Source organism: Microcaecilia unicolor, chromosome 8, assembly GCF_901765095.1.
Source record: "Microcaecilia unicolor chromosome 8, aMicUni1.1, whole genome shotgun sequence".
Lineage (NCBI taxonomy): Eukaryota > Metazoa > Chordata > Amphibia > Gymnophiona > Siphonopidae > Microcaecilia > Microcaecilia unicolor.
Window position 1 is genome coordinate 18,358,365 of NC_044038.1, and position 144,179 is coordinate 18,502,543.

General features: G+C 45.6%; 1 protein-coding gene across 1 annotated transcript; it reads right to left on the bottom strand.

Annotated features, from left to right (window-relative positions):
- Positions 1 to 1,574: 1,574 nt before the first annotated feature.
- Positions 1,575 to 118,741, bottom strand: ELFN1 (extracellular leucine rich repeat and fibronectin type III domain containing 1). The gene is given in 3 exon segments (XM_030212315.1): positions 1,575 to 2,881; positions 2,884 to 4,479; positions 118,699 to 118,741. Coding segments are annotated over 2 exon segments (2,385 nt in total). The 5' UTR covers positions 4,031 to 4,479; positions 118,699 to 118,741; the 3' UTR covers positions 1,575 to 1,643.
- Between the last annotated feature and the right edge of the window lie 25,438 nt (positions 118,742 to 144,179).

A 144,179-nucleotide genomic window follows, 5' to 3' on the forward strand; every position in this document is an offset into this window, starting at 1 on the left:
CAACTTGAAACCTGTCAGCCTAATGCGGCCTGCCATTGAATTTTATGTGGCCCATGAGATCATGGGACGTATACACAGAAAATGTCATTAACCAGTGTTTTGCTAATTTTAAATACTGTATTTTGCAAATATTTTAAGAAATCTAATTTGTTTCCGTCATTTAGTTTGTGGAGCTCTATGCATTTCTGGTTCCAATATGACTTAATGTTGCAGCCTGCTAGGGATAGTGCTGACATTCATGCGGCCCTCTGCGTATAAAGTTTACCCACCCCTGCTCTACCTCCTCCTGTGCCGTACCTCATTCACACAGCAGAAAGTCACATTTCACTTTCTTCTCTACTTTACCTCAGTCACATAGCAGAAGGTCACACCCTGCTTCCTCTCATGCTGTACCTCAGTCGTACTCTACCTCCTCCTGTGCTGTACCTCATTCACACAGCAGAAAGTCACATTTCACTTTCTTCTCTACTTTACCTCAGTCACATAGCAGAAGGTCACACCCTGCTTCCTCTCATGCTGTACCTCAGTCGTACTCTACCTCCTCCTGTGCCGTACCTCATTCACACAGCAGAAAGTCACATTTCACTTTCTTCTCTACTTTACCTCAGTCACATAGCAGAAGGTCACACCCTGCTTCCTCTCATGCTGTACCTCAGTCGTACTCTACCTCCTCCTGTGCTGTACCTCATTCATACTCCTCCCCTATTGTACCTCAGTCACATAACAAGATGGTCTCGGGTCCCTTTCTAGTTTTCCACCACTTCCACTATACTTCAAGAACAAGAGAAACACAGCATGTCTATAAGAATGTGTCTTTTTTTCATTACTCAGTGCAGTTTGTCTCATTCAGAAGTCAGAGACAATCATTCATTGAAAAAACAACCCAAAACAACAAACTTTTCTTTTCTTTGTAAAATAAAAAAAAATCTTGTTTCTAAAATCCATGATTAAAACCTGGTACAAACAGGGTGAATTTTAGAATATAAGTATATTTTTTTTCCATATGTGCGTTTTTTTTTTTTTTTTTTACTTTTTACGGCAAGAGTTGCAAATATAGAAATTTGTATCTGTACAACAGCAGTGGCAGCAAGTGTGGTGAAACATCCATGACCGAGCCTTTGATCTGGTAAAAGTCTGCACTGGAAGACTCTCTTGTTTATGCAAATAAAAAGAAAGAAAAGGGCAAATGTGTTTCCTCTTCCACTAAAGGGGGAGGACAGAGGAATGAATGTACACAGAGAATCCACAAAATCACAGAATGGAATTATCATGCTTTGTGACATCGGGTCAGATCTGGAATACTCAAGATAATGATTCTCATCCTTTTCCCTCTCCCTTACTTCTAATATCTGTTTTGTTCATTTTTTTAAATTTTTAACAAACATTATTTAAAGAAAAAAATTTTTTCTCACAGTTTTTAAAGTCTATGGGGGGTTTTTTTTTTTTAGGTTTTGGTGCATAAACTCACAACAGTGAGATCTCTGTTTTTATATCCATAATATATTATATATAATAATCATATATTTTTTTAAAACTCTTTAGGGTATTTTTTTTTTAAATAATACTGTCTTGAAAAAAAAGCTGCTGTGAGTTTGATTTTGGTCCAGTCATTGTAAGTCACGTGCAGTATCTACACTGAGGATTCAGGACTTGTGCTGGGCAGACACACCCTTCCAGTAGTCGAGGATGTCGTGAAGATCCTCGTCTTTGGCAAACTGGACCTTTTTGCGCAGGGCATGGCCGGCTGCCATGTACTCTTCATCTTTGTGACGCTTGCGATGCAGTTTGAAGCGCTCCCAGATGCTGTGTGAGGGTTTGTATGTGTATTCTGGGCTGGAGGTATAACTCAGATTATGGTACTGAGGCGAGAGCTGTGAGTAGGCTAGCTCCCTGGGGCGGGTTCTGGTCAAAGGTTCCAGGATGGAAGGCTTACGTCCTATCATGCTATCATGCTGTTCTCCCTGGTGTGAACCCGGGTATGAGTGCCGGTGTTCACTATATTGTCGTATTTTCTCAGCCTCTGCTCGGAGGATGGCAGCTGCTGGAGTCACAGTGAGAATGGTATCAGCTGTTGGGGATGTTTTTTCAATATATTTGGCTTCTGACTTATGTCCAACGCCACCTGAGCCTTCAGACCGGAAGGATCTAGGGCTGCGCATGGAGCCACTGGAAGAGGTACTGGAACGTTTTGGTGGGGCGTCCATGCTGTGATGCCTCTGCAAAGGATGAGAGTAACTTTCCTTGTACATTGGAGAGAGGAAGCCATGCTTGCTGGGGATCTGCTCAGATATCAAGACCAGTTGAGGTTCTGCTGTGGACACAGCTCCTGACTTCACTCCTTGGAAAGACGTAGATTCAGATTTCAGCACATCGATACAGTTGTTGATAATCTGGTTGACTTTGTCTACTTCCTTGGTGATAGTAGAGATCTCAGCCACAGAGCTTTGACTATCTGGTGGAATTGACAATTCACAGTCCCTCCTCTCAGGTTGTTCCCCAGTCCGCACTTCCATATAGTTCCCCTTAGTGGTTTTTGGAGTTTCGCTACTCTCTATCAACTTGTACTGCTCCACTTCCCCTGCAGAAGGCAGATAAGGGAGGCGGGAAATGGTCTCGCCACTCATGATCTGACCTTGTGAAAGCTGAGTAATGCTGGGTGTCTCCAGTTCAGGACCATACTTCAGTTCAATGATTGTCTTTTTCATGTTACCAGCTGCCTTTTTGTGCTTTTCTTCCTGCTGACGTCTCTTGCGCAAGCAGTAATATACTACTCCTAAAATAATTACCATGCCAAACAAACACCCTAGGATGGTCATGATATAGTGAGTGGCAGTAGAAGGGTTAGACACTAATTCATCTGCGATATGAATTGGTGTGGGAAGGTTACACAAGTGTGGTTCAACCTCAGGGAGTTACGGACAGAAGCTACACAGTAGGTATATTTTGTGTGTGGTTTTAGTCCATCTATCTTAATAGTCTCCTTTTCCATAGTCAATTTCTGGAGATCAGTGAAGAAGCCATTGTTGTACTGGACCAAGCTGTACATCTTGCTGTATGGGTGAGGAATTTCCACCACCAATGTGGCTGTTGACTTATTCAGTTTGATGTTGAGTCGGACCTTGGAATCTGCAGGGGGGGTGTTTAAGGAGATCAGAGGTGTAGTGCCATCTCCAGAAAAACAATCATCTTCTGAACATGGGATGTCTGGAGGCCCTGTGGTAGCTTGGTATCTGGGAGGCATAAATCGAGGTATCTTAGTAGGGGAGCCATCTGTACAAAGAGAAGACAACATGCTCAGAGCATTACGATAACTGGATCGCCCTTGACCCAGCAGGAAGTATCCAGCATAGTCTGGCGGAGAATCGCATTGCATGCGGTCATAAGTGCGTGTCATATTGGTAAATATAGCCAACCACTCCAGGAAGCCCAAGAGCTCACATGAGCAGTAGAAAGGGTTGTTGTACAACTCACACACAGACAATTTGTTTAAACCCGCAAAGGTACTGCTGTCCAGTCTCTGTATTCTATTCATGGAGAGGTCAATGTTCATGATGTTTGGGCACTCCCCAAAAGCATTGGGTGTCACGGTTTCAATGAGATTAGCTTGGAGGTAGAGATACTCCAGCTTGCCCAGACCCCTGAGTATCCCCTCAGTCAGGTTCCTCAGTCGATTATAGCCAAGCTGCAGCACTTGCAGATTGAACTGCCCCGAGAAGGCCCCATCCTCGATGTAGGATACCTCATTTTTGGTCAGGTTGAGGTATGTCAGGTTGCCAAAGCGACTCAGCGAGGAATAATGGACACTTTTAATTTTGTTTTCATTGAGTCGCAAGTCCACAATGGTACTATTGATATGTTGTGGGATAGCCTCGTATGGGGGCTGGTTCTGGCTGCAAATAGCAAGCCATACAAAACCCTTGTCACCTTCGATCAACCAACAGTCTCCGGCAACCCTATCTGTATACAAAAGAGACATGACAGCCACCCACAGACAGAATGCTGATGTCACCACCCCACTGTGACCTGCCATCAGGAAAGAAATCCTGGTAGAGGGGTTCTCTTATTTCTTGGTATAGATAGGAAGAAGCCGAGACTGGACTAATCCAGTATTAAATGTTCCAAGTGAGTTGCCCTTGTTTTTCTTTTTTCCACATGGTTTGAATCAAGTCTTCTACAAATCAAAAGAGTGCAAGCATGCTGGAAATCTCTCTGCCAGTTCGTTAGGAAGACATGTGGGTTAAAGGATGAGAGATTCATTCAGGGTGCCATCACCATATGGACTCTCTTTGCATTATCCAAACTGATGCTGAAGGCATGTTGGAGAAGGAAGGAGCAGCTCAGAAGAGGTTGTAAAGGCTTTTTTTTCTCACATGCTACCTCTGCTGATTTTCCTTCTGCCACTTTGCATTTCCTGATCAGAAAAATGTTTGTCTTCTTCCTTAAACTCACTTTTGTTGTCTGTCTGTGTAGCACATTCTCCTGAAAATAAAAAAAAAAGAGAAAATATTTAATTACTATCGTTTCATGAAGGAAACTGTTAGAATTTCTGTAGCTGTAGGAATACCAGGGCTATAGCGAAATCCACAGTCCACCATTACAATAGGTGCCGCTTCTAGATATCGGCACCTTTTCTGCCATATGCGTCCGCTGCCCCCACTGGCCGCTGAGCAGGGGTTCTCAACCCAGTCCTCGTCGGGACACACCTAGCCAGTCAGGTTTTCGTGATATCCACTATGAGTATGCATGAGATACAATGGAGGCCATTGGAGCCGACTCTGTGGGTGCTGTGGGTGCTTGAGCACCCCCAATATTGAGAAAACTTCCTTGTTTGTGTTCAGGGAGGGGTCATTTCCATTGGGCTTAGCACCCCCAATAATTTTGAAAAGTTGGCTCCTATGATGGAGGCAGTGCATGCAAATCTATTTCACGCATACTCATTGTGGATATCACGAAAACCTGACAAGGACTGGGTTGAGAACCCCTGCCCCAGAATGAAATGCAGCCCAGATAGATTGGTCTCCCAGAAAGCATGGGGCCCTGAGAAGCTGTCATCAGTTCTGGTACACCTCTCCCTGCAGCCCCGCCTGCCTGCCACCCTAGCTCTATTTAAGCTTCTAAGAAGCAGCAGAACAGACCCACAAGGTCTGTGAATGGATATAGGGCTCAAGCTCATGCAGGCCTCTGTGTGTGCCAAAAAAGAAAGGAGGTAGCTAGCATGGGTAGGCAGCCCTACATCCTTTCACCACCCCTTGGCCCATACTGGTGCTTCTGCTGCTAGAAAGCTTAAATGCAGGGCCACGTAGAGGGGTGCTCCGAATCAATAGAAGAGCCTTGTGGTCTCATGCTTTCTTTAAGATGGATTTTAACTGCGCTGCTAACACTGTTCAGAAATGTATTTGGGGGGGGGGGGGGGGGGAGGAAGGAACATCAGGGAAGGAAGAGAGACAAGGGTAGAGATAGAAAGGAGGGCTGGAGAATAAAGGATTGAGGAAAGAAAGAGTTGAAGGACGAAAAGAAGGGAGATGAAGGGAAAAGGAATAAGGTAAGGAAAAGAGAGAGGGAAGAAATGGGAGAGATGTGATGGAACGCTGGAAATTAATAAAGTAAGAAAAACAGCAGAGGGAGGATTGAAGAAGGGAAGTAGTGGAAGACAGATGAAGGAGGGATGGAAAAAAGATAAGGGAGGGGGAGGTGCATGTGTGAAGGAAGAAGAGGTGAGCAGTGCGTGAGAGTGCATGGGGTAAAGAGTTGGTGGAGGATGAGTGTGTTAGCAAGAAATGAGGGGGGGGAGGATACATCTAGTAAATAATATAGCGTAGGGTAAAGAAAAAAACGTAAAAATAGAAAATGAATGACATTAGAGAAATAGGACTGGGGATTGGGATCAGCAGTAGAAAGGAAACATCTGAAAGGGGAAGAGAAGAAAATAGAGAAATCAGAGGGGAGAGAAAATGTAGCAAAATGGACAATAAATAAAGAAAACGTAAGCATTTTGACCGGCGTATTTCAGTTGCTAACTGCCCCCATGCTATCTTTGCATTTTTTTGTCAGCTCTTCCCTGCTTCTACCATTGTGCCGTTCTAGGATCGTCTCTTCTCCCTTTGTCCGCTCTTGCTGATGCTTTGCAGTCCACGATCCACTTCTTTCAGCACTCACTTGTCTCTTCCTCTGCTTCTCAATCCCCCCTTGACCCTTTGCAGCCTCCCCCTCTGCCCTCTTCTTGGGCCTCCGTTCAATCTTCCCTCGCTTGAGACCATCTCTCCCATCTCTTGTACTTTCTGTTCCCTCAATCCCTCCTCCTCAGTCCTTGATCCCCTGTGCCTGCCCACCTGGTTAAACTTCTTGCCCCTCCTCCTCTCTTTCTTTCACACCAGTCTCTCACATGGAAACATGCACTGGTGGACCCTCCTTCTTAAAAATGTGCACCTTGACCCCTCAGTCTTCGCTAACTTTTGCCCTATTTACCTCCCCTTCTTCTGTAACTCCTGGAGAAAATGATTTTCCTGCTACTGGATTCCTTGAACATACTAACATTCTCCACCCCTACCAGGCTGAATGTGAATGATGATATGTAATTTTAAGTATTGTGGGTTGTTTTAATGTGGTGTGTTTTATTCCTTTGTTTTAAATTTTATGGATGTTGGATATGTAATTTGATTAGAACTTCTGGCGATACAGCAGACTAGAAAGTTTAAATAAACAATAGTACTGAAACTCTTTTCTTTGCCCTCCATGATACCATTCACTCTTCACTGGATCAACACCAGAGACTGTGGTAAAAGTAGTTAGCTTAGCGGGGTTTAAAAAGGTTTGAATATCTTCCTAAAAGAAAAGTCCATAAACCATTATTAAGATGGGAAAGTTCAAAATTCTTAAGGGTCCTTTTACAAAGGCACGCTGAAAAATGGCTTGCGGTAGTATAGGCGCAGGTTTTGGGCACGCGCCAATTAATTTTTTAGCGCGCCTGTAAAAAAATGCCTTTTTTTTTCCGAAGATGGACGTGCGTCAAAATTAAAATTGCCGCGCATCCATAGACCTAGCGGTAAAGAATCTGGGCGGTAATGACCTACATGTGTCAAATGCCACTTCAGGCGCCTCCGTTACGCGTGCCAGAAAATAAAAAAAATATTTTTCAGATGTGCATAGTGGACGCACGCCAAAATTGAAACTACTGAAAGGGCCGCGCGGTAACCGGGTGGTAACTCCAATTTGGTGCGCGTTTGGCGCACGTAGGCGCCTACGCGGCCTAGTAAAAGGGGCCCTTTAAAGGTCACTCACCTTCTGCCCCAGCCTATCTTCACAGTGTGCTCATCCCTAACTCCCCCCCCCCTGCTGGCTCTCTCCACTTCTCCTCTTCCAACCTCCTCTCCCTTCCTTCTACAGATGCTTTCTGTTTAACCCTCTCCTGTGAGACTGCTTTTAACTATCTCCGCCCTCATTTATGGAACTGTCTTCCCAGTGGCGTACCAAGGGGGGGGCGGTGGGGGCGGTCCGCCCCGGGTGCACGCCGCTGGGGGGGGTGCCGCGGTGCGCGCCTGTTGCCCTGTCTCAGTCCAATTTCGCAATTCGCTTTTGTTCACTGCTCCCTCTGGAGTCTGCCCCAGAACAGGTTACTTCCTGTTCCGGGGCAGACTCAGAGGGAGCAGTGAACACAAGCGAAATCGGACTGAGACAGGGCAACAGGCGCGCGCCGCGGCCCCCCTCCCCCCCACGGCGTGCACCCGGGGGGGTGTCATTTCGCTGGGGGGGGGGGTCGCGCTGCACCCGGGGGGGGGGCGCATCAGCGATCTGCCCCGGGTGTCAGCTAGGGTCGGAACGCCACTGTGTCTTCCTCCTTCCCTCAGGTCTGAAACCTCCCCGAAGCCTTTCAAGACTCTCCTTAAAACTCACCTATTCCGTCTAGCCTTTGGTATTTCTTTCTAGTTGCTGCTCTCTCTTTCTCTTATTTTCCCTTTTCTTATCTGCTCGTTTTCTCGTGTTTTGTTGTACACTGCATAGTCGCCTTCATTGACTCTTTTGCAGTATACCAAATGCTGTGAAGTAAATAAAACTAAAGAAAGCGACGTGGGATCAGAACAAAGAAAAACGAAACAGGAATAAGAAACATAAAGGTGTGAAAATATTCTATTGAAAAGTATAACTTTGGATTTCTGATTTAAATATGGGGAGTGGGCTTGTGATATCGCTACTACAGGAGTAAAGTAAATGCATTTTTGCTCTAGTGTTATTCTGCAGGCAGAGTCTGGCTTTCTGGCGTTTTTTCAGTTCAATTTTTGTGAGCACGTTTCTATTTCTAATTTATGGCTGTATTTGACGAGGGTCTGTTCATGTTCTGTTTGACTTAGGTGAGGTATTTAAGTCTAATTTCTGTTTAGGGACCTATCGCAGCCCTGCTTGTTTGGTTTTAGGGACTGGTATAACGTTTGCAGTGCTGCCTTTTCATAGGTGCAGATGAGGCTATATGGGGGCAAGGCTGTGGTGGGTCTATTCTCTTCCCCCTGGGGGGGGGGGGGGGAAAGCCCTATGTATGAATGTTAGCCAAGATGTGCCTGTATAGCATCAGAATGGAGCATTTTGCTGGAACTAAAGTGAGGTTGATATCTGGGGAATGAATTTCCTGGAGGTACAGAAATGAGTGGAGGAGTGGCCTAGTGGTTAGGGTGGTGGACTTTGGTTCTGAGGAACTGAGTTCGATTCCCACTTCAGGCACAGGCAGCTCCTTGTGACTCTGGGCAAGTCACTTAACCCTCCATTGCCCCATGTAAGCCGCATTGAGCCTGCCACATGGAAATCAAAGTGCATTCTATAAAGTATGCTTTAATTTACGCGTGTGTTATAGCATAGGTCAAGTGCTGGTCCGCGTAACTAAATTTAGTAGCGGTCACCTACCCCAACTAAAACCTGGTGTAAATCCCAACACCTAAATTAGGCATGGAATGGGTTTATTCTATAACAACACGCATAGATTTTAGAAATGCCCACAACCTGCCCATGCCAGTCCCGTAAACATACCCGCTTTTCAACTATGCAGCTTAGAATTTACACGTTACAGAGTACGCTTAGCGAGTTGTGCATGTAAATCTTAATTACTTCCAATTAGTGCTGATAATTGCTTGTTAACATCCAATTAACTGCGCTGATTAGCTTGTTAACCAATTAATTTATGCACATTGTTATAGAATATGCTTTGATTTCCATGTGGAAATTAAGGTATCATATATAGATTCCCGGGGTTAATGCGCGCACAATTTCAAAACCACTGTGTCCTGTGTTAGGCTATTTTTGCTGCGTTAAGCGTGCATTAGCGCTTAACATGGCTCAGTAAACAGACCCCTTGTGGGCCCACTAGGGACAGAGAAAGTACTATATGTAATTTGTAAACTGCTTTGGTTATATCGTAGAAAAACGATATATCGTCGTCATCATCATCATCAGAATAAAGACAAGATTAAAGTATACAGGATATTTACAATTGGGGTGAATTCTATAAATAGCACCTAAAAAATCGTGCTGAAAAAAAAATGCTTAAGCGCTATTCTATAAGCCATGCTTATTCTATAATTGCACATGCAACCCAAAACCACACCCGCAATCTGCCCGAACCGCCCATGACCCTCCCGTTTCCCCGCCCCCCCTTTATTCAAGACACGCCTAAACTTTAGGTGTGTACATCTTAACTGATTCCAATTAGCGCTAATAATTGCTTGCTAAAAAGCCAATTATTGATGCTAATTGGCTTATTCAATTAAATTGTGTGTGCCAATTGGGCGCATGCCCAAATTTGAACGCACAGTTTTTGGCCACTTTTATAGAATTCTGGGGTTGGTGACCAATATTTTTGTTTTTGTTCTGTAGCTTATTAAAAAAAAAAGATAAAAAAAAGTGTTATGGCGGAAGGAGGTAGAGTCAGCTGGGAAAATACCAGAGATCAAATCAACACCATCAAACCTAAATGAATGGAAAAGAATATTGAGTTCTAAAGCTCTCTCAGCCTGACCCGGGGGAGAATAAATGTAAATGAATTAAGCACGTTAAATAACTTTTACCACACTGTGCATATCTTTTCAGTCTCTGATATGCTGCACATTAGTCGGTTTTCTCCCGCAACACATTTTATCAGGAGCAGGGTTTAATTTCAGCTCATTACAGCAAGCAATTTGCCGCTCATTTACTTCGCAAAGTATGAATGAAATGACAGGATTAAGGAGATGTTACATGGGCAAGCGGGGCTTAGCTCTTTGTTTATTAGATTGCTGTGACATGACAAGAGACCTGAGGCCTCATGGCTTGGCACGGGGGAACTTCTCGGGGCATTTTTTACTTCCCAGAAATGGACGCACAATGTGCTCTGTGTGATGAGGCTGTTCCTATTGCAAGGGGAATGATAGTGACTTCCCTGATGAGCTGTTCACGGAGTATCTCGATTTGATATCTATGCGCTGTCTTTCCCTCTGTTCCCCCTGCACCTTTCCCCTTGAGATTGTCATTGGAATGCTTTTATATTTCACTGATGTATTCCGATATGGCCATATTTTGCTCATATTCCCTCAGATGCTAAAGGTTGACCAGATTTGAGTGTGAACCTGTGATATGAGCCATTACAGTCAATCATTGGTTGCTAACTGTTCTGCCCCCATATTCATGGAGGCAGGGGTGTATCATTGTATATATTTTAATACTAGTGGAACCATGCCCGTTTCCTCAACAATGAAACGGGCCCTAGGAAGGCTGTCATGTAAGCTTTTTTTTTTCTCTCTCCCCTGCCCTCCCCTCCATGTCCAGCAATTCTTCCCTCCCCTCCCCTCTATGTCCAGCGATTCTCCTCTTCCTTGCCCTCCTATCTGTGTCCCACGATTCTCCCCTCTACTGTCCTCCCATCCCATCCCATCCATGTCCATCAATTCTCCTCTGCCCTGCCCCCCCTCTCCTTCCCTTCCTCCCTCCCTCCCTCCCCTTTGTTGGAATGTAATTGTATTTTACATGCATTGCCTGTCACCTATTATTTCTCTGTGATTACTCTGTGACCTCTGATGTGAATTACTTAGAGAGGTCACACAGCTATGCAACTTCCTGTGGGGGTCAGACACAGCACATGGAGCACATGGAGCTCATGATCTCTCCTAACCTGAGAGGATCTATGGTGGTGTGAGCATCCATTACCATCTGAGCACATGGAAGGAGCTGATAAGACAAATGTATAGTAATATGTATATATAAGCCTGTCTGATTATAATCTAACTACAAACTGTGAGTAAACAGATGTTTTGTTATTTCAACTTTAAAGTGACTCAGCAGTGAATTATTCAGGGGTGAATGAGAGAGAGATGAAGAAAGAAATTAACATTTCTAAAGCTGAAGCTGTGTGTACTAAAATCTGCTAATTATTTACTACAAATAATCCAACAAAAGGGTTATGGGCCCAGGGTCCAGGAATTGAAAAAGAAGAGAAATATTACCAGGCAGAAAAAAAAAAGGCCACATTTTTCTCTTAAGTTTTAAAGGAAAGATTCAGTCTGTCTCTCTCTCCCCCCACACAGCAGACAGAAGGCTAAGAAAATGGCTGAGGGAAGAAATTCACCATTGTTCTATTCTCTCAAGGTGCCTAAATTAACTGAGTTTAATTATCAGCAGTGGGAACTAAGATTCATATGTCTCCTTCGAGCAAAAGGATTATATATATGCTTAGATCAAGACAGAACAGCTGAAAATATGGCTGAATGGGACAATGCAAACTATTATGTGAAGTGCATGCTTTTGGAAGCTCTCTCAGAGAAACAAGCCATATTAGTGGAGGGAAAAGATACACCAAAGGACATTTTATATAAACTGAGAACTATGTATGCAACTACATATGCAAAGCAGCAACCAATTTGGCTGGCAGAGTTGAATGAAACCAAATTAAGGGATAAAAGTAAATGTAATGATCACATTATGCATCTTATGTCTTCATTTCAAAAGCTAGAACTTTCTGGAATTCCCATGTGTGATGCATTGAAAAGAGCATTTCTTTTTACCTCACTATCAAAGAAGTTTGATGTTTTTAGGTCTGTAATGAGGCCATTGAAGGGCAATCTTTTGAACAGACAACATCAAAACTAAGGCAGGAATGCATAATAAATGATTCTGAGGAGATGTGTTCTCAAAGCAAGTCAGAGAGAAATGAAACAAATTTCTTGGCAAAGAACAGAGGAAGGCGGAGCTATGGGAAAACTCCACCCAAGGGCAAGCTGATTTGCTACTCATGTGGAAAGGAGGGACATGTATCTAAATGGTGTAAGGAAACACAAAACACTCCCTCTAGCTCACCTAAGCCAATGGAACTAAAGAATTTTCAAACCAGGAAATGTATGAAGGACAAAGATAAACACAAGGGCTTTCTAATGGCAGAAAAATCTTTGACTATGGTAAATAATAATTCAAATGAAAGTACTTGGATTTTGGATTCAGGGAGCACATGCCATTTAACCAATTGTAAGAATTTCTTTCAGGAAATGTGTCCAGAGGAAGGTATCCTTAAAACTGCAAACGCAGGGACTGCTAAGATCCAAGCAAAAGGTATTGGATTCTTAAAATGCAAAGTGTCTAATGAAGTTAAAGAAATTCCTGTAAGTGATGTCTTGTATATTCCCCAAGCAGTTTGCAATATGCTTAGTGTATCTACATTAGATAAGAAGGATTTGCGATTCATTTTGAAAACAGTAAGTGCACAATCTCTAAAAATGATGAAGTGTATGCTGAAGCTTTTATGCATAATGATGTTTATAAACTGAGCATTTCAGGTGAAGCCTCACATATGGCGCAAGTAAGGAAGAATGATGGTAAATGTAGTCTGGAAATCTGGCATCGCCGCCTGGGACATCGTGATTCTAAGGTGATCCAGGATCTTTACAGTAAGCAACTGGCCACCGGCATTCAGATAAGTGCAGATGCTGGTAAAATGGAGAAATGCATAGACTGTGTTACTCAAAAAGGTGTGAGACCCTCATTTCCTGCATACACAGGAAATAGGAGTAATAAAGTGCTGGACTTAATACACAGTGACTTATGTGGACCGTTTAATATCCCATCATTGGGAAATAACAGATTTGTGCTAATATTCTTGGATGATTTCTCTAGATACTGTGTGGTCTATTTGCTGAAAGAGAAAAGTCAAGTCACAGACATGCTGAAGAAATACGTAGCCATGGTGAGCAATAAATTTGAAAGAAAACCAAGGTTCTTCAGACCGACAATGGTGGTGAGTTCACTTCACAAAGCATGCGCACATTTCTAGAACAAGAAGGCATTCAGCATATCACAACAGTAGCTTATACACCAGAGCAAAATTCTGTTGCAGAGAGAAAATTTAGGTCACTTGTGGAAATGACCAGATGTATGCTGTCAGATAGCAATCTCCCTAAAAGACTATGGGGGGAAGCCATTCTCACAGCAGTGTACCTACAAAACAGAATGCCAACTAAAGGCGCTCAGCGCACACCACATGAGACATGGCATGGTAGGAAGCCAAACCTGTCACACATAAGAACATTTGGAAGTACAGCATATGCTCATGTACCAAAGCAAAGAAGGCATAAGCTGGATTCCACAACAGAAAGGGGCATTTTAGTTGGCTATACTCCAGGACACAAAGGATATAGAATTTTGAATCTGAAAACTGGCATTGTTGGCATAAGACATGTTACATATTTTGATGAAAACAAAAGGGTTGATAAAGGCTGGATTATCCCAGATGAGCCTTATCATCCAGAATATGAAACTAGAACCATAATAGACATGCCAGTGTATATAAATGCCATACCAAGGCAGATGTCTGAAAGCAACTCATCTGTATCTAACGAGGAACAGGCAGAGGAAGCAGACACAGAAAGGATCATTGAAGAAGACAGTACAGTTGGAGAAGGGGAATCAATTGGAGAAGAACTCTCAGATTTAGAGGATGCGGAAAGGTCAGACCAACCTGTTGTCAGACGCTCATCCAGGGAAAACAAAGGTGTTCCACCCCCAAGACTGTCTTACCTAACAAAGTCAGCAGAAGCTCAAGAGCCCTTAACATGGGATGAGATTGAGAAAATGCCAGCAGAAGAAGCTGCTGAATGGCGTAAAGCTGCACAAGAAGAAATTGATGCATTGGATAAAAATAATACTTGGATTCTTACAAAATTACCTCCTGGCAAGAAAGCTATAGGATGCAAATGGGTATTCAAGTTAAAAGGAATGCACAAGGAAAAGTGGAAAGATATAAAGCCAGATTAGTGGCAAAGGGATATCTTCAAAAATATGGAGAAGATTTTGATGAAGTGTTTGCACCTGTAGTGAAACACACGACAATAAGAACACTTCTGAGCATTGCAGTCTCAAAAGGCATGCAAGTCAAACACATTGATGTGAAAACAGCATTTCTTCACGGAGATATAACTGAAGACTTGTACATGGAACAGCCAACAGGTTTCATAAATACAAAACAAAGACAGCTAGTGTGTAAATTAAACAAAGGTCTTTATGGATTAAAGCAAAGTGCAGAATGTTGGAATGATAAATTGCATGAAATATTGACAAATTTAGGATTTAAGCAAGGTGAAGCAGATAAATGCTTGTACACTAGGTGCAGAAATGGACAATATGCATACATTTTAGCTTTTGTTGATGATCTGCTCATTGCAAGCAAAAGTGAGCAAGAGTACAAGGACATTGTAAAGTGTTTAAAACCAGAATGTTGAGATAAAAGAACTTGGTAATGTGTCATACTATCTTGGTATAGAAATTGAGAAACAAAATGATGGTTCTTATCTTCTAAGCCAGAAGCAGAAAATAAATGAGCTTATTGAAAGTTTAGGTATGCAAGATGCCCAAGTTGTAAGCACTCCCATGATCACTGATTTTCTGAAGGATGAAACAGTAAGAGAACCTTTACCAGATAACATCCAATATAGATCAGCCATAGGTAAGCTTTTATATCTAGCTACCACATACAGGGCTGATATAGCAAATGCAGTAGGAATTTTGAGCAGAAGGGTCAGCTCACCTACCAAATCAGATTGGACTGCAGTTAAAAGGATGGTAAGGTATTTAAAGGGTACCATTGATTGTAAATTAAAGATTTCAGCCAATAGTAATCCAAAACTAATATGTTACTGTGATTCAGATTGGGCAGGGGATCATTCTAATTATAAATCCACAAGTGGATATGTGTTTATGTATGGAAATGTACAAATTTCATGGGCCAGTCATAAACAAAGTATTGTGAGTTTGTCTTCTACAGAAGCTGAATATGTGGCCGTATCGGAAGCGTGCAGAGAACTGATGTGGATTGAAAAACTTTTGCTGGATTTTGGAATAGCTGAAAAGAGACCAATCCAGATAATGGAAGATAATCAGAGCTGCATCCGACTGTCACAGAATGACAAGGTTCAGTCACGCACCAAGCACATCGCAACGAAATACCACAACGTGCGAGAGTTGGCGAAAGAAGGGGTCATCAGTCTACACTATTGTCACACCAGTGAGATGACAGCTGACATCATGACCAAACCGTTACCCAGAGAACATTTTGTGAATCTGCGTATAAAGCTTGGACTTTGTATGAATAAATAATTGCATGACAGTTATGCATGAGAAGGGGTTTGTTGGAATGTAATTGTATTTTACATGCATTGCCTGTCACCTATTATTTCTCTGTGATTACTCTGTGACCTCTGATGTGAATTACTTAGAGAGGTCACACAGCTATGCAACTTCCTGTGGGGGTCAGACACAGCACATGGAGCACATGGAGCTCATGATCTCTCCTAACCTGAGAGGATCTATGGTGGTGTGAGCATCCATTACCATCTGAGCACATGGAAGGAGCTGATAAGACAAATGTATAGTAATATGTATATATAAGCCTGTCTGATTATAATCTAACTACAAACTGTGAGTAAACAGATGTTTTGTTATTTCAACTTTAAAGTGACTCAGCAGTGAATTATTCAGGGGTGAATGAGAGAGAGATGAAGAAAGAAATTAACATTTCTAAAGCTGAAGCTGTGTGTACTAAAATCTGCTAATTATTTACTACAAATAATCCAACACCCTTGAGGTCCCGCGATTCTCTCCTCCCCTCGATTTGTACCTGATCGTTCTCTGGGTGGCTGGTGCTGGCTTCCGTTCCGTTCATAACAACCCTCCTGACGTCAGCTCGCCTCCAGCGTTCCCTTCCCTCTCACTATTCCGCCCTCTGACGTCATTACGTCTTGACGCGAGGGCGGGACAGTGAGGGGGAATGGAACACTGGAGGCTGGCTGATGTCAGGAGATGTTACGAACCCAGGCAGCCGGACATGGAACGTTGGAGGTGCAAATTATTATATAGGATGAGTATTATTTGTATTTAATTGCATTGTTTGTGTAATAGATTGCACCGTGTATTAGGACTGCTTTTCCTATAGTTTGAATTTCCTATGACTGACTCCTTGTGGCCCGGGTGGTAATTTCATTTTTTATGCGCGTCCACCAAACACACCGGAAGTTTTCTGGTGCACGGTTCTAATTGAGCGGTAATTGCCAGCCATTGTACGCGCGTAGACCCTTATCGCCTGTTCAATGGGTGGCAGTAAGGTCTCAGACCCAAAATGGATGCACACCAGTTTTTATTTTGCTGTACGTCCATTTTCAGCCCCCCAAAAGGCCTTTTTTGCAGGTGCACCCAATACAGGCGTCTACACTAGCGCAGGCCATTTTTCGGCACACCTTAGTAAAAGGACCCCTGAGTGCTAATATTGCGTACTTAATCGGCCAGATTAACCGCATAAACAGGACCACATAAATGGAAAGAGGAAAGGGAAATGGGACTTGATATACTGCCTTTCTGAGGTTTTTGCAACTACATTCAAAGCGGTTTACATATATTCAGGTACTTATTTTGTACCAGGGGCAATGGAGGGTTAAGTGACTTGCCCAGAGTCACAAGGAGTTGCAGTGGGAATCGAACTCAGTTCCCCAGGACCAAAGTCCACTGCACTAACCACTAGGCTACGCCTCCACTCATTCCACCAATAAGAGCCAACCTCATCAGTGATGTCACAATGGCTTGATTGCCCGATACTTGGCTCACTTCTGATATTGTGATGTCATAAGGGAAAGGGAAATGGGACTTTGATATACCGCCTTTCTGAGGTTTTTGCAACTACATTCAAAGCGGTTTACATATATTCAGTTCTGTCTTTAAGCAGGTAACCCATAGCCGGTTTAGTGCTGGATATTGCATTTAGCTAACTCCGGAAACATTTCAGTGCCAGTGCCCGGACATGGCCGGGCATTGGATTTCTGGGTTTGGCACCAGCAACAGTCCGTAAAACGCCGATCACTGGCCGGCTAAATATAAGGCCCTAAGTTTCATTTTGAAAAGCTTAAGTGTCAGGCTCGGCAACATTTCTCGTAGCATTTTTTGGGATCTTTTTATTTATTTATTTGTTGCATTTGTATCCCACGTTTTCCCACCTCTTTGCAGGCTCAATGTGGCTTACATGGTACCGTAAAGGCGTTCACCCAGTCCGGTAGGAACAAATACAGTGTGATGTATGGTAGGATAAGGCTCATGTGTTACAGATACATTTGGGAGTCGTAAGATAAGATTCAATTGTTACAGACACATTTGGAAATATAGCGATGGAGAGTTCTGGAGGAAAGGAGAAACAGGGGTGATATGATACAGACGTTCAAATATTTGAAAAGTATTAATCCGTAAACGAACCTTTTCCGGAGGTGCGAAGGAGGTAGAACGAGAGGACATGAAATGAGATTGAAGGGGGGCAGACTCAAGAAAAATGTTAGGAAGTATTTTTTCACAGAGAGAGTAGTGGATGCTTGGAATGCCCTCCCGCGGGAGGTGGTGGAAACAAAAACGGTAACAGAATTCAAACACGCGTGGGATAAACATAAAGGAATCCTGTTCAGAAGGAATGGATCCTAAGGAACTTAGCCGAGATTGGGTGACAGAGCCGATGGCGGGAGGCGGGGATAGTGCTAGGCAGACTTATACGGTCTGTGCCAGAGCTGGTGGTGGGAGGCGGGGCTGGTGGTTGGGAGGCAGGGATAGTGCTGGGCAGACTTATACGGTCTGTGCCAGAGCTGGTGGTGGGAGGCGGGGCTGGTGGTTGGGAGGCGGGGATAGTGCTGGGCAGACTTATACGATCTGTGCCCTGAAGAGGACAGGTACAAATCAAAGTAGGGTATACACAAAAAGTAGCAGATATGAGTTTATCTTGTTGGGCAGACTGGATGGACTATGCAGGTCTTTTTCTGCCGTCATTTACTATGTTTACTATGTTATGGAGAAATGGCCTTCAAAACTGGACAAAATGCTTCAGAGCAAGTGTCTTCAAGGAGGTAGACCAGCACCATTGCGAACTATAGCACTGGTAGGAGACGGAGAGAAGCAAACAAGGAGCTGTTTCTGCAAAGCAAGTGAAGGGAAAGAGTAGAGACTCAAACCAAAACCTTTTCAAAACTTCTGCTGACCAACGGTGCAATTCCAATGGTGCCTGACAGCTAAGCAATAATGAAAAATCAATAGTCCCCACAGAGGTTGCTGCTGTTTAAGTCTGAGGGTTTTTTTTTCCTCATCTTTATGATTTTTTGCTATTGATTTTTCTTTATTGTTTAACTGTCAGGCACCGCTGTTGGTCAGCAGATATTTTGAGAATTTTTGGTTTGCTCTTACCCTATGAAGAGGATCCATGAATGGTTAAGATTAAGGAAGAGTCAAGGGGGTGAGATGGAGGGCTGCTGAAGCTACTTATTCAGGAAAATTGGACAGGGAAGGATCATACTTGACAGCGTGTGTGTGTTTTTACTTGGTGTGGCTGATTTGGGAGTGGTTAGAGGCAAAGATGTAAAGAGAAAATGGAGTGTAGAGTCCAATAGAGAAAGAGTGACCACTAGACCCCCCCCCCCATCCCCACTCTCCATTTATTCACATGCCTCCTATCCCGCAGATCTCACATCCCAAATATATAGACACACACATACAAATCCCCCTCCCGCATATCAGGGGCGTAGATACGGGTGGGCCTGGGTGGGCCCAGGCCCACCCATTCTTGGCTCAGGCCCACCCAGTCCTAGTCTGCGAGCCACTCGCAGCTCTGATGTTATTTTTTTCTTATCCGCAGCGGCGAACGGGCGGCACTAAAAGCAGCAAGCAACCAGGCTCGTCGACTCCGTCTTTCCTTCGCTTCCTGCCCTCTCAGCGTCCCGCCCGCTCGAAAGGAAATGACATCAGAGGAAGGCGGGACGCACGCAGAGAGGGCAGGAAGCGAAGGAAGGACGGAGTCGACGAGCCTGGTTGCTTGCTGCTTTTAGGGCCGCCCGTTCGCCGCTGCGACTTGGGGAGTGGAGTGGAAGTGAGCCAGCAGCCTATCTATTCCACTCCCCTGCGCAGCCGTCGCCGAGGCAAGTTAAAGCAGGCAAACCTGTGAGCTGCTGCAAGCTGCATTCACATTGTCGTTGTTTGAGACAGACAGATGGGAGATGCTGTGAAGGGTGAGAGAGGGGGAGGGAGATGCTGGATAGAATGGGGAAGGGGATGGATAGAAACAGGATGGGCAGGGGAGAGAGGAGAATTGCTGGACAACAGGGATTGCTAGAGGGGACAGGGGAGAGAGGAAATTTGCTGAAGATGGATGGAGGAGAAGGCAGGGGAATGGAGAGTTGCTGGACATGGAGTGGAGGGCAGGGGAAGGAGGAGAATTGCTGGGCATGCATGGATGGAGGGGAAGGGGAGAGGGAATTTGCTGGAGATGGATGGAGGAGAAGGCAGGGGAATGGAGAGTTGCTGGACATGGCGGAGGGCAGGGGAAGGAGGAGAATTGCTGGGCATGGATGGAGGGGAAAGGGGAGAGAGGAAATTTGCTGGAGTTGGATGGAGAAGAAGGCAGGGGAATGGAGAGTTGCTGGACATGGAGCGGAGGGCAGGGGAAGGAGGAGAATTGCTGGGCATGCATGGATGGAGGGGAAAGGGGAGAGAAGAAATTTGCTGGATATGGGTGGATGGAGGAGAGGGCAGGAGAGAGGAAATTTGCTGGATATGGGTGGATGGAGGAGAGGGCAGGAGAGAATGGAGAGTTGCTGGATATGGATGGATGGAGGGGAGGGCAGGGGAAAGGAAAGAGGAGACTTGCTGAACATGGATGGATGAATGGAGGGGACAGAGGACATTTGCTGGATATGGGTGGATGGAGGAGAGGGCAGGGGAGAATGGAGAGTTGCTGGATGGAGGGAGGGGAAAGAAGTCAGGGAGGAGATGCGCATGGATGGAGGGGAGGGAAGAGAGGAGAAATGTTAGACAAGGATGGAGGGAAGGAAAGACAAAGGAAGGAGATGCTCATGGATGGAGGAGAGGGAAGACAGAGGAAGTAGATGCACATGGATGGAGGGGAGTGAGGAGAAATGCTGGACATGGATGGAGGGGAAACTGCTGAGTTGAGGAAGGATAGGGACAGGGGTACAGATGGTAGACAGGACACATAAGGACACAAGAGGATGGTGGACATGGTGAGAGAAAAAATATCAGATGGAAAGAAGACACTGCATGAAACAGAAGACACTGGGACCAAAGCGAATAGATCAGACAACAAAGGTAGAAAAAAGTATTTTATTCAGAATTTATTAATTGGAATATGTCAGCTTTTGGAAATGTACATCTGTGATATTTTGCATGTAGGTTTCAATTTTTCTGGTATTGCTGCATGCTAAGTCTAACTTCTTGAGTTAACTTTCCAGTTCAGTATTTTGCCTTCATATTTTTTGATTTCTAGTTCCTTGTGTCATGTCCGTTGTGTCATGTGTTGTTCATGTGTGATCAAGGTGCAGTATTCTGATTGCGTGTAGTATTTGCAGCCCCTTTTGTTTTGCTTTTTTTTTCACGAGGTAGTGTATTGGTGTTTTAGAGCCTAGTGTAATTACAGTTCTGCCTTTTGAAGCATAAGGTTGTAGCTCGTCCTGTCCTTGGAATTAGTGCTGTTATGGTTTAGTAAGGATATGAGTGTGTTTTTGCACAAGTTTGTGTATAGCATTTTGCAGTGGAGCGATTGTGGGATAATGTAATTATATTTAAAAATATCAATTTTTCCATTACGTATGTATGTGGTTATACTGATGCAGGGCAGCTTTTGGGCAGACTACTTAGAAATCCATCATCAAGTGAATTCTAAGGCATTATTTTGTAGGATCCCAAGAGACACTGCTCATACTTATATAGACAGTGCGTGCCCACCCATTTTAGCTCTGGGCCCACCCAAAATCTCAGGTCTGGCTACGCCACTGCCGCATATATACACCATCTTCATGTATAAACATACACCCCCACCTCTGCCATTTCCATGATAGCCATACCGACGTGGACTCTCTGAATCCAAGCGAACTTGGAAATTAGTGTTTGCCGACTGCTAAAGAACGGCCTTAATTTCTAGCACACAGGACCACCGAGAGACTGAGCTGGGCCTGGGGCAAGGCCGCTGGCGGGCCTCCCCCCCAAGATCGTCGCCACCGCTGCCCCCCCCCCAGGATTGTCGCTGCCACCGGGCCCCCTCCCCAGGATCCGCCGCCCCACCTTCCCCCCATCGCTGCTGCCGCCCGCCTTAGGTACCTTGGCTGGCGGGGATCCCAAGGCCCCGCCAACAGAAGAGTTCTCCAGCACAGCCTTCTGCCACGTGGCCTTCCCCTGTGGATGCTTTTTCTCTCAGGTCACACGGCCTGAGGAGAAAAGCAGCCACAGGGGAAGGCAACGTGGCAGACTGGGAAGAGCAACCTGCTGTGTCTGTTCCTCCAGGTCCTCCCCAGCCTCCAAGGGGGGGGTCTGGTGCTGGAGTTTTCTCTCTCCTGCTCCTATCGGATCACGATCACCCGGTTCCCAATAGGAGCAGGAGAGAGGGAGCGAGAGAACCCGGCACCAGGCCCCCCCCCCCCTTGGAGGCCCAGGCCTGGGAAATTTTGCCCTCCCCCCTCGGCAGCCCTGCTAGCACATGTTAATAGCTAATGTTGCTTAGTAAACAGCCCCCACTCAAAAAAAAAAAAAAAAAACTCAACCAAACAAACAAAAAAACTAGAAATGATCCTAAGTTAGCAATTCCAGTTATTCAGAGATGTGGCCACAGAGGTCCATTTCCATTCACGTTGATGCAGTGGCGTAGCAGGGGGGGGCTGCCCCCCGGGGGCGGGGCGGTTCGCCGTTGCACCCCCCCCCGGGTGCAGCACGATGACATCCCCCCCTCGACGCATCGACACCCCCCTCCCCCCCAACCAGTTCCCGCACCCTACCTTTAAAAAGAATGTCGGAATCCGAGGCGAGGCGCAGCCCCTGGCGCCTGCCCGGCACGTAAAAGAAATGTGGACCGCCGGGCCTTCTCTCGCTCTGTCTGTCCCGCCCTTGCGGAAATAGGAAGTTGCGTCAGCGGAGGGCGGGACAGATAGAGCGAGGGAAGTGCCGACGGTCCACATTTTTATTTTACGTGCAGGGCAGGCGTCAGGGGCTGCGCCTCGCCTCGGATTCCGACATTCTTTTTAAAGGTAGGGTGCAGGAGCTGGTTGGGGGGTGTCGATGCGCCGAGGGGGGGGAGCTGGCAGGGAGCCCCCCCCCCCCCGAGCTGACACCCGAGGCGGACCGCCCCCCCTTGCTATGCCACTGCGTTGATGTTATTTATTCAATTTGAATTCATTATTTTGCAGTCAGTGGGTTGATATTACCACTGTTTACTTCTTTTCCCTGTGTTATATATTTGTACACTGTTTTCTTTAGATATAGCGCAGACCAAAGCGGTTCAAAAATTAAATATAAAGAATAAACATTATATCATAAAAGTAACATTTCCTCTGCCGTTGTGCTCCTCAGTAATCTGAAGCAGGGCTGGCCTCCCTTTTGCCTTCTGATTTTAATACATTGTACCTAATTAGCAGCAAGAAATCAATTACTGGAACAAACTGGGAGCTCATCATGGGACTGCAGGTGCAAAAAAGGTAGAAACAGGTCCTGCAATGAGGTATATTATGCTGCTGTAGAAGTTATTTAAAGATTAAAAGTGAACCAGATTTACTGACCAGGTCAATTTGGCATTAAATAGGGAAAGGAACATGATTGAAAGGGCAATTGCAAGGACTGTGCTGATAAATTGCAAACTATTTGCAGATGCGGTCCCTCTCCATAAAAGGGGAAGTAAGGAGGAAATTGGGAACTACGACCTCTGTGGTTAGTAAATTAATGGAAACATTTCTAAAATAGAGAATAGTGAGATTTCTGGAATGCAGTAGATTGCGGGACCTAACTCTAGGCACTGGCACTGTGCAGGAGTTGAAAGAACAGAACAAATACTTCCTGCATTGCACATGAAACAGGAAGTAGATTCTATCTTTAGATTGTAAGCTCCTAGGAGCAGGGACTGTCCTTCTTTGTTAAATTGTACAGCGCTGCGTAACCCTAGTAGCGCTCTAGAAATGTTAAGTAGTAGTAGTAGTATTACATATAGCAGTGATTTAACCAGAGCTGAGATTGTGATGTCATAATGCCTCATTCCACCAATGCCTAAGAGCCAACCTCATCAGTGATGTCACAATGGCTTGATTGTCCTATATTTGTCTCACTCTTATCTATTAGATTGTAAGCTCTTTGAGCAGGGACTTTCTCTCTTTGTTAAATTGTACAGCGCTGCGTAACCCTAGTAGCGCTCTAGAAATGTTAAGTAGTAGTAGTAGTATTACATATAGCAGTGATTTAACCAGAGCTGAGATTGTGATGTCATAATGCCTCATTCCACCAATGCCTAAGAGCCAACCTCATCAGTGATGTCACAATGGCTTGATTGTCCTATATTTGTCTCACTCTTATCTATTAGATTGTAAGCTCTTTCAGGGACTGTCCTTCTTTGTTAAATTGTACAGCGCTGCGTAACCCTAGTAGCGCTTTAGAAATGTTAAGTAGTAGTAGTATATTAGCAGCTGTGCGGTGCCAGCAGCCAGACTTTTGCATCGCAAATTAAGGTAGACTGGAGAAGGAAGGAGAGATGCCGGCCTGGGAGGGAGGGAGGATGGAAGGAAGGAAAGAGAGATGCCGGGGAGGAGCGCAATAGCTGAAACTCCAGAGAAAGAGGGAGGTAGACTTGGAGGAGGGAAGTGAAAGCTGACAAGCAGGCAGTCCGGACAGCAGTAAGATGCTGCTCCCTGAAGAGTTCTGCCTGATGCCGCCACCTCAGTTGGCCTTATTATAGGGCCACCCCTGAAGGTGAAAGAGGACAGATTCAGGTCCTAACTTAAGGAAATACTTCTTCATGGAAAGAATGGTGAATTTGTGGCAAGGCTGCCTGCTGGAGATAGTGGAGACAAAGACTGTATCTGAATTCAAGAAAGCTTAGGAGCTCTAGAACATAAGTACGTAAGTGTTGCCATACTGGGACAAGACCGAAGGTCCAGCAAGCCCAGCGTTCTGTTTCCAATAGTGGCAAGATCCCAAAACAGTACAATACATTTTATGCTGTTTATCCTAGAAATAAGCAGTGGAGTTTCCCAAGCATCTTAATAACGTCTTATGGACTTTTCTTTGAGGAACTTATCCAAACTCGTAACTGCTTTTGCTACATTCTCCGGCAACGAATTCTAGAGTTTAATTACATGTTGAGTGAATAAATATTTTCTCCAACTTGTTTTAAATTTACTACTTTGTAGCTTCATTGCGTGCTCCCTAGTCCTAGTGTTTTTGGAAAGAGTAAACAAGCAATTCACGTCTACCCGTTTCATTTCACTCATTATTTTATAGACCTCTATCATATCTCCCCTCAGCCATCTTTTCTCCAAGCTGAAGAGCCCTAGCCACTTTAGCTTTTCCTCATAGGGAAGTCGTCCCATCCCCTTTATCATTTTTGTTGCCTTTCTCTGTACCTTTTCTAATTCCATTATATCTTTCTTGAGATGCAGTGACCAGAATTGCACACAGTATTCAAGGTGCAGTTGCACCATGGAGCGATACAAAGGTATAACATAGTAACATAGTAGATGATGGCAGAAAAAGACCTGCATGGTCCATCCAGTCTGCCCATCAAGATAAACTCATATGTGCAACTTTTTGTGTACACCTTACCTTGATTTGTATCTGTCATTTTCAGGGCACAGACCGTATAAGTCTGCCCAGCACTATCCCTGCCTCCCAACTACCGGTTAAATTTCGTAGCATGCAGGGGAGTGAAAAAGAGAGTAGTGGCTTGGATGGGTGGATTGGATAGGCCATATGGTCTTGTCTATGTTTCTGTTTTCTAAAGTGCATTAATTTGACTTAATGCACGTAAAATAGCAGAAAACTCATTCTTCTCTGTGGAGCCTATTTACTAGCTTTGGGGCCCTTTTACTAAGCCACGGAGGCGTGTACTCACGTCCTACGTGCGTCAGTTTTGAACTACCGCCCAGCTATCACAAGGCCCGGGTGGTAATTTCATTTTTTACGTGCGTCCACTAGGTGTGCCGGAAAATTTCCAGCGCTAACTGGGCAGTAATCAGCATTGTACGCACATAGACCATTACCACCTGGTTAACGCGTGAGACTTTACCACTAGGTCAATGGGTGGCGGTAAGGTCTCAGGCCCAAAATGGATGCACGCCAATTTTAATTTGCCGCCCGTCCATTTTAAGGCCTTTTTTGCAGGCACGCTGAAAAATGGACCTGCGCACATCCAATTCACGCATCTACACCCCCCCCCCCCGCTGCTCAGCATCTGCTCCTCTTCCCCCCCCCCACCCGGCTGGCATCTGTTCCTCTCTTTCCTTCCCCCTCCCCCCGCCGGAATCTGCTCCTCTCTCCCTCCCTGGTCTAACTCCAAGCTGTCGCCGGCAAAGATTCCAGTAAGCAGCCAGCGTCAGCCCTGCAGGCTTCCCTCTACCGCGTCCCCGCCAGTGAAGAAACAGGAAATTGTGTCATCGAGGGTGGGAACGCGGTAGAGGGAAGCCTGCAAGGCTGGCGCAGGTTGATTACAGGAATCGCTGCTGGCAATAGTTCAAAGGTAGATGGGGCGGGGTGGGGTATTTAGAGAGAGGCAGCTGCCATGAGGGTGAGAGAGAGAGGCGTGAGGCACTGTCAATGAGGTGCATTGGGGGCCACTAGACTGGATGGGCCTGAGGCAAGAATGGGTGGGCCTGTGCCCACCCAGGCCCACCAGTAGCTACGCCACTGATTTATACTTAAGTGACGCAAACATATGATTCTACCAGTAAAGATACACAGGACTGTGGTGCAAATACACCCGTCAACACAAATCTCTTATGCTCTCAAAGTACCACTACTTAGCTGAACAATAAATACCTAAAGTTACAATTTATAAACATCTAAGAACAGAAGCCCTAGATATATCCTGCACTGAAGATGTGCTACTTTAGCCCAGTCCTCAGGACACACCTAGCCAGTCAGATTTCAGGATATTCACAATGAATATGCATGAGATAAGTTTGCAGTACAAAGCAGAGGCAAAAAATCCAACAAATAGGGCTCTTCAGCTTGGAGAAAAGGCAGCTGAGGGGAGATATGATAGAGGTCTGTAAAATAATGAGTGGAGTTGAACGGGTAGATGTGAAGTGTCTGTTCGCGCTTTCCAAAAATACCAGGACTAGGGGGCATGCGATGAAGCTACAATGTAGTAAATTTAAAACGAATCGGAGAAAAGGTTTCTTCACTCAATGTGTAATTAAACTCTGGAATTCGTTGCCAGAGAATGTGGTAAAGGCGGTTAGCTTAGCGGAGTTTAAAAAAGGTTTGGACGACTTCCTAAAGGAAAAGTCCATAGACCGTTATTAAATGGGGAAAATCCACTATTTCTGGGATAAGCAGTATAAAATGTTTTGTACATTTTGGGGATCTTGCCAGGTATTTATGACCTGGATTGGCCACTGTTGGAAACAGGATGCTGGGCTCGATGGACCTTTGGTCTTTCCCAGTATGGCAATACTTATGTACTTATGTAGAAAGACATTATTACCATACTGCCATTGTTTGTCCTTTGTTATCTAACTCCTTTTTCACCTCAGATAAATTTGCATGCATTACTCCCATTCTCTGTAAATCTACGTCATGCATACTCATTGTAGGTATCCTGAAAACCTGATTGGCTAGGTGTGTCCCAAGGACTGAGTTGAGCATTCCTGTTTTAGCCCATTATTGTCCTGTTATTCCGTGCATGCTCATTCAGTTTACAGGGTTAGAATATTATTCTGTAAATTAGTGTAAAGTATTAATGTGGTAACCACATTCATTATGAAAAATTAGAAGGGTAAAATCAAATTAAATCCAGAATTCTAATGCGTTATTTTTGTAATTTAATGTTCCAGGCTGCAATATTTTACATAATCTTGGCATTAGCATATGGCAGCAGCCTGGCTACATATTGCTGGAGAAAATGCATTCTCGTGGGAAGTAGAATCAGTTTCTTTTGCTTGAGGGACATCAGACAGTAGACTTCTCTGTATTACTGCAAGATGTCACAATGTGCTTTGGAACGTCTCGATCACTTCAGCTCTGTATCCTTTTCACACTTGGCGGTTGTTGCTCCATTGTTCATATCCATATGTGCATGATATTTCATAAGGCGCTACAAGTAGTTCAAAACGCTATAGCCCGAGTGATTAAAGGAGGTTCTCGCTGTGATCACGTTACTCCAATTTTGAAATCCCTGCATTGGCTCCCTGTAAAATTTTGCATTGAATTTAAAATTTTATTGCTAGTTTTTAAAATATTGAATGGTAATATTTCACCAGCTCTTAGTGCCACTCTAAGATGTTATGAACCTACTCGTTCTCTGGGATCATCTCAGCAACAGCTACTTGAAGCGCCTTCAATTTCATCGGGTTTATTTGGAAGAATGCAGATCATTTATTTTCTACATCAAAGGTCCAAAATTATGGAATGCTTTGCCCATTGAACTTCGTTCAGTACAATATATGGACCAGTTTAAAAAAAACATTATTTCTTTAGGCTTTTGGCTCCTCTGATGTGTGATATTATTTTAATACCATGTAAATTTTAATCTGCTGTATGTTTTAATTTTAGAGTAACATAGTCATTTTTGTGTATAGTTTGTTGTGTAAAGAAATACTTTTTATTGTTCTGTCCTTTTATATTTTGTATGTGATTTGTTCCCCGCTTAGACTTTTATAGATATAGTGGGTTACAAATAAAGTTTTATATTTGATTATTATTATTAAGTTCTCTTACATGTCAGAAGTAATCTAAGGAAGTACTACTTTACGGAAAGGGTGGTAGATTCATGGAATGACTTCCCATTGGAGACGAGGACTACATCAGAATTCAAGAAAGCATGGGACAACCATGTGGGATCTCTTAGGTGGAGGAAGAGATAGTGGATGATACGGATGGGCAGGCTGGATGGACCATATGGCCTGTATCTGCCTTCATTTTCTATGTTTCTGTGTCAAGTAGACTTGATAATACTCCATAAGGTACAATCCAGAACTGTTGAACAATGTACTCGGGCAGGCAGTCTCATTCGATAGGGTCTATGTTTCCACATGTCTAGGGTGCAAGAACAGAAATCCATTAAAAAGGTAGCAAATATGTTGGGTCTAGGGTTGGAAGTGGATTTTTTCTGATTTATCTTTTTTGCAGTCAGTGTAAAGATGTTCACATCATATTGCATTACAGTTTACAAATTCATAATTAGAGGTAGGGAAGGACACAACTGTTCTTTGGAGGAATGGTTCCACTCATTATTCAGGTATGGCCATTGCTAAGAAATGAGAACAAGAATCACTGTTGTATTACTTACTGGCTGTACTAGACAGAGCTCAGTCATGCTTTCTCTTAGGGCGATAAAGATTGAGGGGAAACGATTACTCCTACTGGCTAATCATTGTACAGAGAAATTGTAAAGGGAGAGAGGAAGGGGAGCTTATCTACCCAAAGACTAGAGAGAAAGTAGGGAGAGAGTCTCAGTCTGGGCAGACTGGATGGGCTAAGTGGTTTTTATTTGTTGTCATCTAGTATGTTAATGTACTCTATAATCAATGCAAAACAAACGAAAAGGAGGAACAAACCTCACATGACCATGAGCTACAAATAAAACAGTGAGGTGGATCCGAGGAGGATATCAAGTAGTCTTTATTGGAAACAGCTAAAAGATGACCCGGCATGGCTGTATTTCGGCACGAATGCCTGCCTCAGGGGTCTGGTAGATCTAATCAATGCAAAATGTTGAACATACCTCAAATGAGCAGAGGTCATATTCAAATGATGATAATCTACATTTTATAGTATGGATTTCCATGTACCTATCCCAGGGCAAACAGTGGCTTCCCCATGTCTATCACTATGCACTTCTCCTCCAGAAATATGTCCAAACCTTTTTTAAACCCAGATATGCTCACCGCCTTTACCACATCCTCTGACAATGAGTTCCAGAGCTTCATTATTCGTTGAGTGAAAAAATATTTCCTCCTATTTGTTTAAAAATTATTACCATGTAAATTCATTGAGTATCCCCTAGTCTTTGTACTTTTTGAAAGAGTAAAAAAATCGATTCACTTTTACCCGGTCAACACCAAGCAGAATTTTGTAGAGCTCTATTATAACCCCCTCAACTATTTTCCAAGCTGAAGAGCCCTAACCTCTTTAGTCTTTCCTCATATGAGAGGCGTTCTATCCCCTTTATCATTTTGGTCACACTTCTTTGAACCTTTTCTAATTCTGCTGTATCTTTTTTGAGATACGGTGACCAGAATTGCACGCAAAAGTCAAGGCGAGGTTGCACAATGGAACGATACAGAGGCATCATAACATTCTTCATCTTATTTTCCATCCCTTTCTTAATAATTCTTAGCATCCTGTTTGCCTTTTTGGCCACTGCCACACACTGGGCAGAAGATTTCGCTGTATTGTCTATAATGACACTTGGGTATAACAAAAGAGAGGGAACAAAGTACAAACTAAAGTCCAAACAAAAAAACAGCACCACGGGCCTTTAAAATGGAACAAAGTTCTTTAATGAATGAGCTCATTTTAAAGGCCCGTGGTGCTGTTTTTTTGTTTGGACTATAATGACACTTGACATTTTTTCTTGGGTGCTGACTCCTAAAGTGGTTTGGATTATTCTTCTCAATGTACATCGCTTTTCATTTGTTCATATTAGATTTCATCTGCCATTTGTTACGAACCCTTATTTTATCATCCTTACTTTAATATGCCCTTATCTCTTGTTTGTCCTGTTTGTCTGTCCTAATTAGATTGTAAGCTCTGTCGAGCAGGGACTGTCTCCTCATGTTCAAGTGCACAGCGCTGCGTACGTCTAGTAGCGCTATAGAAATCATAAGTAGATGCCCAGTCTTCCAGTTTCCTAAGTCTTCCGGCAATTTTTCACAGTCCGCATGTGCTAGGTTTTAACTGTGATGCTCCTCTGGCACATGGGTTCTATTTCTGGAATGTTGGCCCATGATGGCCTCAGGTGACCTTGTGAGTGATTGTTAATAGCTAGCAGAGTAATCTGTATTGAAAGAAAATTGCTGTCTTTGTGAATGTAGGAAGTATAATAAAGCCTACAGTCAGAAAAGAGGAATAAAGCATTTTCACTGTAAAATACATACTTATTGCTTTTGTTGAGCTGAGAATTACAATAGAATTTCTACCAATGCTTTATGAAAAGACACTCTAAATTAATCTTATGATGTCTCTTTTGTGGTGAGTAAGTCTCACCTCATACTAACATATATGAGATCAAGCCCACCCTTTCTCTTATTTAGATTACAAAAGGGCAAACAATAGAACTTGTATTGCCTGTGTTATTAACCACTTATCATATGCTGCTATTTTCCTGTATAAAGGAATATATATTCAATTCCACATAAAAATCAAATAAGGGAAATTGATTTCTAATTGCATAAAAAAATGTAATTTTCCTCTGATTATTTTAGATTACTGTATGTATGAATTATGTATGTGTGAGGTGGAAGAGTGGGTTATTTTAAATGTGGTCATTGTTTGATCTGTGAGGTCACTGAAGCAATTTCCAGTTTTCTGAATCCCTCTGATTAAAAAAAAAAAAAAGAAAAGAAAACCCTTTCAATTTATATGGTCTCACTTCCTGTGTGTCTGTTGGTGTGATATATGCTATTTACTGCTCCTGTAATAAATTGTACATAGGGCAGACATTGAGATCCTTTAAAACTTGCACGATTGAACATAAAAGTTGCATTATCCTTTGTATGGTTGAAGCCCCGATGGTACAGCATTGTATTTATTTATTTATTATTGTATTTGTACCCCGCGCTTTCCCTCTCAAAGCAGGTTCAATGCAGCTTACATAGTAATAGGGAATACAGAGTATTGATAGAGAAAATATAGGTAAGTATAGCAGAATAATAAAAGGGATAGGTAGGTAGAGATGAGCAAGGGTGAAGGGAGTAGGAGAGGTATGAGCAAGGGTAGGGGAGCATTGGAGGAGGGGTAGAGGAGGTGGGAGGGGGATGGCACACGGGATAAGCAAATGGAGATTTAGTGGGAGATGTAGTCTAGGTCATTGTCGTTGTTTCCTGGATATGTGTTGGGTAGATGGGTACATAGGACTAGTCTGGGCCATTTGGGTAGGCTTGTTTGAACAGATGGGTATTTATTTATTTATTTTATTTTTGTTACATTTGTACCCCGTGTTTTTTCCCACTCGTGGCAGGCTCAATGCGGCTTACATGGGGCAATGGAGGGTTAAGTGACTTGCCCAGAGTCACAAGGAGCTGCCTGTGCAGGGAATTGAACTCAGTTCCTCAGTTCCCCAGGACCAAAGTCCACCACCCTAACCACTAGGCCACTCCTCCACGCAATATAAGCATGTTCTTTTTCTGATTTGAGGTACTGGGTAATAGAGCAACTTGAATCTTTGGTTCGGGGTGGGGACTTCAGATGGTATCTATTTCAAAAAGAACAAAAATGGATTTTTGTTTTGCAGTCTTATGAACCACTGGGATTGAATGCTAACATAGTGGAAAGCTTTTTTTCGAAGTTTTTGTGGTTTTTAATAAATCCTATTATTTAGAAATATAGAAGAAACATAGAAACATGATGGCAGATAAGAGCCTAATGGCCCATCCAGTCTGCCCATCCACTGCAACCACTATCATCTCCTTTCCCAAAGAGATCCCACGTGCTTTCTTAAATTCAGACACAGTCTTCATCTCTACCACCTCCGCAGGGAGGTGATTCCAAGTGTCTACCACCCTTTCCATAAAAAAGTATTTCCTTAGATTACTCCTGAGCCCACATAACCTCTTAACTTCATCCTACGCCCTCTCATTCCAGAGTTTTCCTTCATTTGAAGTAGGCTTACTTCCTGTACATTACCACCACAAAGGTATTTCAATGTCTCTATTATATCTCCTTTCTCCCACCTTTCTTGCAAAGTATACATATTTGAGAGCCTTAAGTCTGTCCCCATACTCTTTATGAAAGAGACCCCTAACCAATTTTGCAGCTGCCCTCTGGACCGACTTCATCCTGTTTATATCTTTCCGTAGGTGCGGTCTCCAGAATTGCACACCGTACTCTAAATGGGGCCTCACCAGAGACTTATACAAGGGCACTATCATGTCTTTTTTTTCCTGCTGGTCATTCCTCTCCCTATGCACCCAAGCATCCTTCTTGCATTGACTGTCGCCTTTTCTAAGCCAGCTTGAGTTCATCAAACACAATCGCCCCCAAGTCTTGCTCTTCTTTTGCACACAGAAGTATTTCCCTTGGATTTTTGCCACCCAAGTGTATGACCCTGCATTTTTTAGCATTAAATCTGAGTTGCCAATTGCTGGACCATTCTTAAAGCTACGTCATGCAAGGTTCCACGTTAGGAGTTACGGACCAAGAAAGGGATCTGGGTGTCGTCGTCGATAATACACTGAAACCTTCTGCTCAGTGTGCTGCTGCGGCTAGGAAAGCGAATAGAATGTTGGGTATTTTTAGGAAAGGTATGGAAAACAGGTGTGAGGATGTTATAATGCCGTTGCATCGCTCCATGGTGCGACCGCACCTTGAGTATTGTGTTCAATTCTGGTCGCCGCATCTCAAGAAAGATATAGTAGAATTGGAAAAGGTGCAGTGAAGGGCAACTAAAATGATAGCGGGGATGGGACGACTTCCCTATGAAGAAAGATTAAGGAGGCTAGGGCTATTCAGCTTGGAGAAGAGACGGCTGAGGGGAGACATGATAGAGGTATATAAAATAATGAGTGGAGTGGAACAGGTGGATGTGAAGCGTCTGTTCACGCTTTCCAAAAATACTAGGACTAGGGGGCATGCGATGAAACTACAGTGTAGTAAATTTAAAACAAATCAGAGAAAATTTTTCTTCACCCAACGTATAATTAAACTCTGGAATTCGTTGCCAGAGAAAGTGGTGAAGGCGGTTAGCTTAGCAGAGTTTAAAAAGGGGTTGGACGGTTTCCTAAAGGACAAGTCCATAAACCGCTACTAAATGGACTTGGGAAAAATCCACAATTCCAGGAATAACATGTATAGAATGTTTGTACGTTTGGGAAGCTTGCCAGGTGCCCTTGGCCTGGATTGGCCGCTGTCGTGGACAGGATGCTGGGCTCGATGGACCCTTGGTCTTTTCCCAGTATGGCATTACTTATGTACGTCACTAGATCTCTCTGCATGCCATTCATGCTGTCTGGGGTGTCTACTCTATTACAAAGTATGGAATTGTCTGCAAAGAGACAAACCTTACCGGACAGTCCTTCTGCAATATCACTCACAAAGATGTTAAAAAGAGCCGGCTCAAGGACCGATCCCTGCGGTACACCACTAATAACATTCTTTTCCGTGAAGGAAACTCCATTTACCACTACCCTTTGTCTCCTTCCACTTAACCAGTTTTTAACCCAGCCAGTCACTTGGCACCCATACCAAGGGCACTCAGTTTATTTATCAGTTGCCTGTGTGGAACCATGTCAAAGGCTTTGCTAAAATCCAAGTACACCACATCTAGCGCTCCTCCCATATCCAACTGTTTGGTCGCCCAGCCAACGAAATCAATCAGATTTGTCTGACAATTTCTGCCTCTAGTGAAACCATGCTGTCTCAGGTCCTGCAGTCCATTTGATTCTAGAAACCTCACAATCCTCCACTTTAGTAGCGTTTCCATTAGTTTACTGTCCACCGAGGCCAGACTAACAGGTCTGTAATTCCTGGCCATCTCCTTACCACTTACTCTTGAGCAGAGAGTCCACATCCACCTTTCTTCAGTCCTCCGGGACCTCTGACTCTAAGGAAACATTGAAAAGGTCAGACAATGGAGCTGCCAAAACTTCCCTGAGTTCTTTGAGCAATGTCAAATGTAACCCATCAGGCCCCATTGCTTCGTCTATTTTTAGTTTAGCTAGCTCCTCAAGAACACAGTCTTCTGAGAATCAGTCCTGGTCTACCAAACATCCATTCCCATTTGTTTTCTGCGGTCCTATCCCCGGCCTTTCATCCGTGAATACAGAACAGAAATAATTGTTAAGCATTTCAGCTTTTTCCTTATCAGCTTCTACATATTCCTCCCCGTCACCCTTGAGCCTCACTATGCCGTTTTGCCACTTCCTCCTATCACTTACATATCTAAAAAATGTCTTGTCCCCCAGTTTTACCATACTAGATATCTTTTCCTCCATTTGTATTTTTGCTTTCCTGATAGATTTACAGCTTCTCTTAGCTTTTCTAGGTATTCCCCCTGTCTTCCTCTTCCTGCGTCGTCTTGTAACTTATGAAGACTAACCTTTTTTTCTCTTCCCTTTTCAGCTACAGTATTTCAGAACCAAAAACAGCCGTCTTTTCCTCTTACTTGTACATACATTTCTAACATGAAGGTTTGTTGCCTTTAGAAGAGCTCCTTTCAGTTTTGCCTACTGTTGTTCTACTTCCTTCAGCTGTTCCCATCCAACTAACTCTTCCTCGAGATATTTCCCCATCTTGCAAAATTTGTTCTTTTGAAGTCTAGAACCTTCAATCTTGAATAGGCCATCTTCTCATGTGTCTTAAAGTTGAACCATACTATCCGGTGATTGCTAGATACCAAATAATCACCCACCGTAACATCAGATGTTTGTAAGCACCATGTCCAGAATACTTTTGTTCTGCGTAGGTTCCATTATCAACTGCTGCTTATGGTATGTAACTAGATCATGTAACTCTTAGTTTCCCAACATGAAGCCATGTTTATTGCCGAGCAGTCAGTTTTGAAAGGCGTTAATGACAGTATTTGGTTTTGAGAAGTGTATCTTTACAAAGTCTTTTTTGATACTTTCATTTTGCTTTTCTAATAATTTTTTTTTTTTGTGTGTGTATGTGATTATAGTGGTTCCCCTGAAGCAGCAAGAGTGAAACAGGGCCTCTGTTGGAAATCCGATCATTTCTTCTTACAGCGGTGTATAAACATGCTGAATTACCTACTCTGTGTCACGTACTCAAAGCTGGATACTGGTTTTGTGAGCCCTTGGGCCACTGCTGAGGAGCAGCAGTGGCAGGCAAAACCACCCCACACCAGAAGCAAGGCAGAACAGACATACCGGTAAATCCAAGCTAGGTCTCTGGCAGTCAGCCAGCAAGCAGAAGACAGGTCCAGGCAAAGGTTCAAAAGGCAGGCGGAAAGCAAAACAAAGTCCAGGTCCAGGCAAATGTTCAAAAGGCAGGTAGCAAGCAAAAGAATAGTCCAGTAACACTCCGGGTCTAGGCAGGCGGCAAGCAGAAGAATAGTCCAGTAACACTCCGGGTCTAGGCAGGCGGCAAGCAGAAGAATAGTCCAGTAACAGGCAGGGTTCAAAAGGCAAGAAACTAGCAAACACAGAATCAGGAATCAGACAAAGTCTCTCAGGCAGAAGTGCACCAGCACCCACATACCAGGGCCTAAGACGCAATGCAAAGGCAACTGACTGCAGTCTCTAGGTGATTAATAAAGCCCCTCCACACCTGAGGTGCAGCTGCAGCAACTCTGAGTAACAATGGAGGCTGTTCCCACAGGAGATCTCTAAGGACCAAATAAGGGCTTCCTTCCTGTCCTCGTTACTCCAAGATGGCTTCCTATGATATGATCTATCCAAGATGGCAGTACCCCTTGAGCTATCCAAGATGGCTCCGATTCTTGAGCCATCCAAGATGGCTGCCACCATTGATCCAACCCAGATGACGGCGGCCAGAGATAGGAAACCAAAACAGATCTTCCCAAAGACAGAACTACTCCAGAAAGGATAGGCAGAAGCCAGCTCAGAAGCTGACCCCCAGAAATCAGGTAGAGGCTGTGGGGGGTCACGACCACAGACGTGACACTCTGCCAGCGATCGGCGAGCTCTGTCTCTGGGCTGACAGTATTTGGTTTTGAGAAGTGTATCTTTACAAAGTCTTTTTTGATACTTTCATTTTGCTTTTTGAATAATTTTTTGTGTGTGTGGGTATGTGATTATAGTGGTTCCCCTGAAGCAGCAAGAGCGAAACAGGGCCTCTGTTGGAAATCCAATCATTTCTTCTTACAGCGGTGTATAGACATGCTGAATTACCTACTCTGCCAGCGATCGGCGATCTCTCTCTCTGGGCTGACCCTGGATGGTCATGTCAAGGCAGCATGTCAGAGCCATGGCTGCAACGGTAGCCTACTTGCGGTCAGCCTCCACTGAAGAAATTTGCAAGGCAAAAATGTGGTCTTCTGTTCACACATTCACATTTCATTCATTCATATCTCATTAGGTTCAAAGCCAGTAGCTTCATCTTTCAGATCCTCTACGGCATCACTTCAGGTCCATCGATTGACACAGCACTACTAAGCCTGTCCCACTCTAACTGAAGGACCAGCGGATCATCTCCTCTCAGCCTTACAAGAGAACCAAATATCAGAGAACCTTCAACTGACTCTTCCCTGTACTTGGAACCTCCTATGGAACTCCCTACCCATTGAAATCAAAACAGAGACCAACTACCTTAACTTTCGAAAGAAAGTAAAAACTCATATGTTCTCTAGACCCAATGCTTAATCTCTTATCGATGCACTAAGCCCCATAACTTCCCAGTCCATCCCTCTCAATTTTTTCACCATCTCACTGCTCCCCCTACTCTGAAGTATTCCTGCTTAACTTAGCCCACTATAATCTAATCCATATAACCCGCACTGAACCTTGACAAGGGGATATTAGCGGTATATAAGACCTCACTTGAATTGAATAATTGCCTGGAAGTTGATGGAAGTTTTGGATACGTTTTGTAGACCACATGCACTGTTTTTTCTAGAAATCTAAGTACTTTTTGCTTCAGTTTGAAAGTATTGGAAAGTTATTTAGATAACAAAAGTCACACTATACACTGCGACTGTTTTGCATGGGGGGAAGGGTAGTATTGGAGTTTTTCTGACCGATGATGTTCCCCTTGAGTAAGCTATCTGCTATTTTGTGGCAGTTGTAAAAGTCTTACTTTCAAGGTTCACCGAGGCCTTTTTTCCAATTTTTATTCCTACTTCCTTGTGGGTGTTTTGATCTATCTGAATGTACTCTATTTGTTATGATGAATTATGTTATTACTGTTTACAGGTCGAGCATCTTTAATCGTCATGATTGAGGCGAAAGCTATTCTGATTGATGGATATTTTTGGCCAATGAATTTCACCCCATATTTCAAAAAGAAAGGAGAAACGATGACTGTAGAAAGTGAAGCTGTTTGTTGAGGACCAAACAATGAACCAGAGGTCAAACTTGTATTTTCTGAGGGCTATTTGCTGCACTCCTGCGTAGCTTACTTGATATCTGTGTGGCTGTAAACAGATTTTTAAAGGGAAAATCCTCTGGGAATTTTTCTTTAAAACTTTGCCTGCTGGCCAGTGCCATACTGAGGCTTTTGCAGGTGCAAAAGTGTGCAGGGAAAAGCAGGTACAGGTAAGAGTGGGATGTTTGACCACGGCAATACAAAAACTTCTTTATTGATTAATTCATCAATAAAGATGTTTTTATAGATCTTTGTCTCCAGGATTTGTATTGCTGTGGTCAAACATCCCACTCTTACCTGTACTTGTGTTTTCCTGTGGGGCGTTCGAGTTCTCCGCTTTACCGCGGATTCTTCAGGGAAAAGCAGGTACAGGAATTTCAAAATAGAATCCCAGCCAAGCTCTTGGTTCTGCCTCATTCCACCAACTTTTCTCAGCAGAGGGCCTGGAGCAATTTCTAAAGAGGCTTTTTCTAGAGAGAACACAGGTGGAAATACTTTTGAAAATTGACCGAAATACCTACGGTAAATGTGTCCATCTGATTAAAACATCATCAAGTCTAGGAGAAGCCATGGCTTCAGGGATGTGGCAGACCGATCTTCAAGGCTTATATCTGTAGTGTTGGACTGATCACTAGGGATTGATTGGGTCAGTTTTATGAAAGACTGGTGCATAGATTTACTTGATGACAGCTTTAGATCCCTCATTGCTGAAGGTATGGATGCTGCATGACAAACATCTGAAGAACAATCCAGTTTTGTCTGCATTGCAGAACTGATCTGTAATTAGGTTATTCGTAGGAACCAGTCAAGCAAAATTTCCTTAAATCCATGCCTGTAGGCTCAAGACCAGCAGATGGCTTTTACCAGCAGCTCTGAGGAGAGGAATACCCTGATGACTCTTCAACTGGAATAGCTGCATTCACTTTATTTAGCACATTTATAATCTGCCCATTATCTTGATTCTGAGTGGAGTACGTAGTATACATCCACAATAAATATGGAGTTTCAATTTGAGCGTTTGAAATACCGCTCAGGGCACAGGCCTTCAGAGCGGTTTACAATATAGTAATAAATAGTGGTATACGAAAAAACTACATACATAGACTAAAGATAGGTAAAAACTATGGGAAATCTAAGAAGGAAAAGGAAAGGGACTTGGGGGGGGGGGGAGGGGGATAGAGGGAATACCACCTTTCTGTAGTTTTTGCAACTACATTCAAAGCGGTTTACATATTATATGTAGGTGCTTATTTGTACCTGGGGCAATGGAGGGATAAGTGACTTGCCCAGAGCAAAGAGAAGCAGGAATTACAAAAGCATAGGATAGATGAACAGGCCAAGCAGGGGCGTAGCCACGGGTGGGCCTGGGTGGGCCTAGGCCCACCCAGTTGGGGTTCAGGCCCACCCAGCAGCGGAGAGCTTCAATTTCGGCAGCGGAGGGAGCAGGCTGAGGTCCGATCCTGCTTCTGCCTCCCTCTCTCCCACAGCGCTTCTCAAACGCTGCCTACCTACCGCCGCCACGATCTAGCATCTTCCTCCCGTCTCAGCACTACAGCAGCGGAGCAGCGGTAGCAATTCATGCTGCCTCCTGCTTCATTCTAACCCGAAAGTGTCTCCTCTGCCGCGTCCCGCCCCCATTATTACAACTTCCTGTTTCTGCTGGGGCAGGACGCAGGCGCGCGGCAGAGGAGACGCTTCCGGGTTAGAACGAAGCAGGAGGCAGCATGAATCACTACTGCTGCTCTGCCTCCGCTGCTGCAGTGCTGAGATGGGAGGAAGATACTAGATCGTGGCGGCGGTAGGTAGGCAGCGTTTGAGAAGCGCTGTGGGAGAGAGGGAGGCAGAAGCAGGATCGGACCTCAGCCTGCTAAGGGTGGTGCTGTGCCCCATTGAAGAGATGGAGAGTTGGGGGAAGGGCTTCTTAAGATAGATGCTGGAAGGGGGGGCATGAGGTGGAGAGGGGCAAGAGAGAGAGAGAGAGAATTGTGGGACATAGGGTAGAGAGGGGTAAGAAAGGAAAAAATCTTGCATTGGGAGGGGAGAGGGACAAGAGAGGGAGAAATGTTGGACATGGGGGGGTAGTGGGGAAGGAGAAATGGTAAATGTTGGACTTGGACAGGGGGTGGTGAGGAGGAGAAGATGGTGAAAAATTGGACATGATGGTGGAGGGCAGGAAGAGATGTTGGATGGGGCACAAGGGAGGGGGAGAGGCAGAAATGTTGGGCATGGCAGTGGAAGGGAGGAAGAGAGAAAATGCTGCATGGGGGGAGGGGGGAAGAGAAGTGTTGGACCCATGGCACAAGAGAGGGAGAAATGTTGGAACATGAGGGAGAGGGCAGGAGGGAAGAGAGAAGGGGCAGAGAGATGTAAGGCTACAAGAGTGGGGTGGGGAGAAAGAGGGAGCAGATGCTGGGCTAGAAGGGTGGAGGAAAGGAAGATGGCGGAACCATGTGGGAGAGGCCAGGAGGGAGAGGAAGAGGGTGGCAAGGAAATGAATAAATAAAAAGATAGTGATTACAGAGGATAGAAATATGGTAATGAAAGGGAATGGAGGGCTGAGGAAGGAGTGAGATGGGGAAATGGAAAAAAGATGAAAATCTGATAGGTAGCTATAAACTAAAAAGGAGGAGAACAGTGAGAGGGTGAAATTTGAGTTGACAGCAAGGCAGAAAGAAGAAAAAAGAGAGGAAAGAGCTAAAAATAAGAAGTCAATATGTCAGAAGTAGGTGTAGTGAAGGTAAAAGAAGACAAATGGACAGCAGCCGCTCGAAAGAGAATTAGAAGACGACAGACAGGAAAGCAGAAAAGAAACTGCAACCAACATGATGGAAAAATACAATGTCCAGACCACAAAGGTAGAAAACAATGTATTTTGAATGTTTTAAATGGAATATGTTGGCTTTGGGAAATCTACATAGCAAATGTGTTTGTATCGTGTTCAGGAGAAAGGAAATGCATTTCTGTTTTTATTTCTCCAGTGTTGAAGTACATGCTAAGTTTAACTTTTTGGGGTTCCGAGTTCAATTTTTGTCTAAATATTTTTATTTCTGATACGTGATCCCTTGTTCTGTATTTGGTGAGGGTCTGTTGGTGTGACAGTAATGGCAGGTTGGGAAATCGGAGGGCAGGCAGGGAGGAGAGGGGATCAGGGAGGGGGCCCTAGCAGGTCTAACACCAGTTCTGACCCTTGCTGTATAGCTGGTAGGGATCCCAAGTATCCCCAGCTGAGGACTTCCTCCAAAAACGGCCAGAACTTCCTTCTACCAAGCTCTGCAGTCGGTGACAGCATGCTTGAGTCACTGACAGCTAAGCACGCATAGGGTGCTGGCATCAGTGGCTTACGGATGTTGCTGCTGCCTGCCAAGTTTGGTAAAAGGGAGTTCTGGCCACCTTCAGAGAAAGTCTTCAGCTGACAGAGCTTGAGGATCCTTATTAGCTAATGTATTTATATTTTGCGTTAGGGCAGGGCAGGGCAGAGAAAATATTGTGCCCACCCACTTTGGGCTCAGGCCCATCCAAAATTGGCTGTCTGGCTACGCCACTGAGGCCAAGCGAAGCAGAATAAGGCAGAACAAGAGAGAAGAAAGAGTGCTGGTACACGGAGTCCCATACCGCACTACCAGCAGATACATAACGCATCAAAGTCTACCCGGCAAAACTGAACTGGGTTGAGGGCAGAAAAAGAGCTACAGGGGATAGGTGTCCCTTAAGAGATGAGTTTTAATGGCCGACCTGAAGTCAGTGCAAGTAGCCTTCAGCTGTAATTAAAATATATAAAGAAGTGAACAAAACCAAAACATAAAAAACTTAGTTTAAATAGATGAGTCTTCAATGCTTTTCCAAATTGCACCTAATTCCTTTCATGTTGCATTTCCACTGGTAACTCTCTCCACGTATCCGATCTGATTGCAGTAAATGCTTGGACTCAGGGGGTTGCTTTGCGAGCTAAAGACACCAGGAGGGAACAAACAGTAAGTAGCTCTTGTTAACTAGAATGTAAAGTGCGTACTGGGTTATGAAACTGCAATCCAGAAGCCAATCCATCAGCAGGAAATGGAACCAGCATTTTAGAAATCAAACAGAAACATTTAATTCCTGCCCAATATTTAATCGGAAGCCAATGCAAGACCTTTAAAAGAGGCGTAATATGTTCAAAATGATGTACATCAGTAATCAGTTGGGCAGCTGCAGTTTAGGTAGTTTCTAATGCCCAGAGCACAACTTCTAATAAATCAATGCATAAAATATCGCAATAATCAACATGTGAAAAAATGAACATCTGTACCACTGCTACTACTACTTATCATCTGTACTACTACTACTTATCATTTCTATAGCGCTACTAGACGTACGCAGCGCTGTACTCTTGAACATGAAGAGACAGTCCCTGCTCGACAGAGCTTACAATCAAGTTAGGACAGACAAACAGGACAAATAAGGCATAAGGACAAAGAGCAGCAAGATTCCGGAATCCCAAGGAGTAGCAAGATTCCGTGCAGAATCCCAACAGTAGCAAGATTCTGGAATCCCAAACACTACTACTACTATTACTTATCATTTCTATAGCACTACTAGACGTACGCAGCGTTGTACACTTGAACATGAAGAGACAGTTCCTGCTCAACAGAGCTTACAATCTAATTAGGACAAACAGGACAAACAAGAGATAAGGGAATATTAAAGTGAGGATGATAAAATAAGGGTTCTGAACAAGTGAATAAGGAGTTAGGAGTTAAAAGCAGCATCAAAAAGGTGGGCTTTTAGCTTAGATTTGAAGACGGTCAGAGATGGAGAGACTGAATGAAAGTCAGCTTCCTGAAAAAAAACAAAGACCTGCCTTTTACCCACTGCAGTAAAAGGGGGCCTCGACGGGTGTCAAAAACACGCGCTGATGCCAGCGCAGGCCCCCTTTTGCCGCAGCTTCATACAAAGGGTCCGTGTGGCCTGTGGTGACTTAAATGATGCTGCATTAGGGTAAGACAACCTGCATTAGTGCTCATTAACCCCCTAGTTCTATAAAGGACCCCCAAAATTGCACATGCAAATTTAGGTACGTTCCCGATTTGGGCGCATAATTTAATAGAATAATAAGCCAATTAGTGCCAATAATTGGCTTTTTAACAAGCAATTGTTGGCACTAATTAGATTTCATTGGGACCAATGTGTGTAAATTTAGGCGTGGGATCTGCGCCTAAAATTTACAAAAGGTCCAAAAGAAGGGGCGCTGAAATGGGAGGGTTTATGGGTGTTTTGGGAGGAACGGGGGCGTGGTTTTGGGTTACATGTGTAATTACAGAATAATTTAGGCGCAGCCGTTTGCTCCACGTTTTTGTTGGTGCAAATGGTTCTGCCTATATTTATGCGTGACTCTCCGCTTAAGTGTGTATTCTATAATCCTCACCAAATTTTAGGCGCGGCTTATAGAATCTCGTTTAAGCGGGTATTTTTTGGTGTTGATTTTTTTTTAGGTGCCATATATAGAGTCTAGCCCTAAGTCACGATAAGGGGCAAATATTGCAGGTTATTGCCCTAACACAGCTCAGTATCTTTGCACCCTTATTTTTTTAGCTGATGCTGGGTTTGATAATGGCGTAGTTCTCGCTTGTCTTTACAGTGCTTCTCATTAGAACTTTCAGATGCTGGAAACTCTGACATACAAAAAAGTATGGCGTTATGTTCCAGGCTGATGACAAATTATTAGGAAAGGAATGGAAAACAAAAATGAAGATGTTATAATGCCTTTGTATCGCTCCATGGTGCGACCGCACCTCGAATATTGTGTTCAATTCTGGTCGCCACATCTCAATACAGATATAGTGGAATTAGAAAAGGTGCAGAGAAGGGTGACAAAAATGATAAAGGGGATGGGGCGACTTCCCTATGAGGAAAGGCTAAAGCGGCTAGGGCTCTTCAGCTTGGAGAGAAGACGGCTGAGGGGAGATATGATAGAGGCCTATAAAATAATGAGTGGAGTTGAACGAGTAGATGTGAAGCGTCTGTTTACGCTTTCCAAAAATACTAGGACTAGGATGCATGTGATGAAGCTACAATGTAGTAAATCGGAGAAACGTTTTTTTCACTCAACGTGTAATTAAACTGTGGAATTCATTGCCAGAGAATGTGGTAAAGGTGGTTAGCTTAGCAGAGTTTAAAAAAGGTTTGGACGGCTTCCTAAAGGAAAAGTCCATAGACCATTATTAAATGGACTTGGGGAAAGTCCACTATTTCTGGGATAAGCGGCATAAAATGTTTTGTACATTTTGGGGATCTTGCCAGGTATTTGCGACCTGGATTGGCCACTGTTGGAAACAGGATGCTGGGCTCGATGGACCTTTGGTCTTTCCCAGTATGGCAATACTTATGTACTTATGTAACGAAACACGTATGATAGAGGAATTGGAAATTGCCCTAAAATTCATCCACATGTCCCTATGAAACCACCAAAATTAAAACAAAAAAAGAAAAAAAAACCAGACAATAAAAAATTCAGTTCTTCTCCAGGGGAATAGAGTTTATCGTTAATAATATGCCGCTAAAAGGGTAACATCTGTTTTGGACAAACTGTAATGAGATTTAAACCCCAGGTGGGGGGGAGTAGTCTACCGTAATGAATGAGTTGCTCTGCATCTAAATAGTTTTAATTTTTTGTTGGCAGGAATAACTGCTTTTTTTTTTTTTTTTTAAATGATGCTGCCTCCCGCCCTTCTCTCTTTGTTTAACGATTGCTATTAATTTCCAGGGGTGGCAGATGGATTCTAGCCTAGTGAAGTTTGAAATGAGAACATTAGCCCATGAAGGTGTGCTTGCTGATACAGCGTGATGGAGGACAGAGAAAACACTTACATCGAATCCTTCAGGAGTCAGGTTTCCTCCTTGTGATTTTCCCGACTTCCCAGTACCAGAAGCGGAAGGGGTTTCTATCACGTGAGAAATTAATAAGTGCTGTCAGCAGTCCCAGCCATCTTGCACTGGCTAGCTAAGATGGCCTTGAAGAAAGGCTGAGAGCATTTGTTTTTCTCTCAAGCACGGTAAATCTTGTGTGCTTACTTACTCAAAAAAAAAACAACCCAATATATTCGGGAAGCAGGCTTCTGCTTTACCAAGTAGCGCAGTTCACTGTTGATCCCTTGTGTCAGAGCACAGCAGAAAAGGGGGACTGAGACTGGAATAAGTGGGTTCTTGAAGCCTGGATTGGCCGCTGTCGGAGACAGGATGCTGGGCTTGATGGACCCTTGGTCTTTTCCCAGTATGGCGGTGCTTATGTACTTATGTGATCTGATTATCTAAGAGGTGCCATGATTCATCCGGGTAAAACTCCCCAGAAAGAGCATCTGGGGAAACCACACTCTGACACCCCGTCAGATTATATAGGTGAAGAGCATCAATAATTAAGTGTAAACAAAAATCACTATAAATCTCTCTTGATATTTCCACAACAGTGCATGAAGTGAAAAAGTGCCTGTCAGAATTTGATGGTGACATTTGCTGAAGCCCATGCTGGGTCTAGCGGCCCCCCCCCCCCCCACAGCTAGCAGAAGAGGGGGGGGGGGTTCTCATGCCTAGACAAAACACCCTGAGATCAGTGACACTGGGAACTCTCAGTAGAGAGTGTCTCTTGGTCGAGACTACACAGAATGTAAGTGTAGGAGGGTCTCATGTACTGTTGAGCCCCCCAGGACTAAGGAGGCCTTTTCCTAAGCCTCATTAAGGGCTAATACGCACTTAATGCAGGAAAAAAGAATTACCGCAAGATGCGTTAAAGGGTTTGTAGTAATTTGCCAGTCAGCATTTGCTAATTGTTTACTTTCTATTGTTAAATATTTTTGGAGAGGGGACGTGTTGTGGGCAGGGAGCTGGTATGGAAGCATTATCCGGTTAGCGCGTTTGCATTAGTGCTAGATCGCATATGTCACACCCAAAAAAAATCGGCACCAAAAAAATACACCTAGGCGTATTCTATAAAGTACGCCAAAATGTAGGCGTACTTTATAGCATATGCATAAATGTCCACAAAGTTTATAGAACCGCGCAACTAGATTTCATCGTGGGCAGGTACGCCAAGTAAAACTCGGTGTAAACGCCAACGCCTAAATTAGACGCGGGCCAGGTGTATTCTATAACCACACACATAGATTTTAGAAATGCCCACAAACCGCCTCTTCCACATTCATGGCCAAACCCCCTTCTCAGCTGTTTGACTTAGAATTTCTGCACATCACTTTATGAATATGCTTAGACAGTTAGTACATAAGTACATAAGTAATGCCACACTGGGAAAAGACCAAGGGTCCATTGAGCCCAGCATCCTGTCCACGACAGCGACCAATCCAGGCCAAGGGCACCTGGCGAGCTTCCCAAACGTACAAACATGCTATACATGTTATTCCTGGAATTGTGGATTTTTCCCAAGTCCATTTAGTAGTGGTTTATGGAGTTGTGCGTGTAAATTCTAATTAAAGCCAATTAGTGTCGGTAATTGCTTGTTAAGCGGCAAGTATTAGCGCTGATTGGCTTATTGACTAATTAAGTTGCGCATGCAAATGTAGAATCCGACTAGATTTGCGCGCGCAAACTTAAGTCACGCTAAATAGAATCCTGAGGTAAGTGCATAATGCTGACTTAACACGGGAGCACTTAGCGTCTCCTAAATAGCAAGTAGTAACTGCTCCCAGGGCAATATTTTTGCAGATCTCCCACTCTTATGGAAAAATTAGTGCAGGACCTGCAAATAAAAAAAGAGCCCTGTTTTAGGGACGTGCTAGAAATGGGCTGAGTGCATGAGAAAGTCCCGCGTTAAAATGCGTTAAGCCCATTTCTTAGCGTACCTTAGTAAAAGGGCTCCTAAAGATGAATAAAGAACATCGCCAGTACCAAAGTACAGTGGTTTCACCGGTCTACTTTCAGGCTAACATTTCGCAACCTGATACAATCAGTGGTACTAACCAACGTAGACTACTGCAACGGCATCTACGCAGGATGCAAAGAACAACTTATAAAGAAACTACAGATCGCCCAAAACACGGCAGCTAGGCTAATATTTGGAAAAACGCATTTTGAAAGTGCCAAACCCCTCCGAGAAAAACTGCATTGGCTCCCAATTAAAGAACGTATCGCCTTCAAAATCTGCACCCTGGTCCACAAAATTATCTACGGCGAAGCCCCAGGATATATGACAGAGCTCAGAGACCTGCCTTCCAGAAATACAATCAGATCAACAAGAACATACCTAAACCTTCACTACCCAAGCTGCAAAGGACTCAAATACAAATCAACTTACGCAAGCAGCTTTTCCTACATAAGCACACAACTGTGGAATGTACTACCAAAAGCCGTGAAACCAACATATGACCATCTAAACTTCAGGAAATCACTTAAAACATACCTGTTCAAAAAAGCATACCTTACTGACATAACCTAAAAGACTGAACCCTGCTACACAACTAATTAAAGCTAGAACTGGACTCAACGCAACTCCTCGCTATGATTCCCAAATATGTCTGTAGCACAAGTATCTATTCTACCATAATACCACTTTGTATTTGTTCCTTACCGGCTTGGCGTACGCCTACGGTATTATGTAAGCCACATTGAGCCTGCAAATAGGTGGGAAAATGTGGGATACAAATGTAACAAATAAAATTGAAGGATGTTTCCTACAAAGGAGAAGACCTTTAAGTTGTGGAATTTCTGCAGAGATATCAGCATGGTCACTAAGAATTGTCTATGTAGAAATATCGGGCCCCTTTACCAAGCTGCGTCAAAAGGGGGCCAGCGCTGGCATCGGTGTGTGTTTTACATGCGCACCGAGGCCCCCTTTTTACGCATCTGGTAAAAGGGAAGTCTCATCTTCCTACAGGAAATGGTCGGGCAGCAAGTAAAGCACTTGCCGCTCAGCCATTTCAGGGGGGGGGGGGGGGGAGAGCCCTTACCGCAAACCCATTGAGGTGGCGGTAAGAGCTCTCGTGTTAACCAAGTGGTACAAAAATAAATACATTTTTGTAGTGCTGGAAATGATGGCACGCTAGCAGTGGGAAGGTGGTACTTCCTGTACAATGAGCGGTAAGCCCGCATTGGTCTTAACGCCGCTCAGTAAAAGGAGCTCGTCATGTCAAATATTCGATATCTGTATAGCCACCTTAGGTGGAAAAGCCAATAAAATAAAGGGAGTCACCCCTAGTGGTTTCTATCAACTGTCTGTGTGAAACATTTTAAAGTCTACATATACATTCCCTAATATGTAAACAGGGCTGACCCGAGGCAGGTATGGAACCCAGGGTGATTTGGCCAGGGCAGGCTCCCTGCCGAGATATCGAGGCGCAGAGTAGGGATAGTGGGTGGCAGAGACTTACCTCTTGGCCTGGTATTGATGTTTTCCTGTCCCACCAGCATTCCCAAATGATATCACATGGGGCGAAACTACCATTCCAGTTCACGGCCCTTAAAAGCCCAGAGCAATCACTGTGATTCTCTCCTGCCTGTAAGGACAGGTCCTCTATACAAATCCTTGTGTATTTTGTTTTGCCCCCTGAGCATGGTCGGATTGCTTCCGTACCTCAGGATCAACTTTGAATGTAATCTATCTGGACTTAGAAATAACTACAGTGCTTGACCATAACTCACATTGTTCTTGGATTTGGAAAAGGTGAGTAATAAAATCTAAGGGGGTCTTGTACAACGACGCACTGGCGTTTTTAGCGTACATAATGATTAGCAATATTAGGAATTAGGAATATATGGGCATCTCTTGCATTTAGTGCACGCTAAAAACACTAGGACCCCTAGAAACTTCAGACCGCTCAAAACACGGCAGCCAGACTTATACTAGGAAAAACGCGATTCGGCAGCGCCAAACCCCCACGCGAAAAATTGCACTGGCTCCCAATCAAAGAGCGTGTTGCATTTAAAATGTGCACCCTGGTTCATAAGATTATCTATGGCGAGACCCCGGGATACATGACAGACCTCATCGACCTACCAATACATCTAGATCAACACGAACATACCTAAACTTCCACTACCCAAGCTGCAAAGGACTTAAATACAAATCAATTTATGCATCCAGCTTTTCCTACATAAGGATACAACTATGGAACGCACTACCAAAAGCCGTGAAAGCAACATATAACCACCTAAACTTCCGGAAATCACTAAAAACTTACCTGTTCAAAAAGGCGTACCCTACCGACCCTACTTAAATACCAGAACCCTGCAACACTACGAAACCAAAGAACGTAATGGACATAACGCAACTATATGATTCCCTAACATGCTGTTCCACGTGAACCTTATTCTACCATAACATCACTGTCAAACTGTTCATACCGGAATTGGCGAATGCCTTTATGGTACTATGTAAGCCACATTGAGCCTGCAAGTAGGTGGGAAAATGTGGGATACAAATGCAACAAATAAATAAATAAATCCAAACTCCAAGGTGATAATCTGGCAACTGACAACTTTAACTCTCACGTTCCCCATGAAAAAAAGACTCTCAAGGCCCTTTCCCCACCCTCAAGATGGTAAACCAATTTTAGTCAAAAGCCATGATCATTTATCACACACAGCTCTATCACTGTTTAATGACTAGCTGCAGAATACTTCATTTGGCAACAAATTCTAATTTAAATGCAAATGGAAATTAAAGTGTGCATACAGCTCGTACTTCTGACCGAGCTACAACTTTCCACACACAGAATTTTCAACTTTTCCATGCTTACTAAGTAGGGTGATAACCTTTTAGCATTTAAGCTTCCTTTTACATGTGAAAAAAAAATGTGTCATCACTCTGTAATGAAGAAACCTTAAACTTTCATATAACAATATTCGGGGGTCACCAAGTAAATCTTCCTTTTCTGCTTCTTGCCAAATACTAGAACATAAGAAAAGCCATGCTGAGTCCGATCAAGGTCCATTGAGCCCAGCATCCTCTCAGATCCCAAAAAAGTAGATCTATTTCTTATAGATCATTTCCAGGAATGAGCAATGGTTCTTCTAAGTTTGCCTAATAATTATTTATATGGATTTTTCCTCCAGGAACTTGGCTAAACTGCTTTTGAATCCTGCTCTGTTAGTCACCTTAACTACATCCTCTGGCAACAGATTCTACAGCTTATGGGGCCCTTCAGGGCCGCCGAGAGACTGAGCCGGGCCCGGGGCTGCCACCACCGCCCCCCCCTCCAATCCCTACCACTGTCGTCTCCCTCTCCTGCTCCCAGGTCACTGGCGCTGCAGTCCCCAGTCTCACCTGCCCGCCCTCGGCTCCGTCGATAGCCCCCCTCCGTCCGCCACCGTGACCGGGCCCCCTGCATTCAAATCGGCAGCGCCTCACCACCGTGTGAAGGCGGCAGATTGCCTCCCTTCGGGCCTTCCCTCACTGTGTCCCCCATGCCCCCCTCTTGGCGGCCCTGGGGCCCTTTTACTAAACCACGGTAGGCTCTACACGTGTGCCCAAATGAGACTACCACCAGGCCAGCGTGCCTTCCTGGCGGTAACTTCAGATTGACCAGAACTACACATGATACTCAAGATGCAGTTGCGCTGGAGACCATAGGAGCCGACTCTGTGGGTGCTTGAGCACCCCCAATACTGAGAAAATTCCTTGTATTGGTCCAGGGAGGGCTATTTCCATTGGGCTTAGCACCCCCAATAATTTTGAAAAGTTGGCTCCTATGCTGGAGACCTCTATGGAGGCATAATGATATTCTAAGTTTTGATCTCCAATGTATTATTCACAATGAATCAGAAATGTTTTTCTTGTTTTTTATTTTTATTTGTTTCATTTGTATCCCACATTTTTGCACCTTTTTGCAGGCTCAATGTTGTTTACATGGTATCGTAATCGGCGTTAACCGATTTCGGTATGAACAAATACAAGTTGCGATTAATATCAAGGTGATATTGTGGTAGAGTGAGATGTGAGCCTGAAATTAGTAGGCTTTGCATAGGCAGCTGAAATTGCAGCAGACGTTTATTTTTTGTCTATTAGATTGTAAGCTCTTTGAGCAGGGACTGTCTTTCTTCTATGTTTGTGCAGCGCTGCGTACGCCTTGTAGCGCTATAGAAATGCTAAATAGTAGTAGTAGTAGTAAAGACAATTGGGGACAACTTAGAGAGGGAAAGGAAGAGTTAGGATAGGTCCGTTACGTTCTTTGGTTAAGTTAAGTTGTGTCGCAGATGTCCAGGTTTTTTATGTTGGGTCAGTGGGGTTGGTGAGTCTTAACTCAGACCAAAGCATTTTGCAGTTGTAATTGAGATTAATTCCATGATTCTAAGTAAGAGCAACACAATGCTTTTACAGGTCAGGATCTAGCTAGATTAGCCAAGATTACATGGTGACTTGTTACTGAAATAATAAGGGCTCTTGCCAGGACAAGATTGAAGTATTTTGGTGAGAAGTAGGTTGTAAAACATCAGGAAAGGGGCAAGGAGAGAAATCGCCAGTGGGAGACATTGTTCTGGGCTAGAGACAGAATCTCAGCTGCTCACGTTCATTCTTTCAGCCCTTTTCTATGCTTTTCTCCTCCTTGTTCACTCACTTTTTCGGCTTTTGCTTTTAGCTGCACCATGTCCTGAGTCAGAGACGGGATCACAGGTGTTGTCCTTCCTAATTAAGTGGAAATAAATTACTATGGTTGTAAAGCAAACTGGAGCTGAAAATTGTCCAAATGTGCAAGCAAGCATCCATCATCTTGTTTTGCACAGGAGGAGAATCAAATTTGTCTAATGTAGCTTCTCCTGCTGTCATTTTCTTATTCACTGACAGTAAAGCAAAAATAATGTAGCATGCATGGTTAAAATAGAGCTGTTATCATTTTTTGTGTGTGTGTTTGTGATACATTCCATTGGGCACACACCTTTCAGTCAAGATGCTTCAATCCTGCCTTGGCCCTTTCCACTAAAAGTGCCAAGAAATGAAACAGAGGACTGATATTCGTTATAGTCTTCTAGTGAGATATGTACCCAAGCAGTGGAAAATGGAGTGAGGCTGTTGGCTGATCTAATAGAGGCCTCTCAATGATTTTCAGTTGGCGCTCAAGTCACTGTTAACCAAAGATGGATTTGAACTGACACCCTTGAAGTAATCGTGCCTGTATCCTTCCACCAGCTCAGTGAATACTCCAGTCTTTAGCGACAACTTTCTCACCGATAGCCGTGACTGACGCTGGTAGGTCTAAGGTAGGTTTCCCGTGCAAGACAGCTGTTGATAAGCAGAGCTGTCTGTGCAAAACGAGAGAAGATAAGGCTTCAGCAGCAGCCCCATCCTCTCGCAAGAGAAAAATATTCCAGGAAATTAATAACACATGTGAGGGCCTATTTTACATTGAACGTGGAGCTCGGAATTCAGTCGTCCAGGTCGGGATATGTTCACTTCCGGAAGTATTCCATAAAAGGCTCTACAGAATGCAGAGCCTTTTGTAAAATACCTATAAGGGCAAGCAGGAATGTACAAGTATTTTGGCAGCGCACACAGCGGGAACAGCCATTCACCCAGTGAGTGGAAAATCCGGAAGCTTTCACATGAATGTTTCGGCAACTTCCCTGCGTAAGTGGTGACGAATCCACATGTAACTGTACTCACAATTCTACAGATGTAAGCGCCAGCAGATGAAAATAAACAATGGAAGATTAAGGAATATCGTATAACCTACAAAGTTGTGCTCCTCTGTGTGATTGTTGTGTGAAAATTCCTCTGTCCTGTCTGCATTGGCGTTCTTTTATATTGTTTTGTTTTTTTAGATTGTAAACCGCTGATGATCTGTACTAGAATTGGCGGGTTATCAAGTTTTTAATAAACGTAAACAAAGTGTTGAAACTGGTGTTTAAGATTCCCCTTACAGGTTCCCCTCAATTTCTGTCACCGTATTACTGCCTTACATCCCAGTACGGGCTCTGTGCTCCAGTCAACAGCATTTATTGAATGTTCCTTCGGTTCGGGCTATCCCATCTCATACATTTTGAAAATTGATGGTTAGTGTTGTAGGGCTTACACTAGGGAACACCCTTCCTATGCTGTTATGCAAGGAGCCTTCCCCAGTGTGTTTTTTCTAGCGAAACAGGTGCCGGTACTCAAATGCCAGGCCACCCTTCAGGGTTGGGGTGATCACCGAGGAATTCACCCCACAATAGCCAGGCCCCCTGCAACCAGTCACAGAATCTATGACAAGACAGAATTGGTGGGTGGAGCCTGAGCTCTGTCATTAAAACTTGGGGACCATAGGCCAATTTTAGCAGACAATGGAAAAGATGCCGGTACTCAGTACCCCTAAGTACCCCTTCAAAAAAAGCCCTGAGCCTTCCCTTTCTTCATTTAAAGTGCTTTTAAAAGCAGGGGTGTAGCTAGACCTTGACGGGAGGGGGGCCAGAGCCCAAGGTGGGGGGGGCACATTTTGGCAAGTCTTCCTGCCGCCGCCTTCCCGCAGCCGTTTCTGCCCCCCACGGCCACTGTCGCCTCCCCACCACTGCCCTCCTGCCTCTGCTTCCACCCCCTTTGCCCCGCTCCCCCCCAACACTGTGAAGGTATCCTACTTGCCCTGCACTGGTCTTGCATTGCCTGGTGCCCTATTCTGTTTTCAGTTTCATTAAAACGAGCGTGCACAGCGGCTGAAAACAGGACAGGGCGCCAGGCAATATGAGACCAGTGCAGGACAAACGCTTTAGCTGGCGGGGGTTGGGGACCCCCACCAGCCAAACCAGGGGGGGCCCAGAGCCAATTTGGGGGGTCCAGGCCCATGTGACCCCCCTCGTAGCTACGCCACTGGTTAAAAATGCACTTGTTTCAGGTATCTTTTAAGACATGATTTATTTTTTGCTGATATGATGGACTGCTTTGATCCTGGGGTCCTGCAAGGTATGGCAGGTTTGCTGAATCTTTTCTTTTTATATTGTATTTCCTTTCTTTGGAGTGGAGGAGTGGCCTAATGATTAATGTAGTGGGTTGTGGACCTAGAGAACTGGGTTCAATTCCTGCTGCTGGCTGATGGTCGGCAGTGGGTTGAGATCCTGGGGATCCACGTTCCATTTCCGCTGCTGCCCGATGTTCGGCAGTGGGTTGAGATCCTGGGGATCCACGTTTCATTTCCGCTGCTGCCCGATGGTCGGCAGTGGGTTGAGATCCTGGGGATCCACGTTCCATTTCCGCTGCTGCCCGATGGTCGGCAGTGGGTTGAGATCCTGGGGATCCACGTTCCATTTCCGCTGCTGCCCGATGGTCGGCAGTGGGTTGAGATCCTGGGGATCCACGTTCCATTTCCGCTGCTGCCCGTTGGTCGGCAGTGGGTTGAGATCCTGGGGATCCACGTTCCATTTCCGCTGCTGCCCGATGGTCGGCAGTGGGTTGAGATCCTGGGGATCCACGTTCCATTTCCACTGCTACCCAATGGTCGGCAGAGGGTTGAGATACTGGGGAACAAGGTTCAATTCCCTCTGCAGCTCCATGTGACGTGGCCATGGGAGGGGTATGGGTGGGTCAGGGGCGTCCACAAGAGGGGTATGGGTGGGTCAGGGGCGTCCACAAGAAATGAACGCAGTGTTACAGAATAGTAGGGATCCATGCTCATTTTCCATGCCAGGATTTACAGCAGATGTTAGCTAGTGTAAGTCCTCCCACCCAAAGTTGAACTCTGAATTTGGTGCCCAAAGCTGACGCCGAATCCAACACTTTACGTTATTCTATAAAGAGTGCTCATCCCAAAGTACCCTATATAGCATAGCGTTGAGCATTGAAATTTCTGACCCTCTATCACAATCTTCATGAGTTTTAGAACCCTCTGGTACTGGTTGGTTACAAACACCCTGTAAAGCAAGCGCATGGACCTGTGCTGGGAACACTCAGACCTTTGTAGCAGAATAATGGAGAAACCCATCGGTCTGAGATGTAACAGACCTAACGTGCTTGTTGCTGTCTTGAAAGTAGACAGCCTGTTTCTTTGTTTCCCCTCCCTTTCAGAGGGGGCTCCTTGGGGATTATTCAGCTTGTAGAGAAAATTCTTTTTTTATTCTTTCTTTTCAAGACTTCTGACTCACTTTCCTGCCTACGATTTGTACTGCTGTCTTTTCACGGACTTTCTTGCCAGGGATTTAACAAGGTACCTCTTTCCCTTTCTTATCTTTTTAGACCAGAGGGACTGGTGGTGATTGCTGTATTAAACATTTTGCAGTCCACGCTTCTGAATGGGTCGGAGAGACACCTGGGGCAGAATTGTGATCTCTCCAGTGCTGCCTTGCTACTGTATTTAATAGAACATTTTGCCATTGGACTGAAGTTCTTCCCATGGACCTAGAAGAATCATGGGTTACGTCTGGGACAGTTGTCTGTTTGCAATGCAGAAATGACAAGAAAATATAAGTTTTAGCTTAATGTTCTGATGTATACTTGTCTAATGTATTTGAAGTCAAAAGGTATTTGCTGCCCAGGAAGCCACAGCGTTGACTAGGGGCATCAATGAAGAGGTAATTTTGCTTTCCAAATACTTTTGGAAATCTAATATAATTTGGTTTTATTCTATGCTCAGGTCAGATAAAGTAAGCAGAGCTCTCAAAGACTAGTCACAAATAGGTGGGTCCCAAACCTGGTCCTGGAGGCACCCCAGCCAGTCAGGCTTTTAGGATATCCACATTGAATATTCATGAGAGACATTTGCATGCAGTGGAGACAGTGCATGCAAATCTCCCTCATGAATATTCACTGTGAATATTCTAACAACCTGAATGGCTGGGGTGCCTCCAGGACCAGGTTTGGGACCCACTTAGATCAATAGCATGGCATTGCCTACAATGTGCTCAGAATTTGTAATGTGTCTACCTGACCCACATCAACAGAGGGATCCAGTTGTTCGCTACATCTGTGAACTTGTAGGCCTGCCTTTCCTATTGTGTGTGTGTGTGGGTGTGGGGGGGGGGGGGGTTTTGGATTTGACTTTAAAGTTATAGTCCTATACATTAGGCATTTCCCGGTCCCTGGAAGGTTTACAATCTAAGTTTGTACTTGAGGTAATAGAAGGTTAAGTGATTTGCCCCAAGATCAGAGGGAGCTGCGGTAGGATTTGAACTGGGCTTCCCTGGCTCTCATCCTGCTTCTCTAACCATCAGACTAATCCTCAACAATCTAAGGGGCCCTTTTACTAAGACACATTAAGATCTGGGTTTAATGCAATTTAAAGTGAGTCTTTCTCATATGCTAAGCCTACATTTTTCACAACAGTATTTAGGCCTTTTTAAAATTGTTTTTTTTTTTTTTGCAGTTCCCTTTCTACTTTTTGCATTATTTATTTATTTATTTGTAACATTTATACCCCGCTCGATAGCAGGTTCAGTGCGGCTTACAATGTAGAGTACAGAGTATCACAGAGATAACACGATGGTATAGAGTAGTACAAGAGGAAGAGATGTGGGGTAAGGATTGAGGAAAAGGTAAAGTTGGTGGTGTGGATTAGGTTTGTAAATTATGTTGGGTCATTTGGGTAGGCTTGTTTGACGAGGTAAGTTTTCAGCAGCTTTCTGAAGGGTAGGTGTTCGCTTGTTGTTCGGATATATCTTGGTATGCACAGGACTTGCAAAAAATTAATGCAGGAGCGTTTACTGCCTCCCATTTCGGAAATGCTAAGTGCTCCTGTGTTTTCGGATTATCCAGTTAACATGCGCTATTCCAGGGCCACCGTGGGGGTGGGGCAGGCGCTGGGATCTGTCTTTCTCCTGCTCCTGGCAGGATCTGGATGATCACGTTAACGCAACCACCTGGGTCCTGACAGGAGCAGGAGAAAGACAGGCGCTGGGCCCCCTTAGAGGCCGGGGAAGAGCAGACAGGATTCCAAATTGGATTTGGGGCCCCTGGTTTGGCTGGTGGGGGGGGGGGGGGTCTCCAAACCCCGCCAGCAGAAGACTTCCTCCAGCGCTGTTCCCCGCAGCACTGCCTTCCCTGCTTCATGCTTCCCCTCATGTCACGCAAAGCCACAAGGAGTGTCAGTGGGATTTGATCTTTGGTTTCTCTGGTTCACAGCCTGCTGCTGTGACCACTAGGCTATTCCTTTCCCCCAAGCCTTTAAGTGCATTGGAGAAAACCAGAAGTAGAGCCCAACTGAAACCAGGATCTTCTGTTTCATCCAAAACCAAATTTGTGACTGAAATTGGTCTCTCCAAAAATGAAACTGCTCCACTCAACAGCCCCCACCTGACCAAAGAAGCCCCCTCCCGAGCCCACCCCCCAGCGGTAGCCCCCTCCTGGGTGAATAGTGAGCGCAGGAGCCAGCTGGTTCCAGTCTCAAAATGGCTTCCTATCCTCGTCACTGGGCAGGAATGAGTGGGGTTCGATCTTGCTCGGGGAGAGCCTAAGTGTGGTCAGGCAGGTTGGGGGGGGGGGGCAGAGAATGATCATGGGGAGGAGGGGGAGAGTTTCAGTTTCAGCCATTTTTAGGCAGGCTGGTTTTAGTGCTGAATCCTAAACCAAAACTGAAATTTGGTCAGCCTTTAACCAGAAGTTGATCATTCTGTCAAATATGACCTGGGCCATGAGGCAACTCTAGACCTGTCAAAGGACCCAGTTCAAGGATTTGCATCCCAATACCTGGTGCTTTCTGTAGTGCGTTATTCTACCCACTGGAACCTGTGCTATAGGTACTGTAATCACAGCCCCTGATTTCCTGTGGCAGTTTTTTTTTTCAAAATTCTGTGGCAATTATGTGGTACATTTGCATAAATTGAAATGGATCTGCATATTAATCTACTGTAAATTTATATTTTTCTTTATAAAAAATGCCTTTCCTGACATTTCTTGTGTATTTGGTTAATTTCTGTGGTTCTTTTTGGGGGCGGTAAGGGGTCTGAGGGATCAGTGCTAGGAAGCGGATCTCAAGAGAGAGAAACAGAGATAGAATCTCAGGGAGGGTGAATAAGGACAGGAGACTGAGGCACAGAGGTAGGGAAGGGGAAGGAGAAGGAGGACAGTGAGTAGAGAGAGGAAGGATCCATGAGAAGAGGTAAGGGTAATGAGGAGACAAGAAAGACAGAGTATTGTTGAATGAGAAGGGGGAAATCCAAAATCAGGAGGAGGGGGGGGGGGGGGGGGGGGGGGGGAGGATGCACTCATACAGATCTCCTGATACTGATTTCTTCCCTCACTCACACTCCATCCAGTCCTATCTCAGTCACTTTCATCCCTCTCACTTCTATGGCATCCTTTCCAATCATCTCATTACCCTTCAATCATTTGTTTCTGCTCACACATTTCACCCTCCACCTTTCCTCAGTCAACCCCCCCCCCCCACCTATTTTCCTTTAGCCTAGCACCATGACAGTCCCTTCGCTTATTCTTTTGAACCTTCCTGTTGCCCTCTCTACCCATGATCACTGCTCCCTGTTGGGTGGGGGTCCTCCACCTATAGCCATGCTCTGCAGGACTCCAGGGTACTTGATGGTCCCTAGTGATTGAAAACACAATATTGAAGCATCACCACCTACTGGTAGCAATGCAGTTGGAGGACTGCCACTCAGCTTAGAGGGGAACAGTGCCCACGATCCCTTTGACTTACCCTTCCATTCAGTTTGGGGCTCAGAGGAGGACACTTGCAACACAGTGCCTTGACTTACACCCTCATCATCTTCTGCCTGTAACCAAAGTGCCACTCTTTGGACCATGTGGTACAAAGAGCAACAATCCAGACCCCTAGGAGGGGGATGTGGTATGAGGTCCTGCACTGCTGCGGTCCTCTTCTGAGCCCTGAACTGTTGGAGAATACAGCAGGAGCAGAGAAGATGCCTTGTCTTTACTACTACTACTACTTAGCACTTCTATAGCTCTACAAGGCATACGCAGCGCTGTACACCATACACGAAAAGACAGTCCCTGCTCAAAGAGCTCACAATCTAAATATGGAATGTTGCTAGTGGAATAGCAACATTCCGTGTAGAATCTCAAATAGTAGCAACAGAATATCCAATTTTAGCAACATTCCATGTAGAATCTCAAATAGTAGCAACATTCCATGTAGAATCTCAAGTAATAGCAACATTCCAGAATCTCAAATAGTAACAACATCCCATGTTCCACTGCACTAACCACTCGGCTACTCCTCCACTAGCAACATTCTATCTAGAAGCCTGCCCTTGCAGATCAGCAACGCGGCCGCGCAGGCTTCTGTTTCTGTGAGTCTGACGTCCTGCAGGTACGTACGTGCAGGACGTCAGACTCACAGAAACAGAAGCCTGCGCGGCCGCGTTGCTGATCTGCAAGGGCAGGCTTCTACATTACTACTACTACTACTTATCACTTCTATAGCGCTACAAGGCATACGCAGCGCTGTACACCATACACGAAACGACAGTCCCTGCTCAAAGAGCTCACAATCTAAATAGGACAGGCAAACAGACAGAACAACTAAGAGATAAGGGAATTAAAGAGGTGGGGATAAAAGGACAGGGCAAGTGAGTAGTGGTTAGGAGTCAAAAGCATTGTCAAAGAGGTGGGCTTTTAGCCTGGACTTGAAAACAGCCAAAGACGGGGCTAGACGTACAGGCTCGGGAAGTCTATTCCAGGCGTGAGGTGCAGTGAGATAAAAGGAACGGAGTCTGGAATTAGCAGTAGAGGAGAAGGGGACCGACAAGAGAGATCTATCTGCAGAGCAGAGAACCCAAGTGGGGGGGGGGGGGCGTAGGGAGAGACAAGAGTGGAGAGGTACTGGGGAGCGGCCGAGTGAATGCACTTATAGGTCAGTAAGAGAAGTTTGAATTGAATGCGGAAATGGATAGGGAGCCAGTGAAATCTTTACCATCACCATTGGTGTCACCTTTGATTCTACCTGGACTTTGGGCTCCTACAGTTATTCTGTGGGGACCGGCCATTGTGACCCTTGCTGCAACTGTGGAATTGCAGAACATCAGGAGGGGTTTGTCAGAAATCCTAGACTTCCTTCCTTGAGGTAGCTCACTTAACACTCCTGCAACCCAGTGGTTGGCAGTAGCTTTTGGATCTAAAATAAAGGATGGTCCTTGTTGTGAGGGATGGATAAAAGGTCTGATTCTGACATGACAAATTCCGTCATCGTGGTGTACAGTTCTGGCTAAAACCTTTGCAGTTTGAAAGCCAGTGTTTCAGGGTTGGAACTCAGAAAGTGGATTTTTTTGCTTGTTTGCCTGCCAGAACTGTGGCCAGGGCCAGTCTTAGCAAGTGTGGGGCCCTATGCAGACCAATTTGGTGGGGCCCCATCCTAGCCCTGCCCTAGCCCCGCCCCCACCCTAGCTCCACCCCATTGATAAGCAAAATAATATATGCAATAAAATAGAAATGAAAAGATATACAATAAAATAAAGTGATGTGTAAAATATAATGTACAATATAAAAACATATAGACCACCAAGGTATTAAAATTGTTTTAAAATATATACCACAACTCTCTGACTCAAGAAGACTCCGACTCTGTCTGTCACTCTGTCTCTGACTGGCTGCGGCTGGAAGCTCAAGCTGGAACTGGAACTCTCTCATCTCTCTCTCTGCCCGTCCCGTGCGGCCCGCCCTTGAAGAAGGAAGTTGTCGCGGAGGTGGGCCGCATCATCAGTGGCAGACCAGGACTGTCTGTCACTCAGGAGGACCGAGCAGGATGGATCCACTGCTCTGCTGCAGACAGTCTGTGGTGCTCATGCACGCAGCACGCATCGCGACCATCATGCCACGCGGCCCGGGGGGTCAGAGGTGCGGACTCACTCAGGAGGAGAGGTATGGTCCGGAGAGGCGACTGGGCGAGCAGGGCCAGGGAGCGCAGCAACCCGGCTGCTGCAAGTCTCTGGCTGGCAGCCAGCTCATGCGCAGCAGAGCAGTCTGGCTGGGTCTGGGTTGCGGGTGGTTGGCAGCGGACTGTGAGCGCCGGTGCGGGAGCAGGATGGAGCGGAGGAGGCAGAGTTGAGGCGTGCTACGCGAGGCCCTATGCGGCCGCCTCGGTCACCTTGGCCTAAGACCGGCCCTGACTGTACCCTGACTGTGGCAGTTCCTGGGTCAAAGTAATTGTCATTAGACTTTTGAAACACAAAGATCTATGCAGAGGAAGCTGGAGCCAGACCTCCATTTACGTTTAAAAAGATTTGTTCTGCAGGGTCATGGGGGTGTTTTCATCTTCCATCCTCGTTGTTTAGCTTGGACTGTGGTGGTAGATAAGATTAGAATATCTTTCCTTCTTAGGTAATGGTTTTGAGCCAAACAAGTAGTTTCATAGCTTGCTGTATGTTCTGGTTTTGTGACATGACGCAGAGCGCTCTCTCCGGCGCCCTCATGCTTGCAACTCTCAGGGTCTTTTATGGGAAATCACTGATCTTGTTAAATGACATGGGAGACAGTCATTATAACAGTTGGAATGGCTTCATTCTGTCTTATTAACTTACAGTCTTGTATTTATGTTAATGAAATAAAGAAATATGAGGTTTTCGGACTTTTAAACATCTTATAGCCTAATTTGCATAATGGACAGCGCTTCTGCCTTTAAATTGAACTGTCTGAAAATTCAGAGGCTCTCTCCTACTGTTTCCTGTAATGGGAAAAATCCATTGGCCTGGCCAGCGGTGTCAGGTTTCTGCTGATGAAATGCAGTTTGTCAAGTCCTGAGCAAGAAATGATCAAATTAGGACCTGTTCCAATATTGTCAGAAAAACAATTGCTAAAAGTTTCAGATCAATAACGTTCCACATTGCTGTATGTTACAAATCTATCAAGGTGCTGCTAATGTTTTTAAATATTTTCTCACTTAAGAAAGAATAGGATGATTCCCCCCCACCCAGAAAATAAATGGATTGGATTTGCCACAAAGTCTATTATAAAACCAATTGAAGCTTGTACGTCATAGCCTGTAGGATTCCTGGAAGAGCCTTGTGGGAATCTGCTTTCTGTCTGTTTTCAGTATACGTGGCATATGGTAACGGAGATGCCTTCGAGCTGCAGTTTTCTTAAGTTCATGGGACCAGCCACGATCAGTATGGTGCCACCAATGACCTCATGCAAACACTGTTATCTGATTGGTCGATGTTGACTATGTGCCAGGAGCTACACTGGGCGCAGTCTGTTTAGTGGTTCTGCGCTACACATGGTTACGCTGAGCCGTGTAGAAGATTTGTTCAGCAGCTGTTTCAGATTTTTATGAATAAAACCTTACATAAAGATTTTTAAAATGTTCAATTTGTTTGTAGTCTGTTTAGTGGCATTATTGTACACATGGTTACACTCAGGCATGTCGAAGATTTGTCGAGCAGCTGTTTCAAATGTTTGGTGTATAAAACCTTACATAAAGATTTTTTTTTTAATGTTCCATATGTTTTAAATAATGCAATAAGACATTTACAGATGAAACGATTCAAATACCACCATATTCACAAGCGATTCAACAAGACAAAGGTGTTCATTGAATTAAGGTTGTTAACCCACCAAAGAGGTAGGAGGTGAGAATGAGGACATTGAAAAATTAGCAATTATAAAAACTACAGATTTTAAAGGGGCATGTACTGAGCAGGAGAACGTGTGGGCCGCCCTTTGTTTTCGCAAAATTAGCAGCGAGGTCACATGGGCATGCCGACGAAATCCGAGGCAACTGACAAAATCCGAGACAAATTTTTCGCGGAAAAAATCGACGAAACCCAAAACCGACAATAACCGAAGTCAACGAAAACCGAGGTATTACTGTATATCAAATCCCTTTCCCCTGATTGAAACTCTCTCCCACTGAATTTGAGGCAGAAGCCCCCATTCTTAAACCTCCGCTTCTTCCAGCAGGAACTGAGGTCATATGATCTGTGCTATTCCATCTAGTTTCCGCCTGGATGGGCCTCTTTATCCACTTTGATGGTATTAAGTTGAAATAAATATACAGACTCGTGCAGACAAGGGTGCAGTGGAGGAAAGCCTACAGCCAAGGAGAAACCTAGGAGATCACCAAGAGTGATAGAAAGATACACTTCAGTAGAAAGCAGAGGCTCAGGAGTCTACGTGCATGCCTGCACGCACACAGTTAACTTGAAAGAAACAGATTCTGTGTGAAGTAATCCTTTCGATTTGTGAATGATAGCGCAGTGGCTATGTAACACATGAGTACCAACCCCCCCCCCCCCCCCTCCCGTCTGATCCTGCTCGTTTTAAATAAAAGGCAGCAATCCTGCCTACGGAGGAGAGCTCTTACAGGCCTTCCTTTCACACAGCAACAGCATAAATCAAAAGATGAATTCTTCTCCTATTTTATTTTCCGAATGCGATAGCGAGTGGCCTCATACTGCGAACGTGTGGTGGGTTTCTGATGGAGTTAGTTACATTGTGATGAAATGTGGCTCTGCCTGCCGGTGGTGGGGGGACTTATCCCTCATTATTCAGAGCCCACGAAAGATACTGTTATCAAGGCACCAGTAGAGGTCAGCCATTCAGAGGCAGAAAAAAAATCTACTTTTTCCAGACTGCATTTATTCCGAGAAAAGGTCCAGCTCTGGATCACTCATATTAGCAGATGAATATGGTGGTGGTAGAGGGAGTAGAGGGATTTAACAGATGAATCTAAGAGACACACAACCCATAATCTATTGGAAGAAATCAGGACAGGTAGACCTGTAACCCTTTCCTTTCTGAGCACACTACCTTCTGAACCCTTATCCACACTCTTATCACCTCTCACTTAGACTATTGCAACTTGCTTCTCACAGGTCTCCCACTTAGCCATCTCACTCCTCTCCAATCTGTTCAAAATTCTGCCGCATGACTTATATTCCGCCAGTGTCGCTATGCTCATATTAGCCCTCTCCTCAAGTCACTTCACTGGCTCCCTATCCGTTTCTGTATACAGTTCAAACTCCTCTTATTGACCTATAAGTGCATTCACTCTGCAGCTCCTCAGTACCTCTCCACTCTCATCTCTCCCTACACTCCTCCCCAGGGTAAATCTCTCTTATGTGCACCCTTCTCCTCCACCACTAACTCCAGACTCCGTTCCTTTTATCTTGCTGCACCATATGCTTGGAATAAACTTCCTGAGCCGGACCTGTCAAGCTCCATCTCTGGCCTTCTTCAAATTTAGGCTAAAAGCCCACGTTTTTGATGCTGCTTTTAACTCCTAACCCTTACTCACTTGTTCAGTACCCTTATTTTATCATCCCCACCTTAGTAATTCCCTTTTCTCTCATTTGTCCTGTTTGTCTGTCCTAATTAGATTGTAAACTCTGTCGAGCAGGGACTGTCTCGTCATGTTCAAGTGTACAGTGCTGCGTACATTTAGTAGCGCTGTAGAAATGATAAGTAGTAGTAGTAGTCTTTGGGATTCCAGAATCTTGCTACTCTTTGGGATTCCGGAATCTTGCTACTCTTTGTCCTTATCCCTTATTTGTCCTGTTTGTCCTGATTAGATTGTAAACTCTGTCGAGCAGGGACTGTCTCTTCATGTTCAAGTATACAGTGCTGCATACATTTAGTAGCGCTATAGAAATGATAAGTAGTAATAGTAGTCTTTGGGATTCTGGAATCTAGTTATTCTTTGGGATTCCGGAATCTTGCCACTCTTTGTCCTTATGCCTTATTTGTCCTGTTTGTCTGTCCTAATTAGATTGTAAGCTCTGTGGAGCAGGGACTGTCTCTTCATGTTCAAGTGTACAGCGCTGCGTACGTCTAGTAGCGCTAAATAAATAAATTAGTAGTAGTAGTAGTAGACCTGCGTCAGCAGGGGGCAAATAAAGGGCATCTTTAACTAAGGCGCGCTCACGTTTTTAGCAAACGTGCTAAAATTGGGTGCATGCTAACTGTTAGAGACGCGAAAGCATTCCTACGGGCGTCTCTAACATTTAGCGCGTGCTAAAAACGTGAGCGCGCCTTAGTAAAAGACCCCCAGAATGAATGCCCTGGGTGCCAAGCTGGAGGGGGAAGGGTGCTACATTTTCCTTTTGAGTCAGGCTGTGAGTTCGTGAGCCTGATTAGGAAAGTGAATGTTGAAATCAACCCTTACCCCCCCCGGGTGCCACTTTGTCCATCGACTGCTGTGATGACAGATGTTTGAACCTTACGACTGTCTCAACCATCACCTGGTGAACTGGGCTGTCAGATGAACCCAGGAGAGTAGGGATGTGATCAGTGGTGTGCTGGAGCAGGCTCTCACAGGCTCGCAAGAGCCGGTTGTTTTTAAGAATTTTAGGAGCCGGTTGTTAAAGCAGGGCCCTCCATGGCTTCTTTAACAACTGGCTCCCAAAATGTGGGCTTGGGCCCCCTGCTGAATTATCTTTTACTTTGCTGGTGGGGATGCTGAGCCCTGCCAGCCAAGTAAATAGACTTCTGCTCCCTGCTCCTTGTTTCCAGCTCTGGGCAGCAGGCTGGGACTTCTCGAGCATGTGAGAGAAATTCCAGCATGCTACTCAGAGCAAGACGTTGGGAGTGGTGGCAGTCCATTTATTGGCTGCCAGCAAAGGTATGCCTAGCGTGCCCGCACGAAGGGAGGGAGGAGAGAGAGGCAAGTGTTGCTCCCCCCCCCCCCCAGCCACCCCTGACCCTTCCCAACTGCAGAGCTGGCTATGTCCGGTGAATGAGCCTGTTGTTAAAAATTTACCAGCACACCCCTGGATGTGATGCATCAGAAGATTTTAAATTGACGAGTTGAAGTGAGGGATACGTGGCAGAATTTTTCATTGGATGGGACTCCAAGAAACAAAGAAATGTTATTAACGTCAGAGTTAACGGAGTTCACTCCATTCGTAAAGGTTTTAAGTCAAGGCTTTGCTGTTAATTGAAGACCAAATCACTTAATAACCTGTTGTTTATCCATAAAACATTTTTTTTTAAATTGAGGAAAATCTCTTGTTAATGTGTATTGTACAAATACAAACAAAGTAACAGCAGTCTGGTTCATAATAGTGTGTGGTAGAAAATATCTAAAGATGTAGGTAATATTAGAAATGCATCAAGAACTGGAGAGATCTCATTTGGGATACTGTCTATCTGATTTCTAATTATGGAAACTGTATCTTTAAAAAGATATAAAATGGATTTGTTGGTCCAGAGGGCGGATACTACATCACTCAGCAGTCTTTGTCATAAAGCATATCAGGACAGAATTAAAGATCTAAACATGTATACAACAGAGGAGATATGACAGAGATGTAAATCCTTTCAAAGTAAGCGGTATGGGGTCAATTCAATAAGGGGCATTTAAACTTAGATACCTAAAATTAGGGTGCTCAGCTAGTATCCTATGATGGCAACTTAGCATGCCTAAACTGTTATGGGTAAAAGTGAATTGATTTTTTTTCACTCTTTCAAAAAGTACAAAGACACTCAATGAAGTTACATGGAAATACTTTTACAACAAATAGGAGGAAATATTTTTTCACTCAAAGAATAGTTAGGCTCTAGAACTCATTGCTAGAGGATGTGGTAACAGCAATTAGCATATCTGGGTTTAAAAAAGGCTTGGACAAGTTCCTGGAGGAAAGGTCCATAGTCTGTTATTGAGACAGAGATGGGGAAGCCACTGCTTGCCAGCATGGAATGTTGCTACTATTTGAGATTCTGAATGGAATCTTGCTACTCTCTAGGGTTCTACATGGAATGTCGCTATTCTTTGAGATTCTGCCTAAGTTTGTACCTAAACCAATGGAGGATTAAGTGACTTGCCCAAGATGCCCAAGATCACAAGGAACAGCAGTGGGATTTGAACCGGCCACCTCTGGATTGCAAGACTGGTGCTCTAACCACTAGGCCACTCCTCCACTAGCAACATTCCATGTAGAATCTTCAATAGTAGCAACATTCCATTTATTTAGATTTTGCTCACACCTTTTTCAGTAGTAGCTCAAGGTGAGTTACATTCAGGTACAATGGGTATTTCTCTGTCCCAGGAGGGCTCACAATCTAAGTTTGTACCTGAGGCAATGGAGGGTTAAGTGACTTGCCCAAGATCACAAGGAGCAGTAGTGGGATTTGAACCAGCCACCTCTGGATTGCAAGACCGATGCTCCAACCACTAGGCCACTCCTCCATTAAGTGCACTTACATGTGTACCTGCTGCTTTATCCCCATTACCTTCCATTTGCATGCCTACAGCTGAGTGCCTAACTGGTAGCCAACTTATGGCACCCTATATAGAATTACCCCTATATACATGGAAGGAAAGTCTTTTTCAGTGGAAAGGAGGCTCTGAAAAGGGTAGAAATAAGATGGGGGCAGAAAGGGGGCAGACTCAAGAGTAATATGGAAATATTTCTTTTCAGAAAGCTTGGTGGCTATGTGGAATGGCCTCCTAGCGAAGGTGGTGGAGATGAGGAAGTGAATTCAAGAACGCATGGGATAAGTACTAAGTGGACTGGAATGGGTAGACATGAATTGCTTGTTTACTCTTTCCAAAAATACAAGGACTCAGGGGCATACAATGAAGGTACTAATTAGTAAACTTAGAACAAATTGGAGAAAATATTTCTTGACTCGACATGTAATTAAACTCTAGAATTTGTTGTCTGAATGGGGAGACTGGGTAGGCCATATGGTCTTTATTTTTCTCTGTTTCTATGTGAATATAACATTCACGTGAATAAATGATAGTTCTACAATCTTAACGTGCTAATGGTGCTTCAGTGGCGTAGGAAGGGGGGGCGGTGGGGCGGTCCGCCCCGGGTGCACGCCGCTGGGAGGGGTGTCGGCTCCGCTGGTTGCCTGCTCCCTCTGCCCCGGAACAGGTTACTTCCTGTTCTGGGGCAGAGAGAGAGCAGGGAACCAGCGGAGCCGACGCAGCTCCCAGCAACGTGCACTCGGGAGCGGATCTGCCCACCTGCCCGTCCTTCGCTTCTCAATGTAAGTAAAAATGCGCTCCGGTGGGGGGGGGGGGGGGCGTGCCGGAGGGGGGAGGGTGGGCCGTGCTGCCCCTGGGGGGGGGGGATGCGCAGCGGCGACCCGTCCCGGGTGTCAGCCGCCCTCGCTACGGCATTGTGGTGCTTACATTTAGGATTATAGGATTAGGGGGATGATGAAATAAAGGGAGGCCAAATTCCTTCTTCCTCCTCCCTGCTTGCCCCACAATCATCCATTAAACTCTAGAAAATGATAGCAGAAAAAGTCAAATAGCCTCTCCACGTTGCCCATCCAAACCAAAAGTCCAGTCTCTACAATCCCTTCCTCTCCCTCGGAGAAAAGAATATCAGCATTGCTATACTGGGACAGACCAAAAGTCTATCAAGCCCAGTATCCTGTTTCCAATAGTGGCCAATCCAGGTCACAAGTACCTGGCAAGATCTCAGAACAGTAAAACCGATTTTATGCTGCTTATCCTAGAAATAAGATGTGGGTTTTCCCAAGTCCATCTTAATAATGGCTTATGGACATTTCTTTTAGGAAATTATCCAAACCTTTTTAAACCTTGCTAAGCTAACTGCTTTTATCACATTCTCTGGCAACGAATTCCAGAGGAGGGGTCCGCTGGAGAACAGGGGATTCTTTAAGGTTGGGGCATTGGGAGGGGTCCACTGGACAACCAGGGATTTTTTAAGGTTGGGTGGGGAAGACTGGGGCTTGGGAGGGTTTAGGGGTAAGGGGCTGCAGCGTGCTGCTATGTTGACTTTTCAGTACCTGGCACTTGCAGGAAAGTTAACATGGGACCCCAATAACAGCTCTGCAGCTGTCGGTAGTTTTTAGCTGTTAGTGCAGAGGTTTTCCGTGTGCTGGTTCTCTGTACATTGCATGGTCACTGCTTCTGTGCTCAATAAAGCAGTGGCTGAAAGCCTCTGTGCATTGACGGTACAATAATGTTTCATTAAGATGGGCTGTAACTAGTCTAAATGAAATGTTGCATGCCCGGTTTGCTTTGAGCATCGGGGCTACAGTTCCTCCACTTGTTTTTGGATTGCAGAGCTGCAAGGATGTTCTGCTCCAGCCCCTCCCTTTCAAGCAGCCTGCAGAGAGGAGGAGAGGAGCATGTGAGCCTGGAACGGAGCAGGGAAAAGTTTCCCTATTTCAACCCCTCTTCTCTAGTTGCTCCTGAACCCTCCCCCAAGCAGGGCTGCTGAGAGACTGAGCTGGGCCCAGGGCAAGACCGGGCCCCCCACCAAAGGATCGCTGCCACCCCGCCTCCCCCCCAATCACCACTGCTGCTGTTGCCTCCCTTTCCTGCTCCCAGGCCACCGGAGCCATAATCCCCAGTCTCCACCTACCTTCCCTCAGCTCCCTTCTGTCTGCTATTCGACCCCCTTCATTTAAAAAAAATAAATCTCAAAATTGGCAGCGCAGCGCCTTCTGTGTGAAAGTGGCAGATCGCCTAGGGCGGGCCTTTCCTCACTGTGTCCCACCCTCACGCGTATATAGGAAGTTACATCAGAGGAGGGTGGGACACAGTGAGGGAAGGCCCGCCCGAGGCGATCTGGCGCTTTCACACTGAAGGCGCTGCCGATTTTGAGATTTGTTTTTTTTAATGAAGGGGGTCGAATGGCAGACAGAAGGGAGCTGAGGGAAGGCAGGTGGAGACTGGGGACTGTGACACCGGCAGCCTGGGGGCAGGGCGAGAGAACCCGGCGCCGGGCCCTCCTTGGAGTCCCAGGCCTGGGGAATTTTGTTCCCCCCTGCCCCCAAGTCCATAGTTCTGCTTCCTTTTTGTGTTCAAATGAAGCCCCGCACTGGCCTGTTTCTTTAAATAGCTTCAGAATTAAAGTCCTTTGGCATTCTGCCCTAACCAGTCACATTGAATAGGTCTGGATGGCATGCCTGGCAAAGGAGTACTTAGTGTTTCCGCTGTCTTCAATCTAGGCAATGAGCCCACGGTCAGTCCAATAAATCTGTCAAATCAAATGAACATATAAATTTTGACTAAGGCATCTCCTCTCCCAAGGAAGAAAAATATGGATATGTAACCCATAAAGCACAAACCCATTGGGAATCAAAAAGTTAGCACTTTTACTAAAGTGAGTTAAGGTTTTGCTCTTACCGCTCTTTCACAGCAAAAATGAATGCACAGTAAATCCAAGGGCTGTGTGGTAACTGCTGGGCCCTGCCCAGCATATCCTCTGCAGTTATTGGACTGAAAAGTTCCTTATTGCGTATGAAATGTATTTGAAACTAGTAAAAAAGGCCCGTTTCTGACACAAATGAAACGGGCGCTAGCAAGGTTTTCCTCGGAGTGTGTATGTTTGAGAGAGTGTATGTGAGAGTGACTGTGTGTGAGAGAGAGAGTGAATGTGCGAGTGTGTGTGTGTGTGTGAGAGAGAGTGAGTGAGTCTGGGTGCGAGTGTGTCTGTGAGAGAGAGAGTGTGTGTGTGAGAATGAGAGTGTGTGCAAGTGCGTATGTGAGACACAGTGTGAGAGAGAGTGTGTTTCACACAGATACAGTGTGTGCGAGAGAGAGAGAGTGTGTGTGAGACACAGACTCTCTGTGAGACTGAGTGTATGAGACCAAGAGAGTGTATGAGTGACTGTGTGACACATAGAAAGTGAATGTGATACAGTGTGAGACATGGAGTGTGTGAGAGACAGTGTGTGAGAGTGAGAGAGAGAGAGAAAGAAAGAAAGACATTGACTGTGAGAGAGAGAAAGTGTGTGAGAGAGAGAGTGTGTGTGTGACAGAGATACCTCCTCCCCCCCCCCCCCCCCCCCCCTCTCTCTCTGGTGTCTGAGCATTACTGTGCAGGACGCTGAGCTCTGACTGTGCTTCAAGGAACTGACCAATCCTATTTAATAGAATGCACCTCCAACATTCTGAAGCCGAGAAACCTCGTGTGGTTGGTCACTTCTGCTTGTGATGAACCCGGAAGTACGTGATGTCAATTCAGGAGATGGATACAGAGAGCAGGAATGCCTCAGCCATGCAGTCAGCTTCAGAATGTTGGAGGTGCGTTTGATTATATAGGATTAGCATGGATGCCTTAAGAGGGCAAATCTATAACAAAACTCTTATTTAGAGGTGCCTAGAGAGTGCTTGATAGGAGCCTTGACCTATCATAAGCAAACATAAGCAACCCATCTACTTACCGGTTCATCTAATCATTAATAACAATGACTCAGATATTATCTCCTACCAACCTTCTTACCCTCCATGCTCTTCCTCAACTTCTCCTTTATCGATCCACCTCATTACCTATCCCTGTCCTTTCACTCATACCTCTCTTATCCCATTTACTCCTTGTTCATTGTCCTATCACATACATCCTTGTTGATTTTGATACTACAGATTGTATTCTCTTGTTACTATGTAAGCCGCATTGAGCCTGCGATGAGCGGGATCGCGCAGGGTACAAATGTAATAAGTAAATAAAGGAAAGATGATGCCTAATGCATGAAAGACATTTGCATATAATGGAGGCAATGTATGCAAATCAAGTTCATGCATTTTCATTGTGGATATCCTGAAAATCTGACTGACAAGGGGTACTCCAGGATTGGACTTGGGAAACACCGATTTATACAGTACTAACATAGTCGGGTATATATGTGTGCATACACTTAGGTGCAATTTCTTACGGCAGGCATAGAGCTGATACAAGCACTTGTACTTGAATGGCAGAGGTATGTGTCTAACTGGTAGTAGTCTGTAAATTAACGTGCTTAAGTGTGAGTTGCAGCAAAGTTCCGCCCATACAAGGACTCGGAGGCACACAATGAATCGCTTGCTTACTCTTTTCAAAAATACTAGGACTAGGGGGCACGCAATGAAGCTACGAAGTTGTAAATTTAAAATGAATCAGAGAAAAACTTTCTTCACTGAATGTGTAATTAAACGCTGGAATTCGTTGCCAGAGGAAGTAGTAAAAGCAGTTAGCTTAGCAGGGTTTAAAAAAGGTTTGGATGGCTTCCTAAAGGAAAAGTCCATAGGCCATTATTAAAATAGACTTGGGAAAATCCACTGCTTATGTTTAGGATAAGCAGCATAAAATGTATTGTATTTTTTTAGGATCTTCCAGGTACTTGTGACCTGGATTGGCCACTGTTGGAAACAGACAAGGTGTTCATCAAGCCCAGCATCCTATCCCAGTATGGCAATACTTATGTACTTTAAAAATATTTCTTCACTCAACATGTAATTAAACTCTGGAATTCGTTGTCAGAGAATGTGGCAAAAGCAATTAGCTTAGCAGGTTTTAAAAAAGGTTTGGTTAATTTCTTAAAAGAATAGTCCTTAAGCCATTAATAAGATGGACTTGGGAAAATCCACTGCTTATTCCTGGGATAATCAGCATAATATCGGTTTTATTCTTTTGGGATTTGCCAGGTACGTTTAACCTGGATTGGCCACTGTTGGAAATAGGATACTTGTCTTGATGGACCTTTGGTCTGACCCAGTATGGCAATATTTATGTTCTTACCTGTAAAATATGCAATATGTATGTGTATATTTACAGACTAGTGCTTAGATTGGTTTTTGACATTTATGTGTGAATATGTTTATGCATTTGAATGATTAAAATACAATCAGCAGACAAAGAAAGTGAGGTGACAAAGAAGACGAGGATTCCAAAAGATGAAAAATGAAACTTTTAATCTTGAAAGCAAAACCAAGTGCATAAGAGACTCGCCATGGACGTGTTTTGGCATAGGTGCCTGTGTCAGGACTCAAAGACTGGTGCAGTAAGATCCAGTATATGTATAAAATATACGTGCAAAAACCTCAACAGCATTCCTGCGGTGGGAGAAATCAGTGCATTAATGTTAGCATCCACTTTATAGAATTACCCCCTCAACACCCCCCCTTCTGGCTTAGGGCAGAAGTGACAGCACATGGTAAATACAGTGTGCTACTGAAATATACAGTCTACGCCTAATATTTGCCAAATAAAGGGGTAAATTCTGAAAAGGCTGCCAAAATGTAGGTGCTGGGAAGATGCGCACTAAGGTTCGGACAAGTTCCCATGTGCAAAATTGCACTCTATCCTGAGATGCACATGCGGCTAAATTGGTTAACAAGCCAATTAGTGTCAATAACTGGGTGCTAACTATCAATTATTTTATTTATTTATTTGTATTCCACATTTCCCCACCTATTTGTAGGCTCAGTGTGGCTTCCATAGTACCGGAGAGGCGTTTGCAGACTCCGGTGAGAACAAATACAAGGTGATGTTGTGGTAAGATAAAGTTCATGTGGCACAGCCACATTAGGGAATCGGAGAACGGAAGAGTTGTGTTATGTCCATTACGTGCTTTAGTTTGGTTGTGTTGCAGAGATTAAGCATTTAAATTGGATCGGTAGGGTATGCCTTTTTAAAGAGGTTAGTTTTTAGTGATTTCCAGAAGTTTAGGTGGTCTTACGTCGTTTTCAGGGCTTTTGGTAATGCGTTCCACAGTTGTGTGCTTATGTAGGAGAGACTGGAATGCGTAAGTTGATTTGTATTTAAGTCCTTTGCAGCTTGGGTAGTGCAGATTTAGATAAATTCATGTTGATTCGGATGCGTTTCTAATTGATAAGTTGATCAAGTCTGTCATGTATCCCGGGGCTTCACCATAGATGATTTTGTGAACCAGGGTGCCGATTTTGAAGGCGATGCGTTCTTTGATTGGGAGCCAGTGTAGTTTTTCGCGGAGGGGTTTTGCGCTTTCAAATTGCGTTTTACCTAATATAAGCCTGGCTGCCGTGTTTTGAGCAGTCTGAAATTTCTTTAAGGTTTGTTTTTTACATCCCGCATAAATTCCATTGCAGTAGTCTAAGTGGCTTAGTACCATTGATTGTATCAGGTTGCAAAATGTTTCCCTCGGGAAGAATTGTTTCTCATGTTTGAGTTTCTACATTGAGTGGAAATTATTGTTAATTGGCAACAGTTTGGATTTGTGTGCTCATCTTTCTAGGCACTGTTCTATAAAAATCCACGCAAAAATCTTATAGCACGCAACTCGAAAGGGGGCGTGGCTATGGGAAGAGCATGGGCAGTCACTAAAGGTCTGTGCAGTATTACTGAATGCCGTGGATCTGTGCATAACTTATGCTCTGGGATTTACGCTTGGTTTTAGTTGATGTAAGTCCTTGCGTCCAAAGTTGAGCGCAAATCCCAGCACTTTATGCTGTTCTATAAAGGGTGCTGATCCCATAACACCCAAAAAAGACATAGCGGAATTGGAAAAGGTGCAGAGAAGGGCGACAAAAATGATACAGGGGATGGAACGGCTTCCCTATCAGGATAGGCTGAAGAGGCTGGGGCTCTTCAGCTTGGAGAAAAGGCGGCTGAGGGGAGATACGATAGAGGTCTATAAGATAATGAGTGGAATGGAACGGGTCGATGTGGAGCGTCTGTTTACGCTTTCCAAAAATACTAGAACAAGAGGGCATGCGATGAAGCTGCAGCGTGGTAAATTTAAAATGAATCAGAGGAAATGTTTCTTCACTCAACGTGTAGTAAAACTCTGGAATTCACTGCCGGAAAAGGTGGTTAAGGCGGTTAACTTAGCGGACTTCAAAAAAGGGTTGGACGGCTTCCTGGAGGAAAAAGCCATAGAATGTTATTGAATGGACGAGGGAATAATACAGTATTTCTAGGATGGGTGGGACAAATTGCTTGTTCTGTTGGCCGCTGTCAGTGACAGGGTGCTGGGCTCGATGGACCCTTGGTCTGTCCCAGCATGGTGATTGCTTATGTACTTATGTACTATAGAATACCGTTCAGTGCCGATTTTTTTTCAGCAATGAATTTTGAGTGCCATTTATAGAATTTCCCCCTAAGTGACACCCATGTCCAGCGGGCAGAACACTGTCTCCTCCTGATCCATGACAGAACATTGCAATTATTCCTGTTAGCAAGCAAGAACTAGTAAAAAAGGCCCGTTTCTGACACCCATGTCCAGCGACTCTCCCCTGGACATGGATCAGCTGTGAGGCATGTTTCTCTCCCCCCCCCACCCCCCCCGGGTTATGAAGTTGACATCATAATGGCTACGGTGATGTCAGCCTGATCTACGGAGCCTAGCAGACCAACTCGGAATGAGCCACGGTCCCAGGCAGCAAGTCAGAACGTTGGAGGTTTTCCGTTTTTAGAGTTGTTCCTTTCAGAAGGTTTCAAATTAGCCCTGCACGGTCCATCCAGTCTGCCCAACAAGATAACTCATATTTGCTACTTTTTGTGTATACCCTACTTTGATTTGTACCTGTGCTCTTCAGGGCACAGACCGTATAAGTCTGCCCAGCACTATCCCCGCCTCCCAACCACCAGCCCCGCCTCCCACCACCAACTCTGGCACAGACCGTATAAGTCTGCCCAGCACTATCCCCGCCTCCCAACCACCAGCCCCACCTCCCACCACCGGCTCTGCCACCCGATCTCGACTAAGCTCCTGAGGATCCATTCCTTCTGCACAGGATTCCTTTATGCTTATCCCACACATGTTTGAATTCCGTTACCGTTTTCATTTCCACCACCTCCCGTGGGAGGGCATGTAACTGACCCACTCATGCATCTCCTAGGTTCACGCCCCCCCTCAAATCTGTGCACTCTGACACTTCAGCACCCAACGTATAGAACAGGAAGACTCTCTACTACCTGTAGACCCCCACCCCAGCGCAGGCTCCAGCCCCTCATCGTTGGACCATGAAGGTATGCTGAACGTGGTCCTTGGGTGATAGGACAGGAGCGATCCCCAGTCACTCCTGTCCCTGCCGACTCTTGCCTTACCTATAGCGACATTTGTCTAGCCTTTTCTCTGTTTCCCTGCTATGATCTCTCTCTCTCTCTCTCTAATATTTCACAGTGGCTCGGGTATGCCTGAGGAAGTGAAACAGATATGATCATGCCTTTGAAGAAAACATTGTAGGAACTGGTATGCAGAGGAGATAATAAATATTTGCCCATTTTTCATGTGAGGTTTTACGGCCAATAAATTGCTAATTCCCTGTATCCTTTAGTACTATCACAGCATGAACAGAATTAGCAGGCAGCCTTTGGGTTTATCCTCTGGTTTTACAGTAACAGACCAAATTTATGTTTTCTGGGTGGCTACGATTGATTTCAGGGCATCGTAAAAAACTTAGAGAACCTACCCCAAAGACTGATTTGGAGGGCAGATTTTCCACTTGCTGCCCAGTGCAAAGTCAGCAAGTACAAAAGAAAATGGAGTGGAGGAGTGGCCTAGTGGTTAGGGTGGTGGACTTTGGTCCTGGGGAACTGAGGGACTGACTTCGATTCCCACTTCAGGCACAGGCAGCTCCTTGTGACTCTGGGCAAGTCACTTAACCCTCCGTTGCCCCATGTAAGCCGCATTGAGCCTGCCATGAGTGGGAAAGCACAGGGTACAAATGTAATAAAATAGATACCATTGGAGATTCTACATGGAATGTTGCTACTATTGGAGATTCTACATGGAATGTTGCTATTCCACTAGCAACATTCCATGTAGAAGCCTGCGCGGCCACATTGGTGATCTGCAAGGGCCGACTTGTACATGGAATGTTGCTACTATTGGAGATTCTACATGGAATGTTGCTAGTGGAATAGCAACATTCCATGTAGAATCTCAAATAGTAGCAACAGTGGAGGAGTGGCCTAGTGGTTAGGGTGGTGGACTTTGGTCCTGGGGAACTGAGGAACTGAGTTCGATTCCCGGCACAGGCAGCTCCTTGTGACTCTGGAGGAGTCACTTAACCCTCCATTGCCCCATGTAAGCCGCATTGAGCCTGCCATGAGTGGGAAAGCGTGGGGTACAAAAAAAAAAAAAAAAAAAAAAAAAAACCAACCCTAATTTTGGAAGAGTAAAATGTCTATGGAAAGTAACTTGGATAGATGTTAAAAGAGAATCTGTGGAGGTCACTTTGGAAAGGTTGGACGCCATTTCCACTGGTAGAAATCGGATTTGCACATGCAAATAGCCCTACGTTCGTATACAGCAATTTTTCAAATTATACTACTTAAACAGCACACTGGGTTTTTTTTTTGGTATGTTTGGGGTGTAGTTTGGGAGGGCCTGGAAAGAACGTGTGTGTTCCTGGTTTTCAATGGAAATACGCTTATATCTCAAAATATTTCCCTGTTGGCATTTACACCTGGAATAAACTTCCTGAGTTGATATTATGTCATACTCTGTCTCTGGCCCTATTCAAATCTAGTCTAAAAGCTCATGTTTTAACTGCTTTTAACTCTTAACCCCCCTCGTCACTTGTTCAGTACCCATGATTGTTTTAATCATTCCCACAATAATAATTCCTTAATCCCTTATTTGTCCTGTTTGTCTGTCTTGAATAGATTGTGAGCTCTGTTGAGCGAGGACTGTCTCTTACATATTTAGTGTACAGCACTGTGTACGACTAGTAGCACTATAGAAATGAGAAGTAGTAGTGTTTGGGATTCCGGAATCTTGCTATTCTTTGGGAGTCTGCACAGAATCTTGCTACTCTTTGTCCTTATCCCTTATTTGTCCTGTTTGTCTGTCTTGATTAGATTGTAAGTTCTATCAAGCAGGGACTGTCTCTTCCATGTTCAGTGTACAGCACTGTGTACGTTTAGTAGCGCTATAGAAATGATAAGTAGTAGTAGTCTTTGGGATTCCGGAATCTTATTACTCTTTAGGAGTCTGCACAGAATCTTGCTACTCTTTGGGTTCCGGAATCTTGCTACTCTTTGTCCTTATCCCTTATTTGACCTGTTTGTGATTAGATTGTAAGTTCTGTTGAACAGGGACTGTCTCTTACATTTTCAAGTGTACAGCGCTGTGCATGTCTAGTAGCACTATAGAAAAGATAAATAGTAGCAGTAGTAGTCTTTGGGATTCTGGAATCTTGCTACTCTTTGTCCTTATCCCTTCTTTGTCCTTTTTGTCTGTCTTGATTAGATTGTAAGCTCTGTCGAGCAGGGACTGTCTCTTACATGTTCAGCTCTTACTTGTTCAGTTCTGCGTACAACTAGTAGTGCTATAGAAATGAGAAGTAGTAGTAGTGTTTATTAAGTTGTATTTTCTGCTATGTAGCAGGTAACTTGTAATAACAGTTAACACATAAAGACTTTTGCAGTCAAAGCATACTAATTGGTGGGGAATGTGCCCTATAATTAATGTGGAAGTAATTTCCAGGCATTAGTTTAAACACTGATCACAAATCCTAATATCACAGTGTTTAGGAATTAATAATTTAATAGTTATCTTTTGACGCTGCTTCGTGGAGATATGGTGAAAATAAAGGGGCCTGGTTCTTGCAGTGTGAAGACCCAGTAAATGGAAAAAAAAAAACGTATCCACCTTGTGTAGCAGCCAATTTATGGCCAGCTGCATGGGTGAATCAAATTTCTGAGGGTCTTCTTTACGTCATGTATTGTCTTTCCTTTACATTGTGTACTCAGTAGAAGATATTTGTTTGACTTTATTTCCCCGGCTTGTGATTTGTATATTAGTTTAAACATGGCAGATAGTGTGACACAATTAGGGCCTGATTTTCGAAAGAGATCGATGGCCATCTTCCGACACAAATCGGGAGATGGCCGGTGATCTCCTGAAGTCGGCTAAATCGGTATAATCGAAAGCCAATTTTGGCCAGCTTCAACTGCGTTCTGTCACGGAGCCAGCGAAAGTTCAAGGGGGCGTGTCGGCATGGTAGCGAAGGCGGGATGGGGGCGTGCGTTGAGATGGTCGGCTTCGCCCAATAATGGAAAAAAGAAAGCCGGCCTTCACGAGAATTTGGTCCGCTTTATTTGGACCCTTTTTTTTCAGGTCCAAGTCCCAAAAAAGTGCCCGAACTGACCAGATGACCACCGGAGAGAATCGGTGATCACCTCCCCTGACTCCCCCAGTAGTCACTAACCCCCTCCCACCCTCAAAAAAACAACTTTCAAAACTTTTTTTTGCCAGCCTCTATGCCAGCCTTAAATGTCATACTCAAGTCAACTGCAGTGCCCCCTAGGGTGCCCGGTTGGTGTCCTGGCATGTGAGGGGGACCAGTGCACTATGAATCCTGGCCCCTCCCACGACCAAATGCCTTGGATTTGGTCGGGTTTGAGATCGCCGGCTTCGGTTTCCATTATGGGCAAAAACCGAGGCCGACCATCTCAAACTCGGCCATCTCTGACATTTGGGCGGCCCCAACCGTATTATCGAAAAAAAAAGATGGCCGGCCGTCTTTTTTGAAAATACGGTTGGCTCTGCCCCTTCGTGGCACCGTCCTCGGAGATGGCCGGCGCCGTTCGATTATCCCCCTCAGTATGTCCCCTAAATAGGTGTTGTTAACTCCATCCCGTTATCGGCAATGCAGTTAAGGCATGGTAAGGAAATTGTCCGTTAACTCTATGGGAAGATGTTGAAAACATTCCCAACAGTTAGCACTGAGGCTTTGCAGTTACCATGCAGTAATTTTGGGACTGATTACTAGTAACTGCACTTTAGTAAACAAGAAAGTCTGAATAACTTTGAGGGTGCTCAGTTTTATCCCAGCTATCAATGAATAATGTTCCATCTAAGCTGTATAGGAATCATCCAACCATACTGGGGCTTTAATATCATGTTTTCAATCCTTAGGGACAGACAGGTTCCGTGGAATCCTGCAGAGCTTGTCTATCTCTCGCTACTGAAAATGTGATACTGAACCAGCACCTCCCACTGGCAGCGGTACCACATAGGGAACATTGCCAGTTCTTTAGGAAGACTGGCACTTTCCTTAAAATCAATCTGTGGTCCTTCAGCTGTAATTAATGCTCACTGTATAATTAGATTGATTTTTTATGTACTCTGTAAGAGGCCTAGAATTTATGGACTAAATGTAGTGGGACGGATGCTGAGAATGCAAAGTGTCAGAGGAATGGGATGCTGAATGGAGACAGTAGAGATGATGGTATTAGATGTTGAATGGGGGGGGGGGGGGGGGAGAGGGGATGTAAATATGCTTGCATGGGCTTGCAATTCAAGGCTGATGCAACAAGAGGAGCTGGCAGCAGGGTAGGGTAAAATGGTTACTTAGCAGTAACTATTTTGTACCAAACTGCTCAAATGTAGACAAGAGGAACTTAGAATCTTGGCCTTTGCTTCTGTGACAAAGGGAATGATTCACATTTCTGCCGATGGCAAAACACATGAGATGGATGAGTTGGCTCCAGCAGTACTAAGAGAAAGTGGATATGTATAGAACCCACGAAGTGCTCAGAATCCAAGTAGAAGTATATTTTAGTGAGGTTCGTCTGCAAGTGGCTCAGTTCCCAGGAGAACCTTATCGAGATGAATCTGTGACCTCCCACCAGTAGGTGGAAGCAGGCTGCACTAGGCACCTTGTTGTGCTTTGTATCTGAAATGTGGAATATGAATATCAAGCTGCTGAATAACCTAAGTAAACAAGGTGGAAGACGCCACCCAGTCTCCCCAGACCCGGGGTGCCATTTTAAGTGAAAGACTAATCTATGCACCTTGCCTGCTTGCTATTTCTGGGTCCTCAATAAGGACAAGAACTATCACAGTTCTATGTGTATTTTTTGTTAATGCTAGTGAAAAATGTTTTTTTTTTTTGCTACATTAATAAGTTCAGTTAAGTTTCAAGAAAGGATCAGAAGTGTAAAAATCAGAAGATCGAGAGAGGAGCTTTAGAACTCCACGTGCTTAAAAAATGTCCTCCTATTTTTGTCTTTCCCTCCTGAATAACTGGCTGAGTGGAATTTAGCCAGGTTAAATTCTTGGTATGTATGTATTCTTTACTATATCCTTTTCTCTCTTTGTATTAGTATGTAAACTACTTTGCCCTGCTTGGGTATTATTAGGAAAGGTATGGAAAACAGGTGTGAGGATATTATGCGGCCGTTATATCGCTCCATGGTGCGACCGCACCTTGAGTATTGTGTTCAATTCTGGTCGCCTCATCTCAAGAAAGATATAGTGGAATTAGAAAAGGTGCAGCGAAGGGCGACTAAAATGATAGCAGAGATGGGGCGACTTCCCTATGAAGAAAGACTAAGGAGGCTAGGGCTTTTCAGCTTGGAGAAGAGACGGCTGAGGGGAGACATGATAGAGGTATATAAAATAATGAGTGGAGTGGAACAAGTGGATGTGAAGCGTCTGTTCATGCTTTCCAAAAATACTAGGACTAGGGGGCATGCGATGAAACTACAGTGTAGTAAATTTAAAACAAATCGGAGAAAACTTTTCTTCACCCAACGCGTAATTAAACTCTGGAATTCGTTGCCGGAGAACGTGGTGAAGGCAGTTAGCATGGCAGAGTTTAAAAAGGGGTAAGACGGTTTCCTAAAGGACACGTCCATAAACCGCTACTAAATGGACTTGGGAAAAATCCACAATTCCAGGAATAACATGTATAGAATGTTTGTACGTTTGGGAAGCTTGCCAGGTGCCCTTGGCCTGGATTGGCCGCTGTCGTGGATAGGATGCTGGGCTCAATGGACCCTTGGTCTTTTCCCAGTGTGGCATTACTTATGTACTTATGTAACCAATAGGCTACTCCTCCACTCTACAGACTTGAATCCAATAGAAAATGTTTGGCAAGATGGAAGACTACAGTCCGTAGACTATAAGGGTTGAGCTATTTTCCACCTTCATTAAATGACTCATGGTTGTTACTTGTTATTGCTGCAAAAGGGGCTTTCACCAAGTACTGAGTCAAGGGGTGTGAAGACTTATGCCATCAAGACCTTGTAGTTTCTTATTCTTCATTTTTGAATATTTCTATAAATGTTCTTTCATACTGAAAATGAATTATATGTTGAGTAGATCAGTGAAAAACTCCTTTAACTCCTTTAATGCATTTTCCACAAAATTTGAAAAGTGTATGGGGTATGAAGCGAATGCTACATACCTGTAGAAGGTATTCTCCGAGGACAGCAGGCTGATTGTTCTCACTGATGGGTGACGTCCACGGCAGCCCCTCCAATCGGAATCTTCCTAGCAAAGTCCTTTGCTAGCCCTCGCGCGCCCGCGCGCACCGCGCATGCGCGGCCGTCTTCCCGCCCGAAACCGGCTCGTGCCGGCCAGTCTCGTATTGTAGCAAAAGAGAAACAAGGGAAGGCTCAACTCCAAAGGGGAGGCGGGCGGGTTTGTGAGAACAATCAGCCTGCTGTCCTCGGAGAATACCTTCTACAGGTATGTAGCATTCGCTTTCTCCGAGGACAAGCAGGCTGCTTGTTCTCACTGATGGGGTATCCCTAGCCCCCAGGCTCACTCAAAACAACAACCATGGTCAATTGGGCCTCGCAACGGCGAGGACATAACTGAGATTGACCTAAAAAATTTACCAACTAACTGAGAGTGCAGCCTGGAACAGAACAAACAGGGCCCTCGGGGGGTGGAGTTGGATCCTAAAGCCCAAACAGGTTCTGAAGAACTGACTGCCCGAACCGACTGTCGCGTCGGGTATCCTGCTGCAGGCAGTAATGAGATGTGAATGTGTGGACAGATGACCACGTCGCAGCTTTGCAAATTTCTTCAATAGAGGCTGACTTCAAGTGGGCTATCGACGCAGCCATGGCTCTAACATTATGAGCCGTGACATGACCCTCAAGAGCCAGCCCCGCCTGGGCGTAAGTGAAGGAAATGCAATCTGCTAGCCAATTGGATATGGTGCGTTTCCCTACAGCCACTCCCCTCCTATTGGGATCAAAAGAAACAAACAATTGGGCGGACTGTCTGTGGGGCTGTGTCCGCTCCAGGTAGAAGGCCAATGCTCTCTTGCAGTCCAATGTGTGCAGCTGACGTTCAGCAGGGCAGGAATGAGGACGGGGAAAAAATGTTGGCAAGACAATTGACTGGTTCAGATGGAACTCCGACACGACCTTTGGCAAGAACTTAGGGTGAGTGCGGAGGACTACTCTGTTATGATGAAATTTGGTGTAAGGGGCCAGGGCTACCAGGGCCTGAAGCTCACTACGAGCTGAAGTAACTGCCACCAAGAAAATGACCTTCCAGGTCAAGTACCTCAGATGGCAGGAATTCAGTGGCTCAAAAGGAGGTTTCATCAGCTGGGTGAGAACGACATTGAGATCCCATGACACTGTAGGAGGCTTGACAGGGGGCTTTGACAAAAGTAAACCTCTCATGAAGCGAACAACTAAAGGCTGTCCTGAGATCGGCTTACCTTCCACATGGTAATGGTATGCACTGATTGCGCTAAGGTGAACTCTTACAGAGTTGGTCTTGAGACCAGACTCAGACAAGTGCAGAAGGTATTCAAGCAGGTATTCTGTGTAGGACAAGAGCGAGGAGCTAGGGCCTTGCTGTCACACCAGACGGCAAACCTCCTCCATAGAAAGAAATAACTCCTCTTAGTGGAATCTTTCCTGGAAGCAAGCAAGATACGGGAGACACCCTCTGACAGACCCAAAGAGGCAAAGTCTACGCTCTCAACATCCAGGCCGTGAGAGCCAGGGACCGGAGGCTGGGATGCAGAAGAGCCCCTTCGTCCTGCGTGATGAGGGTCGGAAAACACTCCAATCTCCACGGTTCTTCGGAGGATAACTCCAGAAGAAGAGGGAACCAGATCTGACGCGGCCAAAAAGGAGCAATCGGAATCATGGTGCCTCGGTCTTGCTTGAGTTTCAACAAAGTCTTCCCCACCAGAGGGATGGGAGGATAAGCATACAGGAGGCCCTCCCCCCAATCCAGGAGGAAGGCACCCGATGCCAGTCTGCCGTGGGCCTGAAGCCTGGAACAGAACTGAGGGACTTTGTGGTTTGCTCGAGATGCGAAGAGATCCACCAAGGGGGTGCCCCACGCTTGGAAGATCTGGCGCACCACTCGGGAGTTTAGCGACCACTCGTGAGGTTGCATAATCCTGCTCAGCCTGTCGGCCAGACTGTTGTTTACACCTGCCAGATATGTGGCTTGGAGCACCATGCCGTGACGGCGAGCCCAGAGCCACATGCTGACGGCTTCCTGACACAGGGGGCGAGATCCGGTGCCCCCCTGCTTGTTGACATAGTACATGGCAACCTGGTTGTCTGTCTGAATTTGGATAATTTGGTGGGACAGCCGATCTCTGAAAGCCTTCAGAGCGTTCCAGATCGCTCGCAACTCCAGAAGATTGATCTGTAGATCGCGTTCTTGGAGGGACCAGCTTCCTTGGGTGTGGAGCCCATCGACATGAGCTCCCCATCCCAGGAGAGACGCATCCGTGGTCAGCACTTTTTGTGGCTGAGGAATTTGGAAAGGACGTCCCAGAGTCAAATTGGACCAAATCGTCCACCAATACAGGGATTCGAGAAAACTCGTGGACAGGTGGATCACGTCTTCTAGATCCCCAGCAGCCTGAAACCACTGGGAAGCTAGGGTCCATTGAGCAGATCTCATGTGAAGGCGGGCCATGGGAGTCACATGAACTGTGGAGGCCATGTGGCCCAGCAATCTCAACATCTGCCGAGCTGTGATCTGCTGGGACGCTCGCACCCGCGAGACGAGGGACAACAAGTTGTTGGCTCTCGCCTCTGGGAGGTAGGCGCGAGCCGTCCGAGAATCCAGCAGAGCTCCTATGAATTCGAGTCTCTGCGCTGGGAGAAGATGGGACTTTGGGTAATTTATCACAAACCCCAGTAGCTCCAGGAGGCGAATAGTCATCTGCATGGACTGCAGGGCTCCTGCCTCGGATGTGTTCTTCACCAGCCAATCGTCGAGATATGGGAACACATGCACCCCCAGCCTGCGAAGTGCCGCTGCTACTACAGCTAGGCACTTTGTGAACACCCTGGGCGCAGAGGCGAGCCCAAAGGGTAGCACACAGTACTGGAAGTGGCGTGTGCCCAACTGAAATCGCAGATACTGTCTGTGAGCTGGCAGTATCGGGATGTGTGTGTAGGCATCCTTCAAGTCCAGAGAGCAAAGCCAATCGTTTTGCTGAATCATGGGGAGAAGGGTGCCCAGGGAAAGCATCCTGAACTTTTCTTTTACGAGATATTTGTTCAGGGCCCTTAGGTCTAGGATGGGACGCATCCCCCCTGTTTTCTTTTCCACAAGGAAGTACCTGGAATAGAATCCCAGCCCTTCTTGCCCGGATGGCACGGGCTCGACCGCATTGGCGCTGAGAAGGGCGGAGAGTTCCTCTGCAAGTACCTGCTTGTGCTGGAAGCTGTAGGATTGAGCTCCCGGTGGACAATTTGGAGGTTTTGAGGCCAAATTGAGGGTGTATCCTTGCCGGACTATTTGCAGAACCCACTGATCGGAGGTTATGAGAGGCCACCTTCGGTGAAAAGCTTTCAACCTCCCCCCGACCAGCAGGTCGCCCGGCACTGACACTTGGATGTCGGCTATGCTCTGCTGGAGCCAGTCAAAAGCTCGCCCCTTGCTTTTTGCTGGGGAGCCGCGGGGCCTTGCTGAGGCGCACGCTGCTGACGAGAGCGCGCGCGCTGGGGCTTAGCCTGGGCCGCAGGCTGTTGAGAAGGAGGGTTGTACCTACGCTTGCCAGAAGAGTAGGGAACAGTCCTCCTTCCCCCAAAAAATCTTCTACCTGTAGAGGTAGATGCTGAAGGCTGCCGGCGGGAGAACTTGTCGAATGCGGTATCCCGCTGGTGGAGATGCTCTACCACCTGCTCGACTTTCTCTCCAAAAATATTGTCCGCACGGCAAGGCGAGTCCGCAATCCGCTGCTGGAGTCTATTTTCCAGGTCGGAGGCACGCAGCCATGAGAGCCTGCGCATCACCACACCTTGAGCAGCGGCCCTGGACGCAACATCAAAGGTGTCATACACCCCTCTGGCCAGGAATTTTCTGCACGCCTTCAGCTGCCTGACCACCTCCTGAAAAGGCTTGGCTTGCTCAGGGGGGAGAGCATCAACCAAGCCCGCCAACTGCCGCACATTGTTCCGCATGTGTATGCTCGTGTAGAGCTGGTAAGACTGGATTTTGGCCACGAGCATAGAGGAATGGTAGGCCTTCCTCCCAAAGGAGTCTAAGGTTCTAGAGTCTTTGCCCGGGGGCGCCGAAGCATGCTCCCTAGAACTGTTAGCCTTCTTTAGGGCCAGATCCACAACTCCAGAGTCGTGAGGCAACTGAGTGCGCATCAGCTCTGGGTCCCCATGGATCCGGTACTGGGACTCGATCTTCTTGGGGATGTGGGGGTTACTTAGTGGCTTGGTCCAGTTCGCAAGCAATGTCTTTTTCAGGACATGGTGCAAGGGAACAGTGGACGCTTCCTTAGGTGGAGAAGGATAGTCCAGGAGCTCAAACATTTCAGCCTTGGGCTCGTCCTCCACAACCACTGGGAAGGGGATGGCCGTAGACATCTCCCGGACAAAGGAAGCAAAAGACAGACTCTCGGGAGGAGAAAGCTGTCTTTCAGGAGAGGGAGTGGGATCGGAAGGAAGACCCTCAGACTCCTCGTCAGAGAAATATCTGGGGTCTTCTTCTTCTTCCCACGAGGCCTCACCCTCGGTGTCAGACACAAGTTCACGGACCTGTGTCTGCAACCTCGCCCGGCTCGACTCCGTGGAGCCACGTCCACGATGGGGGCGTCGAGAGGTAGACTCCCTTGCCCGCATCGGCGAAGCTCCCTCCGCCGACGTAGTCGGGAGCCCTCCTGGGAGGTGGCCGCAGTCGGCACCGCACGCGGTACCGACGTCGGGGACCTCACCCCGGGCGATGGGCCAGCCGGCGCCACGCTCGACGGTACCGGAGGCGCAAGCACCGCCGGTACCGGAGGGGTAGGGCGCAACAGCTCTCCCAGAATCTCTGGGAGAACGGCCCGGAGGCTCTCGTTCAGAGCGGCTGCAGAGAAAGGCAGGGAGGTCGATGCAGGCGTCGACGTCAGAACCTGTTCCGGGCGTGGAGGCTGGTCCGGGCTGTCCAGAGTGGAGCGCATCGACACCTCCTGAACAGAGGGTGAGCGGTCCTCTCGGTGCCGATGCCTGCTGGGTGCCGACTTCCTCGGCGACCCAGAGCTCTCGGTGCCGACGCGGGGAGGAGACCGGTGTCGATGCTTCTTCGACTTCTTCCGAAGCATGTCACCGGAGCTCCCCGGCACCGACGAGGAGGACGTAGAATCCATCCGTCGCTTCCTCAGGGCCGAGGTCGAAGCAGGTCGATCCCGGGGGGGCTGTACTGCAGGAGCCCTCAGGGTAGGGGGAGACCCACCCGAAGGCTCACCGCCACCAGCAGGGGAATGGACAGCCCTCACCTGCACTCCACCCGATGCACCACCGTCCGACGACATCAGGAGACGAGGTCCCGGTACCACCGACGTCGATGCAGCTATCCGATGTCTCGGCGCCGATGCAGAGGGCCGATGCCTCGATGCACTCGATGCACTGGCGGCCAAGGATGAAGGTCTGGACGCTGATGACGTCGATGCACACGATGACCCCGGTGCCGATGCCGACGAAGAGCCCGAGAACAAAACGTTCCACTGGGCCAATCTCGCTACCTGAGTCCGCCTTTGTAACAGGGAACACAGACTACAGTTCTGAGGACGGTGCTCGGCCCCCAGACACTGAAGACACGAAGAGTGCCTATCAGTGAGCGAGATTACCCGGGCGCACTGGGTGCACTTCTTGAAGCCGCTGGAAGGCTTCGATGTCATGGGCGGAAAAATCACGCCGGCGAAATCAAAATCCGAAATGACGAATTTGGAGCACCAAAACTTTAAGGGAGAAAAATCTCGACCGAGGCCGAAAAGAGGCCTACCCCGACGACGAAAGAAAACTTACCGGGGCAAAAACTGGAAACACGGGAAGGGGCAAACGAAACCCAAGGGGGTTTCCGGAGCACTTCCCGAATAAATTAGAACTTTTCCGAAGAAAAAAACACGTCTATTTTAAAACGGACGCGCGAGGTCGACTCTCCGGGGCTCGACACGACAAAAACACAGCCGTACCGAGTGCGGACGAAAGAAGACTGGCCAGCTCGAGCCGGTTTCGGGCGGGAAGACGGCCGCGCATGCGCGGTGCGCGCGGGCGCGCGAGGGCTAGCAAAGGACTTTGCTAGGAAGATTCCGATTGGAGGGGCTGCCGTGGACGTCACCCATCAGTGAGAACAAGCAGCCTGCTTGTCCTCGGAGAAAGACTTTTACAGTATGATATGTTTTATGTTAATTTTTTTTTTACTGTGGAATTTTAGACAAAACTGAAGACGTGAAAAGATTGAACCTGGCGTATCTTGGTACTAGGGAGACAGGATGGGGGAAGAACATCTCTGTATTCCAGTAATCAACTATTCTAAATAATTAGTAATATAGTAGAGAGGCCACCCTCAATACCCTGTGCAACATTTTGACTTTTATGGGTTTCTCTTAAGGGAATGCTTAATTCCAAACTTTATTTATTTGGATTGTGCTCACACCTTTTTCAGTAGTAGCTCAAGGTGAGTTACATTCAGGTACACTGGCTATTTCTCTGTCCCAGGAGGGCTCACAATCTACGTTTGTACCTGAGGCAATGGAGGGTTAAGTGACTTGCCCAAGATCACAAGGAGCAGCAGTGGGATTTGAACTGGCCACCTCTGGATTGCAAGACCAGTGCTCTAACCACTAGGCCACTCCTCCACCCTGAAGAATCTTGTTACTCTTTGGGGTTCTACATGGAATGTTGCTACACTTTGAAATTCTGCATGGAATCTTGTTATTCTTTAGAATTCTAGAATCTTTATTTATTTAGATTTTGCTCACACCTTTTTCAGTAGTACCTCAAGGTGAGTTACATTCAGGTACTCTGGATATTTCTCTGTCCCAGGAGGGCTCACAATCTAAGTTTGTACCTGAGGCAATGGAGGGTTAAGTGACTTGCCCAAGATCACAAGGAGCAGTAGTGGGATTTAAACCAGCCACCTCTGGATTGCAAGAGCGGTGCTCTAACCACTAGGCCACTCCTCCACTCTACTTTATTATCACTTCCATCCCCCATTGTGTTCAATTGTACTTGGTTGCTCTTTGGTTCTAGAGTGTGACTGAGATGAAGCTGAAATCCTGTGAGGAATTTTTTTTTTGTTTTGTTCCATGAAAAGCTATTAAGTGTTTTATGACCACTTCATTATTAAATGAACACCGACCTGAGAGAAACCTCTGTGATTTGGTTATATTACTAACTCCAGCTAGAACGTTTGTGGGCAGAGGACAAAATGAGGCCTGCAATGATATTTCATGTATAGAAAGCTGTGTAACATTACCGCAGTTGGAGTTCCCTTGACTGTGCTGCCAGAATGTCAAATGAGGCAGTTGTAACAACAGACATAACCACAGAGGCTGTATCAAGTCAGTGACAGCCTTCCGCCCATACCAGAGAGCCATTAATAAATCCCAGTACATAGGAAACACTATTATCCTTCTCCCTCTCCCTTTCTCCTCTCCCCAGCCATACAATACCCCCTCAGGGCCTTTGCAGCTCAGCCTGGTGTGTACACAATGAATTCTTGTGGGTAAGGCTAGTGATTTCAAAGTAAGTAAATACTGCAGAAGCCATTCCCCTTGCAAATACACATTCTGTAAGATAAGTGGGCATCTGCAGAACGGAACCTAAAGGGGAGCCCTGTCTATGTCTTGCCCCTGCTCTGGCCCTGTGCGCACTCCCTTGAAAATACACTTTCTGTAAGCCATAGGAATTTGGTTTTTCTATGTATTTAATTGCCTTATTCAATATTTTTCTTATTGGGTTGCTTGTTCCAGTTATATCTCCTCCTTCTCTCTTTCTGAAGTTCCAGTTCTGTTGTGGTCTTGTCATTATTTATTTATTTACTTGGATTGATTAACCGCTTTTATGAAGATTTACAGTGCTTGATAAAGGTACTGAGGTTGCTACCTTAGTGCTGGTCTAAACTCATTCTTTCTTGGCACTGTCCTTCATATATCTTGTGTTTTAAAAACATTCCATAAGCTGTCTGCTTCACCCTTCTTTTCCACTTCAAGCTTTTCCAACCAGGGATGCACTGTTAGATGACATCCAGACCCGGCTCAAGGGTATCTGACAACCTAGGTGAATCTTCTGCGATAACCCCCTCACCCCAGGGTGGTTCAAGGTTCCCCCCAAGTCACATCCAGCATCTCTCTTTTTCCATACTCTCCACCCCCTCATAGTGTCCAACATATCTCTCCTTCCCTACCCCCCATGGTGTGCAGCATCTTTTCTTCCCTACTCCATCTTTTGTGGGAGCCAGCATCTCTCTCTTTCTCCCCTCCCCCAACTGGCCAGCATCTCTCTTTCCCTACTCTCCCTGCCTCATGGTGGCCACCATCTCTCTTCTTTCCTACTCCCCTCCTTCATGGTGTCCAACATCTCTCTCCCCCTTCCCTACCCCCCCCCCCCCCCCCCCCCCCCCGGCTTCAGTGGTTTCCCTTTCTTTCCATATCCCCTCAGGGGCAGAACCAATGTGGTGGTTAGTAATACTAAACAACTCTCACTGTAGTTGGTATGGGGCGTCTTCCAGAGGCACACTGACCGTCACCCCTAAACTGTGCGACCTTAGGTAAACTAGACTGCCTAATGGTTGGCTGGCCCTGATGGCATTTGGGTGGATATTTACAAGTAATTATTTCTGTAGGGGTTCAGGTCACAGTCAGTCCTATATTGCAGTCTATGTTAGAATCTGGAAATCTCTTTCCATTTGAAGGCCAATGTTTATATAGTAGCAATAAAGACAAGTTATAGCCCAGTTTCTGTACTTCAGCTGTTTTTGTTGGCCAAGGAATGCATCTTCTTCATCGCTCCACTTCCTTACCTATCCCTATCCTTTCTCTCATACCTCTTTTATCCCATTTACTCCTTGTTCATTTGTCCTACCACATACCTCCTTTGTTGATTCAGATACTACAGATTGTATTCTCTTTTTACTATGTAAGCCGCATCGAGCCTGCGATGAGCGTGAAAGCGCTGGATACAAATGTAATAAATAAATAAATAAAATCATGCTTAACACCGGGAATTTGAGATGCTGAAAGACTATGGAAGGTCTGTGAGCTTGTCCAGCCCTGTTTTGTGAAGCTCAGCCGATGAAGTCACGCGAGCAACATGCGAAATCTACACATGCTGTCGCTCTTTATTAATGTCATCACCTCATAACTGAGATGTCCATATAGATAAATTCCAGGAGATTCTTCTGTGGGCTTTCTCCCCACAACCTCCTCTGGCTTGTTTCCCCTACTTTTGTCCCTTGGTAACAGTGGTGGTTCTGGTGCTTTCACTAGCAGCAGCTTATTAAAATCCAGTGACCTTGAGCAGACAGCTAACTTCAGGGGATAATTAAAGGACTCCAGATGGACCCTTTCCCTTCCTTCAGCAGATTAACACAGTGTGCTGCCTCACAGACCTAAGGTAGTTAGAGTGACCTAATGCTAAACACATCTTAATCAGCTCATGCTGGTGGGTTGGGTACAGAAACGGAAGGATTTGCACTGAAACATCTAAGGGTATAATAGAACAGATATTGTGCCCTACTTTGGGGGGAACAGACAACGCAGCATTGTGCTTCTGTGATCCCAACAGACAGCTATATTGTTTGTATGGTATCATTAAACATGTGCTCTAGGGGGGCTTCTGTAAACAAGATGATTTTTCTTGCACATCATAGATTTTAAAGACTGCAAAGCAAAGCTAAATAGTTCTAGCAAGCTAAGAGTAAAAGAGGCACAGTCTGATCAGCAGAAGAATACTTCTGTAAGCAAGTCCAACAAGTTGATTGACCCTTAAAAACCAAACAGGCAACATCACTCTCACTTTTGCAGAGAAATATTTGCTTTTGTTCTCATTATGGTGCTTTGCATTTAAAACATCTTTTAAGATCATGTTTTTATTTTGAGAGTTTTGGATTTAACTACCTGCCCTTTTCCCAATTCAGGAAGACAATTTGCAATCAAGTACAGAAGGTCACATGGACAAAGCCTAAGCTGTTCCTCAGGCAACGGAGGGTGAAGTGTCTTGCCCACTATTCATTATGAAATATTAGTGTAGCACTATATCAGCATGCCTAACAATTAAGTACAAGCCTAAGTTACCCACATAAGTGAAAGCCTCGCCTATGTCCTAAGAGAAGAACCCATGCTCCGCCCCTGTGCATGCCCCTTGGAAATACACATTCTGTACGTTAAGTGGGTATGTGCAGAATAGAACCTAAAGGGGAGTCCCATCTATGTCTAGATTTAGGTGGCAAAAACACACAAAAATACCAGAATTGTAGTCATTTGTGCATGTAAGTGGCCATATTCCAATTATATGCTATTCTGTACGTACGCACCAGTTTTAGATGGTGCATTCTTTGCAGGAGAGCATTCACATGGGTGAAGTTTGGGTAGAGCGCTATATAAATGATAAGTAGTAGTAGTAGTAGTAGTCTTTGGGATTCCGGAATCTTATTACTCTTACATGTTCAGTGTACTGCGCTGCGTACGTCTAGTAGCGCCATAGAAATGATAAGTAGTAGTAGTAATTTAAACCAGTTCCTTATATCTTGTTTAACAGTACAAAGAACTTGCCTTGAGTTTAGCCACCCATTTATTTATCCCAACTGACTCTGTACCACGCATCTTGTCCCCATCTATATGGCCCCTCAGCTATAAGGTAAACTGTATTATAGAAAAGTATTAGTATCATAGCTATGTTATTTGAAAGTTCTAATTTATGCTTATTAGATGTATCATTCGTATTATGCTGTCATCATAGTATATCTCTGTTATTTGAATTTAATTAAATGTGTAGATTTTTGATCCTGTTTCACGGTAGTTCTATTATTAGGTTTCAAGTTACTGTTTGTACTTGGTTACTTTACTATTGTTATGCTAACAAAATTGTAAGTTTTATGTTAACTGCCTTGGATGAATCTCTTCATAAAGGTGGTTAATAAATCTCAACAAATAAATAAATACATTTCCTAGAACTCATGCTTCCTTTTCTCTATAAAGTACGCACCTTCTTGGCATCTAAAAATAAGTGTCACTTTATCAAATTACCCTCCACAAGTGTTTTGATATGTTTAATTTTCAATAAATATCGTTGTTATATTTTTATTTATTTATTTCATTTATATCCCACATTATCCTAATTAGATCAGGTTCAATGTGGCTCATGTTTATTTTGCTGCTCACGTTCTACTTTTACTTTCATTTCATTTCATTTAATATTAATTGTCCCTTTTCGCTGCATTTTTGATCATTCTCAGCTCAGAGGACCTGCATATTACTGTTTCTGGCTCTCCAACCTAGAGGTTAACTCTACATCCTCAGATTTGCCAGGTCTCGTGCATTATGCGCAAGTCTCTTGCAATCGAAAGATGTCTCACACTCGCACATTGGAGTCAAGGACTAGATCAGCAAGCATCATCAGCTGAAGAAACAGAGAAGACAGTGGAAACATAGGCAGTAGAGCTGGTGGTATTCTGAGGGCCAGTGGCCAAAGACGTACGGAAACTGTGGGGATTGATGAAGTTGCCAGGCTGCAAACCAGTCAAAGAAAGAAAAAGAAAGAAAGACAGAGCCTCATGGTTAGTGCAATGGGCTACGAAAAGGAGGAACTGGGTTTGATTTCCACTGCAACTTGTGCCCCTACGCTAATCACTCAACCCTGCATTGCCCCAGGTACAAACTTAGATTGTGAGCCCACTAGGGACAGAGAAAGAACCTGTATGTAATATGTAAGTTGCTTTGGCAGTACCATGAAAAGTGGTACGTCAAGAATCTAATAAACATAAACTCTGTGGGATAGGCAACTGTTGGCATCTCTGTGTCCTTCTAGTGGCCTACGGAACTGGGTAATACCATCTCTGATTTAGGGAATTCACTCTTTGCAACAGACTTCGAGGTTCTTACACAAAACTTAGTGAATATCGGACTTTTCTCCTCTTGCATCTAAGATTCCCCAGGGTCTGGCAAAAACCTGTGAATCAGGACCCTTGAGCAGATATGTTCAAGTGATTCAGAGCGTCAGTAAACCTAACCTAGAGTGTTTCCTTTTGAACTCGTAGGTTAGATTTCTGCCTCTGGCAACCATCACCAGAGAATGCTATGTGTATGTTGCCTTCCATCACGTATTGATGCTGTCCCTCAGTATCACCGTTCTGATGCTGCTCTGAGCATGAGTTCTACCACTTTCTTTTCAACTAGGGTTGTGAACATTGCTTCTGCTAGCTGAAGGTGAATACTGTGCCACTATTGGATCATCGGACTAGTCCCAACTGATACCTCATTGATAATGGGTCTGGTATTTGAAAAGACCTATATGGTCAGCCACTGCACAGTTACCCTGGTCATGTGTATCATTTTATGCATAGACCATATCATTGCAGATGTGCCATAAAACGTATTTGTTGAATAGGAGACAGGGTTTGGAATGAATTGTAGCCAACACAAAACTGCTTTGCATTCAACTTATGTACACAAATTAGGTCAACAAAGAGGCAAGCCTAACTTATACACGGGAATGTTGACATGGTTACCACTGTGCTTACATCCGGCAACATTTAAATAGCCAGTACTGCTGAATCTACAGATGGGGGATCTCCCTTTAGGCACCCCAATGACGTGGGTAGCAGCAAGTATATTCTATAAGGAAATTAGTGCAACCAAGTGTCCCTACAGAATACAGTATAAGTCCAAAAATCCAGAATGCTCGCGGATTGGGTTGGTCCGGATTTTCTGGATTCTAAGGCAGTACTTTTAAAATTCAAATTTAAGGAAGAATAAAGAAGAAATGAACAGGCAAAGTTTGTTGATTTATTCACTAACAAATACAGAATGCTTCATTTATTAAAATGGGTATATTTACAGGAAAGCGCAGGGAAACACAGAAGAACTATCCTCCGCAAAGCCGAAGAATACCGGACACCTCAAAGGTGACGAATGGCAATGAACAGAATTTCAAGGTGTGATATTCAACTTTAGTGACTGGCAGAATCAAGACTCAACACAAGACGTGTTTCAGCCTCAAGGTCTTCCTCAGGGGTTTATAATCAAATAGATAAAAATCAACATCCACAAACATAAAAGTGAAGAGAGGAACACAAGGACTCCACACAAGAACCTAGCTTGTACCTTTTAAGTAAGATTATGTGGAGTGTCTGTGTTCCTCTCTTCACTTTTATGTTTCTGTGATGATATTTTATGGGGTTTTAAGTAGACTTTTTTAAATGTACTTACTTGTCTTACCATTTTTTAATATATACTAGTAAAAAATGCCCGTTTCTGAAGGGTAGGAAACGGGCACTAGCAAGGCCATCCCCCACCGTCCCTCGGTGTTGCAGACTCTGCCCTCCCTCCATTTTCAAACACCCCCCCCCCTGTCCTCCTCCACTTTACGGCCTCCTGTACCCCCCTTCCGCGACCCTGTCGACCGCCCGTTCTAGGCGAAAACCGTCCCCCACCGCCGTGGAGTACCTGTGCTGACGGGGGACCCCAACCCCCATCAGCCGAAGTCGTATGCTGGCCTTCGCGGTGTTGCTTCCTCAATGCTCTTCTGTTGAAGTTCCTCTGCATGCGTCTGACGTCAGATGCACACAGAGGAACTTGAACAGAAGAGCACTGAAGAAGCAATGCCGCGAAGGCCAGCACACGACTTAGGCTGACGGGGGTTGGGGTCCCCTGTCAGCACAGGTACTCCACGGCGGCGGGGGGTGTTGAAATCGGAGGGACGGCGGATTGTGGATCTGGGTGGGAGGAGCGTGAGGGGAGACGGGGTGGTCATGCTCGTCGGGTGGGGGGGGCGGGTTGGTGATGGGGCGAGGGGGGGTCTGTGTTGCCCCGCTCTCTGCCACTTGTTCTGAAGTGGCAGGGAGCGGCGCACTGACAGCTGATTCCCAGGCAGGTGGAGAAGCTTTGGAATCAGCTGTCACTGACATCAGTGCGTGCCTGCCTAGCAGACCACCTCTGAGGGAGGCACGGTCCCAGGCACATTAGATCGTTGGAGGTGAGAATTATTATATAGGATATATTTGTGGGTGTTGATTTTTATCTATTTGATTATAGACTCCTGAGGAAGGTCTTGCGGCTGAAACACCGCTTGTGTCAACTCTTGATTCTGCCAGTCAATAAAGTTGAATATCACACCTTGAAATTCTGTTCATTGTCATTCGTCACCTTTGCTGGATCTGGCATATTTACAGGAAAAACATACAAAGAAACTTATAATAATATTATGTCTCCTTGAATTGGACCACATTAGGAGAGGGGGACTAAGAATCAAAAAGCAAAGGAAGATTCCAGGTGTTCCCAGCCTTGATAGCACAGATTCAGATTACTCTTGTGCATCCCAGTTTCAATGTTCTCTCTACAGTATTTTCCCTTCCTCCCACTTACCCTCTTGCTGCTGTCCTCAATCAACTCTGTAAACGCAGCTGTAAAGATGCAGGTGTGAAACTATTTCCCTGTGCTGCAAGATTTGCCAGTCTCACCCCCTATGATGTAAATGTCCTGTGTTGGAGGAAGTGGAATTGGCAGATCTAGGAGTGATGCATGCAGGAAAATGGTTCACTTACAGCTGCATTTACCGGAAAAGGTTTGGGTTTCAAAGAGTCTGGATTCTCGGGTGGTCTGGATTTCTGGCATTCAGATTTTTGCACTTGTACTGCACTAGCATAAACCTGTATCGGCATGCCTAAATGCAGGAGGTGGTGGAGATGAAAACGGTAACGGAATTTAAACATGCGTGGGATAGACACAAAGGAATCCCGTTTAGAAGGAATGGATCCACAGACTCTTAGTGGAGATTGGGTGGCAACATTAGTAACTGGGAAGCAAAACCAGTGTTGGGCAGACTTCTATGGTCTGTGCCCTGATCGTGACTGAATAGATACGGATGGGCTGGAGTGTTAATTTTAAGGGGCTCTGACGTTTAGTACAAGAACAGTACTGGGCAGACTTCTTCGGTCTGTGCCCTGAGAATTGCAAGGACAAATCAAACTCGGGTATACATTTAAAGTATTACATACCAAAATGAGTTTATGTTGTTGGGCAGACTAGACAGACCATACAGGTCTTTATCTGCCGTCATTTACTATGTTACTGTGTAACACACCCCTTTATGCCAGGTCTATGCCAGGTGTAAATTGGGGTGCCTAAACGCAGTGAGCAGCAGACACAACTTACAGTATCCTATAAGTTGCACTTGTAAATGGGAGACCACCCATGCAGGGGCGTAGCCATGGGCGGGCCTGGACGGGCCCAGGCCCAGCCACCCAACATCCACTCGCCCGGGGTTTAAATTTTTTTTTTTTTAACCTGCATCGAAGCGGCCGCGTCACTGAAAGCCCTGCCCATCGAGCCTTCCCTTCGTGAGTTCGTTCCCTCAGAGTCCCGCCTTCTAACGTCATTTCCTCTTTCTGCGAGGGCGGGACTCTGAGGGAACGAACTCACGAAGGGAAGGCTCGATGGGCAGGGCTTTCAATGACGCCGCTTCGACGGAGGTAAAAAAGATTTAAACCAGAGGCTGGCCCGGTGTAAGTGTTCTTTCTGCTAGGAAGAGATCTTCTGCTGATGGGGCTTGTGGATCTCCTGCCAGCTCAGGTATTTCTTTTGGTTTTATTGAGGGGAGGAGAGAACCAGGGGGGGCTGAGGAGAGCACCGGAGTGGGAGAAGGAGGGCAGGGAGAGCACTGGAGAGGGCCTGAAGAGGGCAGGGAAGAGATGAGTTTTCGGGCCCACCTTCTTTGGGTTCAGGCCCACCCTAAATTTGCCAGCTGGCTACGCTCCTGCACCCATGTGTATGTCCCCATGCAGTTACTCACTATAGCATTATGCACACCCTTATAGAATAGCACTGAAGGCATTCATTTTCTATGCAATAACACACGCAAGAGCCATATAACTCCTGGCGTGAACTTAAGGAACTGCTATTGCAAAGCACTAGTGCTATTAGGAAATGTTACCCTTTATGTATTAAGCAGCCAATTAATTTTGCAAAAAACAAAACAAAACAAAAAGACATTGCAATGGTATCTTTTTTTTGGCAATATCTTTTTGCCATTGTGTGCAGTGTCAAATGATTACTTGGCAGGGAGGCCTCTCTGCAGCGTGGTGGAAATTAGCTTCCTGCTAAATAATGAAAACTTGTATTTGTTTAAAATCTCCATAAGGATACTGTACAGGATGCCAGCTAATAATGTGCCCAGTCTCACTGCGACGTCCTCCTCTACAATAGACACTCATATGTGTTTCTTCCTCTATCCTCTTACAACTAAATCTGCCTTCCCTGATCTTATCTTGCTTCTAGCTCCTCATCTTTCACATTTTTTGCCCCTTCAAGTCATTCAGAAAACTGAAGTGGGAATTATCTTCCTTTGCTGTTCTTTTCTTTCTTTTCCCTACTTGAAGTATATTTTAGAACCTACACATGTACATTTGTGACTCAGTCATTGTTTTAAATGCTCGCCCCCGCAGCTGAAATAAGTCTGGATATTTGGTGCCTATTTGCTATCCTAAGTTTATCCAGATAGCTATACGATCAGCAGACTGAATATTGCCACCACCCTGATATCTCCAGAGCCTGCCCTGGCTCAACTCCAGCACTGTTTGGAGAGTGCCTTAGTCAGTGCGTTTTTTTCTAGCGAAAAAGGTGCCGGTACTCAAATGCCAGGCCACCCTTCAGGGATGGGGTGATCACTGAGGGACCCACCCCACAATAGCCAGGCCCCCTGCATCTATGGCAAGGCAGAACTGGTGTGTAGAGCCTGAGATCTTTCATTAAAACTTGGGGACCATGGGTCACTTTTAGCAGACAGTGGAACAGGTGCCAGTACTCAGTACCCCCAAGTACCCCCTCAAAAAAAGCCCTGGCCTTAGTGGTCTTCGATGATTTTCAATGTATGCACAAAGGAACAAAAACCTCGTAGACTTGCAATCACACAGGAAACAGCAAAGGTGACTCAAAGAGGAAGATTGGACAGTACTCTTGAAAATAGAGTTTATTGATCAATCTACAGACTCGACACAGCCGTGTTTCAGCCAAGGGGTCTGCCTCAGGATTAAATGGTGCCTATATCTCGACTTAGGATAGTTAAATTGGAATCAGTCAATGCTGGTAGCGGGTCTTGGTGGGAAGCTGAAAAAAAGCCATTACTAGTGGAGCTGTAATACTCAGAAGCAATACACTGTCTACTCACAGGACTGATGCAAACGTCTCTGGTCAGCAGCATAATCCTGAGAATGGCTCTGAAAATCAAGGAGTGGCCCCGGTCAGTGTCACTTCTCCAGGTAGCAGCAGTTACTACCTAGATTAATGGCTCTGCAGATTGGGCCACTCAGCTGTTGTGCTAAGTGATATAGTCTCAGAGAATGTTCATTCCTAGTAGCTGTTTGAGTCCCAGAAAAAGCTCAGTTCTTTGCATATGTTAACATAATAAGTGACGGCAGATAAGGATCTGAACGGTCCACACAGTCTGCCCCACAGTCACATTCATTATCAATTTAAGATTAAATCAACAATGAACGTGAGATTATATGATCAATCATGGTCTTTCTTTGGTGTTTCTGGGATGTAGACTGTAGAAGTCCGCCCAGCTCTGTCCTTATGTTCCAACTATTGCTGTCAAAGCCCACTCCAGCCCATCTAAATCCGTCTTGTCATTTGCGGGACGAATAAGCTTGACAATAAGCTTCTCACTCTTCCATCTTTCTCCTGCAGCCGACTATCTTCCACCTCTGACTTCACCTTCTGTTACCCAGGTCCCATATTATGGAATGACCTACCACTGTCCATCAGAAATCAGCCATCCCTCCCCAAATTCAAACAGGCCAACAAAACTCACTTCTTTTCTATTTCCTTCTTTAGCTCTACTTAGAATTGTCTCATCACTCTCTTAGATCTCTACCTCCCCCTTTTTCATCTTACATAAGAACATAAGAGTAGCCATATTGGGTCAGACAAGTGGTCCATCTAGCCCAGTATACTGTTTTCCGAACAGTGGCCAAGCCAGGTCACAAGTACCTGGCAGAAACCCAAATTATGGCAACATTCCATGTAGAACCCCAAAGAATAGCAAGATTCTGGAATCCTGAAGAGTCACAAGATTCCGTGCAGAATCTCAAAGACTAGCAACATTCCATATAGAACCCCAAAGAACTGCAAGATTCTGGAATCCTAAAGAGTGACAAGATTCCATGCAGAATCTCAGAGTAGCAACATTCCATACTAGAAATCCCAGGGCAAGCAGTTGCGTTCCATGTTTGTCTCAATAGCAGACTATTTTCCTCCAGGAATTTGTGGTGTCACCAGGCTGATGCTCTCCTTCTAGGAGACCTCCCTCCTGCAAGACTGCACAGGGGCTGCCAGACTGGAGGTGGGACCTTCTCTACTACATTTAAACTGCTTTCATGCCTATGTTCCAGGCCCTACAGGAATATCAAGCTTGTGTAAATTAGGTGCTATCAATCAGTTATTGGAATTAACAAGCACTTAATTGGCAGTAATTAGGAGTTAACCCAGGGATTCTATTTAGCGTGCTTTAATTGGTTAACTAGCTAATTAGTGCTGTTAATTGGATGTTACGCACCAAACTAGTATTCTGTAAAGGTCATTCTGCACAGAGCACCCTCTACAGAACACTATCTTAGCGTGGATCAACCCGGCGCATAAATTTGGGCTCTATTTATTGAATTTCCCCCTATCTGTATAAGTCTTGCTGAACATCTGTCTTGGTGGGACTTATCCAGATATCATGGATAAGTCCTTTTAAATATTGACCTCTTTGTGATCAAACTTGGTAAACAGCTTAAAACTGTTCTGGATTTAGGGGCCCTAGGCACCTACCCGCACCCAATGCGTGCCAATTCGGAGTTACCGTCTGGCTACTGCGTGGCCCATACGGTAATTTCATTTTTGACTCGTGTCCGCTATGTGCGCCAGAAAATAATTTTTCTTTTTTGGTGTGCGGCAGAATCCGTGCGTAGATGATTACCGCAGTTAATGCATGAGACAGTGGGTGGCGGTAAGGTCTCAGACCGTCTCAGACCGAAAGTGGATGCACGCCAATTTTTATTTTGCCGCACGTCCATTTTCGACAAAAATTCTAAAAAGGCCTTTTTACAGGCACGCTGAAAACTGGATCTGCGCCCGCCCAAAACACATGCCTACACACTAGCACAGCCCATTTTTCAGCGCACCTTAGTCAAAGGACCCCTTAATTTCTTAAAATCCTGGCCCTTGTCTGAATTAATCTTTCAGCTGGCATCCTCATGAGGTGTCGAGGAGCGTAATGCCAGCTTATCTAGAGCAAGTTTAACATTCGCCAGTTTCACCTTTCCAGTTTATTGCTCTGCACAGCTTCTCCGCGCCGTGGCTGGAAGCAGGAGACTGCACAGTTCCAATTCATGGGGCTGTTTTGGATGTGAGCGTACAGTCAGTTTACACTGAGTGCTCTAAAACAAGTTAATTATTGTGTCATAAGCCAAGCGCATTTACCCAAAAGCACAGAGAGCGAGTTCCCTGGCAAACTATCAATTGTTCCAAACAAATAGGTCATCATCAGAATATTTTACTGGGGGCTCTGAGGAGAGCCTATCTGATCACCAGCATAGTAGCAAGCCAGCTCCACTATAATGTTTTAGGTAAATAAGTTTGTTTTATGATGCTGTAATTAAGTTGTTTCGGAATGCTGCCTTCCTATGAATACATTAATTTCCTAACTGCTAGGGATTTCACAGCGCTGATCTCTGCACCTGCTTTCCACATACGATTTTCTTCTTGGATAGGCCTTCTGCAGACCGAGGACAGAGCACTAGCGAACACAAACCCATCTACTTTCTGTGTTTACCTTCCATACGGCTTTGCTTTGCAAAAGTGACTGAAGTGAGCACAAGCTCTGAAGGCTGGGATATTTATTTCTGTCTTCAAAGAAAGTAACGTACCTTTTAGAAACTACATGTACACTTTCAGGCTTATTTTCGAAAGAGAAGGGCGCCCATCTTCCAACACAAATTGGGACATGGGCGTCCTTCTCTCAGGGTCGCCCAAATCGGCATAATTGAAAGCCGATTTTGGACACCCTCAACTGCGGTCCGTCGCGGGGATGACCAAAGTTCACGGGGGCATGCCGGAGGCATAGCGAAGGCGGGACTGGGGCGTGCTTAAGAGAAGGGCGTCCTCGGCCGATAATAGAAAAAAGAAGGGCGTCCCCAACGAGCATTTGGTCAACTTTACTTGGTCCATTTGTTTTCACGACCAAGCCTCATAAAGGTGCCCAAACTGACTAGATAACCACCGGAGGGAATCGGGGATAACCTCCCCTTACTCCCCCAGTGATCACCAACCCCCTCCCACCCTAAAAAAAAATTTTAAAACATTTTTTTTGCCAGCCTTTATACTAGCCTCAAATGTCATACCCAGCTCCATGACAGCAGTATGCAGGTCCCTGGAGCAGGTTTAGTGGGTGCAGTGCACTTCAGGCAGGCGGACCCAGGCCCATGCCCCTCTATCTGTTACACTTGTGCTGGTAAATGTGAGCCCTTCAAACCCCACTGTACCCACATGTAGGTGCCCCCCTTCACCTCTTAGGGCTATGGTAGTGGTGTACAGTGGTGGGGAGTGGGTTTTGGGGGGCTCAGCACCGAAGGTAAGGGAGCTATGCACCTGGGAGCAATTTGTGAAGTCCACTGCAGTGCCCCCTAGGGTGCCTGGTTGGTGTCCTGGCATGTGAGGGGGATCAGTGCACTACGAATGCTAGCTCCTTCCATGACCAAATGCCTTGGATTTGGTCGTTTTTGAGATGGGTGTCCTTGGTTTCCATTATCGCCGAAAACCGGGGACGACCATCTCTAAGGTTGACTATCTCAACATTTAGGTCGACCATCTTTAAGGTCGACCTAAATGTTGAGATTTGGGCATCCCCGACCGTATTATCGAAACGAAAGATGGACGCCCATCTTGTTTCGATAATATGGGTTTCCCCGCCCTATCGCCGGGATGTCCTTAGAGATGGCACCCTTAGAGATGGTCAACCCCATTCGATTATGCCCCTCCACGTGATTGTATCTATGCCACACCCAAATCTTCTCCTTTTCTAAATCTACCTACCAATCCATACTGTACAAAACGAGGAACAGCAAGACCTGTGATTATTAGGGATTCACTTTGACAATGATAATAGTGCAAACAATGATTCTATATCTGGGTGTACATGAGGGTTAGGTAATACTTTGTGACTGTAGAAAACTAGAGAGGTATCAGCTCAGCTTCACTACTTATGATCTGGATTGGCCACTGCTAGAAACAGGATACTGGGCTTCATGAACCTCTGGTCTATCCCAATATGGCAATGATTATGTACTGAAAACACAAACAGCAAAGGTGAGAAAAAAGTCTCAAAACAAATGGAACGGTGCAGGAATTCTTCTCGATACCCTGTCCTCACAAATGGAACGGTGCAGGAATTCTTCTCGATACCCTGTCCTCACTTGGATTCCAGGGCTCTGTCCTTTCCTGGTTCTCTTCCTACCTCTCCCTCCGCACCTTTAGTGTTCACTCTGGTGGATCCTCTTCTACTTCTATCCCTCTGCCTGTCGGTGTACCTCAGGGTTCTGTTCTTGGTCCCCTCCTCTTTTCTATCTACACTTCTTCCCTTGGTTCATTAATCTCATCCCATGGCTTTTCCTACCACCTCTATGCTGATGACTCCCAAATCTACCTTTCTACCCCTGATATCTCACCTTGCATCCAAACCAAAGTTTCAGCGTGCTTGTCTGACATTGCTGCCTGGATGTCTCAACGCCACCTGAAATTAAATATGACCAAAACCGAGCTTCTCATTTTCCCCCCCAAACCCACCTCCCCGCTCCCCCCGTTTTCTATTTCTGTTGATGGCTCTCTCATTCTCCCTGTCTCCTCAGCTCGAAACCTTGGGGTCATCTTTGACTCTTCTCTCTCCTTCTCTGCTCATATCCAGCAGACCGCCAAGACCTGTCGTTTCTTTCTTTACAACATCCGTAAAATCCGCCCCTTTCTTTCCGAGCACTCTACCAAAACCCTCATCCACACCCTTGTCACCTCTCGTTTAGACTACTGCAATCTGCTTCTTGCTGGCCTCCCACTTAGTCACCTCTCCCCTCTCCAGTCGGTTCAAAACTCTGCTGCCCGTCTCATCTTCCGCCAGGGTCGCTTTACTCATACTACCCCTCTCCTCAAGACCCTTCACTGGCTCCCTATCCGTTTTCGCATCCTGTTCAAACTTCTTCTACTAACCTATAAATGTATTCACTCTGCTGCTCCCCAGTATCTCTCCACACTCGTCCTTCCCTACACCCCTTCCCGTGCACTCCGCTCCATGGATAAATCCTTCTTATCTGTTCCCTTCTCCACTACTGCCAACTCCAGACTTCGCGCCTTCTATCTCGCTGCACCCTACGCCTGGAATAAACTTCCTGAGCCCCTACGTCTTGCCCCATCCTTGGCCACCTTTAAATCTAGACTGAAAACCCACCTCTTTAACATTGCTTTTGACTCGTAACCACTTGTGACCACTCGCCTCCACCTACCCTCCTCTCTTCCTTCCCGTTCACATTAATTGATTTGATTTGCTTACTTTATTTATTTTTTGTCTATTAGATTGTAAGCTCTTTGAGCAGGGACTGTCTTTCTTCTATGTTTGTACAGCGCTGCGTATGCCTTGTAGCGCTATAGAAATGCTAAATAGTAGTAGTAGTAGTATTAGTAGGTATCAAAGACTCAACACAAGCCGTGTGTTTCGACCATAAGGCCTGCCCTCAGGAGTCAATACTCGCAATTACACAAAAAATCCTGAAATGAACCTGAACAACTGTACCAATATTGTGCGTTAAAGATATCCTGCCGTAATGTAGCATTGAAAACAGCTCTATTTGCCCACACAATTGGAGCACCATATATAGAATCCGGGGCTTTGTGATTTTGTTATTGTTTCTGGTATTTTATTGTTTGTTTTGGGGATGTGCATTTGTATTCGTTTATTGTAAGTATTTTTACTATGTAGATCTGTAATTTTTGTGAATGTTTTATTGTAGTTCCGCCTTGTTAAAGGCAGAATAGAAATACATTTTAATCTTAACCTTTCCTTTAGAATCTCATTCCTCTTTTGCAGCTCACTTCCAGCCCTCTTTCCTGATCTTTTTCCCTCCCCCTCATCTGCGCTGTAGCGTGGATAGCACTGATGGAAACAGCAAGGGTCAAAATATCTGACTGACCCCATGGCTGCCCCTTTTCCTCCTCCTCCATATACTATCAGGTTGTACGTGCAGGACGTCAGACTCAGAAACAGAACGAAGGAAGAAGAGGACCTCGGCTGGCGTGGGTTGGGGTCCCCTGCCAGCAAAGTTAGGTGACGGTGATGGCGGGCGGGGGGGGGGGGGGTCGAGAGGGTCGTTGGCAGGGGAGGTAAAAGTTGTTGCTGGTGGTGCTGGCGGTGCCGGGGGGATGTCGGCAATGGCGGGAGGGGGTGTGTCAGCAATGGCGCCGGTGGGGGGGGGGCTAAAATGTGCCCTCTCACCTCGGGCTCTGGACCCCCCTCCCGCCGAAGTCTGGGTATGCCCCTGCTGCAGTTCTCAGCAATATTGTGTCCTCTATTCCTGCAGCAGCGGGACCTACCAATACATCAAGGGAGCTATAGAGACATCAGAGAGGCCTGGGTCTGAGACCTCCCCTCCTGCTAAAGCTCTTTGGTGAATTCCTGCCTGCCTTTGGATCAAGGCAGCAAGGGGGATAGAGCAGTTACCCCAGGAGTATCGCCAGTGGACATTCCAGGAGGCTTCTCAGTCACGGAGAAACCACTGTCACCCCCTTGAAATATTACTCTGCAAATTCTTTGACTTGAGGAAAGATTTCCCAGTGTACAGTTCTTATAAAGATAAGGGAGAAATGTCTGGAAACTAATTTGTCTTCTCAGCAAACTCAGATTGATTCTTTCATTTCTGCTGTTATTGCTTTACAGCCCAAAATGGGAGAGCTGGATACTTATAAAACAAAGGTATTGCAGGAGATTTTAACTTCCGCTAGAAGGCTTGAGAATCTGCAAAATTTTGCTCATTGGAAGAATATTAGGGTTGTGAATTTTACTTGAGCAAATTCTCTGTCTGGTTTGGAAAACTTACAGTTCTCATGGGAAAAATTACCCCCAATAGCTGAAGATTTCTCTAGATTACCTGAAGCCTCTTCCCGATAATTGCTTTGTCTTATCCAGAAATTAGAAGCCACTATTCCTGAATGGTTCCAAGCTAGAAGCTTTTAAATTTCTTAGGGAACCAAACAGCCAGTGGCGTACCTAGCATGGTTGCCTCACGGGGTGGGTCGCCGCAGCACCCCCGGTGCATCACCCCCCCCAAAGCGCGTCACACCCACCCCCCAAAGCGCATCACCCCCACCACCCTCCTAGCAAGGGGGTGCACTGAGCAGTCATGCAGTTGTTGGCTCCACTGGTCCCCTGCCCCGAAATAGGAAGTAATGTCGGAGGGGGCAGCCAACAGCCTCGTGACTACTCTATGCACCCCTTGCTGCCTGCACCAGGGGCAGACTGCCCCTACCTCCCCGCCCTTGGTACGCTACTGCAAACAGGACAATATACTGTTACACGTTTTCTTTTCCAGAAAGGGGTCTTTTTGCTAAAATATGTTAAGCAATTAGCATGGGAATTAGTACATGTTAAGACGGCCACTTGACACTTAGCCCATGCTAATTCTTCCTTCTTCCCAAGGGAAACCTTTCGATACCTAATACAGTCAATGGTCCTAAGCCATGCAGATTACTGCAACGGAATCTACGCGGGACGCATGGAACAACTAACAAAAAAAAATCCAGACCGACCAAAATACAGCAGCCAGATTGATATTCGGCAAGACACGCTTCAACAGTGCCAAACCTCTTCGAGAAAAACTGCACTGGCTCCCAATCAAGGAGCGGATCATCTTCAAAATTTGCACTGTGGTCCACAAAATCATATATGGTGTAGTCCCAGGATACATGATAGACCTCATAGATCTACCAACAAGAAACAGAGTCGGTTCTGCTAGATCATATCTAAATCTATACTACCCAAATTGCAAAGGCTTGAAATACAAAACAACTTACGCATCCGGCTTCACCTACATAAGTGCACAACTATGGAATGGCCTCCCAAAAGCGGTGAAGACAATCCATGACCACCTTAGCTTCCGGAAATCACTGAAGACCATCCTGTTCCAAAAGGCAAATCCTACTGACCCAACTTAAATGCCTGAATCCAGCAACACAACGAAGCCAAAGCCCGTAACGAACACTACATAACTCTTCTTCTCTACGATTCTCCTAACGTATCTGTAACACATGATCCTCTTTGATAATAACATCACTGTATCTGTTTTTCATTGAAGGCGACTACCGCCTCACGGTACTATGTAAGGCACATTGAGCCTGCAAATAGGTGGGAAAATGTGGGGTACAAATGTAACAAATAAATAAATAATTCCCATGTTAAGGACTCAATTCAGTAAGTGGTGCCCAAATTTGGGTGCTGAACAAAATGAGCGCTAAGCGCTATTCTATAAACAGCGCTCAAAGCCGGGCGCTGTTTATAGAATAACGCTTGGTGCAAAGATCTACACCCAATCTTGGTGTAAATTCTTGCGCCTCAATTAGGCACGGATCGGTCTTACTCGGTAACACTGTGTGCAAATTCCTGGAATGCCCCTGACCCGCCCATGCACCTTCCGTGGTCACGCCCCCTTTTCAAGTCCATGGGAAAAAATCACGCACTCATCTTTCTAGAATAGTGATTATAAAGACGCATGCATAGATTCCAATTAGTGCCAATAAAGAATTTAAAACTGTGCTAAAAACTTGGTTCCTTGGTCAGGCTTTTGGTACTGACCAGGGAAGTGGGTGATGGCTTTTCTTTTGAGTAGCAGTTTCCCTGTGAAATAGCTATTGATTGATTTCATTCTTGTTTTCTTTCCTTTCTATACTGTGGTTTGGATGTTTGGACTGTTTTCCCTTGTGAGTTTGCTTTCCACCTTTTTCTTATTTAAATTTTACCGATTGTGCATTGCCCAGTTCCGCCTGTCAGTTTGGGCAGTATAGAAAGTTCAAATAAACCATAAACTATCATTTATTGTTAGTGCCCAATTATCAATCCAATTAAATTAAACTGAGCATGCAATTTGGATCCATGGCCAAATTTGCACATGCAATTTTTGGCCGTTTTCAAGTCCAAACTTAAAGCCCACCTCTTTACCATTGCTTTTGACCCCTAACCACTTCTCACTTGCCCTGTCCTTTATCCTCACCTATTTATTCCCTTACCCTTAATCGTTCTGTCTGTTTACCTGTCTTATCTAGATTGTAAGCTCTTTGAGCAGGGACTGTCTCTTTTTGTGTATGGTGTACAGCGCTGCGTATGGCTTGTAGCGCTATAGAAGTGATAAGTAGTAGTAGTAGTAATGTAGAAGCCTGCCCTTGCAGATCAGCAACACGGCCACGCAGGCTTCTGTTTCTGTGAGTCTGACGTGCAGGACGTCAGACTCACAGAAACAGAAGCCTGCGCAGCTGTGTTGCTGATCTGCAAGGGCAGGCTTCTAGATGGAATGTTGCTAGTGGAGGAGAAGCCTAGTGGTTAGTGCAGTGGAACATGGAATGTTGCTACTATTGGAGATTCTAGATGGAATGTTGCTACTATTGGAGATTCTGTTGCTACTATTGGAGATTCTACATGGAATGTTGCTATTCCACTAGCAACATTCCATATTTAGATTGTGAGCTCTTTGAGCAGGGACTGTCTTTTCATGTATGGTGTACAGCGCTGCGTATGCCTTGTAGCGCTATAGAAATGATAAATAATAGTAGTAGTAGCAATTCTAAGAGCCCTATATAGAATTAGGGGTTAATGCATTGCATGAAGTAGGACAGGGCATGGGTGTAGACTGTACCTTAATAATAATAATAACAACAACAACATTTATTTATAACCTGCATTATCATAAAATTCTAAGCGAGGAACAAGATTACATACATAATGAAATAATACATTACAAGCAGTGCTCCATGAGACATGTCATAAAAAATCAGCAGTGTAAACAAATAACATAAGTGTCCTCATTGCTCCAGTAGTCCATATATCTGGGTAAAGAAATGAGTTTTCAGTTCTTTCTTAAACTAAGTAATGTTCTGTATGGAGCAAAGCCCAACAGGTACTGCATTCCATAATATTTGGACGTACAAAACAACAAAACAAGTGGAAGAAATCTAAAAAGACCAGGCTGAAACCACAGAGCACCAAAAATGTTTTATTAGGACCCTACACAGTCCGTGTTTCGGCCAAAAAGGCCTTCTTCAGGGGTCTTCAAATTGACGTATACAGATGTTCCTCCAAAATTTATAGGCTTTAGTGTCTATGCTCCGTTGGGATAGCACCAGCGTTCATATCTTTTCATTCTGTGAGAAATTTGGAGGGACATCTGTATACGTCAATTTGAAGACCTCTGAAGAAGGCCTTTTCGGCTGAAACACGGACCGTGTAGGGTCCTAATAAAACATTTTTGGTGCTCTTACCATCTGTGGTTTCAGTCTGGTCTTTTTGGATTTCTTCCGCTTGTTTTGTTGTTTTGTGCATTTGGCATTTTTTTTGCGGGAGATTTGGACGCTCTTTTTGTTGTTCTTTTCCATAATGTTGGGCCAATTATGTAAAAAATAGAGAATCTGTACTCTTTCATATACACTTGCCGAAAGTATGGAACATCAAGCAAATTCTTGCTCATCATCAATCAACCCCTATTCTTATTGTCCCCATGGCCCTTGTCCCCAAGTCCAATCAACCCCCCTCCTTTTGATTCTCCCCACTTGGGTTCCACCCAACCCACCAAGCTTCTGAATTTCCAATCCTCATCCTAGCTAGCTCACGATCCCCAAACCCCATTGTTGATCTGAACCCCTCGATCCTTTATAAAACCAGAAGGCCCACCCATAACCCAAAACCCAACCCTCTCTGCACACCTGGACCTCCCCTTCATCCCCTTCAAGTTGGAGACTTACTCCAGGGATATTGCCAGTGGCAAGTGTGATAGAGTTGTAGCAGTCCCTTTTCTGCTCCTGCCCCATCCGCTCTGATACTCACAATGGTGGTGCCCCTAGTGGTGGTCTCATGGTACTAAGCAGGTGTAGTTACAATTGCTGAATGTGTGGTCCTATTTGCCCACAAGTATGTGAACACTGGTACTGAATATTTCTTGCACCTGCATAACTGCAAATTCCACCCCCATAATGACCTATGGCTGGTAGTGTTGATATTCAGCGACACTGCTTAGTTAAGTGGGTACCTACATTTTGTTATAGAATGGGCTTGAAATGGGTGTCGTTATAGTTTATTCAATTTGCTACACTGCTTGGCATTCTTCAAGAACACAACGTTGTGCAATGTACAATAACATATTAAAAAAAGGAAAGGAACTACACAAACAGGAAAGTCCATGAACAAAATACCACACACTCATAAAACAAAACAACAACAACAAAAAAAACAACCACCAAAAAATAAGTTTAAAGATAAACCAAAAACATATTACCAGCATCTTTAGCAGATGCCCTGTTATAGAATTACCCTCCATGTGCTGGCATGGTCACCCCATTTATTTCTGTATTTTTAACACTTAGATCTTGCATATCCAGTTCAAGAACTATGTTCTATGGCTTACAATAAAGCGAATGCTACATACCTGTAGAAGGTATTCTCCGAGGACAGCAGGCTGATTGTTCTCACTGATGGGTGACGTCCACGGCAGCCCCTCCAATCGGAACACTTTCTAGCAAAGTCCTTTGCTAGTCCTCGCGCGCCGATGCGCACCGCGCATGCGCGGCCGTCTTCCCGCACGAACCGGCTCGTGCTGGCCAGTCTCATATGTAGCAAGACAAAGAGAAGGGAAGACACAACTCCAAAGGGGAGGCGGGCGAGTTTGTGAGAACAATCAGCCTGCTGTCCTCGGAGAATACCTTCTACAGGTATGTAGCATTCGCTTTCTCCGAGGACAAGCAGGCTGCTTGTTCTCACTGATGGGGTATCCCTAGCCCCCAGGCTCACTCAAAACAACAACCATGGTCAATTGGGCCTCGCAACGGCGAGGACATAACTGAGATTGACCTAAAAAATTTACCAACTAACTGAGAGTGCAGCCTGGAACAGAACAAACATGGGCCTAGGGGGGTGGAATTGGATTCTAAACCCCGAACAGATTCTGAAGCACTGACTGCCCGAACCGACTGTCGCGTCGGGTATCCTGCTGCAGGCAGTAATGAGATGTGAATGTGTGGACAGATGACCACGTCGCAGCTTTGCAAATCTCTTCAATAGTGGCTGACTTCAAGTGGGCTACCGACGCTGCCATGGCTCTAACATTATGAGCCGTGACATGACCCTCAAGAGCCAGCCCAGCCTGGGCGTAAGTGAAGGAAATGCAATCTGCTAGCCAATTGGATATGGTGCGTTTTCCCACAGCCACTCCCCTCCTGTTGGGATCAAAAGAAACAAACAATTGGGCGGACTGTCTGTTGGGTTGTGTCCGCTCCAGATAGAAGGCCAATGCTCTCTTGCAGTCCAATGTGTGCAGCTGACGTTCAGCAGGGCAGGAATGAGGACGGGGAAAGATTGTTGGCAAGACAATTGACTGGTTCAGATGGAACTCCGACACAACCTTTGGCAAGAACTTAGGGTGAGTGCGGAGGACTACTCTGTTATGATGAAATTTGGTGTAAGGGGCCTGGGCTACCAGGGCCTGAAGCTCACTGACTCTACGAGCTGAAGTAACTGCCACCAAGAAAATGACCTTCCAGGTCAAGTACTTCAGATGGCAGGAATTCAGTGGCTCAAAAGGAGGTTTCATCAGCTGGGTGAGAACGACATTGAGATCCCATGACACTGTAGGAGGCTTGACAGGGGGCTTTGACAAAAGCAAACCTCTCATGAAGCGAACAACTAAAGGCTGTCCTGAGATCGGCTTACCTTCCACACGGTAATGGTATGCACTGATTGCACTAAGGTGAACCCTTACAGAGTTGGTCTTGAGACCAGACTCAGACAGGTGCAGAAGGTATTCAAGCAGGGTCTGTGTAGGACAAGAGCGAGGATCTAGGGCCTTGCTGTCACACCAGACGGCAAACCTCCTCCATAGAAAGAAGTAACTCCTCTTAGTGGAATCTTTCCTGGAAGCAAGCAAGATGCGGGAGACACCCTCTGACAGACTCAAAGAGGCAAAGTCTACGCTCTCAACATCAAGGCCGTGAGAGCCAGGGACCGGAGGTTGGGATGTAGAAGCGCCCCTTCGTCCTGCGTGATGAGGGTCAGAAAACACTCCAATCTCCACGGTTCTTCGGAGGACAACTCCAGAAGAAGAGGGAACCAGATCTGACGTGGCCAAAAAGGAGCAATCAGAATCATGGTGCCTCGGTCTTGCTTGAGTTTCAACAAAGTCTTCCCCACCAGAGGTATGGGAGGATAAGCATACAGCAGACCCTCCCCCCAGTCCAGGAGGAAGGCATCCGATGCCAGTCTGCCGTGGGCCTGAAGCCTGGAACAGAACTGAGGGACTTTGTGGTTGGCTCGAGATGCGAAGAGATCTACCAAGGGGGTGCCCCACACCTGGAAGATCTGTCGCACTACACGGGAATTGAGCGACCACTCGTGAGGTTGCATAATCCTGCTCAACCTGTCGGCCAGACTGTTGTTTACTCCTGCCAGATATGTGGCTTGGAGCACCATGCCGTGACGGCGAGCCCAGAGCCACATGCTGACGGCTTCCTGACACAGGGGGCGAGATCCGGTGCCCCCCTGCTTGTTGACGTAATACATGGCAACCTGGTTGTCTGTCTGAATTTGGATAATTTGATGGGACAGCCGATCTCTGAAAGCCTTCAGAGCGTTCCAGATCGCTCGTAACTCCAGAAGATTGATCTGCAGATCGCGTTCCTGGAGGGACCAGCTTCCTTGGGTGTGAAGCCCATCGACATGAGCTCCCCAACCCAGGAGGGACGCATCCGTGGTCAGCACTTTTTGTGGCTGAGGAATTTGGAAAGGACGTCCCAGAGTCAAATTGGACCAAATTGTCCACCAATACAGGGATTCGAGAAAACTCGTGGACAGGTGGATCACGTCTTCTAGATCCCCAGCAGCCTGTAACCACTGGGAAGCTAGGGTCCATTGAGCAGATCTCATGTGAAGGCGGGCCATGGGAGTCACATGAACTGTGGAGGCCATATGGCCCAGCAATCTCAACATCTGCTGAGCTGTGATCTGCTGGGACGCTCGCACCCGCGAGACGAGGGACAACAAGTTGTTGGCTCTCGTCTCTGGGAGATAGGCGCGAGCCGTCCGAGAATCCAGCAGAGCTCCTATGAATTCGAGTTTCTGCACTGGGAGAAGATGGGACTTTGGATAATTTATCACAAACCCCAGTAGCTCCAGGAGGCGAATAGTCATCTGCATGGACTGCAGGGCTCCTGCCTCGGATGTGTTCTTCACCAGCCAATCGTCGAGATATGGGAACATGTGTACTCCCAGTCTGCGAAGTGCCGCTGCTACTACAGCCAAGCACTTCATGAACACTCTGGGTGCAGAGGCGAGCCCAAAGGGTAGCACACAGTACTGGAAGTGACGTGTGCCCAGCTGAAATCGCAGATACTGTCTGTGAGCTGGCAGTATCGGGATGTGCGTGTAGGCGTCCTTCAAGTCCAGAGAGCATAGCCAATCGTTTTGCTGAATCATGGGGAGAAGGGTGCCCAGGGAAAGCATCCTGAACTTTTCTTTGACCAGATATTTGTTCAGGGCCCTTAGGTCTAGGATGGGACGCATCCCCCCTGTTTTCTTTTCCACAAGGAAGTACCTGGAATAGAATCCCAGCCCTTCTTGCCCGGATGGCACGGGCTCGACCGCATTGGCGCTGAGAAGGGCGGAGAGTTCCTCTGCAAGTACCTGCTTGTGTTGGAAGCTGTAAGATTGAGCTCCCGGTGGACAATTTGGAGGTTTTGAGGCCAAATTGAGGGTGTATCCTTGCCGGACTATTTGGAGAACCCACTGATCGGAGGTTATGAGAGGCTACCTTAGGTGAAAAGCTTTCAACCTCCCCCCGACTGGTAGGTCACCCGGCACTGACACTTGGATGTCGGCTATGCTCTGCTGGAGCCAGTCAAAAGCTCGTCCCTTGCTTTTGCTGGGGAGCCGAGGGGCCTTGCTGAGGCGCACGCTGCTGATGAGAGCGAGCGCTGGGGCTTAGCCTGGGCCGCAGGCTGTCGAGAAGGAGGATTGTACCTACGCTTGCCAGAAGAGTAGGGAACAGTCTTCCTTCCCCCCAAAAATCTTCTACCTGTAGAGGTAGAGGCTGAAGGCTGCCGGCGGGAGAACTTGTCGAATGCGGTGTCCCGCTGGTGGAGCTGCTCTACCACCTGTTCGACTTTCTCTCCAAAAATATTATCCGCACGGCAAGGCGAGTCCGCAATCCGCTGCTGGATTCTATTCTCCAGGTCGGAGGCACGCAGCCATGAGAGTCTGCGCATCACCACACCTTGAGCAGCGGCCCTGGACGCAACATCAAAGGTGTCATACACCCCTCTGGCCAGGAATTTTCTGCACGCCTTCAGCTGCCTGACCACCTCCTGAAAAGGCTTGGCTTGCTCACGGGGGAGCTTATCCACCAAGCCCGCCAACTGCCGCACATTGTTCCGCATGTGTATGCTCGTGTAGAACTGGTACGACTGAATTTTGGCCACGAGCATAGAAGAATGGTAGGCCTTCCTCCCAAAGGAGTCCAAGGTTCTAGAGTCCTTGCCCGGGGGCACCGAAGCATGCTCCCTAGAACTCTTGGCCTTCTTTAGGGCCAAATCCACAACTCCAGAGTCGTGAGGCAACTGAGTGCGCATCAGCTCTGGGTCCCCATGGATCCGGTACTGGGACTCGATCTTCTTGGGAATGTGGGGATTAGTTAATGGCTTGGTCCAGTTCGCCAGCAATGTCTTTTTGAGGACATGATGCATGGGTACTGTGGACGCTTCCTTAGGTGGAGAAGGATAGTCCAGGAGCTCAAACATTTCAGCCCTGGGCTCGTCCTCCTCAACCACCGGGAAGGGGATGGCCGTAGACATCTCCCGGACAAAGGAAGCGAAAGACAGGCTCTCAAGAGGAGAAAGCTGCCTTTTAGGAGAGGGAGTGGAATCAGAAGGAAGACCCTCAGACTCCTCGTCAGAGAAGTATCTGATGTCTTCCTCTTCTTCCCACGAGGCCTCACCCTCGGTGTCAGACACAAGTTCACGGACCTGTGTCTGCAACCGTGCCCGGCTCGACTCCGTGGAACCGCGGCCATGGTGGGAGCGTCGAGAGGTAGACTCCCTCGCCCGCACCGGCGAAGCTCCCTCTGCCGACGTAGTCGGGGAGCCTTCCTGGGAGGCGACCGCAGTCAGTACCGCACGCGGTACCGATGCCGGAGACCTCACCCCGGGCAATGGGCCAGCCGGCGCCTCACTCAACAGTACCAGTGGCGCAAGCACCCCCGGTACCGGAGGGGTAGGGCGCAACAGCTCTCCCAGGATCTCTGGGAGAACGGCCCGGAGGCTCTCATTCAGAGCGGCTGCAGAAAAAGGCATGGAAGTCGATGCAGGCGTCGATGTCAGAGTCTGTTCCGGGCATGGAGGCTGTTCCGGGCTGTCCAAAGGGGAGCGCATCGACACCTCTTGAACAGAGGGCGAGCGGTCCTCTCGGTGCCAATGCCTACTGGGTGCCGACTCCCTCGGCGACCCAGAGCTCTCGGTGCCGACACGGGAAGGAGACCGGTGACGATGCTTCTTCGACTTCTTGGGACGAAGCATGTCACCGGAGCTTCCCAGCACCGACGAGGAGGACATAGAATCCAGCCGTCTCTTCCTCGGGGCCGAGGCCGAAGGAGGTCGGTCTCGGGGGGGCTGTACCGCAGGAGCCCTCAGGGTGGGGGGAGACCCACCCGAAGGCTCACCACCACCAGCAGGGGAATGGACAGCCCTCACCTGCACTCCAGACGAAGCACCACCGTCCGACGACATCAGCAGACGAGGAGGTCTCGATACCACCGACACCGATGCAGCCTTCCGATGACGCCCTGATGCAGAGGGCCGATGCCTCGATGCACTCGGGGACGAAGATGAAGGTCCAGGTGCCGACGACGTCGATGCAGTCGATACTCCTGGTGCCGATGCCGACGAAGAGCCCGAGAACAAAATGTTCCACTGGGCTAACCTCGCTACCTGAGTCCGCTTTTGTAAAAGGGAACACAGACTACAGGCCTGAGGGCGGTGCCCAGCCCCCAGACACTGAAGACACGACGCGTGCCTGTCAGTGAGCGAGATTACCCGGGCGCACTGGGTGCACTTCTTGAAGCCGCTGGAAGACTTCGATGTCATGGGCGGAAAAATCGCGCCGGCGAGATCAAAACTCGAAATGGCGAAAAAGGCACCGCAAAAATTAGGGGGAAGAAAAACTTCGACCGAGGCCTAAATAGGGCCTTCCCCGACGACGAAAGAAAACTTACCGGGGCAAAAACTGGAAATATGGGAAGGGAGAAGACCATAAAGGTCCCCTTCCGACACCTTTTTTTTTTTCTTTTTTTTTGAAAGACACAGTCAATAAACGAAGCGCGAGGTCAACTTTGGGGCGCGAACGGCGAAACACGACCGTACCGAGTGTGGACAAAAGAAGACTGGCTGGCACGAGCCGGTTCGGGCGGGAAGACGGCCGCGCATGCGCTGTGCGCATCGGCGCGCGAGGACTAGCAAAGGACTTTGCTAGAAAGTGTTCCGATTGGAGGGGCTGCCGTGGACGTCACCCATCAGTGAGAACAAGCAGCCTGCTTGTCCTCGGAGAAAACACCCATAATACAAAATACATAAAAACAGCTGACAAACATACACAGACATTATGAGGGAAATTCTTTAAAAGGGAGCCTATATTTAGGCTCTTAGAGGGCACCTTATGGAACATTTATACCCCACACATACCTACTAAGTTCAGTGTGGCTTAGAAATCAAGAGAGTTGGTCAATTCCCAGGAATATTACAAAAAAAATCAAACTACACAAAAGTCCACATCTCAATTAAAATACATATTACAAACCCTCAAAACTAAACAGCCTTTAATCATAGGGCTGTAACCAGTGGCGTTCCTAGGGGGCTGACACCCGGGGTGGTCGCCGATGCGCCCCGCCCCCTGGGTGCAGCGCCCCGCCCCCCCCCCCCGGTGCAGCACGAACCCCCTCGTCACCCCCCACCCTGGCGAAAGAACCCCCCACCGGGTGCACGCCACCGCTGGGGGGGGTGCCGCGCGCCGGTCAGCTTCGTTGTTTCCATGTTCCCTCTGCCCCGGAACAGGAAGTAACCTGTTCCGGGGCAGAGGGAGCATGGAAACAACGAAGCTGACCGGCGCGCGGCACCCCCACAGCGGCGTGTACCCGGGCCGCACCCACCGCCCCCCCTTAGTACGCCACTGGCTTTAACAGTTATTCAGATAAGAATTATCTAAATCAATAAAATTTTCAACAATTTTCCCAAAGTAGCATAATTAACCTGACTTCTGATATTAATTGATAGGCTCTTCCAATGGGTAGCTGCCTAAAATGCAAAGGCATTGACAAAACATTTCTTATATTTAACCTTTTTGGGGTTAGGAAAATGGATGAATAAAAATTCTCTTGAATCACCACCATATAATGGGGAGCTAATCCATGTAAAATAAAAAAATACGAAAGAGCACAACTTAAACACAACGCGCTCATGCACCGGCAACCGATGTAATTGTAGCAAAAGAGGTGTAGCCCTCTCAAATTTAAGTAATTTAAAACCCAGGTGTTTATAGAATGCTAGAGTGACAGGTAAAATATATCCGGCCGATACTGAGCTGGCGGTGGTCAGGATTTTTATGGTCGCCACCAGCTGTATTCCCAGATAATCAATACCAGGCCATGTCCAGACACCGGCATTGAATATATCCGGTTATAGGTTGGCCACTAGCCCTTAATTGCGTAAGCTGAACTGCTTAAAGATAGGACTGCTATTTATGTGGCCCAGTTAAAGCAGTTATCTTACGCAGTTACATAGTAAATGATGGCAGAGAAAGACCTGAATGGTCCATCCAGTCTGCTCAACAAGATAAACTCATTTTACATGGTATGTGATACTTTATACCCGAGTTTGATTTGTCCTTGCCTTTCTCAGGGCACAGACCGTAGAAGTCTGCCCAGCACTGTTCTTGTACTAAAAGTTCTGAAGATTCTGGAATCCTAATGAGTTACAAGATTCTGGAATCCCAATTAGTAGCAACATTCTATGTAGAACCCCAAAGAGTAACATAGTAAATGATGGCAGATAAAGACCTGAACATCCATCTAGTTTGCCCAACAAGATAAACTAATTTTACATGGTATGTGGTACTTTATATATATACCTGAGTTTGATTTGTCATTGCCATTCTCAGGGCACAGACCGTAGAAGTCTGCGCAGCACTCTTCTTGTACTAAAAGTTCTGAATCTAATGTCGAAGCCCCTTAAAATTTACACTCAATCCCATCCATATCTATTCAGTCACGATCAGGGCGTAGACCGTAGAAGTCTGCCCAGCACCGGTTTTGCTTTCCAATTATCAGCATCACCACCCAATCTCTCACCACAAGTTAGCCGGTTTCGGCTCAGGAGTTAACTGCAAATATTCAGCGGCGTTAACCGATTAAGTGCTGCTTAATATTCACAGTTACTAAGATAGAGGGAATCCAAAGTCCATCAAAGGAGTGCCAGACACAAAAGCACAAAGGGCCTTCAAGATTAGGGTGTCAACTCAAGAAGTTTATTTATTAATAAGACCCGGCACGGTCCGTGTTTTGGCCAAACCAGCTGCATCAGGGGGCCTAACAAATGGGAACAGGTTCAATTATTATAGCAACCCTTCAAAGAAGAATGCCAATTCCTAGGTCACTCAAACACCAGCAACCTGTGAATGCGCCAAATTGAAAATAAACTCTCTCGTGTTACACACTCAACTCTAGAGAAGCAGAGAAACGCTGTGCTTCTGAGCCGACACCCTGATCTTGAAGGCTCTTTGTACTTTTGTGTCCGGTGAATACTCACAGTTAGCCATGGACAAACTACAGTATTTAAGTGGGCAGGAGCCTCTGCTTGCCAATTAAATTGCTTTGAATATCGGCTGGGGAGTATATAATTTCAGGGCAAGCTCAATAGGTAATGGTGCCCTGAGTCAACTTTTCCTTTGATGCCCCCATCGTGACTTCAGCGTCAGCTCCCATTCAGCAAGCTCCCCTTTACCTACCTGCTGCTCTGCTCTCAACGCTGTGCTCTCTTCCCTGCGCTGCTGCTGGCACCACTGTAGGTTTAGAAACAACAGCAGGTACTTTCCGTTTATCCCCAGAGCGGGACGTACCGGTTCTTACGCTTAAACTCGTGGCAGTGCAGGGAAGAGAGCACATGGGAGAACAGAAAACAGCACACTCATTGCTGTGAAAGGTGAGCCAGTGAGACAAGTTTTTGGTGCCCTCGAGCTTTGGCACGCTGAGTGATTGCCTCACATGGTTCATGCCTTGAGTAGGCCCTGTATAATTTAGGCACAAGCAGAAGTAAATGTTTGAGCCTGGACTGAAAAAAAAAACCCCCCAACTCATATGTTACAGTATTCTATAGTTTATATGTGTAATTATGTGCCCCACCTAGCCTCCCCCCACCCATACTCTACAGACCTATTTTTTTACCACGTGGATTTTTCAGGTGCTATACATAGAATCTAGCCCATTATATAGAATAGTGCTAAGCACTTTTCTCATACGCATCTAGATTTTAGATGTCATTTACAGAAGCTGACCCTAAATGAAGCAATTCTTCAGGAGGGAAACATTTTGCAACCTGGTATAATCAATGGTACTAAGCCATGTAGACTACTGCAATGGAATCTATGTGGGATGTAAAGAACAAACCTTAAAGAAACTTCAGACCTCTCAAAACACAGGAGCTAGGCTTATCTTCGGAAAAACACAATTTGAAAGTGCAAAACCCCTTCGCGAAAAACTACATTGGCTCCCAATCAAAGAACGCATTGCTTTCAAAATCTGCACTCTGGATCACAAAATTATCTACGGTTAAGCCCCGGGATACATGACAGACTTAATCGACCTACCAACTAGGAACACATCCGAATCAACACGAACGTACTTAAATCTGCACTACTCAAGCTGCAAAGGACTCAACTACAAATCAACCTACGCATACAGTTTTTCCTACATTAGCACACAACTGTGGAACGCATTACCAAAAGCCTTGAAAACTACGAACGATCACCTAAACTTCCAGAAAACATTTAAAACTAACCTGTTTAAAAAGGCAAACCCTGCCGATCCAACAAAAATGCCAGATATCTGCAACACAACAAAACTAAAGTACGTAATGGACATAACACAACTCTTCCGTTATACGATAATAAATTAGTAATTCCACCATCACAAAAGGCTAGATGGGAATCTACTAGAAACTCAGCTTTCTTTTTTCTAGCTCCCTCTACTTGGAACTGTCTTCCTAAAATTGTTAGATTGGAAGAGTCCTCCTATGTTTGGTTTCGCAAACTTTTGAAAACATATCTGTTTAAGGATACATTCGATAATAATCTGGGATGAAAGGGGAAAAACAGACAGAATGAATATGCAGTAACAAAAATATGCTTGTTTATACAGTTTGTTATGAATGATTGCCCATTGTTGTTATATCTTTTAGAATGGATGTTTTAGTTTGTTGTGCTTTTCTATCAAATTAATGGATTTCTTATATGTTTTTTAATATAATATGTTATTTTTAAGATGTAAACCGTTCTGTTTTGTGAATGCAATTAGAAACGGTATAGTAAATAAATAAACAATAAACGATACAATGCCCTAGTGTGGCTGTGCCACATGAACTTTATCTTACCACAACATCACTTTGTGTTTGTTCGTACTGGAGTTGGCGAACGCCTCTCCGGTACTATGTAAGCCACATTGAGCCTACAAATAGGTGGGAAAATGTGGGATACAAATGTAACAAATAAATAAATAAATACATTCAGCCCTGCTGGTTGTATGAAAGACATACAGCTAGAGACCTAAGCGTCAACAGCAGCACTTAAATAAATATGATTGCCACACCAACTCAAAATAGACCAGCTAATAAGTAGAAAGTTCAACAATAGAAGCATAATAGTAGGGACAAAAGGCCTCTGTCTTACACATATGCTACCTCCAGCCCATAGCCCCAGCTGCTCATGTGGAAGCTTGATGGAAGGCGTAAGCGTTAGGAGCCTTTAATGGTGCATAACTGTTGTATTTTGGATGTGCCATCAACGAGTTGTACACCTTGATGAGAACTTAATTGTGCAGCTCGGGATTCTTTAAGTTGCCTGCTCGTTCTCCTTTACGTACAGCACCACATTGGCATAAATTATGTTTTTTTAGTTCAGAAACTGAAAACAGTTTTGATGTATTTCATAGTCAATACTGTACCATCGCAAATGGATACAAAGTCATTATTATTAATTAGTGGTTCAACAGCTCTGCTGCTCTGTAGATTTTCGCCCTCAAAGTTTAACTGTATTCAGCAGGAAAGCGTGCTGGGGTCAGCCAAATGTCAAGGTTTATGAAGGAATGAGTACTTATGATCAGATATCTCTTTCCAACAAGGTTTTGAAGACCCAGCACCTAGTTCCTTAATGAAGAGTAATGAAGGTACAGAGAGTTTCTCTTAATGGGGTTGGATAAGCCAGGGGCGTAGCCAGACAACAGATTTTGGGTGGACCTAGGCAAGAAGTGGGTGGGTACCAAGTGTTCTTCCCCCCACACACCACCACCACGAAAATATCCCAGCTGGTGAGAAAACGCTTCTTTCTACCTTGGCAGTCTGCAGCAGGCATGTGCTGAAAACTGAGCATGCGCAGGTGCTGGTATAGTGGAGAGTAGCATTTTTGTTACCGTCTTCAGCTGGTGGAGCTTGGGATCCCCACCAGTTATCGCTAAACGTGTGCTACTGTTAAGTGGGCCTGAGCCCTACGTGGGTGGGCCCTGGCCCACCCAGGCTCACCTGTGGCTACGCCACTGGGATAAGCGATGCTGCACTGAGGTGTTCCTGTAGCCAGAACACACTTTCCAACTGGCTGACACACTCAAGCAGTCAGTTAAAATGGCCAGACTCTAGTGTTTTGAGTTCAGCTACTGAAGACGATGTGCATTGGTTTTCAGACAAATGGTAAAGTGCTGTGGGAGCCATTCTAGCCCACTTTTAAAGGTAATAAACAGAACTAAAACAAAACAAAGAAAATAAGTTGATACCTTTTTTTATTGGACAAATTTAATCCATTTTTGATTAGCTTTCGAAGGCAACACTACTTCTTCAGATCAGAAATTTCTGAGCCACACTTTCTCTACCCGTGGTCGCAGGCTCTGCCCTGGAACAGGAAGTGATGTCAGAGGGGGCAGGACCGGCAACTGTGGGTAGAGAAACTGCGGCCCCGTGAGTGATGCCTGTTCTTTTGCCGCTGCTACTGGTGGTCAGGAAAAGTAATGGCAGCAGTAGAAGTTGTAGGAGGACTGGCTGAGTTTCTTGAATGGGGCCAAGGGAACTGTGACACGTGGGCACTCTTTTCTTTGCAAAACCATTTGGGGGAGCAACCGATCCCCTTGCGCCCTCACCTAGCTATGCCTCTGCCTTGTACGCCTCAAAACCAGTGCTGCAGGTCCCTTAATGCAGAACTCAGCTAAACCTTTCCTCCAGGAACTCTGAATAAATTGAAAACAGCGGGTGCCAGTTTTGGTGCCACTTTACACGTTATTTATTTATTTATTTAACACATTTATACCTCACATTTTCCCACTTAGTTGCAGGCTCAATGTGGCTTACACAATACCGTAGAGGCAGGCTCCGGTTCGGTAAAATACAAATACACAATATAGTAGTAGGCATAAAAGCAACAAAGAAATAACGAGGGGGTGGTGATAAAAGTCCAATACGGTCCATAGTTTTGCTGTGTCGCAGGAAGTAGAAAGTTAATTTGGCTGGCTGGGCGACAGGTTGGCGTGACAGCAGCGAAGACCCTCCTCCCTATTGGCTGCGCTCATCTAGTGCCGCGGAGCGACCGAGACCGAGGCTGACGATGATTGGCTGCAAGCATGAGCCTGACCCCTGAGGAAGGCTGATACAGCCGAAACACGGACCGTGTTGGGTCCTAATAAAGGCTTTTCTGGAGCATCTTACCCTTGAGTGTGGTGACTGATCTCTTGACATTGGGCCCTCTCCAGCCTTCGTCTTTTTTCTGTTGTGAAAGTTAATTTGGGTCAGGGGGGTAGGCCTTCTTAAACAAGTAGGTTTTCAGTGACTTCCTGAAGTTAAGATGGTTGTGGATAGATTACATGGTTCTGGGCAAAGCGTTCCACAGTTGTGTACTTATTTCACGGAGAGAGTAGTGGATGCTTGGAATGCCCTCCCGTGGGAGGTGGTGGAAATGAAAACGGTAACAGAATTCAAACACGCGTGGGATAAACATAAAGGAATCCTATTCAGAAGGAATGGATCCTAAGGAGCTTAGCCGAGATTGGGTGGCAGAGCCAGCCGGTGGTGGGAGGCGAGGATAGTGCTGGGCAGACTTATACGGTCTGTGCCAGAGCCAGTGGTGGGAGGCGGGGCTGGTGGTTGGGAGGCGGGAATAGTGCTGGACAGACTTATACGGTCTGTGCCCTGAAGAGGACAGGTACAAATCAAAGTAGGGTATACACAAAAAGTAGCACATATGAGTTAGTCTTGTTGGGTAGACTGGATGGACCATGCAGGTCTTTTTCTGCCGTCATTTACTATGTTACTATGTTAGGTAAGAAAAGCTGGATGCATAAATTGATTTGTATCTAATTCCACTGCAGTCTGGATAATGCAAATTTAAGTAAGTTCGGGATAAACTGGTGCTTTACCTCTGTTCTGGTGCCTTGGGTTCTTCCTATCAGTGTTGCCATGGCCAAACAGCTAATTCTGGATGGACCTGCACAACATTTTCTCTCTACCTCTGCCCTTCCTCCACTGTCTTCCCCCTCCCCATCCTCCTATTCCCCTCCCCAAATGCAATGTAACTGAACTGGAGGGGATCCCCCAAGCCCTACCAGTTGATGACCTATTCCCTTGATGGCTATGGCTCTTTCCAAGCGCAGCAGCCAGTGGCAATGTCCCTGAGCTGTTGCCGTTGCTGGCCCCCTGTGCAAGATTAGTTTTAGTATGTGTGTGGGGGGGAGGGGCAGCAGTGGCTGCTCAGAGACACTAATACTGGTTGTTCGGGTCTTCATGCCATTGTTAGTGTCCTTTGCCTCTCTTTGGGAGCCTTGGGATCTTCATACCATTCTTGATGTCTAGTACTGTTGTTTCTGTTACAGATGCCTGCCATCAAGTTTAAAAGACAAACTTTATTTATCTTATTTATTTATCTGTAGCATTTGTATCCCACATTTTCCCACCTATTTGCAGGCTCGATGTGGCTTACATTGTTCCGTAATGATGATCACCAATTCCGGAATAGAGAAATACATAGAGATGAAAGAACGGCTTAGATATCCAGGTGAAGAAAGTTAATTTTCGTGATGAGAAATAAAAGATATAAGATTAAACTTCCATCGTGATAATTCATTCCGATTTGGATATAGCTCACATTCTAAGCTTATACCTGAGGCAATAAAGCATCAGTGGGATTCGAATAATGGTTTCCCTGGTGCCCGGCCCACTGCTGCAACCATTAGGCTACTCCCATACTTTAATTTCACTGAAAATGGATAAAAATGTTTACCGTTATAGTAAAACAACTTGCCCTATTTATTTTAAATGGAAGCAATCATTCGGTATCCAAATGAGTGGTTGATTTGGAAACATTTTCTTGTACACTCCCTTGATGTACAAATGTTCCTTCCAGTGAAAGTTAACTCTCCCTTAATGTGGAGGGAATCAAAAAGCCTATCTCACCTATAAAAACATACATTCGGTTTCCTTCCCATCCTTGACAGATAATGCCGCAACTTTCTGGAAGTCCCATACTGGGGCCTATCAGGATTTTTCTGAGCGCCTTTGTGTTACAAATCAATGCACCAAATACACAGACATATTTCTTTAAACTGGTTGCACAAAATCTGCCCTAGCAGCCGAACCTATTGTACAAACCCTATTGAATAGTGTGCGGAAAATGTTCCATGCTCGGGGACTTTAATTTCTGCACTGGCTTGTCTTACCGTCCAACAGAAAGGCAACATTTGGGCCCAAAAAAAAAACAAAAATCTGCATGTCTTGGAATGTCATATCTTTACAGAAGACTATCTGATAGGATGTTTTTGCTTGTACTCGGAGAACACATGTGGCGCTGACTCGTTCTTCCACTATATCATACTGCTTAGGTCAGCAGTTTTAAAGGTTACTGGTGGCTTGTGTAGAATTAAGGCAAACCCAAGTGGGACTGAGTTAATTGACCTAATTTAAAAGAGTGGATTCATCTGTAAGTGCTGAAAAGTTCTCTGAGAATCAGATAACCAATACATTTCAATTACTCTGGCATGCAGGGAAAAGGACTGAGGAATTAGCTTAACCTTCATTCTGTGGGATATGGTTCTCTGCCGTGAGTAGGAATGGACCTATTAATTTCAGGGCTACCCATTTTCACGCTGTTTAGATGCACCAGTAAGGGGAGAACCCCCAGCAATGAATCAGAGGTGTCCGCAATCCAGGCAAGAAGCAGTGCTTGAATGTCTGGAATTTAATGCGTTTAGGCCAGTGGCGTAGGAAGGGGGGGGCGGTCCGCCCCGGGTGCACGCCGCTGGGGGGGTGTTGGCTCCGCTGGTTCCCTGCTCCCTCTGCCCCGGAACAGGTTACTTCCTGTTCCGGGGCAGAGAGAGCAGGGAACCAGCGGAGCTGACGCAGCTCCCAGCGGCGTGCACTCGGGGCGGACCGGTCCTCCCGCCCCCCTTTTCTACGCCACTGGTGCGAAGAGCTCGTAAACTCAGGTACTCCGCCAAGGATAACTCCGCCTCCTCGGGGGAAGGGGAGCGAATAGAGAAGTCACTTTGAGTTCCAGGAAAGGCGGATTGGCTGAAGTGGCTGTCCGTTTGGCCGTCGGAGGCGAGGCCTCGGGAGCTGGGAGTGCAGCTCTCGGCATCGCTCTTCGGGAGTACAGCGCTCTGCCAACTGTTCCGACAGCGAGAGTGTCGATGCACTGAGGGGGGGGGTGTCGATGTGCCGAGGGGGGTTGTCGTGCTGCACCCTGGGGGGGGGGGGGGTTGCGCAGTGGCGAACCGCCCCAGGTGGCAGACGCCCTTGCTATGCCACTGATTTAGGCTTCCAACCTTAAAGAGTCTTCTGTTTCCAGCACTGCACCATACTCAAATTAAACATGCCAGATTAGTAAAGATGATCCTGCCAACAGAAAACCATGGTCTTTTTCACAAACATAGAACACAGATACGCCCTCAAGGCTGAGTGGGAGTCCTCCACCACAAACTAAAAATAGAAATACGTAGGCAAATATTAAACTGAACACCCAAGAAGCCAGATTCTGCATACAATGCAACACGACTTCCCTATGAAGAAAGGCTAAGGAGACTAGGGCTTTTCAGCTTGGAGAAGAGACGGCTGAGGGGAGACATGATAGAGGGATATAAAATAATGAGTGGAGTGGAACAGGTGGATGTGAAGCGTCTGTTCACGCTTTCCAAAAATACTAGGGCTAGGGGGCATGCGATGAAACTACAGTGTAGTAAATTTAAAACAACTCGGAGAAAATATTTCTTCACCCAACGCATAATTAAACTCTGGAATTCGTTGCCGGAGAATGTGGTGAAGGCGGTTAGCTTGGCAGAGTTTAAAAAGGTTTCCTAAAGGACAAGTCCATAAACCACTACTAAATGGACTTGGGAAAAATCCACAATTCCAGGAATAACATGTATAGAATGTTTGTACGTTTGGGAAGCTTGCCACGTGCCCTTGGCCTGGATTGGCCACTGTCATGGATAAGATGCTGGGCTCGATGGACCCTTGGTCTTTTCTCAGTGTGGCATTACTTACGTACCACAGCAACAGTGATTCATGTCCCTAAGTACTGTGCAAAATACAAATATAAATGTAAATTAAAAAAAAAACTGTCAAATATCAATCACCACTTTACAAATTAACAAATAGAAAAAAACAAAAAATAAGATAGTAGCATTTTATTGGACTAATACATTTTTCAAATAGCTTTCAGAGGCCAAAACCTTCTTCACGTCAGTACAGTATACTGCTTACGGTATCCTATCCTTACCCGAGGATGGGGGTTTTGGTCTCTGAAAGTTAGTCAAAAGGGTATTAAAATTAGTCCAATAAAAAGATCACCTTATTTTCATTTTCTGCTTTCCTCATCTTCGTTTCACTCTCTCCCTTCCATCCAGTGTCTGCCCTCTCTCTCTTCCTCCTGTGTCTGTCCTCTCTCCCTTTCCATTTGGTGTCTGCCTGCTTTCTCTGCTCCTTCCATCCAGCCTTTGCCCCTCTCTCTTCTTTTTACATGATGCATTCCAGCATCTCCTCCTCTCTCCATCATTATCTCTCTCTTCCCAACCCCCCATCTCTCATCTCCATCCATATCCATCTTTTGCTTTCCAATATCTCCTGTCTATTTGACTGTTTTCTCTCTTCATTCTCTCTCACATTCTCTCTGACTCCCTATCTCTCATGTCCATAACCTCCCTTCTGTGTCCCTGTCCCTATTCCTCCCATGTTCAGCATCTGCCCTCTGTTCCCATGTTGCTCCCCCTTTTCTCTCGCTCTCTCCTACGCTCCCACCCCAGGACCATCATCTCTCCCTCTTCTCTCCCATGCCCCATAGTACTGCATCTCGTTCTCCCCCTCCCCAGATCCAGCTTTTCCCCAGTCTCCTCTCCCTCATCATCCCACCTTTCTCTCTCCCCTCCCCTCCTCCCCGTGAGTCCAGCTTTCACCCTATCTCTTCCCCAACTCTTCATCCTTGCTCTCGCTTCCTCCTTCCCCTTTGGCTGGCATCACTCTCCCTCCTCTCTCCATCCCCTTTCCCCCTTCCCCTGTGGTCTGGCATCTCTCTCCCTTCTTCTCTCCACCCTTTCCCCTGAGATCTGGCATCAGATTGCTCTCTCTCCTCTCTCCACCCCCCTTTCCCCTTCCCCTGTGGTCTGGCATCACTTTCCATCCTCTCTCCACCCCCTTTCCTCTTCTCCTGTGGTCTGGCATCACTTTCCATCCTCTCTCCACCCCCTTTCCCCTTCCTCTGTGGTCTGGCATCACTTTCCCTTCTCTCTCCACCCCCTCTCCCCTTCCCTTATGGTCTGGCTTTGCTTTCCATCATCTCTCCACCTCCTTCCCCTTTGGTCTGGCATTGCATTGTCCTCTCTCCACCCTGTGGTCTGGCATCACATTGCTGTCCCTCCTCTCTATCCCCCTTTACCTTTTCCTGTGGTCTGGCATCACTTCCTCTCCTCTCTCCACACCTTTCCCCTTCTCCTTCCCTGTGGGCTGGCATTGCTCTCCCTCCTCTCTCCACCCACCTTCCCCTTTGGTTTGGCATTGAATCTTCCTCTCTCCACACCCTTTCCCTGTCCCTGTGGGCTGGCATCATTTTCCCTCCTCTCTCCTCTCTCCACTCCCCTTTCCCCTTCCCCTTCTCCTTTGGTCTGGCATCACTCTCCCTCCTCTCTCCACCCCCTTCCCCTTTGGTCTGGAATTGCATCATCCTTTCTCCACTCCCTTTCCCTTTCCCTGTAGTCTCACATCTCTTTCCATCCTCTCTCCACCCCCACCCCACTCTTCAGGCTTCCAAGCTTCCAGGCCTACTGGCAGCATCAGTGATGTAAGCGCTGTCTTTGGCCTGCCTACCCCGGAAGCCTTCTCTGTACAGCTTCCCATGTAAGCAGGAACCTGCAAAGAAAAGGCTTCCGGGGATGGATGAAAGTGCTTACATCTCTGATGCTGATGCTGCCAGAGGCCTGGAAGTTTAAAGCCTGCAGCAGCTGAGGGGGATGAAGAAAGGAGGGAGAGTGATATCGTACCAGTCAGGGGAATGGGGACACCCATGGCAGTACCGCACCAATTGGGGGGGGGGGGGGGGGAGAATATACATGACAGCATCACACCAGTCAGGGGGGAGAGGGAGGGGGAGATACCCATGGCAGCACGCCCTCATGAGCTGCACCCGGGGCGGGCTGCCCCCACCACCCTGCCCTCAGTACGCCATTGACTAGGAGAACGTATTTATAATAGAGAAGGGTCTAGATGTAACATCAACCTCAAAAATGTGAGTGTGCAGTTTGGATTTCATATTGTATGAGAGGCAGCATGGCAGACCAGCTCAAGAAGTCTGTTACAAGCAAATGGCATAGCAAGGTTGAAAAAGCAAAACAGGAGTTGGAAGTGGAGGAGAAGAGAACAGACAGGAGTGATTTGCCAGATGAAAGAATTCATGTGGTGTAAGGAGAGGAAAAAAGAAGTAATGTGGAGCTACAGAGTAAATGCTTATATAGGTGAGCAAAAGTGAATGGAAAGTCAATGTAATGGCCTGAGAAGAGGGGATAAGTCATGCTTCTGCATTTGAGATAGATTGCAGTGGAGAAAGAAAGTGTGCAAGGGAGACCTGGGAGTCCTAGGTTGCAGTAGTCTAATTTTACAATTTCTAGGACTGGATCCAAGAAGCCAAGGATCCAGATAAAGGATAAGAACCAACTTCCACAAACCAGAACATGCTCAGCTATAACGAAATGAACATCATATTCTGACTCAGCAATGAGTTAAGGAGTCTTGTCTTGATGGAGTGGGTGGAATAAACCCAGTTTTCCCTTAGCACACTCTCTCATGGGGCCACTTATAGCTAGTCTGCTTAACCAGGAGAGCTGGGCCAAGTCAGAAATAGTTAAAACCCTAGAGAAGAAACAGGATAGGGAGGCCCAGAGTAGGAAGAAAGGATCCTCTAGAAGAGTTTCTTAACCTGTGGCTACAGTGTCTGAAGATGGGTCAAGGTAGGAAGATTATATTATACTAGTAAAAAAGGCCCGTTTCTGTTTGAAAGGAAACGGGCGCTAGCAAGGTTTTCCTCTGAGTGTGTATGTTTGAGAGAGTGACTGTGTGAGAGAGGCTTCTATTCCTGCTGCTGTGCATTCCCCGTGTTGTGCTGATTCGCTGCTCCCTGTATCGTGGCTCCGCCCCTCTCCCTTCTACTGGCCAATCTGGTGTGGGTTGTGTGACATCACTATTATCTACTCCAACATGATCCACGGTTCCAGGCAGCCTCAGAATGTTGGAGGTGAGAATTATTATATAGGATAAGTTGCTTTCCAAGCTTGTGGCTGCAGTGTCTGAATAAGGGCCAAGGTAGGAAGACTAAATTATACAAGTTGGAGGTTTGGGCCTGCTAGAAGCTGGTCACTGTTTGGGTTTGTACAAGTCAGTTTAATTGAAGTTGGGCTTCAGGAAACCTGACAGAGTGCAGTTGCTTTTGTTGTGTGAAATTGAGCTTCCATTTGATTGCTGCCTATGTTTGGTCACTAGCTCTGTGACAAGAACAGACTTTGGTACATTGTGTTTGGTAATAAAGAATTTTGCTCTGATTTTATCCTGCCTGTTGACTCTGTATATGAAGGGTCCGTGCCCCGCTGTTGCAGCCACCCTATTACAAGCATTTCTTTATTTGTTTTTCTGGCCCATTAGAGTGGACCTGGTGATATTAATACTATTAATAGTAGACATTTTCTACAGGAGACATATTCTGTTCTCAGACTTCCTACAACACTGTTCGCAATAACATGTCAAAGTGATTCACAGTAGTTATGTGCAATCCACAACAAAGGAGAACGGGGCAAGAGGACATGTCATAAGAAAAATGTCAGGAAGTATTTTTTCACGGAGAGAGTGGTGGCTGCTTGGAATGCCCTCCCGCGGGAGGTGGTGGAAACGAAAACAGTAACGGAATTCAAACATGCGTGGGATAAACATAAAGGAATTCTGCTCAGAAGGAATGGATCCTAAGGAGCTTAGACGAGATTGGGTGGCAAAGCCGGTGGCGGGAGACGGAGATGGTGCTGGGCAGACTTATACGGTCTGTGCCAGAACCGATGGTGGGAGGCAGGGCTGGTGGTTTGGAGGCGGGGATAGTGCTGGGCAGACTTATACGGTCTGTGCCCGGAAAAGGACAGGTACAAATCAAGGTAAGGTATACACAAAAAGTAGCACATATGAGTTTATCTTGTTGGGCAGACTGGATGGACCGCGCAGGTCTTTTTCTGCCGTCATCTACTATGTTACTATGTTACTATAAGAGGGCTGAAGTTATAAAATTTGGCAGGGAGGTGAATGCACATAAAATGTTGAGTTTATTTTCCCAATATTTAGACATTGTTTGGTTTGCTTCACACATTTGTTTTAATAAAAAAAATGTTTAATGCACCATAGAGCATTTTAGCGCACTCATTCCTATGTTAATGTATGTTAAATTGATTTAACAAACATAAAATTTTTAAGGCACATTAATGAATCAAGTGTGTACTAAACGGATGCGTATCCCTGGGATCTCAGTGTTTCCAGACTTGTACAATGAGATACGAGACTGGAGAAAAAGATTTCTGGCTTCCCTCCCAGAAGCGTTATCTCCTGGTGCTACTTATATGCTTCAGCTTCCTTGTAAATATATTATTAAATTGCCAGCTATTTCTTATACAGTTTTTTGAGCCATTGCAGTTACATTTTTCGTAGGCAATTCTGTAAATCGCATCAACAGATTGACAGTACCCTCACTGCCCCCCATCTGTCTAAGCAGCAGGCTTTTCAGCATGTATTTGTCTAGTCTACACTATATATCAGGTTGGGATCCCACTATTCCATTAATAATTCTGTTTTCTTTGGGGGGTTTTTTCCCTCCCTTGGGGTTTTGCATTTAGACCTCTCTGCTTTTGTGGGCTATGAAGATTGTCCATTTCTTATTTTAACTATTTATTTTATATTTTTATTTGCTCGTTTTGTATGATAAGCAGCTTCTTAAATTTTAAAATTTACAGAGATACATGACGGCAGATAAGGGCCAAACGGTCCATCCAGTCTTCCCTTCCTCAGTAACCACTAACTCCTCTTTTTCCTAAGGAATCCCACATTCCTAAGAATCTCAAGGTCATTACATTAGAATAATTCCCAAAACGGTAACAGAATTCAAGCACGCATGGGATAAACATAAAGGAATCCTGTTCAGAAGAAATGGATCCTAAGGAGCTTAGCCGAGATTGGGTGGCGGGAGGCGGGGATAGTGCTGGGCAGACTTATACGGTCTGTGCCAGAGCTGGTGGTGGGAGGCGGGGCTGGTGGTTGGGAGGCGGGGATAGTGCTGGGCAGACTTATACAGTCTGTGCCAGAACTGGTGGTGGGAGGAGGGGCTGGTGGTTGGGAGGCGGGGATAGTGCTGGGCAGACTTACACGGTCTGTGCACTGAAAAGGACAGGTACAAATCAAGGTAAGGTATACACAAAAAGTAGTACATATGAGTTTATCTTGTTGGGCAGACTGGATGGACCATGCAGGTCTTTTTCTGCCGTCATCTACTATATGGCTGTCCCACGCTTCCTTGAGTTCTGACAGCCTTCGTCTCCACTACCTCCACCGGGAGGCCATTCCACCTATCCACCACCCTTTTCTTAGATTCCTCCTAAGTGGAGTTCCTCTCAACTTCTTCCTTTGCCCCCTCATTCCCGGTTTTTCCCTCATTTGATAAAGGCTCACCCCTCCTATACATTAACGCCAGTGAGGTATTTAAACGTCTCTATCATATCCCCTCTCTCCCACTTCTCTTCCAGCGTATACATGTTAAGGTTTATAAGCCCGCCCCCATACGTTTTATGACGGAAATTAAATAGATAATTTAAATGTGAATTCAATCCAGCAACCTGATTGCAAGTATAGAAAAATTCAAGGCTGATTCAGTTTCTGCTTCTTTTTGTTTGTTTAAAATTCGGCTCGTGTCTTTCCAGTGGTAGTTCAAAGTAAGTTGCATTCAGTTACAGTAGGGCTTACAGTCTAAGAGACCCTTTTACGGAATTAGCACGTGCTAAATGCGAAGGAGCCCATTTCCCCCTGGATTCTATATATGGCAACTAAAGTTGCGCGCACAAATTTGGCAGTGCGGTCAAATTACACGTGCAACTTAATTGTTTAACAGACCAATCGGCGCCAATAATTGGCCAATAACAAGCAATTATCGGAACTAATTAGAATTGACATGTGCAACTTTCTATGCATATTCTGTAAAGTTGTGTGGGTAAATTCTAATGCATGGATCTCAAAAGGGGCGTGGCCATGGAAGGGGCAAGGGTGGGTTGTGGGCATTTCTAGAAATGTTGTGCACTGTTATAGAATATGTCCGATCCATGCCTAAGTTAGGCGTGAGCATTTATACCAGATTTTACTGGGTGTTAATGGCGGTGTCTAAATTTAGTCACGGGCCCGGGCGCTAGGTGTATTCTATAAAAGGGTTATACAATAGCGCTGTGGATTTTTTTTCCATGAAGATTTTTTTTCAGCCCCATTTATAGAATCTAGTCCTTTATACCTATGGCAGCGATTCCTAAACCTGCAACTGCAGGCAGGGGCGTAGCCACGGGCGGGCCTGGACGGGCCCAGGCCCAGCCACTTAGGCTCGCCCACCCTAACTAGCCCTAACCCAACCAGTGGCGTAGCTCTCCCAAGTGAGGCTCCAATCTTTTCCTGCCTCTTCTGCCCGCTCTCCCCGTCTGCGTGGTCTGCTCACTTTTACTGCCTTGAAGCACCGCTCTCCCTCCAGCACCGGCGATTCCCATAGTCAGTCTTCTGCCAGCGTGCGTTGTCGGGGCCTCTTCTCAGGCGTGTCCCGCCTACTCTGCAACTTCCTGGTTTTCCACAAAGGTAGGACGCGCGCCTGAGGAGAGGCCCCAACGACGCACGCTGGCAGAAGGATGACTATGGGAATCGCTGGTGCTGGAGGGAGAACGGCGCTTCAGGGTAGTAAAAATGACCAGAACTGACCATGTGCAAGGGGCCGTTGGCATCTGGAAGAACACTGCCAAATGCCCTGGGTTTGAAACAGTTCGGGGGGGGGGGGGTGAGGGTAGCAGGTGGAGAGGAAATGCGAGGCCTGTGCCCACCCAGTCCACCTCCAGGCCCATCTAAAAATTGAACCCTGGCTACGCTACTGCCTGCAGGCACCCCAGCCAGTCATGCTTTCATGCTATCCATAATTAATATTCATGAGAGACATTTGCCTGCAGTGGAGGCAATGCATGCAAATGTCTCTCATGAATATTCATTGTAGATATCCTGAAAACCTCACTGACTGGGGTGCCTGCAGGACTAGGTTTGGGAATCACTGTCATAGGTATAAAATGAGCATCTTAGCATTTAGCATGTGATAATTCCATTAGTGCATGCTAAGCTTTAGTAAAAGGGCCCTAAGTTTGTACCTGAGACATTGGGGGCGGGGGAGGGGGGATTATGTGACTTATTCAAGGCCACAAGGAGTGTCAGTGGGATTTGAACCCTGGGTCTCGCTGGTTCATCGCCTGCTGCTGTAAGCACTAAAATTCACTGGAAGTCCAGTGATGTTTTTTGTCATGTGCCCAAAAAGATTCTGAATCTGACAATGTTTGTTTTTTTTTTCTTTAAATCAGATGCAATTTCTGTATCCAGTCTATTTGTTTATAATCAGAAAACTGAAAGCTTTTAATAACAATATGTTTCTCTGCGGGGTAATTGCCGACCCATAGTAACAATTAGTGCCAGATGTTCGAAAGGATTTTGTGTCTGATATTAATTTTTGCATTTTTATTCCATTTTTATGAAATGATGTTCAAAGCAGCATACAACATTATTAAAGTTCAGGAATGCTAAGCGCCCCCCCCCCCCCCCCCCCCACACACACCAATGAGCTTAAATTTGACTTCGCTACCTGAGGTAATGGGAGATAATGTAACTTACTCAACGTAAGAAGGAAGGTCAGCAAGGGAAGTTAGATTTGAACCCTTTCTTCACTAGTTCAGTGATTTCCAACCCAGTCCCTGGGGAACATCCATCCAGTTGGGTATTCAGGATATCCACAATAAATATACATGAGATAGATTTGCATTTCAAGGGAAGCAGTGCATGCAAATCTATCTCATGCATATCTATTGTGGATATCCTCAAAACCTGACTGGCTGGGTGGGCCCCAAAGACTGGGTTGAGAAGCACTGCTCTAGTTTGCAGCCCAACCCAGTCCTCAGGATACACCAAGAGGGGCATAATCGAAAGGGACGTCCAAGTTTTGTTGAGGACATCCTCGCAAAATGTCCCGATGGAGGGGTGGGGAAACCAGTATTATCAAAACAAGATAGATGTCCATCTTTCGTTTCGATAATACGGTTAGGGATGTCCAAATCTTGAAATTTAGGTCGTCCCTAGAGATGGTCATCCCTAGACTTGGTCGTTTCTGATTTTCGGCGATAATGGAAACCAAGGACGCCCATCTCAGAAACAACCAAATGCAAGCCCTTTGGTCGTGGGAGGAGCCAGCATTCGTAGTGCACTGGTCCCCCTCACATGCCAGGACACCAACCAGGCACCCTAGGGGGCACTGCAGTGGACTTCATAAGTTGCTCCCAGGTAAATAGCTCCCTTACCTTGTGTGCTTAGCCCACAAAACCCCCCCAACCCCCCCCCCCAATCCCACTATCCACAACTGTACACCACTACCATAGCCCTTACAGGTGAAGGGGGCACCTAGATGTGGGTACATTGGGTTTATGGTGGGTTTTGGAGGGCTTGCTGTTTCCTCCACAAACATAACAGTTAGGGGGGATGGGCCTGGGTCCGCCTGTCTGAAGTGCACTGCACCCACTAAAACTGCTCCAGGGACCTGCATACTGCTGTCACGGACCTGAGTATGACATCTGAGGCTGGCAAAAAATATTTTGAAAGATATTTATTGAGAGTGGGAGGGGGTTAGTTACCACTGGGGGAGTAAGGGGAGGTCATCCCCGATTCTCTCCGGTGGTCATCTGGTCATTTCAGGCACCTTTTTGTGGTTTGGTCATAAGAAAAACATGACCAGGTAAAGTCGTCCAAGTGCTCGTCAGGAACGCCCTTTTTTTCCATTATGGGTCGAGGACGTCCATGTGTTAGGCACGCCCCAGTCTCGCCTTCGCTATGCCTCTGATATGCCTCCTTGAACTTTGGCCATCCCTGCTACGGAAAGCAGTTGGGGACGTCCAAAATCGGCTTTCGATTATACCGATTTGGACGACCCTGTGAGAAGGACGCCCATCTTCCAATTTGTGTCAAAAGATGGGCATCCTTCTCTTTTGAAAATGAGCCCTCAAGCCTGTCAGGTTTCAGGATACCACAATTCAAATGCAGGAGATACAGCTGCATGCAAATATCTGAAAACCAAGATAGGCTTGGTATGTTCGGAGGACTGAACTGAGAACTCCTAATCTAACCATTAGACCCACATGCATCACTTTGCACTTGCTCACATTAAACGTCATTTGCCATTTAGACGCCCAGTCTCCCAGTCTCTTAAGGTCCTCTTGTAATTTTTCACAATCCTCCCGCGATTTAACAACTTTGAATATCTTTGTGTCATCAGCAAATTTAATTACCTCACTAGTTACTCCTATCTCCAGTCATTTATAAATATGTTAAAAAGCAGCGGTCCAAGCACAGACCCCTGGGGAACCCCACTAACTACCCTTCTCCATTGAGAATACTGACCATTTAACCCTATTCTCTGTTTTCTATCTTTTAACCAGTTTTTAATCCACAATAAACACTACCTCCTATCCCATGACTCTCCAATTTCCTCTGGAGTCTTTCATGAGGTACTTTGTCAAACGCCTTCTGAAAATCCAATATCAACCGGCTCACCTTTATCCACATATATTCTGGCTTGGATACTGTGGGCTTAGCAGAGGGTATTGACATTCCCCATGAACCCTCTGTGGTTCACATTCACACAACCAAATCTGAGTTTTCGGTTTTGGCTGCAATTTCGGTTTCATCCAAAAGTATTCAGACAGTTGTGATGGCATTTTCGGTTTCGGCCGAAACGGAAAAAAACAGATCATAGAATTGTCCCTATAAAGCCTTCATAGCATGCAGGCTCTGTTCAATCAATGCTCACTGTATCAAGCACCGAAGAATAATACATTCGTACAACTGAGAGGATTTATGAGAAAGTCCTAGATTGAATATACATGCAGTGGAGGCATAAAACATATTAAAAATAAAGAAATGTCCTAAGACAGACTCCACAGGCAATCCATATTATTAGATTCTTGCAACAAATCAAACCAATATAGAGTATCGCCACAGACTACTGATGAATAAATAAAATAATGTAAGATTAGAATAAATATTGAACCTTTTAGCCTGTGGTAGAGCAGTAGTGATGTAAAAGATTTGTCACATCATTTAATATTTCCCATAAGACGTCATTAGCCCCCAGCGCACAGAGCTTAGAAAAATGTTACCGCTAATATTTTGTTTATGGAGAAATCTCTGAGAAGTGAGCCTGAATCACTTCTCTAGCACTGAGGTGCAGATGATCAAAAGCCTTACGCTGCTCCAAAAGTGCTCTAAAATTAGCGCCAGAACAGTGCGGCGCAATAACATCCCTATGATCAAAGCTAATAACATGCAAATTCATGCTCTGATCATAGGGGTACTTCTGCGCCCAAGACGCAATCCTCCCACAGAAGTTGTTTGACAGGTCCGGGCTGTCAAAAAAAAAAAAAATCCTAGACCTGTCAAACATTCCAAGGGGCTGGAGGTCCAGTGGACCCCCCGCCCCCGACAGAACAACCCAACATGCTCCCACCCACCAACAGAAGACCCCAACCCCCCACACCCCTCCGACAGAAAAGAGGGCTGGAATTCTAGCCCTACACTGGAGGTCTAGCACCCCTCCCTGGTGGTCTAGCAACCCCCCCAAACCCCTTATATGGTAGGGAAGCCCCACCCAGTGCATCCCAGGATGCACTGGGCAGTGCAGGGTGCCACCATTTTGGAGGCGGTGCTGGAAGGAGGAGTGTTAGTCCCTCTGTCATCTAAAGGTATGGGGTGGGGTCGAGGTCACTAGACTACCAGGTGGGGGCTGGAGTTCCATTGGACCTCCAGCCTTCTCTTGTCGGGATTGGGGGTCAGGTCTCTTGCATGGGGGTGGGGAGTCAGGTCTCTTGTGGAGTGGGGAGTCAGGGGTCTCTTGCAGAGGGAGATGGGAGAGCCTCTGCTAGCATGCAGATGCATGTTGGTTAGGACTCCCCATTCCTCCCCAATGCTTTGTAAACCCTAACGCCAGCTCCAAGCTGGCATAGGCTTACAGCGGTAGCAGCGCCCTTGTTTGGCGCGCTGCCCGTTGAGCATTGGGGAGGAATACAAATTTTCCTGTTTAGCATTCATTTGCATGCAATTAGTGTTCAGAGCCACACTCGTTGGCTCTGATCCTGGGATGTTTATGTCGTTTTCAATTAGTTTACCCTGAATGCTTCTGTTCTCTTTCTTTTTGGCACCTTTTAACAGTCCTTTTATACCGGCACATCACGCAGCGTGCAGCGTTCAGAATTGGCAGCATTCATCACAACCACAAAAGACCACTATCTTTTAGAGTTCACAAATTGAGGATCCAGATTTTTAGACACAGTAACAAGACTCCTGAAGAAGGCTTGCCGAAACAGGGTACCTTGTTGAGTCATCCTTTATTAAAGTTTACTATCTACATCCAGCGTCTCTGGTCTTTTTCGAAGAGCCTGACTGTTCCCACTCCTTGTCTTTTCTTGTTGTTGCTGGATTTTTATGGCACCATATATAGAATCTCCCCCTGTGCGCTTACTTAGCCTGTTAGCGGACTGATCAGTCGATATTCAAAATAATTTATGAGGGGTGGAGAAGTTCCCACTTCCACTTTAAAAATCAGTGATTGCAGCGGGCTGAATATTGACCAGTGGGTATCTCTGCTAACCGACTAAGTTGTCGCTTCGCCTTAACTCCATCCCGACCCACCCAAGGAGGGCCTGGTGCCGGTGATCAAAAGAGACTGCTCTGCCGGCCACAGGTACTTCTTCCTGCTGCGTCCTGCCTATTTGGAAACAGGAAGTTACTTCATAGGAGGCAGGAAACGTTAGCTTCAGAACTTTTAGTACAAGAAGAGTGCTGGGCAGACTTCTACGGTCTGTGCCCTGAGAATGGCAAGGACAAATCAAACTTGGGTATACATATAAAGTATCACATACCATGTCAAATGAGTTTATCTTGTTGGGCAAACTGGATGGACAGTACAGGTCTTTATCTGCCATCATTTACTATGTTACTATTTTACTCTTTGGGGTTCTACATGGAATATTGCTACTAATTGGGATTCTGGAATCTTGTAACTCTTTAGGATTCCAGAATCTTCAGAACTTTTAGTACAAGAAGAGTGCTGGGCAGACTTCTACGGTCTGTGCCCTGAGAATGGCAAGGACAAATCAAACTCAGGTATATAGTTATCACATACCATCTAAAATGAGTTTATCTTGTCGGGCAGACTGGATGGACCGTACAGATCTTTATCTGCCGTCATTTACTATGTTACTATGTTTTTAGAGGCTCATCAGTTGTAACGACTGAACTGATGTCAAGTTTTTAAATAACCAAGACTTTTCTCCTGCTTCTAGCAACAGCGTAAACCTTCATAGGACCTGGGATTTGTTCGAGTCTTACCACTGAAATGTGACTCTTGCCTCTTACAGAAAAGCGACCATATTTTTAAGAACTGCGTTTAGTAACGGCATCCTGACTTTTTAAAAATAATTGTCTTGAATCACTGTTTTCGCATGATCTGCATCTGGATCTTGGCAGGTCAGTGAAACAGCAGAAGCAGGTGTGTGCTTAAAGCCGTCAGCATAAAACCACTGCAAAAAAAAAAAAAAAAAAAAAAGACAAAATAGGAGAAGAAAGAAAGAAAGAAAGAAATCAACCATAGGGGGCAGGAAGGATGAGTAGGAAAAAGACAGATGAGGGATAGAGAGAGAGAGACTGCTAGAGATGAATTTGTAGGGTGAGAGTGAGGAAATTAGGTGTGGTCGGGGGGGGGGGGGGGGAGGAGAATGAGAGACATTAGGTAAGGAGCATTACCTTTGGGGAAGATGAGGGTAATTGAGAGTATACCAATGTACAATTTTTAATAACAAAGGGCCTCATTTATCAAGCCGCACTAGCGGTTCTTGCGTAGCGATGCCGACGGAGCCCATTCAAAGGGGGTCTTTTACTAAAGAATAGCTTGAATTATCTGCAGCAGGGTCCATTTTATTCCTATGGGCTCTGCTGCAGATAACTCAAAATAATCTTTGGTAAAAGACTCCCAAAGTGAGTGGGTTTTGTCGGCATTACCGTACCGGAAGCCACCTAAAAATGCGCTTAAAATTAACTTTGCGATGTGAGTACACAGCATTTTAGTGCCTTCCCAGAGCCTCCAATTGTCTTGAAAACAGGGTTAGTTTAGAAAGTCTTTGAATCAGAAGCCCTACATGTATTACAGCTTCCTAATGCTTATCAAATCTAATCTTTTTCTTGAAAGATGTGGGGGAAGGCAGTTGACTCACTTATATTACTCCCACATCTACAGATGCAACACTCCTTACTCATGGATTACACTTTTGTATAGAATGAAACAAAAATATATTATGGGGTGACCTCGAGCCAAATAAGCTCTCCCAGTAGAAAACCTTTCAGTCATTTGTCAATCCTCGCTAGCTTGGACAATTTGTTCATCTCCCATTGTAACACGTACTGACCTCTTTGGAGACAGATGTGTAATAAGTCGATGGAGCTGTGAGAATTTGTCTCGCTTCAGTAGCACGCTCTTTCCCATACCAATAAGCACAGTGGCTGCATGAAGTGCATGATGAAATATACATGCAAACAGAATCTGTGACAGCAAAAACCTGCCCAACCCTAGACTCTCGTCTGCAACGTAAAGTCGTTCACGGTAATCCCTGACCTCACTACCCTGTACCACGGATGACAAATGCGCTGCACATCTGATACGTGAAGAAATAAAAACCCAGATGCCCACCCCAGTGGAGAAATTACACGGCTATTCATTACTTTTATCTTTCATTATTCGGTTTTAAAATTAGGTTCCTTAGGCGTTTGTAAATAAAGGCAGAATAGGAAGTGCAAGATTAAGCGATCTGTTCTGCCCAGCAATTATTCATAGCGTTTTCTTTCCTCAAGTGAAATATATTGAAATTAAATGGAACTGTATGTTCCATGGGCATCAGTATTCATTGCAAAAACTGCGCTGTCTTCCGTCTACAAAAATATCACTGAAGTTTTAACCTAAAGCTACCCAGATCCTTCCTGCAAAAGCATGGACTCCCCACCAATCATGCTCCTCAGGCGACCTATCAGGAGGTTCTGTTCAATCACCGTGACGTTGGAATGACTTTGCTAAATTTATATTCGTTCCTTTTGATATCAGATTGATTGTGCTGGGCAAAAAAAAAGCAGATGTGAAAACCAACTAAGCTGGAGACGTGAGGCTGAAATTTAAAAAGGGTATTTACAATAAAGCCCCCCTCTCCCTCCCCACACAAACTTATTCTAGCCTATAATTCAGCATAGTGGATGTGATTCCTAGCAGTGAATGAGCAGCAAATGAGTGCACAGGAGAATCACTGATCCTTAGGCCATTTAAGTAATAGGACTAAAATCCATGTATATCAAGTGAATAAATATTTCTCTGCCTTAAGTTCTGCTGACATCTTAAATTACCTGAGCTATGCTGGTATGATCTCTGGTGTTACCAGGTCCCCTTTGTAAAAATATTTCACTTGATCTGATGTATCACACCTATAAAGGACACACCGCTGACATTAATTCGTGAAGCCATTCCTATCAGTGCTACATACCTGGCTTTATTCCTTTTGAATGAGTGAAGCCATTGATGGAGGGCTCCGCCACTCATGAATGATATCCATTCATAACTCAGGACATGAAACCCTCTTCACAGCGTCATAAAGTGATGCATTCTCCCCATATCTCCCTTCCAGCTCGGCCATTATTCAATATAAAATGTTCTCTTCGGTGTGCATAGTACAGATTTCCAACCTACTGATCATCGCCTGATGACACATAAAGAGAACGGCTACTGTTGCTTAGTTTCATTGAGTGTTACAGTAATCCAGGACGGTTCTCTTTTTCTGCAATGCCTTTTTCCGTGGGCATTCTGGAATGTTGCCATTAAGGAATTATTGATTTTGTTCACTGACAATGAGTTTTAAAAGAATTAAAAAAAGAAAAAAAAAACCAAAGGCTTAGCAAGTTCTAAAAGCAACTTTCTTTTAAAAGTAAGACTGATAAATTGCAGAGCCTCAGGGCAGCAGTTGGAGCTGGGGAACTAATGTGCAACCAAGCCTTGAGTGAATTCCTTCAAAAAGGGTAAATAACTCCTAATAAATAAACAAGGATGCAACCTTTATACTGTTAAGTTGCTGTTTGGAGGAATCAGAAGCCATTCGGATGTCTGCTGGCATGCACAGGGCACTGCTATGAGGAATGTGAGAAAACTTGCATGTGTTTGCATTTCTAATTCACTGGAATCTGAGCTGGAACTGATGGCGAAGCGCTGTCTTAGTGCGTTCACCAGGAGACACAATGAAATGAAATGGAAATACTTTTAAAACAAATAGGAGGAAATATTTTTTCACTTAAAGAATAGATAAGCTCTGGAACTTGTTGCCAGAGGATGTGGTAACAGTGGTTAGTGCATCTGGGTTTAAAAACAAAATTTGGACAAATTCTTGGAGGAAAAGTCCATAGTCTGTTGTTGAGATGGATATGAAGGAAGCCACTGCTTGCACCAGGATTGGTATCATGGAATGTTGCTACTATTTGAGATTCTGAATGGAACGTTGCTACTCTTGGGTTTCTGCCAGGTACTTGTGACTTGGATTGGCCAGTGCTGGAAGCAGGATGCTGGGCTAGATGGACAATTCTTTCTCTCTCTCTCTCTCTCTCTCTCTCTCTCTCTCTCGTATGCATATAGTTTCACTGTTCAGGCACAGACTAACACACATGTACCCTTTCACACTCTTCTGTGTTGTGCTGCTCTTCAATCTTATGTTCCTACATCTTCTGAACAATTCTCCACCCTCCCCCCCCCCCCCCCCCATGGACTGTCACTGGTTCTACTGGTTCTCTCGAAGCTCTGTGGAGGGCTCAGCCTTCAACACAGCACCTGCAGCTCAGTCCCTCCTTCCTGTGGCTAGAGCAGTCTTCCCATTGGCTGGATCCTACCATAGTCTCTGCACAGGAAGGGTGGATCGTTGGAGGGCTATAGAAGGCTAAACTATGAAAAATATCCAGACACTTCATTCTTCTGCTTCAAAACAGATAATTTACTAATTTGTAGAATCTTGAAAAAATCCAGAGTTCGCATTACTCATCTCCTGAGTTCTGAGCCTATCTGCCAAGAACCTCCTAAACCTTTGGGCCCTAGGCACATGCCTACTTTGCTTATCCATCAGTCCACCTTTCATGGTAAAAGCAGTTAATGTAGCTGGGTTAAAAAAAGGTTTAAACAAATTTCTGGAGGAAAAGTCTATAAACTGTTAAGGTAGACTGGGGGAAAGGTACTGCTTATCCCTGAGGTTACGTAACGTGGAATCTTGCTACTTTTTGAGACTCTACCATGAACTTCTGAACTGGACTGGCCATTGCTGGAAACAGGATACTGGGCTAGATGAACCCTTGGCCTGACTTGGTAGGCCAACATTTATGTTCTTATGTCTGTGCCTAAATTAAATGAATAAAATTATCCAGATAGGGGTAAATTCAATACAAGTCGCTGAAAGTTAGGTATCAAAATACTGGGCACAGCTGTGTGAAAAATTTGTCATAGGACACTAGTGTAAGTCCACAGTTACGCACCAAATTTTAGGTGTGACCATTTACGCCATGTCAATGGTCTCTAATGTTTCTCCTACCTCACACTAACACTATTTGCTTTTGTCTCATCTAGAATGTAAACCGCACTGAACCCTGGAAAAGGGATATTAACGGTAGACAAGAATTGATTTGAATTTGAATTGAATTCAAAATGGTGGCGCCTAAGTGCGGCAGTTGGGCACTTCAATGCAACTGTTCTACAAAGTGTGCATAAGAATAGTCGGAACGCCCCTGACATGCCTATGCCCCTCCCGCCTTAATGCCCCCTTTGCACTTGTGCATGAGAGAATTTAGGTGCGCTGTTTATAGTCTGTTACACACGCAATGGTAAACTAATGTCAATCAGTACTTGTTAATGCCAATTTAGTGTCAGCTAATTATGTTGCACGTGAAAATGACTATGTTCTAGAACTGTCTGCTCGATTGTGTGGGAGCCATTTATAGAATTTGAGGGGTAGTGGCTGAATATCAGTGCTATACACATCCTCCCCCCCCCCCCCCCCCCCCGATATGTAAAACCATTTAACTGGCCAGGAATGGCTCCTGGCCAGTTAAATGGCACTTAACCGGCTATCCAGCAATATTCAGCGGGAGATAGCTGGTTATAACCGGTTATCTGCTATTATTCAGCACTACGCCGGCTAGGTTTGGCAGCTCAATTAGGCCACCGAAATAGCAGGCATATCTTTGGCTGGTTTAAACTTAACCGGCCAGCATTGAATATCAGCTTGGCTGATTACATTTAAACCGGCCAAAAAACATCCAGATATTCAGTGCCAGTCACCGGAAACGGCT